The sequence below is a fragment of the Enhydra lutris genome, unplaced genomic scaffold, assembly GCF_002288905.1.
Source record: "Enhydra lutris kenyoni isolate GAN:26980312 unplaced genomic scaffold, ASM228890v2 scaffoldscaffold39, whole genome shotgun sequence".
Classification (NCBI taxonomy): Eukaryota; Metazoa; Chordata; class Mammalia; order Carnivora; family Mustelidae; genus Enhydra; species Enhydra lutris.
Genome location: NW_019154123.1, coordinates 26,564,248 through 26,706,179, shown reverse-complemented (window position 1 = coordinate 26,706,179; position 141,932 = coordinate 26,564,248). Strand labels below are relative to the sequence as shown.

Here is a 141,932-nt window from a genome sequence, read left to right as displayed (position 1 = left end):
TATTACGGTTGTGAACCAGAGAACGAGAAAGACAACTGTAACAATAGTGTGCTGTGTAAATGCAAGCCGGGGATGGAAAGACCTAATGCCCAGGTCCCTGTGTGTGTGGGTGAGTGTTCCACTTGCTTGTAAGTGTTCTTCGCAACCCATGTGTTCTCTCCTTTTGCATTTGCAAAATACGAGCTTTACTGCTCACGTTTCCATGTGCATTCCAGAGTCTGAGGGGTGTGGAGATGGGCTTTAGACCCACGGACCTGGTGAGGCAGCTCATATGCCTCTTACAAGGACCGTTTGGGTACGCAGCCAGGGAGCACCTCACTTTACCCAGGAAAAACAGTATTAAAAAATCATGTTCTGTGGCATAGCACTTTGGGGGTCAAAGGGGTTGTTTCTGAAAATAACTCAGAAATTTTCTTTTGAAGCTTCTGCTGTCAGGTGTCCCGACACTTGCAATGCAAACCACAGTAAGCAATGCTTAGTGAACGAGAACACTGGGAAGGCTGAATGCGTGTGCCTGCCAGGCTACAAGGAGAGTGATGGCGGGATCTGTCAAGAGTAAGAGAAGTCACTCCTTTCTCATCTTCCCACAACAAGAGCTAGCCACAAGGGATGGAATGTATAGCATATGCATGGGTTGGAGTGCTGCCATACGTTGGTAGGTGTAAGAGCACCATCCTATAATCGTTATCGGCATCGACAGTTCTAGAACATTCTCTGGGTGCTGGAACCGTGCTAGGTAATACGCGTCACACAGCAACACTGTCAGGAAAAAATTCGTTTCCCATTTGCCAGAGAGCAAAGTGAAGCTCAGAGAATGTCAGTAACAAGCCCCAGCTTCCAGGGTAGCAGCTGAGTGGCAGAGCCATGTGGCCTTGCCCCCGAGGGGACCCACGATGCTCTGTGCCTCTGGGCTTCAGCTTAGTTTGAATTGCTGGATCTCCCTGAAGCTCAGAGGATGGAGGGTTCTGTCAGTAGGAAATAGGACCACTTGGAACTGTGTCCCCTTTTCTGCCTTCCAGAGCTCCATGGAAGGTGCTCACCTGGAGGAGTGGGAGGACAAGGAAAGGAAGCGGAAGAGGAGAAGGAGAAGGGGGAGCAGGTAGAATGAAAGACAGATGGAAAGGAAGGCATGGCAGTTGGGTGGGAACTCTGATGTGTTCCCCACAGAGACTCTATACCGTGGTTTCCATTCTTGTATCTTAGGTGTGCGTTTGGTTACAGTGGAGTTCGCTGTGAAGACCGTGAGTATAAAAGTTTTGCTTTGTTATTAAGCTTCTGAGAAATAGGGAACACATTCAGAATTCTGCCCAGGATTCAAAGTCTCTGGTTCCCTTCAAAAAGAGCTAGAAAATCTGCCTGCAGTCTCTGTTCTGCGTCATGCCAGCCCATGCCTGCCTTGCGGTCATGGGCAGCAGCCCCCCTGTTAAAGCAGATAGCAGAACCCAGCCCAAGAGGTGGGCTCTGGACTTGGCCAGACCAGAGGAGGGCGTCCTGTCATTCTATTCATTTTCTCTTACTAGCAAGGATAAAAGACAAGTATATTCCAAAAATGTTTGTGGTCGTAGAAGAGCAGGACTAAAAACCCTTTAAATACTCAAGTCTTTTTGTCCCCAAGATGTTTACTAGCTTGTGATATGTTGTTGCCAGTTCAGTTGCTTCATTCTGTCCCACACTCCACCCCCACAGGATTGGGATAATACTAACTTTATATTTTTGATTATATTATATTTTAAATTTTATATAATGAACTAAAGATAGATGATCCAAGATGGAGGAAACATTACTGTTGGCCTCTCAGCCAGCCACAGAGTTGGTGGTGAAAGTGCTCTCAATTTCTACTGTATTTTGTTGTAAGGCTGGGTTTGCTAAGACTTCTCTTCCTTTTGGGCTTCCGGTGTGCATACCTACAAGATGAGAGGTTGGACCATATGACCTTTGAGGTCTTTTCCAGACTTGGACTGCACCCCCAGGAATCCAGGTTGGAGGTGGCATATATGGCAGTCACGAAGCAGAAAGAGACAGAGTGTTCTAGAACAGCTCTGTCCAACAGAAATGTAATGGAGCCTCATATTTAATTTCAAGTTGTAAAAACTCTAGGTACATTTCTTAAAAAGAAATAAGTGAACCTGATTTTAATAACATTTCACTTCATGTATCAAAAATATTTTTCAACATGTCATCATTGTAAGAGTTACATGACAAATTTTTTTTTTCTCTTATACCGTGTGTTTGAAATCTGCCATGTGCTCAGGCCACCTCATAGCCACATTTGCCGTGTTCGATAGTGTGAGAGGATACAGGTAGCCATGAGCCCTCCCCCCACTGATTCTAGCCAGCCTCTGTTAGTGACAAAATGTAACTCTAGCCTCATTACCCCTGCTTATCAGCAAGATGAGACTCGAGACTCGGGTGGGCAGCCAGAGGCAGTAGAGCTTAGGAAGGGATGCATCCCTCTGTTGAGATCTCATCTCCACAGAGCCCAGGAAGGCCCCGCCCCCAGACCGTGGCTGCCTCTGTGTCTATGGTCTTCTTTTATGTGACAAGGAAGCCTCTTTGATTGGGTTCTAAGGACACAGTTGTGGGGGTGGCGCTAAAGGAGATGAGCCACCCCTCCCCCAGCCTGCCACCCAAGCTGGCCCTGGTGGGGGTGGGAACTGCTTGGGAGCACAGGGATCTGTGCAGTACCCAGTGGGGGTTGCTTGTGGGAGGCTGTGCCTACTCTTTGCTTTTCCTTTTCAGAATTTCAGCTGATCCTCACTGTCGTGGGCAGCATTGGCGGTGCCCTCATTCTCTGCCTGGTGATCGCACTGATTGTCTTAGCAAGGTACGGAGGGAACGCGTCCCTTTCCCTAGGGCACATCACCACCAGCATCATGCTCAGGGTTCTTTTGCTGGGGCAAAAGAAGGAGATAAAGCGAAACCTCTCTAATACTGTTGGCTCTCTCTCTTACCTTCATTTGCTTTGGCTTATGGAAGCCATACGTGATTACTGAAGAGAACAGAAAAATGTGTAAAGGAGCACAATTAAAACATCACTCAGAACCTAACGACCCTGAGACAACTAATATTTTGGCATATCTTCCCAGATTTTTTCTTTCCAAATGATTTTTTTCCTTTTATTTTTTTAAGATTTTATTTATTTGACAGAGGGAGACACAGTGAGAGAGGGGACACAAGCAGGGAGAATGGGAGAGGGAAAAGCAGGCTCCCCGCTGAGCAGGGAGCCCAATGCGGGGCTCGATCCCAGGACCCTGGGATCATGACCTGAGCTGAAGGCAGATACTTAATGACCGAGCCACCCAGGCTCCCCTCAAATGGTATTATAGACATAATTTTGTGTCCTTTGTGTGGGTTTTGTTTGTTTTTAGAGAGAGACAAGCATGTGCCAGGGGTGGGAGGGAAGACAGAAGGAAGAATACCAAGAGCGTGGAACTCAACTCAGGGCTCAGTCTCACAACCCTGAGATCATTACCTGAGCTGAAACCAAGAGTCAGACATTTAACCAACTAAGCCACTCAGGTGCCCCATCCTTTGTGTTAAAAAAAATGCATTGTTGAACAGCTTAACAATGTCTATTTTTACTTAATTTTATAATGTGACCTAACAACCATTTTCTGATGGCCCTGAAACTCTCCATTAGTAGTTTTCAGCCACACTCATGTTGTTAAGGATCATTCCTCAAGGCCCTGGGCCCAGTACCCTGTGGCAGGGGGCCCGATCTGGGCTTCAGGTGAGCCCCGTGCCTTGTTCTCTCTGCAAAGCCATTTTGCAGGTGCCTTAAGTGCTCTTCGGAAGAACTTGAGTAGAGTCCTTTCATTTATTCAACAAATATTTAGATAAATTTTCCTGCATTAACTGGGAGAGAGAACACTGTTATCTCTATTCCATTCGAAATGTGCCAAGTGAGGATGCACTTTGGTAAAAACAAGCTGCTTGTGGGTGACACTTCGCTCATACCTTATATTTTGGCAAAAGAGGTATTTTTGCGCGATAATGTGAGAGAATAAATAGATATTGTTTCTTTTTTATTAGTCCAGTTTGATATTAACTCTTCCCCAAAGCCTTTATTACAAGGACGCAAAGCTGTGAACCAGAAGTGTGACTTTCCCTTTTCTAGGAAGATGGCCAGAACATTCTCTTCTGGAGCAAGGCTGCCTCCTCCTTTCATAGGAGGATTGCCTAACTGTCTTGGGTCTCCAGCATCCTCAGGGGCTCTGTGTGGAACCTTGTGACCCCATGACGGCTATGTTTCTCAGCTCCTGCTTCCTGCTGCAGAGCGAGGCTGGCTCCTAGTTCAGCCTCAGGTTCATGGTTCCTGGGAACACATCAAGAATTATTAATTGCTTGCCCATTCCAGGGGGAATGAAGCTTCTCTCCTCCTCTCCTTTCCTTGGTTAGACAGGAGTGTTCCCAAAGGGCGGGAATTCTTCCATAAGCTGGGCTGGCTCCCGGGTTCACAGGGTGAGTGGGTCTTCCCTTACGACATTTCCGGTAAGAGACAGTCATCCTGGGAGTGCCCTGTGGTCATCATTATTATAACAAAATTTGCATGAGACCAACCGAACTGGATGGCAGTGTTGGATCAGTGTTACCATTCTGGTGTTAATGGTTACAGAGAGCTTTTGAGGAGACTGTCCTAAAACTTAGGGAATGTACAGTGAACAAAGTAGTGAGGCATTATGGGTAGTGGGGTGTCAGGTATAAGCACTTACTCTTTTTTTTTTTTTATAAAAGATTTTATTTATTTATTTGACAGACAGAGATCACAAGTAGGCAGAGAGGCAGGCAGAGAGAGAAAGGAGGAAGCAGGCTCCCCGCTGAGCAGAGAGCCCGATGCGGGGCTCGATCCCAGGACCCTGGGATCATGACCCGAGCTGAAGGCAGAGGCTTTAACCCACTGAGCCACCCAGGCGCCCCATAAGCACTTATTCTTAATGCTGCAGAAATGATAACAGTTGGGGAATCTGGGTGGGGGCCCATGGAAGCTCTGTATAATTTTTGGTGTGTACCTTATATGTAAATTTGAGATTATTTCAAAATTTGAAAAAAAAATTTTTTAAAAGAACACTAACATTTGCTTTAAGGAACTTTCTGCCATTGTCAAATCCTAATTCTTGTCACCCTTTATAGCTCAAAGAACAAAAACAAGAATATTGAAGAAGAGAATTTGATTGAGAACGACTTTCAAAATCTGAGACTGCAGCAGACGACGACAGGCTTCAGCAATCCTGGAGCAAATGGGAGCATCTTCCCTAAAGTCAGGGCAAATGTCCCTGGTCAGCCACAGAATCCCTATGTGCACCAGAGGAGCTTGCCTCGCCCTGACTACTAGGTGAGTCAGTGGGCTGGAGAGGGAGTGGAATGCCAGGACAGAGCAGGGACAGGGACCAGGCCATTGTATCTTCATGTCCTGGCTGCAGGGTTTTTTTTTGTTTGTTTTTGCTTTCTGATCAAAAGGGAAAGATCAGAGAATGCCCCCTCCTCTTGTTTTTGTGTTTTTGTTTTGTTTTTGTTTTTTTTACTCCCTCTTATCGTTAAGGGGCCACCACTCGGTCCCTAACACTGACCATCTACGCGACTTGTAGACACATCACTTAATTTTCCTGGCCTTCTATGTCCTCAGCTATAAAAAAGAAAAACAATTTAGATGCCCTTAAGATCCCTTTACTTTATAAACTTTTCAGGATAGGACTCCAGTCATTGTGATGACAATTTCCAAGCTGTTTGAGGATCTAGGACCCAAGTCAGGGAAGAACTGTTGGATGTAAACAGGGTTCTGTCCCATCCTTCTAGCCTGCCCATGTCAAGGCAGATCTCTCCTTTCTCCCCACCACCCGCCCCCCGCCCCGCCAGACCTCAAGGCATAACCCAGTCAGTTTCTACAGAAATAAGGCAAGTGGGGCTGGTGCTGTTTTATTTCCCTTGGGAGGACTTTCAAGGAGCATAGCTTGTGTTCATTAGATTTGTATTGGATAGTTGTCCTGGCCTTGCTTACTGTGGTCTGAATGAATCTTTAAGAAGCAAATTTGATGGGGAAGGGAGCCAAGGGAACTGAGCTAGAAGGAGGGAAGTTGTGGGAGGAGAGAAAAAGGGACCAGAGAAGAGAGAGGCTAAAAGAAGAGCAGCAAGGGGAGAAATTACTTCCTAAAGAAGCAAGAACAGGGGAGGAGGGGAGAGAGGGAGGGGTGGGGGAAAGCCTAACTTCCAGAAGAGTTGAAAAATAAAGACGGTGGAGGAGGTGAAGGCAGCTGGAGGGCGGCAGAGGGGGCTGAGGAAGGGGCAGGGGCTCTGCATTCTCTGTGCACATTTCTCTTCTGCAGACTTCCCTGGGCGAGCACACCGCCCGCTGAGGCTCTCAAGTCGCTATGACCGTTCTTGGAAAACCTGCCTTGTTTCTGTTTTGAAAATCCATGATTTATTTTTTAAAGATTTTATTTATTTATTTGACAGAGATCACAAGCAGGCAGAGAGGCAGGCAGAGAGAGAGGAAGGGAAGCAGGCTCCCCACTGAGCAGAGAGCCCGATGTGGGGCTCCATCCCAGGACCCTGAGATCATGACCTGAGCCGAAGGCAGAGGCTTTAACCCACTGAGCCACTCAGGCGCCCCCCCATGATTTATTTTGCACGTGAAGTTTTCTTTAGTCGTAGAAGTCATTAGTTTCATGTGGGTACAAGGGGTTGACTCACACGAGGCGTGCCATGTTGGGCCAGACACGTGGTCTAGTCCTCAACAGCCAAGAGCCCAAGTTCTGTGGGAGTGCCTGCTGGCCCCACCCAAGGAGAACCTTAACCGCCAGACTCCTTACAAACCTCCCTTCCTCCTTATGGGGGAGCCTTCACATCAAGCATGCTCTCTAAAGAGAATGCCGTAGAGGCGAAAATAAGCATGGGATTTAGAGCATGGGTTTGACGCCTTGCCCCTTCTGTTAACTTGCATCAGCTGTGTGATCTTGGATAAGTTATTTACTTCTCTGGGTTTGTTTTCTCATCTGTGACATGGACATAAGGATTTTTATCTCCTAGGATAAAAATCAGATAAGCTACTGTGGACAGAGAACCTAGAACAGTGACTGTTCTAATTTAAAAAATAGTATTCAAACAGTGTTACTCGAAGTAATGGTACGAGTGGTTAATCTGCTCTTTCTCAGATAGATCTGTTGTAGTACTTCTTTTCTAAGAGTTTTGTTTTGTTTCTTTCCCCATGTCTCTCTTTCTCTCTTTTTGTCTAGAATGGTAACAACTGGGGACCCTCCATGGCCCTCTACCCAGTGTCTGAGCTTTTGTTTTGAGTGTTTAAAAGACTAATGGAGAAGTGAGCAGCCATGAAGATCCAGCCTTCGGAATTCCTCTGCCACCCAGCACCCAGCCTCTCTGGATGGAAGTTGTGACTGTTTTCAACGGATGCAGCTTGTTCGCTATGTACCTATCAAACTAAATGCATATAGATGCTATTAGCACTTGTAAGACGGATGATTTTGTCCCATCAGTACCATGGTTAGTTTGTTTTTTTTTTCCTGCTGGGGCAACAATAACCATTTCCAATCTAGAGGAAAGCCCCCAGGATTGTTGACTCCCGGGAGAATGTGGCTTTGAGTTGATCACCTGCAGATCTGTGACCTAATTCTGAGCGACTCTTAGGCGTCAGCTATGGATGTCCCAGGGTGTGGGAAGAAATACCATCTTTTAAGGTTCTCGGGCTCATTCTCTACTAAGTTAGATAGGATGCTACTTCTGTAAGTTAGATAGGATGCTACTTCTGTCCCTCCAGTGTAGGCATTTCATCACCCTTGCCCTGCCAGGAACTTGTGACCTGGCCTCACACCAAGGACACAGAAAAAAAGACATGTCTCTCAGCCTGCCCAGGAGGGCAGGATCTTTTTGATGTTAATCAGAAGGCCCGGATTAGAACTGCCCAACATGGAGTACATTCTAGAGTTTCTGAAATGCCAGGAACTGGTAGAGGCAGAGGAGGAAAAAACAAAAATAAAAACCATAGCCAGGAGTAGGAGGAGCAGAGGCAGAAAGAAGCTGGGCTGGGAGGATGAGTACAGGACAGTGCACGTGGGGTCCACCTTGGTCCTCAGATCCCCCTCCTTGATGAGCGAACGGACATTTCCTCCGATTCACGTCCTGCCCACAACTTGGAGCCTAAGCAAGTGTGAAGAGAACACGCCAGGAGTGAGAGCTGGAAGACACTTTGAAATTGCAGATTCTGTTTAGCTGATGGGGAAAGAGGGGGCTTCTGCTCAGGCTCCGGATGTCCGGCCTCGGGACGTAGACTCCAGAGCTCCTTTGTGGAAGCTTCGGCCTCCTCTGTGGCCACCAGCGTGCACACAGCCACAGCCAGCGCACGCTTTCTTTAATGTTAATAGTGTCCTTGTTTGTATCTAATGTCTGGTCCTCTTACAAATTATTTTTATTTGTTATTATTTGTTCTTACTATTAACTATAAGAGGTAATGAATAAAGTGTCTTTGGTAGATGGTGTCCTTCCTTGCGTTTGTGCCCACAGAGCAGTGAGTTCGTCCTTCCTTCCTTCCTTCCTCCCTCCCTCCCTCCCTCCCTCCCTCTCTTCTTTCCTTTCTTCCTTCCTTTCTTTCTTTCCTTTAACTTAAAAAAAAAAAAAAAAAAAGATTCACATTTATCTTTAGAGAGGTTAGGAGGTGCCGAGGGAGAGGGAGAGAGAATCTCAGTCATCCTCCCCGCTTGGCATGGGGCTTGATCGCACTAACCCTGAGGTCCTAACCTGAGCTGAAATCAAGAGCCTAATGCTCAACCAAATGAGCCACCTGGGTGCCTCTAGGCTCACTTCCAATAACAGACATGACACGTCGCAAACCAGACTGACTGATATCTGCAGTCCTTGTTAGACGACCCAGGGTAATTTTTTAATCGTGTAGTAGATGTTTCTGGCTGCTGTCCCATGAACATCCTACTTCTCTCCCATTATAAGCTGCCAAGCATTTTGGGTGGGACCATTCTGACCCCCAGTTCCAAGGGCCCAAGCCAATCAGTGGAACCCCATTTCCCCTGTCGTTGATGGGTTTAGTGAGCACATGGCATAAGTGGATGCAGTTAGAATAAAGCCTAGGACACCTGGGTGACTCGGTCCGTTGGGCATCTGCTTTCAGCTCCGGTTGTGGTCCCGGGTTCCTGGGATTGAGTCCTGCATCAGGCTTCCTGCTTGGTGGGGAGCCTGCTTCTCCATTTCCCTCTACCTGCTGCTCTGCCTACTTGTGATCTCTCTCTCTCTGTCAAATAAAGAAAATCTTAAAAGAATAAAGCTTAAATTTTACTAGGAGGCTTGGAGAAAGAGAAACTCTTTTTCTCTTGACAAAGTGGGCTTAAGGATATGAGGCCTTGGACTGCTTCAGTTTCGCTGAGCTGACGTTCTCTCTCTCTCTGTGTCAAATAAATAAAATCTTAAAAAAAAAAGATTTTATTTATTTATTTGACAGAAGGAGATCACAGAGAAGCAGGCGCCCCAAAATGGTTGACCTTTTTTAAAAAAAATATTTTATTTATTTATTTGAGAAAGACAGTGAGAGAAAGCATGAACTGGGAGGAGAGGGAGAAACAGGCTCCCCACTGAGCAGGGAGCCTGACAGGGCTAAATCCCAGGACATGACCTGAGCCAGAGGCAGACTTAACTGACCGAGTCACCCAGGAGTCCCAGATTGGCTGACCTTGTAACATGCCATCACAGACTTTATTCCTGACCTGCATGTTACCTCTACATTTAAGGATGATTTTTCCCCCAAGATTTTATCTGACAGACAGAGATCACAAGTAGGCAGAGAGGCAGGCAGAGAGAGAAGAAGGGAAGCAGGCTCCCCACCGAGCAGAGAGCCTGACGCAGGGCCCGATCCCAGGACTCTGAGATCATGACCCGAGCCGAAGGCAGAGACTTTAACCCACACAAACCTTGAGAGAGAGTGTGTGAACATGGAAGGAAGGGAATGGAAAAAGTAGACTTGGGGATCATGACCTGAGCTGAAGGCGGACACTTAACCGGCTAAACCACCCAGGTGCCCCTACATTTTTGAAGATCATTCTGGATTCATTGTTAGAAGTAGGCTGTTTGAACCTCTCTTCTAAAGAGTCCCCCCTTCCTTGTGGCATACTGGACCTCAGCGTGCCAGTTTCCATCACTTTGCAAATGTCCTGGGCCATACGAACTCTGACTTCATGACCAGAGTATCCCCCATTTTTCACAGACTCTCGTTGCTATTGCTTAAATAGAAGGAATTCTCTAAATATATGTGTAATGTTCATGAAATGACGTTCACATTCAAAGTTGCTTTTGAGTCTTACATAATATGACCTACAATTCATTTGTTTCTGCTCATTGGGAACTTCGTGAAGTTTTCCACACTTACTGTCTGCCAGCCTTGGAGGGCTATCAGAGCAAACTTTCTAAGATGAGAATTTGGTCACGATGCTCCCTTGCTTGAGGCTTTCAGGGCTTCTCCACCGAGAGAACAAAGCTCACAGAACTGAGGCAGACTCTTGTGGCTCATGTCTCCTGGTGACCGGGCTGCCGCCACCAACTGCTCCAGCTTTGCTGAATCTCCCCACCCCACCAGAACCTGCTGTCCTGCAAACACACCTCCTCTTCATAACTCCATTTCTCCATTCATGCTGTTCCCTGCACTGGGAAAGCCCTTTCCTTAAAATCTTACTTTTTTTTTAAGATTTTATTTATTTGTCAGAGAGAGAGAGTGCGCGCACAAGCAGGCAGAGGCAGAGAGAGAAGCAGACTCCCTGCTAAGCAAGGAGCCCAATGTGGGACTTGATCCCAGGACCCTGGGATCATGACCTGAGCCAAAGGTAGCAGCTTAACCAACTGAGCCACCCAGGTGTCCCTAAAATCTTATTTTTTTTTTCAAAGATTTATTTATTTATTTATTTGACCTAAAATCTTATTTTAAAAAACTCGGTTGAGGGACGCCTGGGTGGCTCAGTTGGTTGAGCAGCTGCCTTCGGCTCAGGTCATGATCCTGGCATCTTGGGATCGAGTCCCACATCGGGCTCCTTACTCGGTGGGGAGCCTGCTTCTCCCTCTGCCTCTGCCTGACATTCTGTCTGCCTGTGCTCGCTCTCTCTCCCTCTCTCTCTGACAAATAAATAAAATCTTAAAAAAAAAAAACAAAAAAAAAACTTGGTTGAGGGGGAGGTGCACCTGGGTGGCTCAGTCAGTTTCGCGTCTCAGCAGGGAGTCTGCTTCTCCCTCTGCCTGCCACTCCCCCTGCTTGTGCTCACTCTCTCTCCCTCTCTCTTAAATAAATAAATAAAAACTTTAAAAAAAAAAGCCCTTTCTTTCAACTGTCTCATAATCACCCAGCTGTCTTGGTCAGCTAAACCATCATCTCCTGTGACCAGCTTTCCCCAATCTTCTCCCACAGCCCTCTGCAGGAGAGGTATGCCTCCTTTCCATCCCGGCAGCACCCTGAATCTACTTCCCCCAGGAAGGAGGTGGCACACGGTGAGTCTGGGTTTCCTTTTCCCCAGGACAATGCCTGGCATGGAATATTAAGTAATTGTGAAACAGCAATGTAAAGCCGGCTCTCCCTGCTCGGTCTCGAAGAGTATGTTCATTACATGGTGATGGTTCATTGTGGTGATGGTTTCACAGGTGCATCAAAACTTGTCCAATGGTACACTTAGTATATGTACAGCTTATTGTATGTCCATTATATCTCCACAAAGCTATTTTTGTAAGTGGGGAGTGGACTCTCACACAGGGGTCTCTCTGACCTTGATGGAGGCATCCTCTGATCACGGCTCTAAGACGGGACAGGAATGTGCACATGTTATTCTGCTGGTCTCTACACTGGAATGAAGGTTCTCTGAGGTCAGTACTGGGGGAAATGAGCTGGAGATGGGATGCTGCCCAGCCAACGGCAGGTCTCAGCTCCACATTGGTGTTACCCGAGGTTTAAAGCTCACTGATGCCTGGGCCCCAGAGCATTCCATTGGTCTAGGGAAACCTGAGCATAGGGATTGCTTAAGCCCCCCAGGGTGACTGGAATGTGCAGCAGATTATGAGAATCACTGTTTTAGATCAGTGATTTGGCTCCTCACAGCTAAGGCCCAGATCACATCATTTCCCATTCCTTCCCCTGAGAGTCCAGAAACCAGAAGTCCGTTGTGCACAAGAAGCTTCAGTGCGCTCTGAGCATCCTCTGGAGAAGGAGGACAGGCCTCCAGTTGCCATTAACACCAAAACAGTTTGAGACATAAATCTCTGGGGCAGTTTTGCCCCTGAACCAAACGACCCCCAACCCTTCCCAGCAACTGGGCAAATTTCACGGCCAGTAGGTGGCGCTATATCCTTTGACTTTCAGAAAACCCAACCTCGGACCAGGCAGCTCTTTCAAAGGCTCCTTTGACATCCTTAATTTTGATTGCACTAATAATTTCCCCTCGACTTTTCCCTGGTCTCTTCAAATGCTCGCTCTTGTGCCAGAGAAACATGAATGTTTTCACTTTCATAATATTTGTGCCATTTTTACTGGGTCCTTAGGGAACCTTAGACATGGTTCCCTTTATTGGCTCTAAAATACCTGAGTATTGAAGTAGTATTAATATCATATTATGGTACATAAAATTTGATACAACTATTCAGATAACCAAGGTTTTCTTTCTTTCTTTCTTTCTTTCTTTCTTTCTTTCTTTCTTTCTTTCTTTCTTTTTTTTTTTCTTTTTTTTTTTCTTTTTTTTTTTTTTTTTTTTTGAGTGGGGAGGGGCAGAGGAAGAGGGAGAGGTTGAATCTTAAGCAGGCCCCATGCCCTTCTCTGAGCCTGATCTGGGTACTACCTCAACCTTGAGAGCATGACCTGAACCGAAATCAAAGAGTTGAACACCTAACTGAGCCACCCAGGTGCCCCCATCACTGTTTTATTTCATGGTGATTTTCCAAAGTAAAAAAAGGAATCCATTTTCACAGAAAAATTCTTCAGTTAAGAAAACAAAATGTCACCAGTGGGAGGTCTCTTTCATCCACTTTCATGAGGTGAGCAGGTCTGGATGGGTTTTTTATTTTTTATTTTCATTTTTTCCATTTCCAAATTTAAATTCAATTAACATATAATGTGTTATTAGTTTCAGAGATAGAGGTCAGTGATTCATCAGTCTTATATAACACCCAGTGCTCATAACATCACATGCCCTCCTTAATTTAATGTCCATCACCCAGTGACCCCCATCCTCCCACCTACCTCTCCTCCAGCAACCCTCAGTTTGTTTCCTATGATTAAGAGTCTCTTATGGTTCGTCTCCATCTCTGGTTTTGTCTTGTTTTCGTCTCTTCCCCTATGATCTTCTGATTTGTTTCTTAAATTCCATGTATCAATGAGATCATATGATAACTGTCTTTCTCTGATTAACTTATTTTGCTTAGCATAATACCCTCTAGTTCCATCCACATTGTTGCAAATGGCAAGATTTCATTTTTTTGATGACTGAGTAATATTCCTCTGTGTGTGTGTGTGTGTGTGTGTGTGTGTGTGTGTGTGTGTGTGTACCACATCTTATTAACCTATTTGTCTGTCAGTGGGCATCTGAGCTCTTTCCATAGTTTGGCTATTGTGAGCAATGTTGCTATAAACATTGGGGTGCACGTGCCCCTTCAGATCACTACATTTGTATCTTTGGGGAAATACCCAGTAGTGCCATTACTGGGTCATAGGTAGCTCTATTTTTAAGTTGTCAAGGAAACTCCATACTGTTTTCCAGAGTGGCTGCACCAGCTTGCATTCCCACCAACAGTGCACAAGGGTTTCCCTTTCTCTGCATCCTCACCAGCATCTGTTGTTTCCTGACTTAACTAATTTTCTGGCTGGGTTTTTTAGAGAATAAGGTTGGGGAGAGGCCTGGGGTACAGTATGGGGGTCTTCCCCTCAACCTCCATGCTATGAAATATGGCTTCTTTTATTCAAAGAAACTTGGGACAAAATCATCAAGGACTCAGTAATTCCTGCTAAGCCTGATTTTCTGAGTCCACAGTGATGACATATGGTCCACTGGAAGAATTTTCTTCCGCCTCCAGGTGAGACAAGGAAAACATTCTGCAAAAGTCTATTCTGGAAGGTTTGCATTAGATATCGAAGGATGAGTCAGAGTTTACATGTTGGGAAAGATCAGGGATAAAGACTTCTGTGAAGAGGAAACACCAACATGCAAAGGTGAGAGTGTTTTTGAGGCTGAAATGCCGGGTCTGGAGCAAAGGGCCTTGTGTGTTATATCCCCATTGGATTCCTGGACTTTTGGTTACACCAAGTATGTACACTGCCTTCTTTTTCTAAAGAGCAGGATAAACAGCTACAATTGGTAAGGCATTTACTCAAGTCCTGTCTTCTGTAACAGTTATTTTTAATTTTTTAAAAAGATTTTAATATATTAGAAAGAGCAAGAGATCACAAGCAGCAGGGAGGAGTAGAGGGAGAAGCAGGTTCCCTGCTGAACAGGGGGCCCAAGGCGGGCCTCGATCCCAGGACCCCAGGATCATGACCTGAGCTAAAAGCAGATGCTTAACCGACTGAGCCACCCAGGCATCCCTCAAATCCCATCTTCTGAGGTAGAGTAACTTGCAAGCCCTCAGTGGTCTCTCTGGAAGGAGGGAGCCCAGCTTCCTCAAGTTATGGCTCACGAGCACTCCGCCTCGGGTCTAGCTTGGCTCTGTCCTGCACGCCACTTGGAAAGCAGTGACTTGGGTGACTTCGACTAAGAGCCACAAACCCCCACAGCTAATTACAATTTGGCCTATTGATCTGAGGGTAAAAGGCCCTGTGTTTGCTGTCAGTGAAGATTTAATTGTGACTGGGGACGGATGCTGGAAGGGCATGCGTGGCACTCTCTGTAACAGAAGGCCCGCTGTAACCCTGGAGGGCCACCTTTTAGACACGACTTAGACGACTAGGAGGTCAGAGCTATTGCCCTTAAAAGTCATTTAGGTCCACCTCCCAAATTTAGGAAGTAACAGGCAGATTCAATCAATAATTATTGAATGCCTACTATGTACCAGGAATTTTTAGATGTGTTTACTAATTTAACCTGCACACAGATATTTTCTAATCACAAGACCACCTATTAGATGACATTGCACTTTAGAAAATATTAATGTATTACTGTAAATTTCTTTAAAATGAACTCAAATTATATTAAGACCATGTCGTAGTCACACTGACAATCAGAAATTCCAAATGAGGTAGGTGTCATATCATAGAAAGGAGAGGGGTCCCTGGAGTCAGAGGTCTCAGCTCTGTCACTTATTAACACTTCTCCAAGCCCCAGTGTCCAAATGGGGGAGAATAAGGCGTGTTTTATGGTGGTTATTTGTATGAACAATATGTACTCGGCTGGGCACCATCTTCTGGGCCTTTCTGAATGTGCAGACACTTAGAACTGCATTTGTCTTCGTGAGGAAGCTGGAAACCCATGGAACTATTTGGAAATAGAATGGCTTGTAAGCCAGGGAGTCTCCTACACCTGTGCAACCAGGCTCCTACCTCCTTGCACCCGAGCTGACTGCTCTATTGGGCTGACCCTGGAGCTCTGTGTCTTGGAGGCTGCCATGCTGGTCTGCTGTGATTCTTAGCCACATTTTTAAAAAAGATTTATTATATATACACACATATATATATATATATATATATATAGAGAGAGAGAGAGAGAGAGAGAGAGAATACATGCATGCTCACATGTGTGGCAGGAGGGGCAGAGGGGGATGGAGAGGGAGAGTAGAGCCCAAAGTAGGGCTCAATCCCATGACCCTTTTAGCCAAGCTAAAATCAAGAGTCAGATGCATGGGGCACCTGGATGGCTCCGTGGGTTAAAGCCTCTGCCTTCAGCTCAGGTCATGAACCCAGGGTCCTAGAATTGAGTCCCGCATCGGGCTCTCCACTCAGCGGGGAGCCTGCTTCCTCCTCTCTCTCTATGCCTGCCTCTCTGCCTACTTGTGATATCTGTCTGTCAAATCAATAAGTAGAGTCTTTAAAAAAAAAAAAAAGAGTCAGACTTGGAAGGGACTGAGCCACCCAGCCGCGTTATTTATTTATTGAGGGGGGTAGGGGTAGAGGGAGAGAATCTTAGGCAGACTCCCTACTGAGCTCAGAGCCTGCTTGGAGCTTGATCTCATGACCCTGGTATTATGACCTGAGCTGAAACCAAGAGTTGGATGCCTAACCAACTGAGCCACCGAGGCTCACACCACACCAGCCACATTTTTTGAGTAAAGTGAAGCATGCCTTCTGGAAGCCTTGTGGTTGGAATGTCTAATTGAACCTAGGAGGAACCTCTGGAGGGCACTGCAGACATCATGTGTTATGATCTCTGAAATGTTAGAGCGGACGGTTACCTATCTCTACCGAAGCTAGGGAAGAGGAAATTATCGAAGAAGGAGCTTACAGTCAGAGTAACTTAGCTAGGGAGCTGATGGAGGCTTCTGGGACATTATTTAAAGAGCCAGGGCAACTATTTGCAGAGGCTCCTCTCAAAACAAGTCCTCACAGTCTTCCCACTTTTCCACTGTTAAAGGGCAAAGGCTTTTTGAAGGACACTGTTGGTACAACAGGTTATATAAACCAGAGCCTGCTGCCGGGTGCCAAACACATCTGACTTCACAAGTAGTAATTACAAAGCCAAGTCTGTCATGGGCTAGAGTCTTCTCTTTCCACACAAGCAAACTGAGGTCCAAGGAGGGGCAGGAAGTTACATGAAGTTACATGGCTGTTCAACTAGGTTATGAGACTGTGGAGATCACTCCTTCCGATTCAGAGCCCAGATCTCTACTTTTTCTCTACTAGCCATTAAATATGAAGACTATATTCTTTTTTTTTTTTTTTTAAGATTTTATTTATTTATTTGACAGAGAGAGATCACAAGTAGGCAGAGAGGCAGGCAGAGAGAGAGGGGGAAGCAGCCTCCCCACTGAGCAGAGAGCCCAATGTGGGGCTCAATCCCAGGACCCTGAGATCATGACCTGAGCTAAAGGTGGAGGCTTTAACCCAATGAGCCACCTAGGCACCCCTGAAGACTATATTCTTTTTATTTTTTTAAATTTCTTTTCAGTGTAACAGAATTCATTGTTTATGCACCACACCCAGTGCTCCATGCAATACGTGCACTCCATAACACCCACCGCCTAGCTCCCCCGACCTCCCACCCCATGCCCCTTCAAAACCCTCAGATTGTTTTTCATAGTCCATAGTCTCTCATGGTTCATCTCCCCTTCCAATTTCCCTCAACTCCTTTCTACTCTCCATCTCCCATGTCCTCCATGTTATTTGTTATGCTCCACAAATAAGTGAAACATATGATAACTGACTCTCTCTGCTTGACTTATTTCACTCAGCATAATCTCTTCCGGTCCCGTCCATGTTGCTACAGAAGTTGGGTATTCATCCTTTCTGATGGAGGCATAATACTCCATAGTGTATATGGACCACATCTTCCTTATCCATTCATCCGTTGAAGGGCATCTTGGTTCTTTCCACAGTTTGGTGACCGTGGCCATTGCTGCTGTAAACATTGGGGTACAGATGGCCCTTCTTTTCACTACATCTGTATCTTTGGGGTAAATACCCAGTAGGGCAATTGCAGGGTCATAGGGAAGCTCTATTTTTAATTTCTTAAGGAATCTCCACACTGTTCTCCAAAGTGGCTGCACCAACTTGCATTCCCACCAACAGTGTAAGAGGGTTCCCCTTTCTCCATATCCTCTCCAACACACTTTGTTTCCTGTCTTGCTAATTTTGGCCATTCTAACTGGTGTAAGGTGGCATCTCAATGTGGTTTTCATTTGAATCTCCCTGATGGCTAGTGATGATGAACATTTTTTCATGTGTCTGATAGCCATTTGTGTGTCTTCATTGGAGAAGTGTCTTTTCATGTCTTCTGCCCATTTTTTGACATGACTATCTGTTTTGTGTGTGTTGAGTTTAAGAAGTTCTTTGTAGGTACTGGATATCAACCTTTTGTCTGTACTGTCATTTGTGAATATCTTCTCCCATTCTGTAGGTTGCCTCTTTGTTTTGTTGACTGTTTCCTTTGCTGTGCAGAAGCTTTTGATCTTGATGAAGTCCCAAAAGTTCATTTTCGCTTTTGTTTCCTTTGCCTTTGGAGACATATCTTGAAAGAAGTTGCTGTGGTTGATATCGAAGAGGTTACTGCCTATGTTCTCCTCTAGGATTCTGATGGATTCCTGTCTCACGTTGAGGTCCTTTATCCATTTCGAGTTTATCTTTGTGTACGGTGTAAGAGAATGGTAGAGTTTCATTCTTCTACATATAGCTGTCCAATTTTCCCAGCACCATTTATTGAAGAGACTTGAAGACTATATTCTATAAAAGGACAGCATCCCCTGCACAGTGGCTAAATTTGGGGACCAGGCAGGTGCTTGATGCCTCCTGCAGGGCTTTGGCCCATGGCTTCTTGCAGACCCAGCAGTTACTTCATCTCCACCCCCAAATCTGGCCCCCCAGAAAGAGGTAGGGGGTCAGGAGCTTGTCTTACCTTTGGAAGAGCTGTAGAACTCCTAGCTAAGCATTCTCTTAAGGACCATTGATGGAGCTAAGACAAGGCAGAAGAGAGAGGCAGGAAGGAAGTGGGAGGTAGCAGGTAAGGGAATGGAGTGTAGGTGAAAAGGAGGACAAAATGAAAATGGTACTCAAGTGGCCAGGGCAGAATGCTGGCTCAGCTTCCAGCAGCATGCCCAAGTTACTGGCTTCCTCCTTCTGGTCTGTAGATGTCTCCGTCTCTGCCTATGTCTCTGGTGTTCACTGCTTTCTGTCCCATCCTCCTACTCCGTGGCTTTTACCCATGCCACATCTCTATGGACCACACCTGCTCCCTGTGTGGGACACCTGTGTCTTTTCCCCATCCCCTACTCACTCCTTTTTTCCTGCCATTTAACTCTCAAAGTCTCTAGACATAATTAATTTAAAAGGGGTATGTGTGTGTTTGTATGCTTATATTCATTCATTATACTTTTTATTGAAATAATTGGAAAAGAGGGGTGCCTGGGCAGCTCAGTGGGTTAAAGTCTCTGCCTTTGGCTCAGGTCATGATCCTAGGGTCCTGGGATCAAGCCCCACATCAGGCTCTCTGCTCAGCAGGGAGCCTGTTTCTCCCCCTCTCTCTGCCTACCTCTCTGCCTACTTGTGATCTCTGTCTGTCAAATAAAAAATAAAATCTTTTTTTTTTTTTTAAGATTTTATTTAGTTATTTGTCAGAGAGAGTGAGCACAGGCAGACAGAGTGGCAGGCAGAGGCAGAGGGAGAAGCAGGCTCCCCGCTGAGCAAGGAGCCCGATGTGGGACTTGATCCCAGGATGCCGGGATCACGACCTGAGCCGAAGGCAGCCGCCTAACCAACTGAGCCACCCAGGCGTCCCTAAAAAATAAAATCTTAAAAAAAAAAAGAAATAACTGGAAAGGAATCTATGCCTTTAGGTGGTATGAGGTAGCTTCTAGAAAGACAGAAACAAACTGTGATGGCTTTGCTAGAGTGGAAAAGGGGCATTTAGGGAAGCACGCCAATGGTTTCCTCTGGGTAAAATTGCCCTACGGACAATTTTAAAGAAAAGTTTTCTAAAAAGAAAGCACTCATGCCAAAATTAGTTGAAAAACATAACAACTTTTACTGTAATTTATTTATGGATATTATTTTTAAATGTTTTAGTTCATGAAAACCAGAAAACATATATTCCTTCTGGAAAATACTATCTTAAAAGTACTTTCAAAACTAGCTTTTGAAAAATTGCTCTCAGAAAGATATAATAATGAATGTTTTCAGAATTGATAATTATATAAACAGAGAGGGTGGAAATACACAACTTAGGGTGTGCTGGCTACTTCATAAAATAAGTTCCACGATCACATGTGTTACTTAGCTTCAGAGAAACACATTGTACATTAAAATCAACAACCACAAGCAGAAACCCCTTTTCTTATTGTTGAAAATCTCTGTCAAGACCTGTTTTGTATTCCATTTCTCAGTGTGCAATTCTACCCACCTCAGGCTTGGCATAACCCCAGTGTGCATCCTGAAATCCAAAACAAACAAAAATCACTAAGGGACCTGCTAAAGGCCAGTTAACATTGTAGGCTATTTTCACCAAAATGGGACCTGGTATCCTCACCATGACTCACTATTTGCTCATCTCCTGTGTTTATCCATTACCTGGAGGTTTCCTTTAGGTCTGTTTTGGTGGTCCTTTAGGGGCTGTAAACTCTGAGAGTCAGTATAGGGATTATTTTTTCCTCCGTTGTGTACAGGAGGAGAAAAACCTATTAGGAACAGGTCATGATCCCAGGGTCCTGGAATCGAGTCCCACATCAAGCTCCTTGCTCAGCAGGGATCCTGCTTCTCCCTCTGCCTGTTGCTTCCCCTACTTGTGCTCTCTGTGTCAAATAAACAAATAAAATCTTAAAAAAAGGAACATTTTCCTACAAAAAGAAAGAATTTGGTATTTTTAAAGTAAAAAGTTAATATTAACATTAAAGAAAATTTTATATATGTTTCATAGCCCTACTAATTGCTGCACAAGAATTTTGTAGTATTCTGCCACCAGGGTCCTTCATTTCTTGCACTGTTACAAAACCTAGGTATGACTGTTAAAAGAAGAGTGAATTAAGCATATTACCTAAACTAAGGTGAATACGGTAGGGTTGTCTTCCGCTCCTACCTTGAACTTTTCCTCCTGCATATTAGATTATGACTACGTATTGGTAGAAGATTTTTGATCTGGATTATAAATTGAATTTCAGAATATGACAACTCACTCTGGAAGTGAGTTAGCGTGTAAACCTGAACTGTGAAATAGAGGAAGTTTTAACTAATAGATTTTTAAGTATTTTTTTTAAATTATAGCAAAATGAATAGTACATAACATTTACCATCTTAGCCATTTTAAAGTGTAGAGTTCAGTGGCGTTAAGTGAACTCACAGTGTTGGCCACAATCCATTCATTTCCAGAACTTTTCCATTACCCCAAACTGGAAATTCTGTACCCATTAATTAATGACTCCGTATTTGCCCCTCTCTTCAGGGCCTGGTAACCTCTATTACACTTTCTGACTCTATGAAACGGTCTATTCTAGAGACCTTAAATAACTAGAATTGTACAATATTTGTCCTTTGTGTCTTATTTATTTCACTCAGCACGTTTTCAAGGTTCATTTGCTTTGTGTCTTGTTTATTTCACTCAGCACGCTTTCAGGGTTCATTTGCGTTGTACCATGTGTCAGAGTTTCATTCCTTTCAAGGCTAAATAATGGTCCATTGTATGTAGATTCTACATTTTGCTTATCCATTCATCGGTTGATGGTCATCTGAGTTGTTTCCACCTTTTGGGTATTGTAAATAATGCTGCTTTGAACATGGGAGCACAGTTAGCTCTTTGAATTGTCTTTTTTTTTCTTTTAAAAATTATTTTGGGTATATCCCCAGAACAGAAGTTGCTGGATCATGAGGTAATTCCATGTTTAACTTTCTGAGGACCAAACCCTGTTTCGCTTTAATTTTTTTTAAAGATTGTTATTTATTTGAGAGAGGGAGAGTGTGCTCGTGCACACGTGAATGGGGGAGGGGCAGAGGGAGAGAGAGAGAGAATTCTCTAGCTGACTCCCTGCCCCCCAATGTGGTGCCCGTCCCCCAAGCCATGATATCATGACTGGATTGGACTAGTCGGGGAGGCTTTGCCTACTGAGCCACCCAGGCACCCCCTGTTTTAAAACTAATAGGAATCAGGGGTGCCTGGGTGGCTCAGTCTGTTCGGCAGCTGACTCTTTCTTGATTTTGGCTCAGGTCATGATCTCAGGATCCTGGGATCACACCCCTCCTCGGGCTCTGGGCTCTGGGCTCCTGACTTAGTGGGGGGTCTGCTTGAGGATTTTCTCTCTTCTCTCCCTCTGCCCCTCGCTCCCCACACCCCCTCACGCTTGTGCATGTGCACACACCCTCTCTCCCAACTAAACAAATAAATCTTTAATGTAATAAATAAAGCTAATAAGAAACATAAAATTTCTCTGGGTTATCCTTGCTCAAACTTTGAGAGTCGAACCCAGTCCAACCAGCAGTCTCCTGCAAGCCCAGAAGCTCAGCGACAATCAGCAGTGGGTTGTGCCCAGGGCAGCTACAAGGGAAGCTGTTCCAGGAATTGTGAAAAATGCTGCCTGTCTCCCCTTCCTGAGGGGGTGCATCAGTGTACCCTGACTTTGCCTATTAGAGGAAGTCAAAGCATTTGAAGGGAATGTCTACCCTCCAGCTTAATAAAAAGAATGGAGAGTTCTAGAACAGGATAAAAGCCACAAGCCAGAAACCAAAAGCTTCAGAGGGATTAGAAGAGGCATTTTCAAAATAGTTCTAAGATAATGGAGATGGGAGAATGCTTAAGGCAGGTCTGGGCAGGCTGGGAAACACCAGGTGGGACAGGACCGGGGCAGATTTGACCGCAGCACTTTCCAGGACTCTGCAGATTTGAGACTGCAGTCTAGGTAAACTGGGGTCTGTAACTCCCCGTTCCCCTGTTATTATACTTTCTATTATAATTTTTATTCTACTTTCTGATTCCATGAATTTGCCTATTTTAGGTATGCCATATGAGTAAAATCATACAATATTTGTCCTTTTGTGTCTCATTTATTGCACTTAAACAAATAAGGGTCTGAGCTGTGAAACACCCTGTTAGGGGTGGGGAAGGTGATGCACAGATCGGACATCAAAAGGCTTAAAGGCTGCTAGATAAATGCAAATTAGTATTCTTATTGATGCAACATTTACTTGGTTTTTGAGACTTTCCTTCCATCTCTGCCGGACAGATCTTCTAAAATCACCACTTGGTACATGACAGCTCCTCGTTCAAACTCTCTCTCCAGCTTCCCATTGCTTATGATCTGTGCCTCCCAAGGCTGGATAAGAGTTGCTCCCAAGGCCTCAGATAGACCCAGGGAAGCCTCTGCAGCACCACTTCTACTGAAAAGTATTTGGGAATGAGTGTGACTGTTACATCAGAGCAAACATGGGGATGTTATGGAGTGCAATACTGGCATGCAGTTTAAGGACGAAATGCTGGCTCTCAGATTTGGAGCTCTGCCCCCCTAGGCACAGCATATTACAGGAATAAGTTTACTTCCTTGGGCATCAGGGCCCCACCTTGGTAGAGCCTGGGATCAGAAGGGGGCACAAATGAAGATTAAATTCTAACCTCCTTCATCTGGGCTATTAGAACTATCTCCTGCCCCTGGGAGCTATCACTTTGCTCTTTACTCCTTAACAGCTTCTGTTTTTAGTAAAGGCATTCTGAACCTTTCCGAAGGTATCCCAGCTCAGTCATTTCCTCCCGCAAATTAACACCTCTGTGCCTCACTTTTCTCATCTGGGTAACAGTAGGGTTGTGGGGAGGATTATGTGAGTTAAGGTGGTAATTTAGAACAGTGCCTGGCTAGCAGAGCGTTCTCGGTCCGTGCCAGGCAACCTGTTACTATTGCTTTCCAGACGAAGGCCACCTCTTCCCTTCCTGCCTATGAACCACTCGTGTTCATCCGTTCATAGAGGTCCAGCCCAAGCCCACCTGTCCCTTCGCGCGCGCTGTCAGGGGAAGCTCCTCACTCTCAGCTCTCGGTGGCCATTTCAGAACTTGCTCAGATGTAAGGGATAAGCTAGCCCGAGCATCTGTTTATCAGTTTAGCTCCACGAAAACCGCCAGCGTATCGAGATAAGGAAAGGGAAGGATAGCGGCAAGTCGTCCAGTCTCGAATCCTCGGAAAGGGCAAAGCGCAGGGAAAAGCGGACGTTGCCTGGGCCTCCACGCCCCACGTGTCCTCCACTTCCCGATCAAGCGCATCTCTTCGTATTACACCAGCGGGCGCCTCGGTCGCTCCTCCCGCGAGCGCGCGGCCGGCAGTGCGACTCTGGGAGAAATCAGACGGCCACGGCGGGGGTCTCACCGTCCTGCTCTCCCTCCCGAAGTTTAGCAACCCAGAGTAATGGGGGCCGTTCTCCGCCCCCTCCCCGTGGCGCCTGGCTGCTAAGAAAGCACAGCGAGACCCTCCCTAGTGCCTTTGCCCCCCCGCCAGCACTCGGGATGGGACTTCCACCTGGGAGCCCGAGGCTCCACGTCCCGGGCGGGTCCCAGCGAGGGGCGGAGCTGGCCCAGCCCGGAGCTCGCCCCGCCCCGCCACGCCCCGCCCGGCTGTAAACTGACCGTGTGGCAGCCAGGCGGGGGCTTGGAAGGAGGGAGAAGGGGAGGAGAGAAGAGGGTGGAAAGTGGATCCTGGCGGGCGGGAGGGAGGAAGGGAAGGGGCGGAGGCGGAGGGCAGAGTGTGGCTGAGCGTCCCGGAGCCCAAGTCGCGGTCCCTTCGCGGAGCCCGCCCCTCCCGGGCCCAGAGCTGCCCGCCGGGCAGTCCCGAGCCACGACCTCCCCGCCCCCCACCCCGATCCCGGACAGCCCCGGGACTCGGCTGCGAGCGCTGCGGGAGGGATGGTGGCGGCGGCGCGCAGGCCAGCGCAGCCGCCAGCTTCTCCCGCCCGGCCGCGGGCGCTGTGAGCCGGGCATGCGGCTGCGGCCCCCGGCCCTCGGCCCCAGCGCTCCGGCCCCGGCCCTGGGCCCCCGCGGAGCCCGCCGTCCGCGCCGCCGCTGAGGCGGGGCGCCCCCACCATGCCGCGGGCCCCCGCGCCCCTGTACGCCTGCCTGCTCGGGCTCTGCGCGCTCGTACCCAGCCTCCCAGGTAAGCCGGGCCCCCGCGGCGCAGAGAAACTTTGTCCGGCGTGCAGCCGCCCGCAGGCAGCGTGGAGGGCCGGGCGGGGTGTTCTGTCGGAAGGGGAGAGGGTCTTCTGGGCCCCCCTGGTGGGCGAGTCGCGGGGTACGGCCCGGCGGGGGGCTTGCGAGGTGCGTGCGCCACCCAGCGCGCAGCCTGCAGCCGCCCCGGCGCGCTGTTGTCCGCCGCGGGTCAGTCCCGGGCCGAGGAGGAGCCTTCCCTTCCTGTGTAAACAGCCTTGCCCGGCTGCTGACCCGCCCGCGTGCGCCCGCGTCCAGTGTCCGGGGCCGGAGCGCCGCAGTCCCAGGCACAAAGCGGCCCTTGTGGCCGGCCGGGGGCGGGCGGGCTGCGGGGAGGCGCCAACGGATGCCGCGGGTGCCCCGGTGCTCAGAGAGGCGAAGGGCAGCAGGGCGGGGCGAGAGACCTGGAGTCCTGGCTCGAGCCGCGGCTACTCGGGACAGGGTCGTCTCTTGGAACTGCGGGTGCTCAGGGTGCCTTAGCATGTCCTAGGGTTTCACTGCACCCAGGCCGACCGCCTGCCTTTAAAGTTGTAATCCCCTCGCTTCCTCCCCCAAACCACCGCAAATCCCGGGGAAGACCGGCGCCCCAAGTCACAGCTCCACCTGGACTTCCCGATCTGATTGCTTCTGCCTGGCTTTATCCGGGGATTTACACGCACTCGTCCCCGGCTCCCCCAACATTCCCCTCACTCTGGGGCGTTCTGGGCGGGAGGGTTAGGAGGTGTGCGATTGCTTTGGCGCGACTCTGCCAAGGGTTGGCAGCTGCGTGAGGAACCCCCAGTTACCTGCTGTTAAGTTTTCCGAGTTGGGAGGCCCCAGAGGGAGGATGCTCTGTTTTGCGCCTGGCTGCCAGGCAGATAAGCTACCCCTAAGCCCTCCAAAAAAAGCAGGAAGTTCCGATCTTTCCCCTTTCCCGGAGGAAATAATTGTGTGCTGGGGTGCTTCGTTCCTCCGTTTCCTTGCACACCCAAGATACTTGATTGCTCTTGTGCCTGGCTGCCAAGCGAGAGGGGACTCTTCCCCCGTGGCACCTCATTTAGGAAGGCAGTTGAAGGTTTACCCCTGAGAGGAGGACGGTTCTGGGCACACAAAAACTTCCTTTACGCTCGAATTCAGACTTAATACTCTAGCAAGATTTCTTTAATGGGAAAATAATCACTCTGGAGCTTGGAGCAGATCAGTGGTTTCCAAACACCCATCTGGCAGCCAGAGCCCATCGATGCTTTCCTGCGTCCTCAGGGAAATGCAAAGAGAAAGATGAAGCTGGTGTCAAACCCAGGAGTTTATCTTTGGCAGTGGTTCCCTGCCTCGCAAGGATTGTCCTTCAATTTGAAATTATGTCTTTTTTATTTTTGGTGGGAAAACTTCTTTTAATGATTTATAGTGATGATAGAGGTAGTTTTTCTTTTTGGCAAAATAAAAAAATCTGGCCATCCTGTATAAAGAGGCCATCCCTGCCTCTGTTTCTGTTTGTTTTCTTCTGTTCTGTTCTTCATGTTCCGTGAAGTCCCAGAGTTTGGGAATTGCTAAAGGAGAGGATTTCTGAGTTTCCCTACAGCTTGACATTCTCTGGTTCTAATAGAAACTCAAATGCTTCCAGTTGTGAAGAATTCTTTTCATGTATTGCTTTGCATTTGCGTTGTGGTTTCTGTTTTTCACAGTTCACGTGCATCTTCACGACCATCTCCATTCTTTCCGTCGGGCCCCAAAGGATGAAGTGACTTGCCCACTCTCCTTGTCCGTGATCTCAAAGCTTTGTCCCACAGGACGCAGCTTAGGCCAGCTTAGGCCGGGAGAAAAGTGTGGAGCCATCGTGGTTTCTCTCCAACTCTTTCAGAGCCCGCTTTTCTTCTGCTTTTGCCCTGTGAGAGCTCAGCCAGCCGGCTGCGGGCCAGCAGAGCCAAGGTACAGCAATCCCATCGCTGGCTTCCAGACCTGTCCTCTCCCTCTTAGCCCTGGAGCTTCTCAAGGTTAGATGAGGCTGACTCACATCTGTGTGATTTCTCCTAGTGCCCCAGTGTTGCTTCCAACAGAGTTCGAAACAGTTTTCCTTTCCTCTTCCTTCCCTTCACTTCTCTCCCTCTTGAAGCACCTCAGGTACTTTTTTCCCCAGAGCGTGTTTCCTGTCTTGCTACTAGGAACATGATTGGAAAGAAAAACCTTCGTTGTCCAGTGAAAGAAGGAGGAGAACTAGGGGTGCCTGGGTGGCTCAGTGGGTTAAAGCCTCTGCCTTCGGCTCGGGTCATGATCCCGGGGTCCTGGGATCGAGCCCCACATTGGGCTCTCTGCTCCGTGGGGAGCCTGCTTCCCCCCTCTCTCTCTGCCTACTTGTGATCTCTGTCTGTCAAATAAATAAATAAAATCTTAAAAAAAAAAGAAGGAGGAGGAGACCTGCAGGGCCATGCCTACCCAGGTGTCCTGAGACCAGGGGCCATGCTGTCCATCTGTTGCTTTCACCACACTTCCATCCCTGTGCCTAATCCAGCAGAAAACAGACTTTTAATTTAAGAGGGCTCATTTCAAACAGGTCCCTGGCAGGTTGACAACCACCCCCCTACCCTTGTCCCAGCGTTATCTCCTGCTCTTCTCCTCCCGTGGCCCAGAACCTCCAGACAGGACCTTTGGACACAAAAACCTTCCCACAGAACCAGGGAAGAGTTTCTCTGGGCCTTTGCCCTTCCAGAAGGAAGGGGGGGCAGCATTGATCTTGCTGCTGGAACTGGAGTCATGTTTGCTGTCATCGTTCATGAAAAAAAAAAAAAAATCAAATGTTCTTTCAGGAAATGCCCTGGTAATTAGAATGCTCTGAATCTTAAGAGAGAGCCCTTTATTCTGTTCTGTGGGCTCCTGTTGGCGCACTCTCCCCTGCACCACAGGTTCCAGGGCCTGTGAGGGGGCCGCTGGAATTGGGCCTTGGCTTTGCGCCTCTCTCCTGGTGACCGGGCCTGGCTTTAGAAATAACAGGGCAGCAGGGTCCAAACAGTGGCCTTGGTTTGGGGACTGCTCTTTCCCTCAGGTATTTGCGTTTTAGCCCCCACCATCCTTGAATGAGGGGGGTGGTTTATAAAGGGGATTGAGGCAGAAGAGGGCAGGGTCTAATTAGGTCTAATTAGTATTCTCCTTCTTGTTCTCCGTGCTTATTGCGCTACTGAGGCAACGGAGAATTACAATATCTAAGTAGTTGGCAGAAGGCTTTCTGTGCCCGCCTGCCCTGGTTACTGGTTTCACTTCTTCAGCTGGCTCCTGGAACTGTTCTGAAAAGTTTGAATGATATCAGTAACCCAGCACAGTTACGCATCGCTTCAGTAATGGCGTCGTTTTCATGCGGCAGCGTGCAGCTGGGTTCATGGGGCGGTGGGTCTCTTTTTTCTCTTTTCACAGGTGTTTTCTGTTGCCTGGGGCAGGGGGAAGGCTTCAGAAAGCCCACTGCTATAGTTTGTTTGCTTTCTTTCCCGTGGCAATGGGATTAGTGGGCTTTATAGATATAAAGGAATACTTTATTTATAGGCACCCACTGTTTGTGAGGCTGCTTCTTGCTTCTGTTGAATGCAGGGTTTGATTCCTGGGCCACCTGGTGAAGAGTCTGCTCCAAGGCAGGCCTTGACACATTCCCTATGTGGTGGCGGGGGAGGGGAGGTGTGTGGCACGCAGTCCTTACTGGATTCCCTCCACAGCCCTCCTCCCCTTCCACCACCAAGTTTTCCCCCTCCTCCCCAGATGGGGCCTGCTTCTGCACTTGTCCCCTTTTCCTGTTTGAGGCTCTCACTCAGAGTGTTTCTGTTAAAACTCAAGTCAGATCCTGTTGCTCTGCTTAAAACCCTCCAGTGGCTTCCAGGAGTCCTGACAGTGTCCGGCCATGCCTCTGCATGTACTCTGACTTCCCTGACTTTATGTTTCTGGCCATTTCTGTTGGTGCCCTTAGCTCTCTCTGTTCCTTGCAGCACAGCAGGCCCCTCCTGGGGCCTGGGATACCCCCCTCCCTCCCCGTAGCTGCCTCCATCCTGCAGCCCTTTCTTGGTGGTCTCCTGCTCACCTGGAGAGGTGTCCCTGGCCACTCCCAACTCAACCTCCTGCCCCACATTCCTCCAGCCTCTTTTCTTTAGGGATTTTTCTTTGCAGCCCTCATCCTCTCTGGTGCTCTCCGATCTTGTGTACTGTCCTCTTGTGTACTGTCCGTCGCCTCCCGCGCCCACAAGAAGGATCCTCCTCAGACCAGAACCTAAGCACCGTGAGAGCCAGGAGCTGTTGACTTTCTTTATCATTGTGTCCTCCCTGCTTAGGATGGTGCCTGAGGCACACGGTTCAATGCTTGGATGAACTTGAGTCTTGGGGAGGGCAGGTGGGGCTTGTTCTGTCCTCTGCTCTTTGCTGCCTTCTGTAACCAGTCTGGAGGTCAGGGACTACGCGTGCAGTGTACTAGTAGGAGACATTCTGGGAGAGAAAGAACACGTTTGAATGTGTCAAGGTGTCTGGAGCTGGAGGAGGTGATAGAGGCCATGGACCACACCGCCTGAATTGCTTGCATGAGGCTACTGAGGCCTGGAAAGGATAAGTGATATGCCAGAGGTCATGGAGGCAGGAAGTGGCTGAACCAGTGCTTGGATCTTTCCTGCCCAGGGTAGCCTCTCCTCGCCCCCTAATTGCAGCTCAAATGTCCCCTCCTCTGTGAAGCCTTCTCTGCATTCTTTAGGTAGGTGGAATTGGCTTCTCCTTCCCTTGCTCCCATAGCACATTCTGTGAGACTAGAGGCTGGCGGGGGGTGGGAAAGGAGAGGGGAGGGGTCCCCCTCACCTGCTAGGTGGCAAATTGCCCAGGTCTCATTTACCTTTAGGTTCCTGGTACAACTGCAATGGACCCCCTGCCCCTACCTTATGGTTTCAGTATATTTAGAAAACCCCTCAACTTTCTAAAAATGTAAAGCAGTTTTAGATTTATAGAAAAATGAAGAGGGTAGTACAGAGAGTTCCTATATACCCCACACCCAGTTTAGCCTATTTATTAACGTCTTCTCTTAGTATGGTACATTTTTTTTCAATTAATGAATCACCCTTATACATTATTATAAACTAAAGTTCATACTTTATTTATTTTTATTTATTTATTTTTTTTGGAAGTAGGTTCTATGCCCATCATGGTACTTGAACTCGTGACCCTGAGATCAAGAGTCCCGTACTCTACTGACTGAGCCAGCCAGGCGCCCCTAGAGGTCATACTTTACACAGAATTCTTTCTTTGACCCAGTGTTTCTCCTGTTCTAGGATCCATTCTGGATGCCACCAAAACTGAGTTGCCATGTCTCCTTAGGCTCCTCTTGGCTTCGACAGTTTCTCTGTCTGTACCCGTTTTAGATGACCTTGACAATTTTGAGGATACATTTTGTAAATTGTCCCTCTGTTGGGATTTATCTGATGTTTTTCCTCATAATTAGACTGGAATTAAGGGTTTTTGGAGGAGGCCATAGAGGTAATCAGTTGCCTTTTTAAAAATTATTTTTGAACAGATAATATAGTCACATGATATTTTTATGGTGTAACAGCTATACAGTGAGAAATCTGTTTTCCGTTCTTATTGCCCATCAGTCCAGCATGTTGTCCTGACTCCTTCCTGGCACAGACTGTCCCTGTTAGGTTTCTTAATGTATCCAAAGTGTTTTCTGTGTGTGTGTTACAAGTGTCTCTCCCCTTCTGTTTATTGAAAGATAGCATTGTCCAACTGTTGTATGTCTTGCCTTTTATTTTTAACTTAGTGATATATCAAGGTAAGCTTCCTGTCAGTATCTAGGGAGCACACACATTCTTTTTTTTTTTTTTTCACACATTCTTTTTTAAAGCTGCATCTTATATGCAATCATATGAATTGGGTTTTTTTGTTTGTTTTTGTTTTTTGACTTGGAATTTTATCATTTATTATAAGGGGGCGGGAGAAGAAACCTTTTTTTTCCCTTTCAAACACATCCATGCAGATGGCAGATCTTTAAACCATACCGAGTTAACGGTGCAGATTATGTACCTCGGGCCCCAGTCCTGGAGGAGGTACAAGGTCGTGTGGGAGGGCCGCTGGCCCTTCACAATGCTCCGGCTGTCAGACCTGAGACAAGTCCCTTAACCAATGAATTGGGGTTTTAAAAATACAAGTCCTGTCTATCAAGCTGGATGTTCTGCAGCTGTGTGATGTTCAGAAAGGCAGTCTAAGATGGGAACTGAGATCAGGCCTTCCCAGGGCATATTTATAGTTTGTGGTAACATCTTTGGGTCAATGACTGTTCAGTTGCTAGGTTCTGAACCAGAAACATTTTGTCTACCGTGTGAGAACGTGTGTGGAGGGTGGTTCAGGGTATGAGGAGAGGCACTCCAGTGGCTTGTCACTTTTTAAAAATCAAAACCAAACAATAATGAAATGTTTTTATTTTCTGTTGTCTTGACAACAATGACTAAATTGTAATTTAGGACCACGGGAAGCCCACTTCCCACTTGAATCATGATGGTGACACATACACAAACTGTTCTGAATATCATGATCTGTTATTGTTCGTGTGTTTTGTGGGGGTAGTATACACCCTATATCCTCATGATGCTTTTCCCACTGTCCCAGCTGAGTAGCATCCTGTCCCTTCTCCCCCTGCCAGTACCGGGTCCTTCCAGCTCAGTACTAGTTTCTGTTCTCCCTCTGAATGTCTTGGATCAGGAAGTTCCACCTGCTGGATGTGTGCTTTAGTAAGTGTTGTCTGACCTTGGACATGTAGGGTGGACGGAAATGGGGAGAAGCTGCCCGGAGGGATGCCGGCAGGAGGCCCCTGCAGGACTCTAGACCAGGTGCAGAGGGCCGGCTTGGGCACTGTAGGACAGGAGGGGGCAGGCAGGAAGGGCTGGATTAGGAGAAACATTTCATACATCTTGAAGGAATGATCCACCGGACATGCTAGCTGCCTGGATATGACTGATGACAGAGAGCAGTGAGTCAATGAGTTTCGGAAGGAAAACATATTTTTAGATTATGGTTTGCAGTAAACCCTGGCTTCAGAGATATTAAGGGCTGCAGGCCGTTGCAGTGGGGCTGGAAGTAGTCACAGTGCAAACCAAGAAAAGATGTGGCCACCGTCTGGGCCACCAGTGCCTATTTCCATGACCTAGACACGACACTTTGACATTTGTGAACTCTAGCTGTTTGGCTTTTTATTCATTGCTTCCACCCTTTCAAAATGCTGTCGGTGCCCAGTGACTCATCCGGCAGAATCCAAACTCTGCAATATTATTAGGTGGAGAGAGGAGTAATGCCAAAGGGAGGAAGTCTGGCACTGTGGCGTCCGTCAGCACCCGACCTAGGCTCTGGGCTCTGGGAGTGCCTGTCCGCTACCTGCTGCCTGGCACCCTGAGCTCCCCGGGAGCAAGGCTTGGCCCAGCCGTCTCCGTCTCCTTATTTTGCTAGTGTCCCCTAGTCCAGAGCTTAGCATTTAGTACACGCTTAGTGCAGGCTTTCTTGAATTTGGATGTGTCCCAGTAGCAACCTCATTCTAGAGGAATCATTTTGGGTGCAGTAAAACGACTTTACTGTTGCCTGTGAATATGCGATGGTAATAGAAGCAGTTAGTAAAGCAGGACAGTAAATATTTTACAGTCGTTCAGTATGTTTTCATAGCAGATGTCTGTCATATCCTTTGAGCCACATCAGTATTACATCCGAGATCTTTTAGGCTGGCAGAGGAGAAGACCAGAGCCCCTTTTGTCTGGGTCAGAACGGAGGAGCCCTTATTGCCCTGAGCTCAAGACCCATGATCCAAATTCCTAAATCTCACTGATGAGGCCCTGGTTATTAGAAAGTGGTCTTTGTGAATTTCTAGGGGTTGAAGCAGAGACATAAATAAGACACCTGACTTCAAATTCCTCCCCGATTGAGGGCCTGTTATAGCCTCTTGCCAGAACCCTGGAATTCACTGGTTATGTGTCCCCGAGTCTGGGATGGTTTCTGGATTGCCAGGCCTCCCCCATATGGGCACTTGCTAGGCGGCATCCCTTCTGACTTCTTTTCTCTGAGACTGAGCTTCTTTGTTTCAAGTCACTTACTCTCATTTTCATCTCTAAGGTGAGCTGACTTGACTACATCATTTTAAGACATTTCTAGTTCTGAGGGTCTACAGTTCTATGATTTTATGGAAATGACTTTATGCACCAAAGGAAATGATTGCCACAAGGGCCCGAGTTTGTACTTGGTAAGGAGAGCAGGGGAAAGTCACTTTCATCCCCAGTTTGACCCCCCTCACCCTACATTTGGGTTTCTGACAGGTGAGGAGATTTGACCCCAAAGTAGAACTGGCCTTTTCAAACTCTTTCTGCACACACTTTTTTTTTTTTTTTTTTTTTTTTTCTCCTTAAAAGCTTAAGTGCCTATTTAAAAGTCATCAAGTGAGTGGATTCACATTAAAATGAGAAAGGAATTTGTCAGGGCAAGCAGGAGGCAGGCAGGCCCAAATTCCCAGTGGGGGTTGGATTCAGAGACCTTCTTAGTTAGTGTTTAGACCCCAGAAGGGCTCTTCTTGCTGAAATGAGGTTATGCATGGTGGTTGGTCCCAGCATGTTTCTCCTGAGAAATGTGTTCCAAGGCCAGGTCTAGCACCCAGGAGGTCCTGGTGCAGGCCTGGCGGTGAGATTGGGGTCCCCCAGCTCTGGGGGTGTGGTGGCTGATTGGGACCAGGGGCTCAGAGTTCAGGATTGAGGTCTCTGCCTAGGGGAAAGCATCTGATTTACCTGCTCTGGGCCTCCTGAGCCACCCCTCCTTTATTCCCAGCATCTCTGGTCCTGCCAGTTTCTCCTCCCTTCTATCCTGGTGGCCATTCTTATCCCAAATGGTATTTGTTCCCTCTAGTGTTCCTCGGGATGACACAGTACAGCTTCCTATCACTTAATTTCTGTTTTTACTGCTAGTGACAGGGAAGAAGCAGAGAGTTAAAATTAGCAAATTGGGGAAATGCTACCTCTTCAAGATGTCTTAAAATAACTGTTCTCCCCCTTCCCCGCAGATCTTTAAAACATTTTTTAATGCCTATATTTTTAAAATTTTGTTTTTTAATTTAAATTCAGTTAGCCAACATACAGTACATCATTAGTTTCTGATGTAGTGTTCAGTGATTCATTAGTTGCATGCAACACCCGGTGCTCCTCCTATCATGTGCCCTCCTTAATGCCCGTCACCCAGGTACCCCATCCCCTCACCCCCCTCCCCTTCCGCAGCCCTCAGTTTGTTTCCCAGAATCACGAGTCTGTCATGGTTTGTCTCCATCTCATTTCTTCCCATTCAGTTTTCCCTCCCTTCCCCTGTGATCCTCTGCGCTCTTCCTTATGTTCCATATATGAGTGAAACCATATGATAATTGTCTTTCTCTGATTGACTTATTTCACTTAGCATAATCCTCTCCAGTTCTATCCATGTTGAGGCAAAAGTTGGGTATCCGACCTTTCTGATGGCTGAGTAATATTCCATTGTATAATGAACCACATCTTTATCCATTCACCTGTCAGTGAACATCTCGGCTTCTTCCACAGTTTGGCTATTGTGGCCATTGCTGCTGTGAACATTGGGGTGCATTTGCCCCTTCTTTTCACTACATCTGTGCTTTTGTGGTAAATACCCAGTAGTGCAGTTGCTGGGTTGTAGGGTAGCTCTATTTTTAACTTGTCGAGGAAACTCCATACTGTTTTCTGGAGTGGCTGCAACAGCTTGCATTTCTACCAATAGTGTCAGAGGGTTCCCCCTTCTCCCCATCTTCGCCAAAATTTGTTATTCCCTGTCTTGTTAATTTTAGCCATTCTAACTGGTGTAAGGTGGTATCTCATTGTGGTTTTGATTTATACTTCCATGATGACAAGTGATATGGAGCATTTTTTCACATTTCTGGTGGCCATTTGTATATCTTCTTTGGGGAAATGCCTGTTCATGTCTTCTGCCCATTTCTTGACTGGCTTATTTGTCTTTTGGGCACAATAATTGTTTCTTTGGTACAATAATTGTTTTATGAACTTAGTGGAGTTCACTATATTTTCTCTTCCATTCTCCCTTTAATCTTTTTGGCTCTGCTTTCCCGTTATACATTGGGCCCTTTGTATGGCTGGTGGCTCTCCATTTCTTTTTTCCATTGATTCAGTGGGCCTCTCTCCTTCTGACATGACTAGGAGAAACAAGTGGGTCCCGTAGGGCTATGAGGGCTGAATAGAGTCATTTTCATTCAGAGAAAAACCAACATGTTCTGCTCATGATCAAAAGAAATGTATGGTTGACCTTTCTGAGGAAGGAAAGAGAAGGGATTATATGTTTCATCAAGGATACCTGTGCCGCTGGCAAGGTTGAGGAAGGATGGGACTGGCTGTGGGTTGGGGAGTGGTGGGGGGGCAGTGGGTTTAACTTCACCACCACAATTCAGCCTGCCTCTGGGTGCCCAGATTAATGGAAGAGAGGGTGTAGGCCTTGGTTCGAAATAAGTAACTTCTACAATGATAGAGAAGTTTCCTTCTGATCTTGGTTTCTAGATTTGATCAGGGATGGGTTTTAGATTTGATCAAGTGCCTTTTCATTACGCAGTGAGGTGATGATAGGATTTTCCCATTTGACATACTAGTAGGTATATAGAATTAAGGCATTTTCTTTATCTTAACCCAACATTGTAGTCCTTGGGTACTTTCTTCTTTAAGGGTTCTGCTGGCTTCTTTTGGTGCACTTGGATTTGATGTGATAGTATCTGACTTAGGATTTTCTTATCTTATGCCTGAAGGTGATCAGTCTGTTCTTCCTTTTTCTTCCTATCTTTTTTTTTTTTTTTAATTTTATTTGTTTATTTGAGAGAGAGAGGGCACAAAGGAACAGTGAGAGGGAAAAGCAGACTGCTTGCTGAGCAGAGAGTGTCATGAGGGACTTGATCCCAAAGATCATGACCTGAGCCTAAGGCAGACGCTTAACTGACTGAGGCCACCCAGGCGCCCTTTCTTTCTTTCTCTTTCTTTCTTTCTTTCTTTCTTTCTTTCTTTCTTTCTTTCTTTCTTTCTTCTTTTTTTTGGTACCATTTCTTTTTGTCAATTTGGGTGGACTAAGTGTGATGAGGCCTTCACTGAGGGAGGACCTACTGTTTTATGGGGGTGGAAATCCAAATGGGTCCAGGAGAAGAAATGGGAGTTGCTAACACAGTGTGCATGCTTCAAAAACCACCCGTGCTTTACCTCAGCCGCTGTCCCTTAACCTGCCCTTGGCCCAGAGGCCTGTACCCTTCAGCCTTGCCCAGACTCCCTGCTGAAAACAGACATGACTCCTCCTCCCACCCCATTCAAAGACCTCATCAGTAAGCTTTATGGCCAGGAACCCATTGGTGCCTCTCTATCTTTCTTTGAAGGTCTCAACATATGCACTAGTGGAAGTGCCACCTCATGTGAAGAATGTCTGTTAATCCATCCAAAATGTGCCTGGTGCTTCAAAGAGGTACGTGGTGGTGTGTGGTGGGGGTGGGGGTGGGGGGAGGCGGCGGTGAGGGAGGGGTGGGAGAGGGGGGAGAGAGTAGGGGGCACGCTACACCCAGCACCCCAGTTGACTGTGCAGAGATGGGGTCAGCAGATTCTGCAGGCTGCCTCTTCTCTTTCCCAGGGCGATGATAAAGCTGCATTTTTATAACAGAAATTCAGTCGGGTCTTCAGATGGTATTGAGTGTTTTAATCCTATTTTAGGAAAACAAGACCTTTCTTCCCTTTTGTGGGGGAGCCAGTTATGACTCTTGTCTAGTTTCCTGTGATTTGGAAAAAGATCTGAGCATGTGAAGGGAGTTTGTTGTATAATAGTTGAAAACGTGGGCGGGTGGGTAGCGTGTGGATGGAGGCCAGTCGTCTTCACATGGCTTACATGGGGATAAGAGTATTGTGACTCGGCCTTTGTGGTATGATTAAAAGTCATGGTTGCTGTTTCTTTAGTCCCTGTAAGAAGGGTTACAAGTTCGGGGAGATGTTAGACATATTGCTGTGTAAAGCAGTACAAACCTTGGAGCGTGGTGAGCTCATCAGCAAGTGATCAATTTCTAAAACTCCTGTCTTGAAGGAAATTTCCGGCTCACTTTTTGAAATTGTTGTTAGAACCATCAGGCACAAACTCTCCTTGTACGAATGTACTGTTAAGGTGTTTTTTTTTTTTTTTTTTTTAAAGTTTTATTTATTTATTTTAGAGAGAGAGTGCTCAAGGCGGGGGTGAGGGGTCGAGGAGCAGAAGGAGAAGGACAGACAGACTCTGTGCTGAGGGCAAAGCCCGACATGGGGCTCGATCCCATGACCCTGAGATCATGACCTGAGCTGAAACCAAGAAGCAGACACTTAACTGACTGAGCCACCCAGGCACCCCTGTTAGGGTTATTTTTTAAAGAAGCTGAGACCTGCCATCTTGGATTGGCTCAGTCTTTGCTGTTCGGTGTGCGATGCCCAACAGGACAAGAGATGGCTTGGGAGGCTGAGCGTCTTTGCCTCAATGCAGCCTCAGAGGTCTGGGGATGGGTTCAGCCTTCGATGGCTACAGATGGTCATGTGGGGAGCCCCATGAGTACCCCACACCTTGTATATAGTATTGATGAAAATCGAAGGCTCAGAGAGGTGATGTGATTTTTTTTTTTCAAGGTCACACACTGTGCCAAAGCTGGGTTTTAGAGCCCAGGCTCTTACCCTTTGGCTACCCAGCCTCTTACATGTGACCTCTATAGAATTTTTTCTAGTGAAGAGTAGGATTAAACGAAATAAATGTTCCCAACCACAATAAGTTTATTCCAATAAATCTTCCCAATATATGAAAACTTCATTGTATTTGTGCTTAATTGTTTGTTGTGAACTTTCTTTAAAACCTTTCACTGGCATCGTATGTCCCAAGTTCCATGGCCCGTTTCTGCCTCCCCACCATTGCCCCTTGCCTGCCCCCAGCACTTTAGTCAGAGGGAACTATCCGAAGATCGCCAGAGAGTCCCACCCAGTGGATGCCCTCATGGTTTTCCCTGTGTTGCTCCTTTGCCTGGAAGGCCTTCCTGGCTTCCACTCCTTTCCCTGACCAATGTTTTGTCAGCCAGTTTTCAAGAACCAGCTCAGAACTCATCTGCTCTATGAAGACTTTCATAGTTTTTCCTAGACATGGCCATCTACCTCTTCATCCATGAGTCTGCCCAGGCCCTTTGGTATGAGACTGTCTCTGTCTTCCAGAATGTTAGGGCATGGCTTTTATCTATTTTCTTCATTGCTGCATCCCCAGTACCTAGAGTGTTGTCTGGCACACAGTAGTTGCTCAATAAGTATTGACTGAAGGATTTCACTGGATTGGTATTTATTGCGTGTCTGCATGTGCAGGCCATGACCCCCTCTTCGTCTCCCCATAGTCCCTACTTCCTTGATAGCACTGATAAGCTTTTATTGTATTAATTTGTTTTTATGCCCATGACTGACTAAATTGTCGTCTTCTTGGAAACCTAAACTATGTCTTATTGATCTTGACTCCTCAGATCCAGCCCAGAATCTGGCAGAAATTCATAGTTGATAAAAGAGATGGGCTTGGGCGCCTGGGTGGCTCAGTGGTTAAAGCCTCTGCCTTTGACTCAGGTCATGATGTCAGGGTCCTGGGATCAAGTCCCGCACCAGGCTCTCTTCTCAGCAGGGAGTCTGCTTCCCTCTCTCTCTCTCTGCCTGCCTCTCTGCCTACTTGTGATCTCTGTCAAAAAAAAGATGGGCTTAAACAACATGTAGTTAGAAAACCAAAGTTTATTTTTTATTTTTTTAAGATTTTATTTATTTGAGGGACACCTGGGTGGCTCAGTTGGTTGGACGACTGCCTTCGGCTCAGGTCATGATCCCGGAGTCCTGGGATCGAGTCCCGCATCGGGCTCCCAGCTCCATGGGGAGTCTGCTTCTCCCTCTGACCTTCTCCTCGCTCATGCTCTCTCTCACTGTCTCTCTCTCTCAAATAAATAAATAAAATCTTTAAAAAAAAAGATTTTATTTATTTGAGAGAAAGAGAGCATGAATGGGAAGGAGGGGCAGAGGGAGAGGGAGAAGCAGGCTCTCTGCTGAATAGGGAGCCCAATGTGGGGCTCCAACCCAGGACCCTGAGATCACAACTTGAGCTGAAGTCAGATGCTTTACCGACTGAGCCACCCAGGCGCCACTAGAAAACCAAAGTTTGAATCTCAGTTTTCCCATGCTTTGTTCCCAGTTGCGTGATGTGTCAGATGCTGGTGACAACTGCACCCTCCCGCATCCTTGGGAGTATAAAATGAGATGAGTGCATGAGAGGACTCTTGGATGGGACTGCTGAGGAACGGAATGGGTGTTACCTAGCACACTGCCACTCTCATCCACGGTATCCTCTAGTAAATGGAAGCAGTGGGACCTGGAAGCCAGGGTCAGCTGTCTACGTTCGGTTTCTTCCTTTCTTGTGCTAGTACTTCCAGGACTCTGATATGCTAATATTGACAACGAATGACGGTATCTCCAGGAGCCTTGCATTCCCCGGGCCCACACCTGGGTTCCCTCTCTAGCCCAGTGGGTTCCCTGGGCTTACACGGAGCCTCGGTCTTGTCTGCAGAGCTCCCTGTGATGCCTGCGCAGGAATGCCACTTCCCATTTTCTTTGGGGGGTGAACTGCCCCCAGGATGTGAGTGTGCTTCAGGGAACTGGGTTTGGACAGTTCGGGAATGCTTTCTGGTCGACCTCTGCACTTTAGCAAGACAGAGTAAGTGTGGTCGAGTGCCTTCCTAACCGTACATGCCAGGATGGCATCAGAGAGGTCAGGTATCTGCCACGAGCATATGACGAGTGTGCACGGAGGGCTGGTCCCTCGGGGATGGTGAGGGAGGACCAGGTTGCTCACCGGCGGGTTTGTGTGGATTCTGCCCCACCTACCTGTTGTGGCCCACACCAGTGCGGAGTCATTGGGAAACATCCTCCATTGGGACTCCCCAGCTCTTGATCTCGTAGTGCTTTCATTTTACTTGAGGTGGGGCGGGCATCCTCACTCTGCGTTTAACATTCCTTGTCAACTAATTCCACCTCCTCTCCCTCGTCTGCCCTGCCGTTCCTGTGTTCCCTGCAGGTATTGAATTGGAGTCTGCTGGAGTCGGGCTTCCGCTCAGCACTTCTTGCTGGTTTTCTATTCCATTCTGCTGCATGACCCTTTTTTGTTTTAAGATTTTATTTTTGGGGTACCTGGGTGGTGCAGTCTGTTGAGCCTCTGACTCTTTTTCTTTCTTTTTTTTTAATCTGAGCGAGAGAGCATGAGTGAGAGCAGAAGCAGGAGGAGCCCCAGAGGAAGAGGGAGGAGGAGATGCCCCGCTAAGCAGGGAGCCAGCTGTGGAGCTGGACCCTAGGACCCTGGGATCATGACTTGAGCTGAAGGCAGCTGCTTAACTAACTGAGCCACCCAGGCGCCCTGAGCATCTGATTCTTGATTTCATTTTTGGTCATGATCTTAGCATCGGGGGATCGAGCCCTGCATTGGGCTGCGTGCTCAGCACAGAGCCTGCTTGCGTTTCTTTTCCCCTCTCCCTCCCCTCTCACCCTGTGCTTTTCTCTCTCTCTCTCTCTAATAAATAAATAAATCTTTTTTTAAAAATTTGAAAATTAAAAAAAAGATTTTTTTTTTAAAGATTTCTATTTATTTATTTATTTGACAGAGATCACAAGCAGGCAGAGACGCAGGCAGAGTGGGAGAGGAGAAAGCAGGCTCTCCGTGGAGCAGAGAGCCCGATGTGGGGCTTGATCCCAGGACCCTGGGACCATGACCTGAGCCGAAGGCAGAGGCTTAACCCACTGAGCCACCCAGGCACCCCAAAAAAAGATATTAGAGTTGCCAGACTTTCTGGTACTCTGAGACCAGGAGTGCGGGAGGCCGCCTCTCCTTGCCTGTCCTTACCTGTTCCCATGGCACCCCTCACCCCTGTCCTTAATTCACTCTTCATGACACCTCCTTGGCCCTTGCTTCTCAGCCAGTGTGAGCACTTAGGGTGCTGTTGTCTTGCACAGGATAAAACACACAACAAATTCCAGCAGTGTATCAGCCATTTTGTCTGCCTTTTTTTTTTTTTTTTCAAGTGGAAATCTGCCCCTGATCTCAGCCTGTGAGCCTCTCAACCCAGCTGGCTGTGAGAGGAATTTGTAGGGCAGAGTGTGTGTATGCTTTTCCCACAAGGCCCAGCGCAGCCCGCCTTCTCTCCACTCACACTTCCTGGCCGACCATCCAGTCATGTAGCTCTTCCTACATGCAGGGAGAGCCAGGAGACTGGACCCAGCTGTGTGCCCAGGGAGATAGGGAGCACAGGGTTCATGCTGGGAGCAGGGGGGCCACTGTGGCTTGTAGGAGGACGGTAGTTTGGGGGAAGTGGGCAGGCCTGAAGGACCCAGACTCCCCGTGAGGGTAGAAAGCAGAGTCTGTGGGAGCAGAAGAGGAGAAGAAAACAGACTATAAGATTGCATGCAGGGCTGGGGAACTGGGGAGCCCATCGGGCATGATGGTGAGATAGCTTGAGGTGATGTGGCCTTGGCCAGCACAGGCTGCTGAAAAGCCAGAGGGAGAAGGACCAGGGAAGCACGGCCACTGGCTTGTGGTGTGTAGATGGAAATGGGATTTGAATGGAAGAAGACTGGGAAAGTGTGGGCTGGGGTGAAGGGTGTTTGCCTTGGAGATAGACATGGAGAAGCAGAAATGAAGAGGTCAGTAGGGCTGGATGCAGGAGGAAGGAGACCTTTTAGAGGCAGGAAAGCAAGACAGTGTTAGAGGTTAATTGGATGCTTAGTGTCCAATTACAAGAAAGCAAGAAAGCCGGGGCAGCTAAGCCAAAACCACACCAGCATCCTGTTGTACAGCTTAGACAAGACCACCGTAGCATCCCGTAATGGGCCGAGTGGACTTTCGGGGGAAATTATGGTGGCCCGAAGGGCTATCAAGGGGACATTGCCTGTATTCTCATTTGAGCTGGGAGGAAATGAAAAAGAAATGAGCATTTGCTTTAGCTCACATTAAATTACAGATTCTTTGAGAGAAAAGCTCTTTGTGGTCATGAAAGGAGTAATCGTGGCCTGTTGTAGATGCTTCATAAATATTTGCTCAGTGAATTAAATGAGCTGCCTGAAAGCTGACACAGGGATTTCTCCATCCCCAGGCAGAGGGTAGTGTGCTGAATGGACCCGATCGCCCTGGCCAGGGTGTGAGCACTGGCTTGCCCCGCAGGGAGAGAGATCTTGGTGAACAAAATGTCCCGGGAGTTAGGTGTTGCAGTGTGACAACCAGCAGTGGAGCTCGTCCTGTCCTCCACATCATAGGTGGTGGAGGGAGGAAAGGGAACCAAGTTCCAACAACGTGCAAAGGCCAGTTTTGTAGCAAATTAAAAGGGATCTACATTTGGAACACTTCCCTTGTCTTTTTATATTACCACAGGGTGACTAAAAGCCATAAAAGATGTTTCAAGTTCCTGTTCCCATTTTGATGCTTCTCTTGGAAGTTTGCCTATAATGCCGTTTCCTTTTATGAGCCCTCCGAGGGTTCCTGGAGGCATTTCTGGAGACCGTGGATAGGCGGATGCTTCCGCCGTGAGCTGAAACTCCTTCCAGCTCAGAGATCAGGAGCACCTGCTCGCAGTTGTGCTGTGCCCCACCAGGAGCCCTTCCTGATACTAGTTTCCATGTTGAGATGAAGTCTCCCCACCTCTATCTGTAGCTGTTTTTCTGCATAAGAAGAATATTTATCCTCTTGGTTTGAGAGGTGGCAGGCAGATCTCTGCCTTGGGGGCAGCAAGGAAACACTAAATTCAGAGGGATGGGGTCTGGGGACCCAGCATTAGTTTCCGGCTGCAGCATTTAGCTGTGGCCTTGTTGAGATGGAAGGGAGGCGATGCGAAGAGCACTGGGGTCCAGGCAGCTGAAGCCAGGTGAACTGGGTTTCTTTTTTTTTTTCCTTTTTTTTTTTTTTTAGAATTTATTTGTTTGACAGAGAGAGATCACAAGTAGGCAGAGAGGTAGGCAGAGAGAGAGAGAGGGAAGCAGGCTCCCTGCTGAGCAGAGAGCCCGATGCGGGGCTCCATCCCAGGACCCTGAGATCATGACCTGAGCCGAAGGCAGAGGCTTAAACCACTGAGCCACCCGGGTGCCCCGAACTTGGGTTTCTTGGATGAACTTAGGCATGTGGGCCTCTGATTCCTCACCCACAGAGACTAGGGGCTGGCACCCGAGGATGTCTTCGAGTCCCTTCCCCTTGGAACTTGCTGTCTTCTGGCACCTGGACAAGGGCCCGGGTGTCAGGTCCCTGGCATCTGAACGACGACCTAGGGAAGAGCTCAGGCGTGGAGGGGAAGGAGAAGCCCTTGGGCATGCGGGGTTGGCACTCCCAGCTGGGCCTGTAGTATTCTCTGTCCTTTCCTTGGGCAGCAAGAGATGAGTCGTGGCTCTTTTCAGACTCTGTGCCAGATGGACCTTCAGCTCTGTGGGAATCTCCCACCAATCTCTCACTCTCCCAGGGTAGCTGCCTTCCTCTCAGAAGGTGATTCACTCCTGCCAAGGCCAGAGGTGCCTCAGGGTATCTTCGAGGCCTCAGACCCCTGGGACAGTGACGAGATTCAACATATAGGTAAAGATGTCCCAAAGGCCGTGGAACAGTATCAGTGAAACCACTGGGCCCACCCCAAGTAACAGGACACTGAGCTTTGTGAACTAGGACAGGGTTGACAAACCGGCGATAGAGATCGATGGCACTGAGACGAAATCTAAATTTGGCACAGGTGGCACAGTAGGGTGTCCCTTGGCTGTGTGTGCAGCTGGAGCTGCTGAGAAGGGGGCTCCCTGTGTTGTCCCGTTGTTGACGCGATGGGCACTTCTGAAGTCACCGTATGAGTTGCAGTTTGTTTGTTTTATAGTGGTCTCTGTGCCCAACGTGGGGCTTGAACGCACCACCCCTGGATCAAGAGTCTCCTACTCTACCGACTCAGTCAGCCAGGTGCCCCTCGAGTTACAGTTTTAATGTGGTCACTGGTAGTTCTCCTGCTGGCGGTCAGGTGACAGTACAGAGGTTGATGGGCCTCCCTCGCCCGTGCAGTGAACTTCCGGCAACCATGAGCACTGGAGTGGAAGTTTATCACAACCTTGAGGAATATTATTAATGAGAAATATGCTGGTACCAGTGAGGGGAATGAGGAGAGCCTTGCTTCTAATACCCTAGAGATTAAAGAAGCCGCAGAGTCTCTAGAGTACGGCTGGGACAGCCAGACCTGCAGACCCGGTTGTGATTCGCATGGGTGTGGCTGTCTGATTTCTTCAGATCTGGGAAGGGTGACCTGGGCTTTAAGTCTCCTGGTGATCTCAGCTGTGCGTCTTCCCCAGCCAGCAGGTGGCCCCGTACAAGTTCTCCATCAAGGACTGCTCGTGCCTGTCAAAGACCCCTTTGAGCGGGATGACTGGGAAGCTTGGGTGAAGTTCACTGCTAGTGCAGGTGTCGGGGTGGTATGGTGTGATCTCAGTGAATGAATTGCCAAGGCTGTGGACTAAGAATCATGCCACTACCTGCTGCATAGAGGGAAGCAGGTTGGCTCTGTGACCTGGTCTGTTCCAGAATGCAAGCTGCTCCAGACCAGTGGGAGGGGTGTTGGGCTCCCATCACTTCAGGGACAACACAGATGCTTTCATGGCCAACCTGGAGGCAGAGTTTTGCACTGGAGTGCTCAAGACACTTTGACTACCAGAACTGGGCCAAGCCCAACCAGCTCATCAGAATTGGGGGAGCTGGCAGCAAGGGCCAGGATGCCAGAGACCAGCAAGAAGTTCATGAGCAGGCGAGCCCCTTCCAGCTCTGGACAGCCAGGTGGACCTCCGCTGCAGGTGGCTCAAGACAGTAGACCACTACTGTGGGGCCATCAGAAGTTACTCCTTCCCCCATCCCTTGGCTTTCTCACCACTTTATTAGAATTTCTACATCAGAGTCATGCTTGTCCATTTGGAACCCAGCTTGGAAAGCCTAGCTTTGAAATCTTGTATCATTTCAAGGATAATCATTTTAAGCTGGAATAATTATTTTCTCACCTGATCCACAAGTGTCTGGAGACTTAGACTTATGGCACCGTCCCTGAGGTTGACAGGCAAGATCTCCAGGGGCTCAATATATCAAAACAAACAAACAAATAAATAAATAAATAAAATTTGATTATAAAATAACAACAACAAACATCACAGAGGCCCAGAACAACACATCTGGTTTCATTTATATAAAAACACTGCAAATTCTTCTTGACTTCTTAGTGTTGAATCTTGCAAAGGCTCGAATAGGTGTTGGCTAGCCCTGGAGCCTCGACCATGGTGAAGGGCCAGTCCCCTTTGTCTCTGCTTCTGCCAGCAGTCTGACTCCTAACACAGTGGGAAGGACACTTGATTCAGCTGAGGCTTTCTGGCAAAATGTTACAGAGGCAAGAGGAAGAGATTCAAGAGGGTGATCAGGGCCACCAGCACTGGCCTCCAACCAGCTGGTGGAGGTGATCTGCTTTTCTACATCCATCAGCGAGAGGGTGTTCGGAGAGCATCCAGGATTTGGTTTGCTGTTAAAAATTCCCTTACTGGAGGGGTACCTGGGTGGCTCAGTGGGTTAAAGCCTCTGCTTTCGGCTTGGGTCATGGTCTCAGGGTCCTGGGATCAAGCCCCGAATCGGGCTCTCTGCTCGGCGAGGAGCCTGCTTCCTCTCTCTCTCTCTCTGCCTGCCTCTCTGCCTACTTGTGATCTCTGTCTATCAAATAAATAAATAAAATCTTAAAAAAAAAATTCCCTTACTGGAAAACAGCCAATACTTACAAAGTACCATATTTTATAATAGAGTATATTATTTCGTTTTAAAGTGGATGGCCTAAAGTCCTGGTGCCCAAGATAAGGTTGGGTCATCCTGATATCTAGCCTTCTAAATCCAGCTTAAGAAAAGGAAGTTTTTTCTTATCAATGTGGCTTTATTGCTCAAACTACAGTAAAGATAATAAAAGAAAAAATATAATTTTAGTCCCTCTACACTAATGCCTCAACTGTCTTTATTTTTAAAAATTTTTGTTTTGAATCCTAATGCCGATACAATTTTATTTTCTGATCTTCTTTCTTAGCACGTTTTGGACTTTCTTTTCAGTCTTCATAATTTTGAATGATCATGTCATCTACGGAGGTGATATACCATGTTTTTCTTACAGTTGAGGGATTTATGTTTACAAGTTTATACTCAGTATGTATATTATAGAGGTCCCCCCCCCCTTCTTTTGGAAAGATTTTATTTATTTATTTATTTGACAGAGGTGGAGACAGAGAGCATAAGCAGGCAGAGTAGCAAAGAGAGGGAGGAGCAGGCTCCCCACTGAGCAGGGAGCCTGATGTGGGACTCCATCCCAGGATTCCTGGGACTCGACCAGTGGGTCAAAGGATACAGTGTTTATTGCCACGTTGTCTTGCAGAATGGGTGTGTAATGGGTGTGTAATGCCCCGTGCCTGCACAGCAGATGAGTGGATGCCTCATAAGTTAACTCTTGATTGCCTGAATGATGACTCCTTGTCTACTTACATAGTATCTTTAAAACATTTTTAGTTGTGCAACGGGCCATGTCAGTTACTTTCCTCCTGCTAATTGTCCAGACAGGCCCAATTTTTTTAGGAGAATTTTGATCATTAAAGTAACAGTGAAACCAAACCTTTTTATTATGCATTTACAGTTTACAAAGGGCTTTCATATCCAGTACCTTCATTAACCCTCATAATCCTAGTGAGCATTTTGGGGTATGTGTGATTGGTTTCACCACTTTCTGACAATGAAAATGGAGTGTGGAGTGTTTCGGGTACAGGCACTAGGTGCTGTTGGGTCCACTCCCTGAGGTGCTCTGGAAAGATAGCCTGACCATTCTCTGCCCTCTTCCTTTGTTGCTGCATCTAGGACTTCGGCAGCCTGCGCTCTGTCATCTCCCGCTGTGACTTGAAGGCAAACCTGGCCAGAAACGGCTGCGGGGGTGAGTTTGAGAGCCCCGCCAGCAGCACCCAGGTCTTGCGGAGCCTGCCTCTCAGCAGCAAGGGCTCCAGTCCCGCCAGCTCAGATGTCATTCAGATGACGCCACAGAAGATTGCCCTGAACCTGCGGCCTGGTGAGCGCCATGAGGAGGGGGTGGGTTAATGATGGGCAGGTGAGCCGGGGCAGGCTCAGAGCTGAGCCCGCAGAGGGAAAGGGCAAGGCCTCACCCAGGCCCCAGGAGGCAGAGTAAGTACAAGGCCCCTGTGGACAGAGCAGGATCTTTGCCATCTGTTTGATTGAGGTAAAATATATATAACATAAAATTGAGCATTTTAACCGTTTTAAGGTATATAATTCAATGGCATTAAATACATTCACCATGTCTATCAATACCAAAACTTTTTCATTATCCCAGCCTGAAACTCTGTGCCCATTAACACTCATTCTTTTTTTTTTTCTTCATTCACTTGAGAGAGAGAGAGAGAGAGAGAGAGAAGCTCATGTTGGGGGGTGGGTAGGACAGAGGGAGCAGGGGGAAGGGCAGGGGGAGAGGGAGAGAAGCAGACTCCCTGCTGAGCAGGAGCCCCCCCATGATCCTGAGATCATGATCTGGGCCAAATGGGCCAAAATCAAGGAAATCAAGAGGCGTAGGCTTAACGGCCTGAGCCAGCCAGGTGTCCCTGAACACCACTTCTAGCTTCTACCCCCATTCTCCCTCCCGCAGCCACCATTCTACTTTCTGCCGTAATGAGTTTGACTACTCGGGGAGCCCATATAAGTGATAGTAATTGGACTCATACAATACTTTTACTTTTGTGTCAGCCTTTTTTACTCAGAAATGTCTTCAAGGTTCATCCATGTTGTCGCGTGTGTCAGATCTGCTTCCTTTTTAAGGCTGAATGAAACTCCCTTGTGTGTGTTTACTGTATTTTGTTGGTCTGTTCATCCATCAGTGGACACTTGAGTTGTTGCTACTTTTTGGCTATTATAAATGACGTTATGGCCTTTCGTGGGAGGACACTGCTAGGTTTACTCCCTAGTTAATGCACGTTTCTCAGGAAGGTGCTGCTTCCAGGAAAATGTATTTTTCCTTGTCAGCAAATTCCACTGGAGTCCATGGCATTCTGAAGGGACAGACTTTTAGAGCAGAGTTATTTTGTTTTATGACCCTAGAGCCCATGCAAGCCCTAGCATTGGTGTGATATGAGGAAACTAACAGATTTTGTATACCTACTATGTGCTGAATGCCTGGCTTACTCCTAGGTAGCTAAGACCATTTTACATGACAAGCAACCTGCTCAAGGTCTGCCAGTTAGAAATGGTGACTCTGGGGGCACCTGGGTGGCTCAGTCAGTTGAGCGACTGCCTTCAGCTCAGGTCATGATCCTGGAGTCCTGGGATCAAGTCCTGCATTGGGCTCCCTGCTCGAGGAGAGTCTGCTTCTCCCTCTGACCTCTCCCCTCTCAGGCTCTCTCTCATTCTATCGCTCTCAAATAAATAAATAAATAAATCTTTAAAAAAAAAAAAAGAAAAAGAAATGGTGACTCTGATTCCACCCCAGCTTGTTGCAACAACCAAACTCATGACTTTTTCTAATTCACCATGTTTTAAATATAATACTCTACATATTGGAATTGTGGTGAGGTCAAAAAGTGGATATGCATGTGCTTAAATTAGAAAGTATCACATTTTGAGGGAAGGTAGCCTATTTCCAAATTCCTTTGATTTTCCTCCTTTTCTTTTATCTCATTGCCTAAGAAACCATTGGCAAAAACTACTCCCAGATGCTTTATTTCGACTCCAAGGCCGCTTGGAGCCGGTGGCAAGGTCACGGATGTGGTTGGCCGTCCTGGGTTCTAGCACTGGTCCTGTCCCTCGCTGGGAGGACCTGGGCAGTTTACCCTACCCCTTCGCATGTCAAGGTCTTTGCCACCTACATTCCCTTTTTTTTTTTTTTTTTTTTTTTTTAATTTGACAGAGAGAGTGAGAGAGCACAAGCAGGGGAAGCAGCAGGCAGAGGCAGAGAGAGAGGGAGAAGCAGGCTCCTCCTGAGCAGGGAGCCTGATGCGGGGCTCGATCCCAGGACCCTGGAATCATGACCTGAGCCGAAGGCAGAGGCTTAACCCACCGAGCCACCCAGGTGCCCCCTGCCACCTACATTCCTTACAGCCACGTTCAAAAGCTTAAATGAGACTTCTTGTATACATACACTTTAAGAAGTCAAAATTATCATTATTTTCAGAGACTAGTGGCCAAAGATGCAGATCCTGGAGTCAGTGAGGTCTAGGTTTGAATAGCCATTCTCAGTGTCTCAGAGATGGATTTCGCCCAACGCTGCCATCATAAGCGCTTAGTGATGCTTGTTGTTGGTGTCTTCGTATATTTTAAACATGTTTTATTCTGGGGGCACCTGGATGGCTCAGTCATTAAGCATCTGCCTTCAGCTCAGGTCATGATCCCAGGGTCGCTGGATCGAGCCCCACATTGGGCTCCCTGCTTGGCGGGAGCCTGCTTCTCCCTCTCCCACTTCCCTGTTGGTGTTTCCTCTTTTGCGCGCTCTCTCTCTCTCTGTCAAATAAATAAATAAAAATCTTTTTTTTTTTTTTTTTTTAAAGATTTTATTTATTTACCTGACAGAGATCACAAGTAGGCAGAGAGGCAGGCAGAGAGAGAGGAGGAAGCAGGCTCCCCGCTGAGCAGAGAGCCCGATGTGGGGCTCGATCCCAGGACTCTGAGATCATGACCTGAGCCGAAGGCAGAGGCTTTAACCCACTGAGCCACCCAGGCGCCCCAATAAATAAAAATCTTTTAAAAAATGTTTTATTCTGTTTATTGAATTGTCTTGGAAATAAGAAACAAGGGGGCACCTGGGTGGCTCAGTGGGTTCAGCCTCTGCCTTCGGCTCAGGTCATGATCTCAGGGTCCTGGGATGGAGCCCCGCATCGGGCTCTCTGCTCAGCGGGGAGCCTGCCCCCCGCCGCCTTCTCTCTGCCTGCCTCTCTGCCTACTTGTGATCTCTCTCTCTGTCAAATAAATAAATAACCTATTAAAAAATTTTTTTTTAAATAATAAAAAAATTAAAAAAAAAAGAAATAAGAAACAAAAGGAGGTGTACGTGGCCGTGCTGTACAGAGAGGCACAAGCTACTGGATGCCCAGGGATTAGCAAAGGGATTAGTTGAGGCTGCTATTTTTATAAATGGTCCACTGTAATGACACTTAGCCTTGTTGTTTGGTGAGCTCCCACGCTGAGAGAGGGCAGAGCCCCTGCAAAGCTGTGTGACTGGGTAGAGAAGAGTCAGCTGAGCCTCTCTGTGGGCAGCTGCTTGCTGATGTCCTCTAGGTTAAGATAACTCCTCTTCATCCATGAAGACTGGCCCGGGGTCAGAGGCTGTGACCTAGAGGGGGATGTGGGAGTTGTGGCAGACGATTAAGGTTTGGAGCATTGTGTGGGATGAGAGTAGCTATCAATTAAAGTGAATGATGTTTCTTCTTTTGTATTTAATTACAGTGTAACAATAACTTAAAGTCTTGAGAGATCATCAACTTTCATGCAATGTTGCTTTTCATTTTACTAGACCTGTCTCTATTCACATATTCATTCACATATTCATTCGTTCACATTGTATGTGTAATCATACACTGTTCTCACTTAATCATTAACAAAGACCAAAATTCACACCGCCAACCAAGTTTATAGTTTCAGTCATCGTCAGTAGAGGTTTTTAACTTAACATTTTTTAAACTCCTCATTTAGAATTGCTCTCAGCGCCTCTGATTTTCTGAGAAATACATTCCTTCAGGGTGGCAAATCCTTATCCTTTCGGGTGGATTTAGTTTAGGAAGGAGCTGGAGGTGACACCAAGTCAGATAGGCCACAGTTTGAATTCTACTTAGAATCAGAATGAAGGTCACAGTCACACGTGAGGCGGAGAGACTGTTGTTTGATTTGATTTACCAGGGGACTCTTTTTTTTTTTTTTTTTTTTTTTTAAAGATTTTATTTATTTATTTGACAGACAGAGATCACAAGTAGGCAGAGAGGCAGGCAGAGAGAGAGGAAGGGAAGCAGGCTCCCTGCTGAGCAGAGAGCCCGATGCGGGACTCGATCCCAGGACCCTGAGATCATGACCTGAGCCGAAGGCAGCGGCTTAACCCACTGAGCCACCCAGGCGCCCCTGATTTACCAGGGGACTCTTTAAACAGCCTCCAACAAGGAGCTAAGGAAGTGAAGGCAGCCTCCTTGGGCCAAGTTCTTCCAGCATTAGACGTATGCACAATATTGATTTATGCCTAAAGTTTAATGCATGTTCACTTATGGAAGAAGGAAATCAGCCTTATTTTGATATGCCTGTGGTGGTTGTTGGAAAGAGCTCTGAGTCATCATATATATAAGAAAGGTTTCCTTTTGCCTATTGAATAGTCTTGGAAATAAACAAAAAAACGGGTGTAAGTGGCTTTGCTGGACAGAGAGGCACAAACTACCGGATTGCCAGGGATGATTATGGGATTAGTTCAAGTTGCTAATTTTATAAGTCATAGTATAGTCATATTTCCTGCTAAACATTGTGATATAGTTTCTGGTATTGGAAATAAAATGGAGGGGCGCCTGGGTGGCTCAGTGGGTTAAGCCGCTGCCTTCGGCTCAGGTCATGATCCCAGGTCCTGGGTTCAAGCCCCACATCGGGCTTTCTGCTCAGCAGGGAGCCTGCTTCCTTCTCTCTCTCTGCCTGCCTCTCTGCCTACTTGTGATTTCTCTCTGTCAAATAAATAAATAAAATCTTTAAAAAAAAAAAAAAGAAATAAAATGGAAAGCATGGTCCTATTTTTTTTTTTAATGGTATATATTTTAAGGATTTTATCTATTTTTGCAAGAGAGAGAGACAACTTGAGAGCACAGACGGGGTTGGGGGGAGGGGCAGAGGGAGAAGCAGGCTCCCTGCTGAGCAAGGAGCCCGAGGCGGGACCTGGTGACCAGGACCCTGGGATCATGACCTGAGCTGAAGGCAGAAGCTTAACTGACTGAGTCCAGTCGTTTAAGCCCAATATGATCCTATTTTTATATAAAATCATGATATGGGTGCTGTGTGTGAATTCTCTGTTTGTGTGGAAGGTGTGATAAGAGAGCCAGTTTCTGGAAGGTCAGGGTGATGGAGATGTTGGCTGCCCAGTTAAAATATACCCAAACTGTGAGGATGTTTGTAGAGCTGAAGACTTGGAGGAGATCTGATGAAAATAGGAATTCCTAAAGATCTAGAGTCTTGTGAATCTCTTTGTCAAATGAATCTGTTTGTCACCTGAAGCCAGTGAAACCTCTTAAAATCTTGAAAATTTTAATATTTTTAAGAGACCCCAGATATTTATTTGGGGAAGAGAATGTTATGTTGCAGTTAACAGCGTTGGTTTACCAAGTACATAGTCAACCTCAAGGTAGTTACCCCTGACTCTGCAGAAGGCTTCAGATCTAGGGGTTGGTTTTTCCATTATTGATTTCTAGAAATCCTTTTTTGTCTCTTCCCTGACCCTGCTCCCCTATACCTCATAATAGATACTTGTTGAGCGAAATGTAACACTTTGCCAGCCTTATACTAATGACTAATCAATGATAAGCCTCAACATAATATGAGTGATACTTAAAGAAAGCGAAGTTATTATTCCAGGATAAGCCTGGGGAAAAGAGATTGATTTTCCTCTATGTGGAACTTTTGTTTTGATTCTTTCTTTCTTTCTTTCTTTCTTTCTTTCTTTCTTTCTTTCTTTAGATGTGACTCACATCCCATAGAAGTCATCATTTTATTTTTATTTATTATTTTTATTTTTAAAAAACAATTTTATTTTTTAAGGTTTATTTATTTTTCTAGTGATCTCTGTACCCAGTGTGGGGCTCAAACTCATGATCCTGAAATCAAGAGTTATGTGGTCTTCCTACTAAGTCAGCTAGGAGCCCCAAGTCACCATTTTTAAGTAAATAATTCTGTGGTTTGTAATATATTTGCAACATTGTGCAGTCATCACCATTGTCTCATTCCAGAACATTTTCCTCACCTCAGAAAGAAACCTTGTATGCATTAACAGTCACTCCTTATCTTTTCCCTCCTGGCCACTTTCAGTCATAGGCAACCACTAATCTACTTTCTATTTCCATAGTTATGTCTGGCTTCTTTCACTCTGCAGAATGTCTTCAGGATTCATTGATGTTGTAACACTTACCAAGACTTCCTTTTTATGGCCAAATAATATTCCTTTGTGTATGTATAGATATGCCGCATTTTTGCTGATGACTATTGGGGCTGTTTTCACTTTGGGGCAATCATGACTAATGCTACTGTGAACATTCATGCCCAAGTTTTTGTGTGGACATGTGTTTCCAATAATCTTGAGTATATAACTAGGAGTAGAATTGCTAGGTCATATGGTAATTCTATGTTTAACTTTTTGAGGAACTGCCAAACTTTAAGCAGGATTTTGTATAAACACAGGATCATGTTTTCCATTTTGTTTCCAATCCTGGAAACTGTATGTCAGGAAAACAATCTTAAAAAAATTCTTAACAAAGGATACAAACTTTGGAATAAAGCTTATTGAAATGGTGAATAAAAGGCTAGTGGTGGTTTTGAAGCATTGGGACAGTTAGAAAGAGTTTACTTACGTCATTAATTTTCCTTGATCCTTTAGTTCATTGACTAGTAGCTTTATATTTTCATATTAAGTGTTTTCATCTGAAATAATTGTGGGCTCACAAGAAGTTGCAAAAGTAATCGTGTTCTTGTATACCCCTCCTGACTTTCCCTGGTAATGGTAATGTTACCTGGTAATGTTACATAAGCAAAGTGCATTACTCAAACCGGGAAATTGACACTGGTACAGCCCTGTTAACTAACCTAGGGGACGGGTTGCTTTTGAGCCCTTTTCCCAGCCCTTATATGTGCTGCTTTTTATCCCGCTCCTCCCTGGCCCTACTTTGAGGTGCTGGTTACCTCACTTAGGTGTTGCTTCTGCCACCCAGACTCGACAGAATATATTCTTTATTATAAAATCTAAGAAAGACCTGATGGAGGCAGGATAAGAGAGGTTGGCTAACATACCGTGTTTGTGCCTTCCCCAGAACATTTATAAATTGCAATCCTGACCCCCAGTGTGATGGTATCAGGAGGCCCAGGGTCTTTGGGAGGTGATTAGGTCATGAGGGTAGAGCTCTCATGAATGGGATTAGTGCCGTGAATTATAAACAGACCCCAGAGAGCTCCCTCCTCCCTTCAGCCATGTGAGGACACAGCAGGACGCCTGCAGTCTACAACCCAGACCTGGCATTCCTAGTTTCCTACTTTCCTTGGAAAACCAAACCAAACCAAACCAAACAAAACAAAACCCAGTCTTAGTCCATTTGGGCTACTCTAATAAGTACCCATAGACTGAGGGCTTATAAGCAACAGAAATTTCTCTCTCAGGGTCCTGAAGGCTCCAAGTCCAAGATCAGGGTCAAGCCTGTTTGAGTCCTGGTGAGAACCCTCTTTGGGGCAGACACTGGTAGAGGCCAGTTGTGTCTTCACCTGGTTCCTTCCTTTGTTCCATCCGTCCAGAGTCAGAATTCTGCAGTGAAGAGTGGGATACAGTAGGGTACACCAGCCTTGTCCTAGACCAGGGAGGCAATTCTTTTGTTCTAGGTCTGGATTTAATTCTGGGATACTAATTACCTTCCACTACAGTAAACAGAAGAGCTAGATGATGGTCCTAAGGTGTACACCTGGGCCCTAATTCCCTGTTGAGCTGTGGTCCTGTTGTAGTATAGTGGATTTTAATGTGCTGCTGCTTCTTTCAGTTTTTGGCTCAGAAAGGTAATTCTGAGGAATCAAAAACTACTTAAATTTATTTGGGCACGGCAAGCATCTTTATCGGTTGGAATACTACTTTGTCTGAACGTTTGGACAAAAATCAGTCTTAAAAATACCAGAAGTGCTTGGTGGAATTCCCTCCTTCACTCTCTCCTCACTTTTTTTTTTAAAGATTTGTTTATTTGTTTATTTGCGGGGAGGAGCAGAGGGAGAAGGAGGGAATCCTCAAGCAGACTCTTCTGCTGAGCGGGGAGCTCCATGTGGGGCTTGATTTTACCACCCCGAGATCATGACCCCTGCCTAAATCAAGGCTTGGCCAACCGACTAAGGCATCCAGGTGCCCTGACTCTCTCTCCACTTTTTTTTTTAGGTTTTTTTTTTTTTTAAGATTTTATTTATTTATTTGACATAGAGAGAACACAAGTAGGCAGAGAGGCAGGCAGAGAGAGAGGGGGAAGCCAGGCTCCCCACTGGGCAGAGAGCCCCATGCGGGGCTCGATCCCAGGACCCTGAGACCATGACCTGAGCCGAAGGCAGAGGCTTAACTCACTGAGCCACCCAGGCGCCCCTCGCTCTTCACTTTTGATTGAAGGGAGGGCATAGAGAGAGAACAAACTTTAAAAGTACATTTCAGGTGGTTGGCTGGTACATGCCTGCAGTAGGAGAACCGGAAGCGGGCGCTGGCCCGCTGCTGCCAGTGAAGGTGACAAGGGCTCTGCTCTTTGATGGACACGTGGACATGACATGTATTGAGTGGTGCAGAACCGTGTAGCTGGCTGGACTGCTGGAGAGTGGCTGAGCGTGCCTGGTTCTGGAAGTGTGTCCAGAGATGGAAAGTGGGTTGCAGACTTTCTCTCCGTACGTGGCGGCGGCCTCTCCTTCAGTCTGCTGACCTTGCTCGTAGCGGGGCTGGGGCACTGCTGCTTAACTCCCACACTTAACACTCACACTGAGACTTGGTCCAAGAATGTCGGCCCCTCCGAAATCTGCTGACAGAACATCCCGTTCTTGCCATGGCCCCCTGAGAAGTTTGTAGCATCTAAAATCAGGGATAGCTGAGGTAGCAGTAAACCCTCATTCCCAACGCTAATGATAACACCCTCCTTCTTACACCCTCCCCTTTCTGGAAAACTGGGAGAAATACTTTTTGTTTAACATTGGCAGCCCCTGAATGGGGAGGGGTGTGTGTGTTTTTCAGTTTCTCTGAGTTTGATTCTGAGAATCAAACTGATTCTCTGAATCAGTTTCTCTTAGAATTTGATGCCAAGAGCTTTCTCACTTCAGAGTAGATGCCTGCTGAGCACACACAGACGCGTGGTCCCACCTTGTTTCACTTTCTGGAAAATGTGGAGTTAAATGTAATGCCCAAAGCTATAGCCGTTCACACTCAAGTTTCTGGCAGAATTTTCCGTCTTGCTTTTTATCCCTACAGGAAGTTGCTTTAATAACTGACTTCTGGGGAGAACCCAGGTGGAAGTCTTCCTGGAGTAGAGGCATTTGTATGATGTTAGGATACGTTGTCTTGTTTGATCCCCACAGTAATTAACATCCTCCCATTTTACCCATCTAGAAACTGAGACGCAAATTTAGAGGAGCCTGAAGTCTCCCAAAATCTCGGTGACAAGGTCTGAATTCCAGCTCAGCTCTCGTTCTCCAAGCCTAGTACCTTCTGCCCTCCCATAGGCGCCTCCCCAAGTCCAAGCCCGTTTCAGACTTCCTGGTCCTAAAGGGCTCGTTAGTGCTGTACTCACAGTCCACAAAAGTGGATTCTGGATAAAAGAAGATGTAGTTGGGAACTTTGGGAGAAGGGCATAGATGACAGAAAATGCAGAAGCCTCTCTGAAGAGGTCATGGGATTGGACAGAACAGACATGCATCACAGGCTCTGCCCACTGGGGGGGGTCTGTGGTCTGCCTAAGCCAAGGCCAAGGAGGCACTCCCCTTCCCCAAGTTCTCCTCCCTCCTGCCCCTTCCCCACTGTGTTGTGTCATCCAGGGCTGGGGGGTGCTCAGTGCTGGGACCTGTTCAGTCTTTCTGATGGGAACCGGAGGCAGACATTGCAGCCGTCCAGAATTCATTTTGGAAGAAATCTCCAGCATTCTTCTGCTTGAGTCAGATTCTGATGGTTTTTAAAAATAGGCTTCTATCAACAGGCAACCCAAATTACGTCAGTCTTGAGGAAGCTAGAGTAGTACACGCAAAGACAGGTCCAGGGAAGCAGGCTCGGTGCTGTCACTCAGGCAACAAATAGTAATTATAATAATTATACTTCATTTATGCAGGCCTCTGCTGCTTACAAAACATGTTCTCCACATGAGCGCTTCATACCCTTAATCAGGATTGCACTGTTATTTCCATTGTATCCCCAAGGGCACTGAGGCTCAGGTTGCACCTGTGGTCAAGGGACGGAGCTGGAACTTGGTCCTTTGAATCTCTTTGGTCTAGTTAGTGCCACATGCTTGTCTGGGGTGGGAGGAGGAGAGGGAGCACATGGGGTTGGGGTCCCTGTCCTGCAAGTTTAAGAGGACTTCTGCTTGCTGCTGGTCCGCTTGAGGTGAGAGACGAGCTTCCCTGGGTGATAACTGCCCACAGACCGGGCGTGGACCCTCTGGGTAGGAAAGGCCAACTTCACTGTTGCACCTCTGAACACAGCATGTCTGTCCAGATTTCAAACGTGTGTACAGCTTTCCTGCCCAGAGAGTTGAAGGACATCTTGGTGCCTTGAAAATGAGTTAGCTTGAAGGCAGATAGAACTATCTGGTATGATTGCTTCTGGAAGTTGGCTCTAAATGATGTGTTTTGAGAGCCTATGAAATGATTTAGCATCGTTATCCTGGCGTGAATCCCTTAGTTGTGGTGCTGACTTGGGCCTTGCTCTAAGCCCTGGGAGGGCTGTCATGGGCTTTTCTCTTCGTTTCTTTCCCTCTGAATTATTTCCTCCTTCTCTTTTGTCTCTGACTTTTATTGTGGAACCAAAAATTATATTCTCTTTCTTGTAGCTGATAGGCAAATATAGTAGAGTTTCTGTTTTTTTTTCTTTTTCTCTCTTTTCTCCCTTCATTCTGATGGTGCTAAAATGTGGAATCTGTCTTCCTGTATTTATACATATAATTTCTGATGATGATAACTTATGTCTGTGATATCCCAAAGTGTCATATATGCCCAAGAACTAAATACTATTGTTTATAAGTGGCTAGGGAAATAGAAAAAGTAACAGAAGCATAAATATTTTTGCTCTTTGGGGTATGTTAAGGAATCGTGTGTCCCCACTCCCCCTTGCCTTGTACCTCTCTCTTCCCATCTTATTTCTTAGTCACTCATGCCTGTACCTCTTTTTGTTTATTCCCTCTTTTCTGTTTCATTCACACCTTTACAATCTCCTCCCTGCCATGTTCGCAACTTGGCCGCTCCTTTCTCTGAAGTTGGTGTGTGGTTGGTGGGCGACTGTCACCTAATATGTGTCCATGGAATTGGCTGGTTCCTTGTCCACCAACTGCCCTTTTTTGCTGACAAAACAGAACAGCACTGAGGAGACTAGTTGTTAAAGAGTTTTCTTAAAAATTCTGAGCCAAGGGGCTCCTGGGTGGCTCAGTGGGTTAAAGTCTCTGCCTTAGGCTCAGGTCATGATTGCAGGAACCTGGGATCCAGCCCTGCACTGGGCTCTTTGCTCATCAGGGAGCCTGCTTCCCTTCCTCTCTCTGCCTTCCTCTCTGCCTACTTATGATCACTCTCTGTCAAATAAATAAATAAATGAATAATCTTTTTTGAAAAGATTATTGAGCCAAATATTTGGAAAGAGAGCCTAGAACCTAGCACTTCCCCTTCAGCACCATAACTCCACTACCAAGAACAGTATTTCTTCTGAGAGGCATGCAGTCGTGAAAGAAAAATAAGGGGGACCGGCTTTAGAAGCAAAATCCATCCCTTCAGCCCCCAGCAAGTTGGCTGACCTCTAACGAGCATGGCCTGTCTGTTGGCACAGGTGACAAGACGACTTTCCAGCTGCAGGTTCGACAGGTGGAGGATTATCCTGTGGACCTGTACTACCTGATGGACCTCTCCCTGTCCATGAAGGACGACTTGGACAACATCCGGAACCTGGGCACCAAGCTCGCTGAGGAGATGAGGAAGCTCACCAGCAACTTCCGGTTGGGGTTCGGGTCTTTTGTAGACAAGAACATCTCCCCTTTCTCCTACACAGCGCCGAGGTACCAGACCAATCCATGCATCGGGTGAGTGACAGTTGTCCTTCTGTTGGGTATTTAAGGGTGGGAGAACAGAGTCACAGGAAAACTTATCCCAAAGAAAGGACTAAGGAGGACTTACGGGGGCAGTGGGGGAGCAGACTTCAGTGTTTAAACTGATCAATGATGACCCAGTTCTGTGCTCCCACTATGTGTGGAGACTTGAACGGTTGCAAGGCTGTAGGGAGGTATGATGATCGTAGCTCATTCGTTTTCCTGCCTGTCTGACAACAGCGCCGTTTTCCAGATGAAGATAGTGCTCTCAGGAGGTGAACACCCAGACGTTCAGGGAAAGAGCAGGCAGGACAGTGGAAACTTTTCTCTTGCTTGGGGTGCCTGAGGTGCTTGGGGAGAAGTGAATTATTTATTGTTTCTGTAAATAGAACTCACATTGACAAAATGAAATGGAATTGCTGTGATTTAAAGGTATGACTTTTTTCCCAATGTAAGTCAAGTACTCCAACTAGAAAATATTTGACAGGTTATCTGAGAGCAGGAATTTCTAACTGCCACAACAAACAAATCCAAAAGTATGTCACGGTAGAAGTTTATCTCCTGGGGCGCCTGGGTGGCTCAGTTGGTTAAGCGTCTGCCTTCGGATCAGGTCATGATCTCAGGTTGAGCCTCACATCAGGCTCCCTGCTCAGTGGGGAGTCCTCTTCTCCTTCTCCCTGTGTAGCTCCCCCTCTTGTGCACACTTGTGCTCTCTCTGTCAAATAAATAAAATGGTAAAAAAAAAAAAAAAAAAAAGACGTTTATTTCCTGCCCACCTAAAAATGGGTCTCCTGATCAGTGGACACCTCTCTTCCAAGCAGGGTCTCAGGGACCCAGGCTCCATGTGCCCCGTACTTCTTCATCTTCCACATGTGATTTTGAAGGTCTCTGTGTCTGGACGATTGCTCAGAGGTGGAGCTTATGGGCCAGGGCTGAGTGGCTTTCACTGCTTCTGCGCCTGTGTCTTATCAGGTAGAAGGGAGTTCTAACAAGGAGGCTGGAAGCTAGGTTGGTTGTGCCCAGGAAGAAGAGGAAGCAGGACTGGTGACTAGGATTCCTCCGTCGTGTACTTGTGACGGGGGGATGGGGGGGTCACAGCCGCCAGCTCCCCTAAGGCAACCTCTAGGTTGGTTTGTTTCTAGTTTTGTAATGGTTCCCTTGAAATGTCAGGATTATGTGATCTGTGACAACGAGTGGTAACTTCCAGCTCTTTCTTTCTCATCCCCACATTCAACATGAGTCAGGCTTTGGGCTGTGAGGCCCCAGAGTCGTTACTAGACAAGAAACGGTGAAGACTTAGGTTCTTACCAAGTGTCAGGCACCGCACGAAGTGCTTTGCACTGTATGGATCATCTCATTTAAATCTCGTGACAGTCTTTTGAGGTCCCTCTGGTAGATGTGAGCCGTGCTTCACAGATGAGGACACGGACACTTTGGAATAAACAGCTGACCCGAGATGACACCACTAGTAAGGGGGGACTTGGAGCGTGAGTGAAGTCAGACTGTTTCAGAGTCTGCAGTCCCGGTGACGCCGTGCTTGCTTTTGCCCATCCAAGTCACACGACAGCACAGAAACTCCTCCTGAGTCCAGTCCAAATGCCAATACCCATTCCCAGACCACCTGACCCTCAAGGAACTTGCCCGAGGGCAGTGTTGGGCGATGCTACTGTGACACACAACCCCCGCATCCCCATGGCTCAGCACCATCTGGGTTTATTTCTTGCTTGTATCAAGTCTGGTGAGGGTTGAGCTGCTTTCCCTGATGGCTCTCCTTCATGCAGGGACTTGGATCCAGGCCTTTCTGCCTTACGGTGGCATTTTCCATCCTTGGGTTACTTGGCTGCCCCAGGGAGGAAGGGAGCTGTCCCTGGAACCTGCCAACTCCCCGGCTTATCTTCAGCAGCCTCAGCAGCTCCCAGCCCTGCCCTGGGCTGGGTGGTCGGCACGCGGTGGTATTCGTGCTGGTAACGGATGTTCTCCTTCATCTTTCTGGACCATCCGTGCACTCTCCTTGAAGCTCCCTTCGACCTTTCCTTAGGGCTTGGGAACTGACACAGGGGTGGGAAAATCAATGAATAAGAAAAAGGTTTAAATACAAAAGTGAATCTAAGTTCCTTAACTGCGAAGAGGCCTACGTGTCATCATTTGCTGGGTTTAGCTTCCTCCTGGCCACGGGTGACTGCTGGCGTTGTTAGTCTGGTCCTGACTCCAAGGCCCCTTCAGCCGAGTCTCAGTTCCAGATGTCCTCTGGTTGAGTTTTGCTGCTGACCAGGTGCAACATCATCTTAACCAAAACTCTTTTCAGGGCACCTGGGGGGCTCAGTCCTTTAAGCATCTGCCTTCAGCTCAGGTCATGATCCAAGGGTCCTGAGAGAGAGCCCCATATTGGGCTCCCTACTCACCAAGGAGTCTGCATCTCCCTTTACCTACTGCTCCCCTGCTTGCGCTCTCTCTCTCTCTGCCAAATAAATAAAATCTTAAAAAAAAAAAAAAATCTTTTTCCAATTCATCAAGAATAGTGATGCTGTCTACTTCTTTTTCACCTTTGCCCTCTGAGTGGGCCCTGTCTGCAGACAGACCGGGGTGTCTCCACAGTCATTTTCCCAGGACCCTCCGTTCACTGTGAGATATGCTACATTGGAAGCCTGGAGAGGATGAAGGACTGGCTCTGGGAACTCAGCATTCGAATATTCTAGGTTGTTACATGCTGCTTTTCCAGAGTCCACCTCTGGGCCTAGAAGGCAGAACCAGCTGTGGACAGTGAAGGTCTTCACAGTGAGCACAGGCACGCTGAAAGACTGCAAGACAGGAAATCTAGTGAAGAACGGGAGTTTTGAAGGAAACATCAGGGCCCAGTTGGGCAAATCTCTCTTCTCCAAGCTGCGCACTGCATCAGGGAGTCACTCTGTGGCTCAGTGAGACAGGCCGAGATTGATCTCCTCACGGCCAAGGAGTGGACCGCGGTGGGGTCCCAGGTCTCGGAGATTCCTGCTGCTTGCGGGAGAACAGCGCAAGGTGGCTGTTCTGGCCCGTGTGTGCTTTGTTTGCCTTTCTGAGTTTCAATGGCACTGTGAGTTAGTTACCAACATTTAAAGAAATAGAAGGGCTAACCAAGAATAACCAGGATTGGGGCACCTGGGTGGCTCATTCGGTTGAACGTCTGACTCTTGATTTCAGCTCAGGTCATGATCTTGTGGTAGTGGGATCCAGCCCCACGTTGAGTCCCGCGTCGGGCTCCGGGTGCGGCTCAGAGTCTGCTTACCTCTCCTTCTGCTCCTCCTCCTCGCTCACACTCTCCCAGATAAATAAAATCGTAAAAACAAAAACAAAAGAAGAAGAAGAACCAGGATTTGCAGGTTTTCTAGAGCAATGGGGAGGTCTGGTCGTGCTGGGCTTGAACCCCATGCTTGGCCACTGCTGTCCTAACACTATCTCCTGTCCCACCTGGCCCACCTCGCTGGTTTGCTTTCATCCCTGGCTCGGGGCACACTGTCTGTGATCCTTGCCTGTGCTTTTCCTTCAGCTTGTGTGTGGGGGAAGGTCACGGGGTTCTTCTTGGGCTCCAGTGGCACCTTTAGTTGGGTTTCTTTCCTCTGTGGGAGTGAGAATGGCAGCAGCCCCCAGGAAGTTTTGGGAGGATAGAGTCAGGAGAGAGGGACTTACCGCCTATGTGGGACACCTCAACAACAAGAGAGCCAGATTTTCATGTGGCTTTCCTGAGGTTTGTCCTTCCTCCTGCTCCAGACATTTCTGCCAAAAGATCAAAGTCCTGGACGCATCCTTTCCCATCTTAGAATGTGCTAGAAATGCTAGAACTGAAGTAAGTAGTACCAGGGCTGCCATAATAAGAAAAAAAGACATAGTATAATGTAATCATCAGATTAAAGAACTGTTTAATTGCTCTTCTGAGTAACCAGGAAGAGTGTCACTGGGAAAAATCATGTCATGTTCACTGATGCAGGATTTGAAGATGAATGTAGTGTGTCATCTCTGGTCCCCAACATATTTTCTTTTGCCAGGGGTATCAGGCTGTTGTTGAAATATGTGTCATGTCTCAGGGCTCCTGGAGGTGCAGTGGGTTGAACATCTGACTCTTGGTTTCGGCTCAGGTTGTGATTTTGGGGTTGTGGGACCGAGTCCTGCGTTGGGTTTTGTGGGGAGTCTGCTTAAGACTTTTGCTTCCTTTTCCCTTCCCCACTCCAAACTTGTTTGCATGCTCGCTTGCTCTCTCTCTCTCTAAAAATAAATCTTTAAAAAAAGAAAAGAAGTACACGTCATGTCACATTTATATGTGGGATCCAGAAAAGCCAAATTCATAGAAACAGTAGACTGGTGGTTGCTGGGGTCTGGGAGGTGGGGGAAACAGGGAGACTTTGGTCAAAAGATACAGACTTCCAGTTAAAAGATGAATTTGTTCTGGGGATGAAATGCAGAGCACAGTTAACGATCATTGACGATACTAGACTTGGAACACATACTTGTATACTTGGAAGTTAAGAGAGTAGATCTTAAATGTTCTCACCACACACACACAGAAATATACATGTGAAAATCTGCACAATTGAGATAACACATTTCAACCTTCATCATTTATGTTTTTTCTTACCTTTCCCGTATTTCTTCCAAGGGCTCAGAGTCTTCCTTCCCCACCTCGATGGGATGATTTCGTTGTCTTCTGGAGTATCTTGTGGCCGATGAGAAGTCTGCTGTCCGTCTGATGGTTTGCCTTCTCTCTGGTGGCTTTTAATATTTTCCTGTGTTTTTCCTATTCTGTAATGATACACATTTCAGTGTGTCTAGATTGAACTGACTTTTCTTTACATTGCTCAGAATCTAGTCTGCATGTTTAGCCTGAGAATACACGTTTTTATTCTTGACTATTCGTAGACATTTCCTCTTGGACCCCCGCTCCTCTTCATTTTGTAACACTAATTTCCAGAATAGGACATTTCTTCTAGTTTACCATTTTGTTCTTCAGTTGCTTCATCCGTACACTGATGATTCGTTTTTTATTTCACTGACTATATTTTTTAGTTGGTTCTGTTTCCAAACTTCTGTTTTTGACACTGGGTCCCCCCCCCCCCCAGAGCCTTCTGACTCTTTTTCCTTCTTATACCCTGTTTTAGCTTTTGGTATCTATTCTCTCCTCTCCTTTGCTGTCTGAAGTACCTTGTCTTACCGTGCTTCAGATCATTCTGTTGCCTCCATTTCTAGAACAGCAGCTCTTCCTGTTTGTTGCGTTTGTGGACCTTCCTTCCCGGTGGCTTGTTTCTTGAGGGGTCTGGACCTTCGCCATCAGCTTCCTCGCCCGCGCTGGTTTTCCACGCGAGCATCTCGGCCCGAGGCGTGCCGGCTGGCGCATCTGCATCCTTGCGGGTCGGGTGTCTGCCTGCTGCCGCCGGGATCCTCTGGGTCTCCATGGGACAAGTTTTCCTGTTCGTCTCAGTTGGACATTCCTTCACCATAAAAACAGTGACTTCTGACTTGCTCGGGTCTGGAGTGAACAATTTTTATGGGTGATTCGTCTCGCTCTGGGCCTGGAGTGGCTCTTCCTTGCTTCTTTCCCAGGCCAGTGGCTGGAATTTTTGTCTTTGATTTTGGTGACAGAGCAGCTCTTTGTGGCGCTCAGCGTTCTGTGGAGAGCCCGGTTCCCGGGCTTCATCTGTCCCTGTTCGACTCCCACCCCCGGCCCTTAGGACCTCCACCCACGCGGTCCTGACACATCCCGGATCTCCTCGGCCTGAGCTCTCGCCCCAGGCCCACCTATCTCCTAAGCGTGCTCATTTGTTGAATGATTTTTTCCCCTTCATTTCTGGTACCTGAGATTTCCCTGCTAAGCTTCCATATTAACGTTTACGTGTTGACAGTTTGACAAATTTTATGTTATCCAGCAGTTCTAAATATTTACAGTAAGAGGGGCGCTCTTTCCACGTCAGCTTATCCCGTAATGTTGTCCTGAAGCTTTGGATTATTTTCTGGATTTGCCTGGATCTAGTGTCTTTAAATTGCAATCTGTTTTCATATGTACGTGCTCCCCTCAGGCAACTTAAGCCTATGTACTTTATTTACCTAGTTGCTTCATGATTCTTAATTTAGTAACTCCCTATACATGGCCCTAAACAGGGCTCTCTGGGCAGACGCAAGGTGCGGGTTGGAATGTTTCTCAGCATTAGGCCCCCAAACACCTAGACCTTCAGTTCACTCAGGCCTTCCAGGGGTTAAATTAAATAACTAGTCACAGAGGACATTGTGTTTTAGTGACTGTGAGACATTCAGTGGGACAAAGCTGTTTTCCTCTCACAAAGAGGTGACTGATTTGATTATAGTAATTTCTCTGCCATGAAGACTTCTCTCTGGCAAACACATTGTCTAGTTCCCAATTATTTAATAGTAATTCTCCAGGTAAAGATAGATCTACTTAATGTTGCTCGCGGGAACGAAAGGGAAAGGGTAAAAAATGCCAGGCTCGCTTTGGTGAGCTTTCCACAGCTTCTCCGGCTTTCTCACTGAACGACAGTTACTGTCCTGCTTCTCTCCTCCCTTTCCTCAACCTACTTGATGAACCGAGCCAACACACACACACACACACACACACACACACACACACACACACACACGACGCGCGCCTGAACTCCCAGTTGTGCACCAGAACCACACAGAGAGGTGTAGTGGTTTGGAGGAAGGGAGTTGGTGTATATGTACTTCCCCCTGCATCTGTCCAGTTGTAATAACTGCTGTTGAGACCTCCACTCCTTTCCTTTTTCCATCCGGGAATATCATTTCCATGACCTTTCGTTCATGGCAGAATGAAATGGGGATAAAACGTTTGAGTGGCCTGGGTTCTAGAAAGCGCAAGTCTTAGGTGAACTGAGGGAGAGGGAGGGAGTGAAACAAAGGGGAGGCAGATGTAGGGAAGCGGGCAACTCCCACCCTCCATCCAGAGAGAGCCAAGGCCATTTTGGCAGTGGGGTCAACTCTGTCCAGGGCCGATTTGTTGTGGCCTGGTGGACAGAGCAGGCACTGCAGGTCCCACGGGAGAATGGAATGGCCTCTTAGAAAGCTACAGGTTGCCTCTCACTTGGAGAAAGGGAGCCTGTCCAGACCTGCCCTGGCTGCTGCTGCTTGAAGGCAGTCAGGCAGGATCCCCTAATAGTTGCTAAGCCTGTTTCCCTTCCCATGCACACAGCTTAAATTGGATCATAAAGCCTTCCTACCATGCCTCTCCATTAGTAGTTTTTTTTTTCGTCTTTTATTCTGAGAGAGGCCACACACCTGCGTGGTCTCTTTCATTCTGCCTTCCCAGCCTCCCCTTGGCCTAGCCTCACCCTCTTTTCCTGCCCTGCACTTTCCCGGCCTCCCTGTGCTTGGGCTCCCCATGTTTTCTCCTGCCACAGGGCTCTGGCATGTGTGCTGCTCTGTGCCCAGGACCCTCTCCCCTCCCGCCTCTCCCCTAGAGAATCCATTTGTGAAACAACGTAAGGCCTCTCTTCTTATGTCAGGGAGATACGGAATCTAACTTCTCCAGGTATGGGGCCACTTGGTGCTACAGGATTTTCTGTCCCCTTAGTGCCCACAGTTCTTGGTCACGCCAATTCGCAGAATGACGTGGCAGACCAAAGAGTGGTGGGCAGCCAAGCCAAGTTTACTGAGCAAAAGTACAAAGCTCCCAGAGAGGGAGGGGGACCCTCGGAGTTCCTGAGTTTGAGGGTTTTTAGGAGGTCTTTTGCAGAACTTTCTTAAGCATTCAGGGTGTGCTGAGTCATGCCAATCAGGGCTTCGGGCACATTTCTGTCTACCTGTTAATGTCTACATGCTGATGGTCCTTTTTATGCTGACATCTGGGGGCTTATGTCTTAACTGCCCCTTGCCCGTGATATTGACGCATGCTGTTGTGGTTAGCTATCTTATTTTAGAACGGTTTGCAGAAGTCATTTCTGCAAAGGCTGCAGAATAGAATGTCCATGCAGTCCTGTCTAAGCTGCCAAACAGGACATCAGTGCTGTTTCAGTGTCGCTGTCCTGACCCCCTCTTTGCTTGGGGACCCCGGCCCTGACCCCCTCACTGTCCAGCTAACTCCTAACATGGGGATCACTACTGTAGACTGCAGATGAGACTGTCCAGTCTTGTGGGAGAAAGAGGCAGTGCCCACCTGCCACCGAGATGCCGTGCTTGCCTCTTCCCCAGCTGCCAGAGCTAACCTTCCATTTGCAGATGGTTAGTTTCTGAAGGATTTCTGCTGCATTTAGGAGAGCTGATCGTTTATCACTGCACTGTTTACCAACACGCGAAGTAGCGGAAAGAATGCATTCACTCCTGTTCCATTGACATGTGCTCGTGCCCTGGGATGTCGTGGTGTCTCTGCGTGGGTCGGCACAAAGGGGTTCTGCGATGTTTTGGCACATGGCGGCTGCAGAGGGGATGTGGGAATCTGGCTTCAAAGCAGACCCCCATTCAGGCTGCTCTCACTTGGCTTTGCCCACCATCCCTAGCCCAGAAGAGCCTTCCTTGCTGTGCTGCCTGGGCCGTGGTGCCTGTGCCATGGGTCCCCTGCATCTTTCAAGGCCCGCGGCAGGGCTCCCCCATGTGGAGTAACCGTGATTATTGCTACGTTTTTTCAAACCGTTTTTCCATTCCGTTCCCTGAGCAACCTGGATATGCCGACTTGCCTGTAGCTTAGGCCTTGATGTTTGTAGAGTAAGAACCGTGTTGTTTCTCTTTGTCCACTCCATGCTGCCTGTCCCGGGGGCACACCGTAGGAGCGGAGAATACTGACTAGGGCTGCTCGAGGTGCTCCGTGAACACACTGAGTGCTTGGTCGTTCAGGATTTACTTACAGTGCTAGAAAGTGACTCTCCTTTTCTTTCTCTCCAGTTACAAGTTATTCCCAAACTGTGTCCCATCCTTTGGGTTCCGCCATCTGCTGCCTCTTACAGACAGAGTGGACAGCTTCAACGAGGAGGTCCGCAAACAGCGGGTGTCCCGGAACCGCGACGCGCCAGAGGGGGGCTTTGACGCCGTTCTCCAGGCGGCTGTCTGCAAGGTAACCTTTCTTGCTGGTGCCATCCCTACGTGTGGGCGGGGGTTGGCACTGCCAGCAGGAGGTGGCAGATTTTGAGCCACTCCAGCCTGCGGTTCCTGTCCATTCTTCCATCAGAGGGTGAGCTCAGGGGCCCGTGGGGAGATACGGAACAGTTCTGTCGGCTGGGGCTCAGGGACGGGGCAGGGTTGGTGCATGTCTCGGTGTCAGGGTGTGGCTCTGCGCAATGGGGTGCTGTCTTTGCCAGAAGACAGCTGCTCTGTGTTTATATTTTAGCTCTTCTGCTTCTTTTTAGGGGAAAAAGGTAAAGTTCAAGCCCTGTACATAGAAGCTTGTTGAGCTTTCTGGCCCAGTTTTGGTAAATCTTAAAGATCGCTGTATGAGGGAATCAGCTGAAGAGGAGAATTGCATGTTGTCTTAGGTTACCTTTCTGTTTGTTTTTCCCCACCAGCTTTTTCTGTGATATATGAATCCAGAGGGAGGACATGGACTTAGGTCAGAAATGAACTCATGCTTTGAGAGGTTCCAATCTCAGTGAAATATATAAATGGAATGTTGGTAATAACTTCTTTTTTTTTTTTTTTTAAGTTGGAGTAGAGTTGGCACATGGTGTTACATTAGTTTCAGGTGTATAACATAGTGGCTCGGTAAGTGTGTGTATTGTGGTGTTGTGCTCATCACAGGACGGCTACCGTCCTCCACCATATAACACTGTAATAGCACCACTGACGTCATTCCCTACGCCAGAACTTTTATCCCCGGAAGTTATTCTTTCCAGAACTGGAAGCTTGTATCTCCCTCTCCTCTGCACCTTTTTTGCCCATCCCCCGCCCCCACACTGCCCTCTCCTCTGGCAATCATTAATTTGTTCTCTGTATTTATGGGTCTATTTTCTGCTTTTTGTTTGTGTGTTCATTTGTTTTGTTTTTTTAGATTCTATATAAGTAAAAGCATATGGTAATCTGTCTTTCTCTGACATATTTTACTTGGTGTAATACCCTCTAGGTCCATCCGTGTTGTCACAAATGACAAGATCTCATTCTTTTTTTTATAGCTGAGTAACACTCCAGTATGTGTGTGTGTGTGTGTGTATCTAACTATTTGTCTGCTGATGGACACTTCAGTTTTTCTCATGTCTTGGCTATTGTAAATAATGCTGGAGTAAACATGGGGGTACATAGATATTTTCATCTGTTTTCATTTTCTTTGTGTAAATACCCAGTAGTGGAATTACTGGATCATATGGTATTAATGTTTTTAATTTTTTGAGGAACCTCCCTCTGATTTTCCAGTGACTACACCAATTTCTATTCTCCCCAACAATGCATGAGTTCCTTTTTCTCCATATCCTCCCCAAGTCTTGTTAGGTAATAACCTTTTCTTAAGCTAATTTTTCTACAGTCAAAACAATTCCGTAACAACAACAAAAGATTAAAAAAAAAAATCACTTGTGAATTTGCTATCCCTGCACATACTTTTATAATTTTTCCATAGTAGTCATCATAGAGCACGTGTAAATGTTGATGCTCTTGAGAATTTTGGTGGCTCAGCAGCCTTAGGGCAATCCTTGGGACCCCTGTGTTTGGGGAGGGCTGGGAAAGAGGACTGGAACTCAGTTTGGAGAGGCTGCTATTCGTATGCTAAGTGATAAGCACTTAGTTGCCCACTTACCTAGTTTCTGACCTCAGAGAGTGTGTTCGGAGTGTGACAGCCTGACTTTTTCTCTACTCCATCCTTGATGGAGTGCTAAGAGAACCACGGTTGTCCTTTCTGAAATAAAAAACGGAAATGGTTGACAGGGAGGGGTAAAGGGAAGGAAACTGGAAGAAACCCCGGTCTCCTGCAGTCCTCTTCGTGGTCCCACTGCAGCTCTGTTGTCATTCACTGCGTCCTTGGGCCGCCTCTAGAGAAGTTCTCACTGTGGCTCCCTGTCCAGGACGGCTGCAGCGTGACCCTTCCCGGCTGCTGGCCAGAGCCACACAGTCTGATTCAGAGGCTCCCGGTGCTTCGCGGGAGTCCAGGAAGGCCAGACGGAACATAGCTAGAACGTGTTCAGCTCTCAGTCGTTACCATGTGTCACAAAATGGGCCATTTACGGATTTGCTTCAGAAAGAAAAATCACATCTTTGACTGGCACTCAGACTGATGGTATGAGGTATTGTCTTCCCAGATATTCTGCCAAATCGACTTCTTGGCAGGGACAAACAGTGCAGGGAAACAAGATCCCTTTCATCTCCCCATCCTGAGAATTTTGTGGATTTTCTTTTTTTGGAGGGAAGAAATCATCTTTAAGGCTCTGGGGAAAGAACGCAGTGATAGGACTAAGCGATGTCAGTTCTGTTAGTTCTGTTAGCGTCATTGGCATGGCATGATTGAGTGTTGGAGGCACGGGGGTCTCCGAGAATCCGCTGGATCCTTTCCTTTGCCTACAGAGCCTTCCTGTACCACCCCAGGCCCCTGCAAATCTCCTTGCCTTTGGAAACTTAGTATCTCAAGACTTGAGCATTTCAGAGATGCTGGCAGATGTCTTGAACTCCTTGCGTGGATATGGTTTGTGAATTGTTGCCTGAGAGGCACTTCATGACCATGTTTCGATTTTATGTCTGTTGCTATTTCCTCCCACCATGGCCTTGGCAACAGCAGGTACCTGGAAAGTTAGTAAGTGCTCACAGTGATCTAGTCTGGGAGCCAGTGGCTTCTTCCTTAGTATTCCTTTGCCTGTATGCTGTCGGATTATGTTTGGGGACATATCCAGAAATTTCTTTCTTTTTTTTTTTTTTAAGATTTTATTTATTTATTTGACAGACAGAGATCACAAGTAGGAGAGAAGCAGGCAGAGAGAGGAGGAGGTAGCAGCTCCCCGCTGAGCAGAGAGCCCGATGCAGGACTTGATCCCAGGACCCTGGAACCACGACCCGAGCCAAAGGCAGAGGCCCCAACCCACTGAGCCACCCAGGTGCCCCCAGAAATTAATTTCTTAACTTGGAATTACCTATATTAGAAATGTCATCCTTCCTGGTTCACCACACCCTTACTTACAAAAGTCAAATACTGGAAATAGATTTTGGCTTACCTTTTAATCAAAGACTATGACAATCATACTCTTAAAGGACAGTTACAGACTTGAATAATTCTCAAGATAAAGTAAGAGAGGAATGGAGAGCAAGTCACAAAACAGTATAGGCAGACGACATTATTTTGGAAACGAAAGAAGAATGTGGAAAAGATTGGAAGCAAATAGAAGCATTGACAGTAATTCTCTCTGGTTATAGGACTGTGTGTGGTTTTTGTTTTCTTCACTGGTTTTTAATTTTTATATTTACCTACATTTTCACATTGATTTTGTATGATTTTTTTTTTACTTAGAATGAAACATCTCAAACATACGGAAGTAGAGAGAACAGTGAAATTAAACCCATGCTTGTGTCTGTCTTTGACAGTGACCAATTGCTAGCCAATCTTGTTTCATTTATGTTCCTCACCGTTGTTCTTCTTCCGTTATTTGAAGCGAATCTCAGCTATCAGTTGTTTCAATGATACTTAGATTTTGAAAGATAATTAGATTTTGAGAGGTTTTTTGTTTTTGTTTTTTTTCTTTAAGAGCTAAGCATTTCGGACTTTGTTTACCAAGTTTTCTTCTACCTGCTGATTGGCGCAGGTTCAGATTAAAGGCCCTTCCACTCAGTCCTGCAGACTGAGCATGACGGAAGCTGTGCCTAGAGAGCAGGGTCATGAGGGCCAGAGCTGGCTGGACAGCCATCTGTGCCCCCACCCCACCCCCCAGCAGAGCGTGACCCTGAGCCCTTGGAGATGAGCTGATAGCAGGCTTAAGCAGCTCACAGGGGCCTCTTTGTTCTGGTTTCATTCTCGCCCAGGTTTTTCTGGGATAGAATGTTATCAGCTTGTGGGGTTTAGGGCTATTGAATGTTCACATGCCTGACCTTAAATCCCACCTCTGTGGCTTGCTTTATATTTCTTGGAAAGCTGTTCTTTCAGCAAAAAGAAGGGAACTATTTCTAGTTAGGATTCCATTTAGCATAAGGACCCTGATTCTACCCGTACAAGTCTTTGCCCCGCAGCGGGTCACATTGCTGTGATAGGCCATTTAAAAAGCGTCCACAGCTAAGGAGGCTTCTGTCCTCAATGCAGGCATTTTTCCAGTCTTCTATCTGGCTAGGTTGGATAAAGGAATACTACTGCTCTTAATTTCTTGTGTTTACCTAGAAACTGTGCTCGAACCTTTCTTGGTCAGAATAATAATTTCCCCATTACCACTTTTATTGCTCTCCCAGGACTTTCTAGAAGTTAACTCTAGGTTGTTTATTCCGAAATTGTGTAGACAGAAGTGTGATGAGTGGTTCAGACTGGAACTAGGGTTGCTTTCCTGTTCTCCCTGAGCTGGGCCTGCCCTTCGCCTGGGGGTATGTGGGAGGGGTGGCTCAGGAGCTCTGTGTTCCAAGTTGTCCCTCACCCCTTTGTGGTTGTTCTTGGTTAAAGAGGTGACCTGTAAATTTGAGCTTGGCCGGGTGCATCCTGGCTACATGGGGTCCTAGGGGCTGCTTTCTCCAGTTAGACAGGAAGTAAGATGCGTGCGACCCAGCACATTCATTCCCCTTTTGTCTTCAGCTTCTAGGCCCCAACCTTTATCCTGAACAGCCTTTGGCAGACTTTGTTTGAATATTGATTCTCTGACCTTGCACGGTCTGTTAAATTTTTAAAGCATTATATGTCCTCCCAGAAATAGGTGGATGAATCAATCTCAAAGTAAACAAAGTAAGTTATATGCTGAGTAAAAAGTCTATGGCCTGGGTTGGGTCACTTTATGACTTTGCTGGTGAGAACATTCTAATCTAGAATGGAGACACAGCCCCGGAATTGCTGGGCACTCTGGCAAGACTTTCTGCAGGAATCCAAATTCTGTGGACCCCTAGAAACAGAATCATTGCTACCCTTGTTCTGCCCTCATCTACACTCCAGGTGTTCTGCATATGTTCTCTCTGAGGCTTAAGCAGTCCGTCAGGGTATTGGTGGTGCTGGTGGCCGTCCCCAGCTGACCGGGAAGGAAACTGAGTAGCACAAGAATTCGTGAAACTTACTGTTAGTAAGAGGTAGAGCCAGACTTTGAACCCGATCTGGTTGATTCTAAGGCCCATGCCCTGACTGGTAGCTGGTGCCTGGTGCTTTGGGAAATAGTGACAGTGCCGTGCAGAGCAGGGAGGACCCAACTTTGAGTAACGTCATGGGATCAAGCTCAGCCTCTTGTGCTGCTTACTGGTTCCATGAAGGCCAGCTGACTGCTCTGGGCATCAGAGCGCTCATCGGGAAAGTGCGGGGAGGTGGGATTGGAGGCAGGATCTCTAGGATATCCTCAGTTGTGCTGGTCGGGGCTACTTTCCCTGAAGGACTCGCTGTGGTCCCTCCCGCTTTGCTCAGAGCCCTTGGTTTTGCTGTTCACTCTTGAGCCTCTTGCCAGGGCCAGGCTGCAACTGATACCTGTAGAGGGTAGGAAATTCCCCGTGCCTGGAGTCAGACACAGCTCTGAGAGGTTTCCACTCTGCTCTCTCCTCTGTCCCAGCCTCCCACAGAGTGGATTTGGGTTTTGGAGGTTCTGTTTTTGGTTTTTCCCCCCCTCATTTGCCTGATTTCTTTTAAACCTTAGATTTGTGTGGTTTTTCCAAGCATGGTTTGAGAAACGTATGTACTTCTTGGAGAAGGCAGCCATCCCCGACAGTGTCACCTGAAGGTGTCCTGTTCCTTGTCCTCACAGCCTGGGTTCTCCATTAGCACATGTGCGCTGCTTCTGCTGGCAGACTGTACCCCAGTTTGGGGGGGCTTATTCTCTCCCCAGCATGTGTGTTCTTCCTCCGGCTCAGTGTCTCGGTGAAACACCAGGAAGTCTGGCGCCTCACTGTGGCCCAGGGAAGCCTCAGGGACCATGCGTGCAGGTGTGTAGGTGATCTGCCTGAGCCCAGGTGGCTTTTTTGCCAGAGGTGGTGAAGATTCTCCTTGGCTTTCTAATTTGCAGGTCCTTGCGGTCTCCTGTGCATTTTTGAATTATGTCACTGTTTTGATCCCTGAGGTGCTGTTTCCTGGTTCTGCCTGGTGCCTGTGAACTGTACTTTGGGTGTCAGCCACCCTGCCAACAGCTGCTTGTTGACACAGGGTGTGGGAACACACTGTTATAACTCCGCCCAGGTGGGGATGGAAGCTTTTGTCTCTTTGGGTCCTCCAGCAGAAGCCTGTAGTACCTGTTTTGAGGGTGTTCACATCCCTGGACTCACTTGGCTAATGACAGCAGGGGAGAATCATCCTGGGGGGAGGATAGGAGGCCCACTCCATGACTGAGGTTAGGATGTCACTTTTTCATTTCAAGTTACGGGCTCCTCACTGCTTTAAATGTTTGTTGGGAAAGAGGAAAAGAGACAAGGACTGATTCTTGGGTTCTTCTGGCCCTGTTCTCTCCCTAAGCCTCCACCCCTGCCGGCTGCATTCCAGCCACAATGACCTTGACAGTGACCTTGACGCTTGTACTCTGATTCAGGTAGGGCCCGTTGCACGTGTTGTTTTCTCTGTTTGCAGTACTCTTCCCCTGTATTCCTGCTTTTCTTTCTTTCTTTAACTTTTTCATTAATAAGCTTTATTTTATGTAAGAGCAGATTTAGGTTCACAGCAAAATAGGGCAGAAAATGCAGTTTCCATATGCCTCCTATCTGTACTCCCACTCTAGCCCCACGGCCCCTCCCCCACCACCAACATCTCCACCAGAGAGGTATATTTGTTCCAGTCCTTGAACCAGCGTTGACACATTGGTATCTGCTGAAGTCCAGAGTTTACTTTTGGGTTCACTCTTAGTATTGCACGTCCCATGGGTTTGGACCAATGTACAATGACATGTAACCTCCATGATTGTATCACATAGAACCCCTCACTACCCTGAAAGTCTTTGCTTCACTTCTTCATCCCTCTCTTCTTACCCACAAACCTGCTTTTCTTTGAATGTCTAATATCTGCCTACTGATGTTTCAGACCTCCACTTACGTGTTTGCGTGTCAGAGAAGCCCGATGGAGCTTCCTGATGTGGTCAGAGCACCAGGCCCTTGGTCACGTTTACTTTAGTTACCGTTTTCTTTGTATTTGGGCCACTCCTTGAGTAATGTCTGCCTCCCCTTCGAGACAGTAAGCCCCCTGAAGGCAGGGACCCCATCTCTTTTCTCACTACTGCATTTCCCTAGCACCTAGCACATTGCTTGGCACATAACCAGCCCTCGTTAAACATTTGGGGAGCAGGGTGCCTGGGTGGCTCAGTGGGTTAAGCCTCTGCCTTTGGCTCAGGTCATGATCTCAGGGTCCTGGGATTGAGTCCCACATTGGGCTCTCTACTCAGCGGGGAGCCTGCTTCCTCCTCTCTCTCTACCTGCCTCTCTGCCTACTTGTGATCTCTCTCTGTCAAATAAATAAATAAAATCTTTAAAAAGAAACACACTTGAGGAGCAAACAGAGGCTTTGTTCTCACAGATTCCTTTATGCTTCTAAGTTCAGGCACCTGCAGGTCCCCCTGGCTCCAAACCCCTCCACCCTCCTGTGGCACCGGGCTGCCTCCACGTCATTCACAGTGTTTCATACGTATCCGTTCAAGAGAACCGGAAGTAGTACTTTCCCACTCAGCAAGTGTCTCTTGAGCACCTAGTGAGCGTTCTGTGGCAGGGGCGGTGGGAAGAACGAAAGAAAGATGGGGGAAAAGTCCCTGTCCTCGGGGGTTTGATTTGAGCTCGTAGACCCAGCAGAAGGTAATAACATCCTCTTTGTAAACATTAGCAGGAACCATATGAAGTTACTGATATTTGACGATCAGTGGTATTTGATACTTGACTACTAATAGTTTCTGCTAAAAAAAGAGCAACTTCGTGTGGTTTAGCTTCATACATTCCAAACGTTTCTCTTCTAATATTTGGATTGGACTCTCCCGGAAAGTCCACATCAGACAAGATCTGTTGCATGTTGTTGGGCTTGGGCTCGAAGGGAATGTCTCAGTCCTGACTCACAGGCCAAGATTTCTTTTCCCCAAGGAAAGAAATACTACACTTTTGCCCTCCTTAGGTTTAGCCACAGAACAGATTTTAAAAAGAAAAATATTCATTGCAAAGTATGGATGGAAGCAGGAAAAACAACTAATGGGAACATGATTATTGTCATAAAGTGACAGAAATAGACTTGAATGTCGGCATGATTGGGGAAGCCAGTCACAGAACTAACCTCCGTTTTCCTGATGTGTCGTGATTGAATTCAGACTCGGTGGTCTCCAAACTCAGATTCACCGTGTGGTCAGCCTGCTGGCTGGTCAGGTCGGCCCCCTTTCCATCCTCATTTCCTCCCTCAAACATGTTTTCTCTCCCAGTGCTTGCCCGAAAAGGCAGTGTGCAGTGTTTTATTATTACTTCTGAAGATTTGCGAAGTACTTACTGTGTGCAGGACACTGTGCTCGGTGCTGTGAGGCTGCCCAGATGACTGAGCCCCAGCTCCTGTCCCTATGAGCAGGACTCCGGCTGGAAGTCAGGTGCTCACCCTATGACCTGTGGGACCAGCGGAACACAGAGCCGGCCCCTGAGGACCTACTGATCGAATCACAGCATCCTTCTGCTTCGGGATGTCTCCTTGTTCTCTCTGCCTCTTGGTCTCCCCTGCTGATGATGTTATTGATAACCATTGGTTCCGTGCTCTGTGAGAGCCAGGCTTCGTGTCAAGTACCTCAAAGGGCTTATTTTACTACGTCCTTTGAATGTAGTTTTACTATCCCCTTCTGATAAAGAAACAAGCCTAGGAAGGTTGAGCATTTCTCAAGGTTTTTCCAGCTAGAAATGACAGAGCTGGAGCTGGGACTGGACCCACTCCCCCGGCTCCACGGCGGGAGTTCTTCACCTTGGCATGAGAGTGCCTGCTGATGCTGTGTCCCACAGGAGCACGGGGGTGGGAGGTGTGTGCTTCCAAGGACAGCAAGTCCTCATCTAAGGAACCATTGCAGTTTCCCACGTGAGGAGGCCTGACATGGTCCCGGGGGAACACAGTTGCACGTGCTGCTATTTCTCTGGCACTGAGAGTTTCTTGTTTATCAGGGAACATTAACCACGTGGCTCTGTCTGCCCTCAGGACTTCCCAGGGAGACCTCTAGTGCCGTCCCACGGTTGGAACGCTGGTGGAACCCAGCCCTTTGAGCGAGCATGCTAGTCTTTGCCCGTGGCTTCCCTCTCTGTAAAATGGGAACTCTGCTCCTCCTCACTCATAATTCAGTGGTTCTGTCCACAGCGCTATGGTGAGACACTTTTTCAGATGGTGAGTCTTTTCCAGCAACGAGGCAGTGCGTGGCTGGAGACAGAGGCCCATGGGCTGTATCAATACCTTCATGTTGGGTGAGCATTCACTTTAATTAGATTGACCTTGAGCTCCCCAAACCCAGTCATTTAAAGCCAGTGTTTGCATCCTCACTGGAAATGCCCCTGGGATGGCACATCGATTCCAGGCCGCCCTTGTGTGTGAGCACCGTGTACTGGAGAGAGCTGTGTGTCGCCTCTGAACAAGCAGGCCAGCCCACATTCAGGCGGCTTCCATCCCTGTTCCTTAAGGCAGCCGAATGGGACATCAGCTTTTCTCCGGTTCCTGGGAACCAGCATTTCAGGCCCTCCCCGGCTCTGTCCTGTTGGGGCAGTCTTTTTTTTATTTTTTTAAGATTTAATTTATTTATTTGAGAGAGAGAGAGACAGACAGAGATAGCAAGTGAGAGAGAGAGCATGAGCGGGGTAGAGGGAGAAGCAGGCTCCCCACCAAGCAGGGAGGCTGACACAGGACTCAATCCCGGACCCTGGGATTATGACCCAACTGGAAAGCAGACACTTAACCAACTGAGCCACTGAGGCACCCCCCGTTGGGGCATTCTTGAGGCTACACTTCTTGCTGGTCATGCCAGGCTGTGGTCGCTGTGTGTAAGCAAGCCACTATGGAATGGATCTGGGGACTGACAGGCTTCATGTGAGCCCATCAGAGGATTCAGCGCCACATGCAAGAGCCCAGTCCCAGCCCTGCTTTCCTCTGTGAGGTCAAACCCTGACCCGGGAGCTGCCTGGGTTGGGGGCAGGGGCTGTGTCTAAGATGCATGTTGACAGTGAGAGAACAGAGGATGGTGAGTGAGTGGATGGTGCTGGGCTTGGAAACCACATCTTAGGAGGAGCCAGTTAAACGTCGACCAGGAGGAGAGACACCAAGGAAAAAGCACACCTGACCTCAGTCACCATCACAAAGGAGGGACTAGACTTCTCTGGATGTTCTGGGGCATGGGGGGTGTGCGAGGATAGCTGGAGGGAAGCAGGTTCGAGTTCGAGGTAAGGAAGAATTTTCTAACAGAGATCTCTGCTCTGCCTTGGAGTGGACTGCTGGATGGGGCGGTGAATATGTGTGGGGGGCCCCCTGCACATGTGGTGGGGATGCCAGAGGAAAGCTCCCTGCACTCGGTGGGAGCGAGGACAAGACCCGCTCTGGGACTCCTTCCAAACTTCAGGTGCTACATCTTTCCTCTGAGTCACTTTCTGGGTCCAGTAACCACTAGTGCTTTTGTTCTTGGACTTGCCCGTTCTAGCCTGTCTTCTGTCACTCCCAGCAGGACACCATCTCTGCTGCCTTTCTGTTTGGCTTCGTGACCATGAACTCTACCGTTGTCTAAGATGCATTCATTCGTGTGCCAAACACCGCTTCTTTTGAGCTGGTGCCTAGAAAAGCTTTCCCTGCTCCCAATGGCTTTTCCATGGAGCCACCTTACCATGGGGTAGAAGAAGTAGGAAGGGGGACCCAGGGACAGACTGGAGGTTGGCAGGGGAGATGGAAGCCTATTCTTTTTCTAAAGATTTATTTATTTATTTGGTAGAGAGTGAGAGAGGTGGGAGGGGCGGGGAGAGGGAAAGAGAATCTGAAGTGGATTCCTCGAGGAGCAGAACGTGGAGCCCAACTCGGGACTCGAGATCACAACCCTGAGATCCCGACCTGAGCTGAAACCAAGAGCTGGAGGCCTCCCTGTGCCACCCAGGTGCCCCTGGAAGCCTATACTTGATCTCTTGAGTGACGCTCCTCCTCTGCCACACTTTGCAGTCCCTGATGATGACAGAGAAACCACGTCCTCTGCTGCCCGGTCCCCATGCTGTCTTGGGCCAGATGTTAGACGTAAACAAAGCGGAAAGTTTGTCTTCACTCAAGGAACCAGTTTGTTCATTTTCTCAAAGTCAGGAAGGCCTGGTCTGCTGTCTCTGTTCCCACTTCCCCGTTTTGTGGACTCCTGCCTCCTCTTCACCGTCTCACAGAGCCCCAGGTCCACCAGACTGGCTCTCGGGCCTGGCCGCACAGGTCCTCCCGGTAGCCATCCCCGTGGCCTGCCCAACCTCTCTCTGCTCCTGCTCCCGCTCCCACAGCTCGACGCGGACAATGAACCAGTCCTGTAGCCCTTCATGCTTCCCGTATTTAGGTGTTTGCGCTGAGATGTTAGTGAGATTGGAAGGCATAATAGAGAGCTGTGGGGATTGTGAGTGATGTGATGGAAGATGTCTGGCCCTGCCAGAGCGGGCTGCGGTGCCTAGCTCTGACTCTGCATGAGTGCTCACCCGCCCATCCTTCCCCGCGTGCCGAGCACGTGCTCCCTCCGGTGCTTTTGCTCTTCTGGGGGAGGGCCCTGCACCCCTTTCTCTCTTCCCATACCTCCAGATCTTCTCTGCTGAGGACATATTCCCTGCTGAGTTCTCCACCCTGGGAAGGTCCTCTCTGGCCCCAGTTTGACAGCTTGGTCGCCGCAGAATAGGTAGACAGTTTGCCTCAGGGACCTGGATGGAATTGGAGATTCGTGGCTTGGGGACCGTTCCCCTAGCCACTCATTACTCCTGCCACACACCTGTAGTCCGCAGATGGCTGCTTTCCACATAGTGTGGCCTCCTGCCTGTGTGGGTTGCCTCCCTGGAACAGCTGGAGTACATTGGGTCACGGTCACACCTCCCGGGGAAGTGCAGGCAGGTGGCCGGGAGGAAGGTGGGAAATCGTGTGTAGCATTGCCCAGGGGCTCTGGCTCAACACAGGAATGAGAGAGTTGAGAGTTTGGGACTGGCCAGTGCTGTTGGGGAACCAGAGAAGATGAAAAAGGTATTTCCAAGGTTTCTGAAGATGGCATGTGAGAGACCCGTTGTCAAAATGAGAAGCTTGGGGGGTGGTTGATCTGGGGATAAAGATGGTGCTGCACCTTCAGATGAGCTGAATTCTGGGTGATGGCAGACACTTTTGGGTTTTGGCGCAGACCTGGGAGGAAAGCTCCAGAGAGAGGTCAAGTGCAGGGTATGTTTGCCAGTCATCCAAGTAAAGCTCCACAGAGTGGGGCAGGGGGTGGAGAGTGTTGTCTTTGACCTCATCCACCTGCTGGGAGAGCAGCCAGAGGGACAGGGGCAGGATGGGGCTGTGCCAGACAGGGCAGGGGAGCTCGAAAGAGTTCCGGATTGTCCCAGAGGCCCCAAGAGCAAGGCCTGCAGTGGCCATGGGATTGGTTCTTAACCTTGGTGGCACATGATGCTCATCTGGGGACCTTTAAAAACCCTGACAGCTGGGCCGCAGATCAGCCCAGTTTGATCAGCAGCCCCGGGCATTAGTGTTGGTGAAGCTCTCTAGAAGAACCTACAGTGCAGCCAGGACTGAGAACACGTGCACATGAGGGAGGGAGACAGGGTCCGAAAATTACTCTCTAGGGGTCACATGGAGACGTCTGATAATAAGGAACTGAGGAGAGGAAATCAAGGACATAAGTCTGCCGTCTTAGGAAAGAGACAGAAACAAGTGAGATTGGCAGCATAGCTGGGTCATAGGAAGAGTTCTGCAAAGTGGGTCATGAGCATGCTTTTAGGTACACGGAAAGGAACCAGAAGAGAGAGTGACTGGTTGAACAAATTCTCCAGAGAGAGCGGGATGCAGGGGCTGCGTTTCCTGGGGGCAGGGGGACCCTTCTTCTTTGGGGACAGAGAGATCAGAGAGGCCAGGAGGATGCCCCTGGGAATAGACGGGGCGGCAAGTCCCGTTGGTGACGAAAAAGGTGAGGTCACCTGAGCAAGTGCAGGAATGAGGATTTGAAGGTGGAAACAGACCTTGTGGTGAATTTGATGCAGGTCTAAGCAAAGAACCAGGAGACGTTAAGTGAATCGCGACCTTGGCCGGATGCCGGATTTCTTGCTGCTGAGTCCGTACGCTTCCGTCCTGCCCAGCCCCTGACATTTTCATCTTGTGGCTGACCTCTATGGCATTTAATGGAAACTGGCTTTTAAATATATTGTTTTTACTCTGAGACATGGAGAAAAATGTAGCTACATTAATAGGTCTAGGTACCCCCCCCCTTAATTTTTTTTTCTAAAAAGAGAATATGTTCAATCTAAAAGTATAGAAAATGCGGGTGAGCAGAAAGTAGAGTAAACATTGCCCGTGATCCTACAGGGCACAGATAAGATTGTGTGCTTCTGAATTACAGACAGGTCAGGGATTTGCAACTCCATGGGAATACTGATTGACGGTCATTGTCACTTTTAACTGTTCACTAGGTACAGGTGGGGAGCTGAGTGCCACTCCTGTGTGTCATCTTCTCAACAGCCCCATTTTGTCAGTATTCTGTCAGTATTCTGTTATCTCCTTTTTATGAAGGAGAAGCTGCCCGGGAAGGATTGAGTAACTTGCCCCAGGTCAGAAAGGTTGAGGCAGGTGTGGTGCTTACTTGGGAGCGGAAGGATGGGGCCCCTGGCTGCTGTGCGAGGCTGCCCCTGACAAGAGAACATGTCCAAGCCGTGTTTCCTCCCACATTATGGACACGGGGTCTGTTCGTGTCATTTCTTGTAATTGAGACTTTGTGAGCAAACCAAGTCTTCCTTAAATGCAACAGCTTTTTTGAGGAGATATATATATATATATATATACACACATACACACATACATGTATATATATATACATGTATATATATACACACACACATATATATATACATACACACACATACACATATGTGTGTGTGTGTATATATATATATCCGTTTTATATATATATATATATAAATGGATGTATAACAAACTAGACATATTGAAAGTGTACAATTTAAGAAATTTGACACGTTTCCACACCACCTGTGAGATACACACACACAGCCCATGATCAAGATAACGAACATATCCTTCTCTCCCCAGGGAGCATTGTTTCTCCTTTGTCATTTCTCCCTCCTCCTCCTCCTCCTCCTCTTCCTCCTTCTCTTCCTCCTCACCCCAGGCAGCCCCTAATTAGCTTGCTGTCTCGGTACCTAAGTTTGCATTCGCTAAGATTGTCTATATTCAGCATACATACTTTTTTTTTTTTTTTAAAGATTTTATTTATTTATTTGACAGACAGAGATCACAAGTAGGCAGAGAGGCAGGCAGAGAGAGAGGAGGAAGCAGGCTCCCCACCGAGTAGAGAGCCCGATGCGGGGCTCGATCCCGGGACCCTGGGATCATGACCTGAGCCGAAGGCAGAGGCTTTAACCCACTGAGCCACTCAGGCGCCCCGGGCATACATACTTTTTTGGCCTGGTTTCTTTCACTGAGTGCAGTGATTTTGAGACTTACCTGTGCTGTCAAGTGTCTCCATCCTTCCTTTGTTAATAGAATTCCATTGCATGGACGGACTGCGACTTGTTTATCTGTCCGTGTGTGGCTGGGTGTTTGGGTGGTTTGCGGTATCTGGTCGTTCTGGCCTATTGCAAACAGAGCTGCTCTGAATGTGTGCATTCAAGTCTTTGCGTGATGTTCGCCTTTGTTTCTTTTGTTTCTGTAGCTGGGAGTGGACTTGTTGGGTCATCTGGTGGGTGTTGAACCTTTTAAGAAACTGCCAGACTGTTTTCCAAAGCACACGTATCATCTTATGTAGCTTGTGGCAGCGTGTGACTCCACATCCCCCTCAGTATTTGATGTGGTCGGTCTTTTTTGGTTCAGCGATTCTTTTAGGTGTGCGGTAGAATCTCATTGAGGTTTGAGGTTTTAACTCAAGGCCTTTTTCAGCTTCTCTGTGTGCCATCCTTCGTCGCCCCTGTGACCATGGCGGAGCCTCCCACGTCCAGCAGTGTAAGGCCAAGGGAGAAAATGCAGAAATTAGTACCAGTCTTCGAGTAATAACCTCAGGCTCTTTGTGTAGCCCCTCTTTTATGTGCTAAGGGCTTTGTAATACATTATGTCTACACCCAGCTTCAGCCCTGCAAAATAGGATTCCCTCCATTTTTGTTGCGGATGAAGAAACCAAGGTCGAGAGAGGCATCTCAGAGCAAAGCAGGTTTGATCTCAGCCTCATCTGCTCAAAAGCTCGCATACTCTCTCTCCCACGCCACACTCCATCCTGCAGATGTCCTTTCTTGAAAAAAAGCAATCTGCTGTCCCACGGTTGCTTTCTGCCCCAGACATGGCAGACAGAACTTAAGCCTTCCAAATAGTCTAGGCGGACTGTAGGAAAATTATTTCTAATGTGAATTCTCTGTGGAGTCCCTGCTTACAAAATCGGAGCCCAAAAGCCTGGGCAAATGAATAAGCACGGCCGGACTCATTCTCTGCAGCCCAGCCTCTGGGCCAAGTTTGTTAACGTCACTTACGTAATAAGAGTCCAGTTCAGGGAAAACAGAATTATTATTATTAGGCCGCGCCATTCTTTGTTTATAGAGCTATTTCTGTTTCAGATGCAACCTTTCAATTTAACAAACATTTATCTTGGACTTGGCAGCCAGTAGTTGAGAGACTTACTAAGTATTTTAATATTTTATTTATTTTGACAGGCAGAGATCACAAGTAGGCAGAGAGGCAGGCAGATAGAGAGGGGGATGCAGGCTTCCTGCTGAGCAGAGAGCCCAATGCAGGGCTCAATCCCAGGACCCATAGGTCATGACCTGAGCCAAAAGCAGAGGCTTTAACCCACTGAGCCACCCAGGTGCCCAGAGACTACTAAGTATTTTAATGAATTCTTTCATTTCTCTCTCTCTCTCTCTCTCTCACACACACACACACACACACACACACCCTATCCCATCCTCTCTCTCTATGTGATTGGCCAGTCCAGCTTTGTGAGTAAGTAAGAGATCCCCTGAATAGGGCTTCTCTGGTTCCTAATCGTTCAGTGACCTTGGGCTAGTGACTTAATGTCTCTGGACACCGCTTTCCCTGTCTTCACGACAGTGGTGTATTCCCTGCATTATAAGGGCTGCGGTGAAGATTAAGTGGAAGAGTGGAGGTGATCAATAAATGTTTAGTATTATTCCTGTTTTTACTAGCAAGAAGAAAAGCTCTTGAGGCATTAAGTAATCTGGTCAAAGCTGCACAGGTAATTAGGGGTGACAACAAAATGGAAATGCCTATCTCGGGGCACCCAGGTTCCACACTGTTCTGTGCTCTTGCTGCCAGCCTCCTTACCCCCTGGGAAAGCTGGTGCCGAAGAGAAGGCAGAAGTGGCTGAACAACAGACCAGTGTTCACAGCCCAGTCTTGGGAAAGTGGTACTTGCTTCTGAAAGACAGTTGGGCGCACAATGGAAAAAAGTAAAAGATACTGCCTGTCATCCGACCCCCAACCACACTATGGTGTATGTCATTTCAACTGCTCTGACTCTCTTTTTTCGAGAAAGTCCGTCTCGTTTCTCATGGTTTGCGGTCATGCCGTCATAATAGTATGCTATATGTTGTTTTCCACTTAATATCACACACGTTTACCCAAAATTTCATACTTTTTATGGACATAATTTCTAACGGCCAGAGAAGAGATCTCTTCGTTTACTTAACCATTACTGAATAAGAGTATTCACGGCTTCCCCTGTGTGTCACTACTGGTGAAAACACTGCTGTGCGTACTTCGGGAAACTTCTTGCAGACCGAGTCCCTTGGAGTAGACTTATCGAGTCAAAAGATGTATACTTCTTGAAGGGTGTTTGTTTTAAGTCACATTAATGGGGGGATAATTTACATAGAGTAAAATTCACCCTTTTGGGCTCAAGTCTTCCAGCCGCCCACAGTGAAGATAGGGGTTATTTTCCTCCCCCAGAAAGTTCCCTAGCATCCCTTTGTTGCTGGCCCCTCCCTTTACCCTCAGCCTTTGGCAACTACCAGTTTGTTTCTGTCCCTATGTTTTTGTCGTTTCTCTAGTGTCATATGAATGGAGTTAACATGTGGCCTTTGGATTCTGGTGTTTTTCACTTAACATAATGCTTCGGAGATTTGTCCAGGTCGTGTGTGTGTGCGTGTGTGTGTGTGTGTGTGTGTGTGTGTGTTAGGAGTTTGTTCCTTTTGGTGCAGAACAATATCCCATTGTACAGATGTACAACATTGTGTCTCTCTGTTCACCACTTGGTGTCTCGACTTTTTGATGATTTTGAATAGCTCCTATAAATATTTGCACAGAGGGGTGCCTGACTGGCTCTTTCCGACTCTTGATCTTGGGGTTGTGAGTTCAAGCCGCACGTTGGGTGTAGAGATTCCTTAAAAACAAAATCTTAGAAAAATACATTTACATAGAAATCTTCATGTGAGCATAATTTTTCATTTCCTTTGGGCAAATACCAAAGAGGGGGATTGCTGGGTTGATGGTAAGTGTATGTGTAACTTTGTAAGAATCTGCCAAGCTGTTTCCAAAGTTGCTGGAATGTTTGTATTCTCACTAATGATTTCGAGAGTTCTAGTTATACCATATCCCTTCCAGCACTTGGTATTATCAGGGTTGGTGTGGTACTATTGGAGTAGCTATCTAGTGCATTCTTATTGTGGTTTTAATGTGCAGTTCCTTCATGCCTAATGATGTTGAGGACCCTTTCGTGTGCTTATTTCCATCCATCTCCCTTCTTTGGTGAAATGTCTGTTCAAGTCTCTGTCTTTTCAAATTCAGTTGTCTGTTTTCATACTGATCTACGAGAGTTCTTCAGGTGTTCTGCAAACAGGTTCTTTATCAGATTTTTATTTCTTTGCAAATGTTTTCTCCCAGTCCACACCTTCTCACTTTATTTTCTTAATGGTGTCTTTCAAAGAGCAGATGTTTTTAATTTTGATGAAGTCCAGTTCGTCAATTTTTATCCTGTGAATCATCTTATCTAAGAAATCTCTTCCTATAGGAAGGTCACAAAGGTTTTTTCCTTTTCCTTCAGAATCTTAAGTCTAGTTAGTTTTTTAATCTCTTTAGTAAGAGGTATGGGTTGAGCTTCATTTTTGTCCATATGGATGTCTAATTGTTCCAGTACCTTCTGTTGAATTGACCATCTCTGTGTGAGTCTGTTTATCTCTGTCATGCTCCACCATCGATGTTTATTGGCTGTCTTAATTACTGATGCTTTGTAATAAGCCTTGACCTTAGATAATGAGTCCCTCAACTTTGTTGTTTTTAGAAAATTATGTGGCTAGTATCCGTGATTTGCCTTACCATATGAATTTTAGATTAAACTTAATTTAAATTAAATTAAAAACTTTAAACTTTGTGGCTTTTGATTGGGATTGTGCCAAGTTTATAGGTCAATCTGGGAAGAGATGACATCTCAGTAACATACTTCTGATCCATGGAAACTAACTCTGTACATTTTTTTAGGTCTCTGATATTTTTCTAAGGTTCTTAATACACTATGTCAGATTAGAGGTTGTTCTACTTTCTTGTCAGGGTGGTTAGCACATTGTTGTATCCTCGTGGATAGCAGATCCACATTTTTCCTGCAAAAAGTGCTGTTGGTTTACATTCCGCCCCCCACCCCGTCCTTTTTTGGAGGGGAGATCAGAGGGAGAGCGAGAATCTTTTTTTATTTTTTTTTAAATTTTATTATTTTTTTAAGATTTTGTTTATTTATTTGACAGAGATCACAAGCACACAGAGAGAGAGAGGAGGGGAAGCAGGCTCCCTGCTAAGCAGAGAGCCCGATGCAGGGCTCGATCCCAGAACTCTGGGATCAGGACCCAAGCCAAAGGCAGAGGCTTTAACCCACTGAGCCACCCAGGCGCCCCGAGGGCAAGGATCCTAAGCAGGCTCCACGCCCTGCACAGAGCCCAGCACCAGGCTCCATCTCACAAGCCCGAGATCGTGACCTGAGCTCAAACCAAGAGTCAGATGTTTAACTGAGCCATCTAGGTGCCCCTACGCTCTCTTGATTATGCTTTGTCTCCTAAGCATCCTGCCCTCCCACACTCCATGGCTTATAATGTGCTGCTTTATGTATTTTACAGTTTTAAATTTTTTTTCAAGGATTTTATTTATTTATTTTAAAGAGAGAGAGAGAGCACGAGTAGTAGGGAAGGACGGAGGAGGAGGGAGAAACAAACTCCCCACTGAGTAGGAAGCCTGTCATGGGACTTGATCCCAGGACCCTGGGATCGTGACCTGAGCTGAACACAAATGCTTAACCGACTGAGCCACCCATATGCCCCTCACGGTTTTAAACTCTTTATCAAAGTCTAATATTATGTGAAGAAAACAACATAAGAGTGCATCACTGTAAATTTTCACAAGGTGGAAATACCAGGTACCAGGTCAGTAAACAGAATATCACCAGCAACCCAGAAGCCTCCTTGTGACTTTTGTCAGTTATTAATGCCCCCTGGTTGTGCCTCCAAGGGGAACCACTGTCTTGACTTCTAACACCACAGATTAGTTTTGTCATGGCTTAGATTTCATTGCTGTCAGAGACCTAGGTTTCTTGTTCAAGGTCCCCAAAATGTGGTTGCCCTCCCTTTGTGTCTTTGCTAGTGCCTAGAACACAAACCCCCCTCTTCTGCCTCCTCCTTCATTTCTTCTTCCAGCTTCCTTGAAGAGCCCTCCGTATCCTTCCAGCTCAGCTTATGTTTCACGTATCCTGGGGAGGCTTCCGTCTTCCCCCTCTCCCATTTCCATTGACATTGTATGTACCTTCATTAGCATCCTCGTCGTGATGTGTTGGAGTTGTGTTTCCATTTGCCTGTAAGCTCTTTGGGATCTGGAATAAGCTGTTTTGTGGACCCCGTTCCATAGGGCCTGACACATAGTAGGAGATCAGCAGTTATATGTTGGATGAATGTGGAGAGTCGAGGAGACTGACTCCCCAAAAGATAAGTTCCTTCTCATAGGAGGCATCCTGCTCTCAGTCCTCATTGGCTTCTCTTCAACCTCTTTTTCTCTCTCTCATTAGTCTGATATTTTGTGATTTTTTTTTTCCATGCTGCTTTTGGAGCAAGTGAGAAAATGTTACAGCTCTTTAAGGCTGTTAAATTCATCAGTATGGTAATAAGAAAGACAGTGATGCCCTCAACTCCCCATCTCTCTGAAGGACAACAGCCCTTGACTCATGAAGTCTGTGAACCCAGGCTTTGGCTTTCCTGTCAAGTGTGCATGTGTAGATGACGCTCAGAATGTTTAATACTTAATGTGTTATAGAGTGGTATTCGGGATGCCCTTTCACTATTTTGTGTCACATCGGAGCCACAGTGTCTCAGTCTGAGAAATAGTCTTTCCCTTATAGGTAGGTGTTCAACCGTGCTTCTGACAGGAGTGGATGCGGGAAGCAGAGAAGGGAGGACAGAGCTAATCTGATTGACCTTAAACACTAAAGTAGCTCAGTTAGAGTGGTTTACACCTACCAGACTAGATAGCAGATTTTACCAAATCCTCCAAAGACAGATCCATTAATCACTGGAACACTCCATTCTGAGCAGTTTGTGTCTCAGTTGGGGGACCGAAGTGTTCCTTATCAGTCTTCTTAAGATAAGGCCAGCCAGCCTGAGTGCTTTGTGGGGGTTGTGTTGAGGTGGACTAAAGGCTTTTCTGGGGAAGGAGGCTAAAAGGGGAAGCATCAAGAAGGGTAGCCCTCAGGTGTAACTGAAAGGAGCAGGGAAGATAGAATGGTCGGGAGGGAGGTTCCAGGCACATGGGCCAGTATGGGCCCAGCTGTGGAGATTTGTCTCTGTGCACTTAGGCTTCCTCAGTCCCAGCTGTGTCTCTTCTCAGCTCTGTGGAATCCTTCCTCTGGTTTCTATGAGTGTTCCCCCAGCTGTGCATATAGGGAAATGCCTCTGATTCAGTCCATGACCCTGGGCGATGGGCCTGTGCCCTGTCCAGTGTCCTGGGGCAGGCTTGGGCAGCAGTCAGAAATGCTTGGCACTCATCAAAGTTCTGTCTTCAGGAGAAGATTGGCTGGCGAAAGGATGCTCTACATTTGCTGGTGTTCACTACGGACGACGTGCCCCACATTGCGCTGGACGGAAAACTGGGGGGCCTGGTGCAGCCGCATGATGGCCAGTGCCACCTGAACGATGCCAACGAGTACACTGTGTCCAATCAGATGGTGAGGGCCAGCAACCCCAGCCCCGCTCCCATGCTCCTATCCATGGGCCAAGCGCTCACCTGGCCCTCTACTCACGGGCTTTCCAATCTGTTCTGGAAGTTGGGTTTCTGTGTCATCTCCCCCAGCTGGGCTTCCAGAACTCCTCATTAACTTAGAACGTTCACAGATTTCTGTAGCTGCTTCATCTTCCCGCCAGTGTGCACTTAAATGCAAGCTAGTTAAGGAAGAGGTGACCGGGGCAGACAGGATAGATCCCAGAGGATGGAGGTGACCTTACAGGAGGGCAGGGACTGTGCTCCTGTAGATATCAAAACTGGGACAGAAGCTATAGGGCAAAACAAGTGAAGGTAAAACTTTGTGACTTCTAGAAATGAGCGTCCTGAGGCACAGAGTTCTGTCGGGTCAGGAGTATGGCTGCAGAGGTGTGCACAGAATAAGAGGCCTCAAGGACCTCCCACTGTCCATAGTCTGTGACTATGACCATGTCATCTAAAACAGTTTATGCAAAATTTCAAACATATATAATAGTAGGTAGACCAGTGAAATGAATTCCTATATACCTGTTTCCCAGATACAACAATTAGCAAGATTTTGTCATACTTACTGTGCAGTAAAACAAAAAAACAAAACAAAAAAACCAAAAAAAAAAAAAAAAAAAAAACTACCCTTTCCTTGCCAAATCCATTCTGGTGTCTGGCTAGAGAGAAATATTTTATAACTTTTTTTGCTGGGCAAACCCATTTTCTCCAGTTTCAAGCCTCACATATTATCCAAGAATAATGAAGTCTGGAAAAAGGACTCATAATTATAAAACTTGGTAACTGTAGAGCTGGTGAGGACCTCTGTACCCATCGTTAGCCCTTAAAATCCTTCAGGACATTAAAATCCTTTGGAACTGCCTCTCAGCCCCCACCCTCCCCTCCTCCCTGGCTCCCCTTCCCCACCACAGGCCAACTTTTGGTCCAGAGGTCAGCAGCCTCTTCTGCCTATTCTGAGTTGTGAGCAGGACCTGTAACAGACATCAGCAGGCCCAGCTGCTGGGCTTAAGAGAAGGAAAACAGGGCAGGGAGATAGGGAGGAGGGGTCTTCAAGAAGAGAGGGAAGATAACAGGAGCTGATGGTAGATGGTAGGGTGTGGTGGCTGGACTCTGGGGGGGAGGGGGGGCTGTCCTCTCTGTCCCATCCCTGCTGGAAGGATAGAGGGAGACACACATCAGGTGTGGGACTCTCCCCCTCGTCATGTCTCCATTCTGGCTTAGGAGGGATGGGGCAATGCATCTAGTCTGGGGGGTGCCGTAGGGTCCTTTCCTGAGATCTTGGCATATTTCCCCAGTCTGAAGCTTGCAACTGGGGCTTCGTTATTAAGGGTGGCCAGGGTAAGCTGCTTTTCCCAGCAAGTGATGAATTCCCGAGTACATGCTGGAGCTGGGGGCCACTGTCTCATCCTGTTGGAAACGTTACAGCCTTGACCTTTTTTTGCCTTGGCTCTAGGACTATCCATCCCTTGCCTTGCTTGGAGAGAAGTTGGCAGAGAACAATATCAACCTCATCTTTGCGGTGACAAAAAGCCATTATATGCTCTACAAGGTATACCTGGAGGGAGTGAGGGAGGCTCATGGCCTGATTCCGGGGCCCATGATGATCCCAAGGTGAACGGGCGATTAGAATGTGGGGCGGTGGGGTGAGGAGTGTTAACAGCCTTGCTCTGTGTTGGAGGAGATCCACAGGAGGGCTGGAATATAGCCCTAGTGGAAAATAACAGTATTGAAGAATCTATTAGCATTCGCCTAGATGTGCATGCCTTTACAAGCAATGTAAACACAGTATCTAGTTTGATCCTGAGAAAAACTTTAGAAATAGTATGAGCTCCCATTTTTCAGGTGATGAAATGGATATTCAGTGTAATAGGAAAGGACAATATAAAATAAAAATGTACAGAAAGAAAACCCAGGCAATGGAGCAGGCTACATTACTAACTCCAGTATTCGGGGTTTTATGCCTTCTTCGCAGAGTAGGGCAGACCAGGGGCTTAGTCTGAGACAGGAATTCCCAAAGAAAGCAACAGATGTCTTGAATGAATAGAGGAGTCTGTGTATGAATTGACTCTATGAGACTTTTCCCGGGTCACCCTCTAGACCGTCGTTGTAAGCTCCCCTTGTGAATGCGTTCTTTCTCACAATCTAGGCAAGTCACATTTTGAACTAGAAGTCTCCCAGTTGCTCAGGGAGAGTGTGTGTAAGCGAGATGTAAAGCCCAGCTCCCCTCTGACTTCTTTGGCTTGAAAAGTTACGAGAACTGAATCAGTAATCCTTCCCCAGCCCTGCCCACCCCTCGGACCAGCGAGCCCCCATCCCCTCTCCAGATTGTTGTTAACTATCCACAGAAGAACTTCTGTCTGTGGTCTTCTCTTGCTTCTGCCTGAGATTATCACTGATCAAATGCCACTTGCTTCTGCTTGAGTTCTTTCTCTTCTTGTAGTCTGAATTAGTTTCAGAAGATGAAAACAAGGAATGAGGATTGTTTTCCTTATCTTGTGCAGAGGAAGATAGCAGGACAAAACCTGTCTGTTTACAAGGAACATCTCTAGAGGGATCAGTTGCACAGACTAGACTGGGTATGTTTCCAGATACCTCAAGACAGAAGCAGTCCACCGTGGCCTAAGCCGTTCTTGCTTGGAACCAAGGACATCTTGAGTTCTTTTTTTTTTTTTTTTTTTTTTTTTTTTAAGATTTTATTTATTTATTTGACAGAGAGAGATCACAAGTAGACAGAGAGGCAGGCAGAGAGAGAGAGAGAGAGGGAAGCAGGCTCCCCGCCGAGCAGAGAGCCCGACGCGGGACTCGATCCCAGGACCCTGAGATCATGACCCGAGCCGAAGGCAGCGGCTTAACCCACTGAGCCACCCAGGCGCCCCGGAACCAAGGACATCTTACTCAGGGAGTCGGCCCATGCGGCCCAAGGCAGGCTGGGGACAGTGGGAGTTCCTGGAGCTCTCTGGCAGTCTAACATGTGATGTACTCAGGTGTTAGGACAAATGAAAGAGGAGAGGCAGCCACTTCAAGGCTGCCTGCTGTGCCCAGGATTTCACCCAGAGATACCCAGGGAAGCCACCACTCACGTCTCAGTTCCCCATTCAGGGAAGAGGCCATAGACTCTTGGAAGAGCTTCCCCCTTTGCTCCTGCTGAACACATCCAGGGCGTCCTTGAGCTGAACCTGGGAATACAGATCTATGTAGACTTGAGGAAAGACGGCAAGGATATCAAGACTAAGTTGCCCATAGAGGAGGATGGAATTTCAGAGAGTTGTCTGTTGCGGGTGGGAGGGGAGAGGTCTCCCGGGAGGAGCAGGACATTCTGCTTCTGGAACAGATCTTACCAGGCCCTTTGATGCAGACCTTCAGAGGTTGGTTTTCCACATATGTGCACCCCAGAGCCAGGTCCTCTCACCTTGCTTGTGATGTCTTCTCCAGTTTATGATGTGAGAGAGTATGGTGCTGGGGGCTCCTTACTGGTCTAGCTCAGGAGAGCAGTTGGTATAGAAGGGCAAAATTGGCTTATATTTCTTCTTTCTTTTTCTTTTTCTTTTTTTTTTTCCAAGAATTTCACAGCCCTGATACCTGGAACGACAGTGGAGATTTTACACGGAGACTCCAAAAATATCATTCAACTGATTATCAATGCATACAATGTAAGTCATCAGTTTTTCCCCACGGCCACCCCACCCCACCCCACCGTGTCCCGCTGAGGCTCCAGGAGCTGACATGCACGTAGGTGGGCTGTGAATTAGGCTGGCGTGTGTGGCTCTGCTTCCTGCTACCTGTCTCTCTCTCACTCTCTTTTTTTTTTTTTTTTAAGATTTTATTTATTTATTTGACAGACAGAAATCACAAGTAGGCAGAGAGGCAGGCAGAGAGAGAGAGAAGAGGAAGCAGGCTCCCCGCTGAGCAGAGAGCCCGATGCGGGGCTCGATCCCAGGACCCTGGGATCATAACCTGAGCTGAAGGCAGGCTTTAACCCACTGAGCCACCCAGGCGCCCCCTTTTTTTTTTTTTTTAAGATTTTATTTGTTTGACACAGAAAGAGAGAGAGAAAGAGAGCAAAGCAGGCGAGTGGCAGGTAGAGGAAGAACAGGCTGCCCGCTGAATAGGGAATCCAAGCGGGGCTTGATCCCAGGACCCTGGGACCATGACCCAAGCCAAGGCAGACGCTTAACTGACTGAGCCCCCAAGCATCCCTTTGTGGCCAGTCTCTTGAGTGTGACGCCTTCCTCCTTGACTCAGGTTTGGGCTGGAGAAGACCATCCTATTTGCTGCGTCCTCTCCCCTCACCTCTGCCCTCTTGATTCTCAACAAACATTGAACCCAGTAATCAGTAAATGGCGTAGTCAGACTCAGGCCAATGGCCCCCGGGCACGCCTGGGTTCTGACTTCATGAAAACGTGGGCCCACGGGAGCGCTATGCTTGAGGGGGGCACAGGTTCTCTGCACCCACCCAGTTGCCCAGGTGATCCTGCCTGCATGTTGGCAGGAAGAGAGAAGCACGCCCGCTGACCTCACCTCCCAGTGGGCAGGGCAGTCAGCATTCCCCAAGCTCTTGGAGCTCCGCAGAGAGCTGCAGACTGCCATGGACTGTAAGAATCAGAGGCCCTTTGCCTGCCCACTTAGGTCTGGTTGTAATCAGGGCCTTTCAGAGGGAGGCTGAGAGGGCCTGGTGAGTTCTGTGCTCTGTAACTCGTCACCCGGACTTGGCTGCCTGTGAATGGAAGTGGAGCACTGCCAGATGCGCTCCAGTTGTCCCTTCCCCATGCCAAGCCTGTCTCCGGGATTCCCAGACCTTTCTCCTTCCTATCCTCCTTTCCCTCAGTTCTGTGGACCCAGGAAGCACTTGACTCGGACCTACTTTTCTCAGGAAGATGGCAGGCCCAGTTTCTTGTGCAGGCAAGTCTGGACGCTCAGCTGTTCCCTCCCTGCGAAGACCCACGAGGGTTATAGTTTCCAGGGTCCACCCAGCCCCTCATGGGGCCAACTAATTCCCAAACTGGAATTGAGTGCCTCTTCCTGTTAAAACAAAGTTATGCATAAAGTAAATACAGTTGAAGTAGCACTATTAGTCCTAACCTTATGTAAAATAGACATTTATGGGCTAACCCGGGATCCACTATGGCATCACACGTGTGGTAGAAAAACCATCTTCCCAGCCGTGACTGATGTACAAGTGAGTATTTGGAGCTCTGCCTCTCCAGTGTTGACTTTGTCAGACTACTGATGCAGTCCTGTTCTGACTTACAAAATATTGCTCAGCTGGACCAGGAGCGAGAGGTTGTGTGCTTGCCACTGGGGGACTCCAGGGCTGTCACTTGGTCTCCTGGAGCTTCAGCATCCGAAAGCCGGTGAGCTGGAAGGCAGTGAGGATTTGTGGATGGTTTTCTGTCCTTTACCCACCTCCACCTTCTAGTGATTTTCTGTCCTCTACCCACCCCACCTTCTAGTGCAGTTAAAGGTCCTTTTCTTACAAATGCCCCAATCCCCCCTCACTCCTGGAACTTCCTCTTGAGAGAAACCAAAGACTTCCTTCCCCATCTTCTACCCCATTCCTCACATACAACATCCTCTTTTCTGTTCTCTGATTTTTAAGTCTTCACCAGACCCAGCAGGCCAGGGTTTCCAGGTTCACCTTATCTTCAGTGGTTTTCACATTTCCATGGTGAAGGGAAACATGACCTACCAAGAGCGTGTCTGAGAAAAGATCGTGTGTGGGGGAGGGGGCCCAGCCCTGCTAAATGTCGCCTCCTTTCTGAGGGCCATTCCTTGCTGGGAGCCTTTTGGCCTCAGCCTCTGGACACTTAACTAAAGGAGTCAGAGTGAGAGCCAGAACTCCCACCTAATGCTGCTGGACCTATTGTCACTGTGTGTGTGTGTGTGTGTGTGTATGCACTTAGTGTACCTAGCTCTGGCTTTCCTTCCACCTCCTTCTCTCCCTGGCCTGGGTCTGAGCCCAGCCGTGACTGGACTGTTTGCTTCTGTTTGTGTTACCTTGCCGTCTCGGCAGTTTGTGGTGGATTCCATTGGATTCCATGTGAGTCATGCAGCAGATGACTAAGTTTGGGTGTTGACTCTGACCCCACCCCCACCCCCCCACCCCCACCCCCGCCGAGAGCTGGCCAGCCATCTGTGGGGACATTCTGAAGAGATTTGGGGTGAAGCACATGTAACAGACGAAACAGCTGTGGGATTTAGCGAGGCTGAGGCAGGAGCAAGATGGGAAGGGTGTGTGTAAGTCCACGTCCTGCAGACTCAAGTCTGTTGTAGACAGCTCTCATAGTGGGAAGTCTTCAACTCTGGGCTTTGATTTCTGTATTTTCATTTGCTGTGCCAAATTCTTCATTGTGAGAGATCACCAAGTCTCCTCCCAAGGGGGTTTGGCAGCGTGGAGCTTGGCTGTGCTGTTGGTGCTGGGAGAGGTTCTCTTCCAGAGCCCGGAGGGCGGCTCCGGGTGCTCACACACAACATACCAGCGTTGTGTCACATTGAGAAAGAGGACGAGGACTCAGAATCATGGTGGCAGGGTGGGGGGTGGGGGGGGTTCTTTTCAGAGTGGGGGAGAACAGAAGGAGCTGGAAACTGCTAGCCTGGCATGTGGAGGGTAGTAGGAGAGGCTGTGGAAGATGTGTCTCTGAGAGGAGCACGTGTTTCTCTTTTTGTCGTTGCCATCAACTCTGTGCCCACCTGTTCCACAGCTGGCCTGACTTAAAAGCAACTGCAGCTGTGACCTAGCCTGCCTGAGTATTTTAATAGCCTTTAAACTTCTGGCATCCTTGACATTGTCTCCTTGTCTTAGGATGAGGAGTAAGGAAACATCTTCAGGAGTAGATGTGGTGGGAGTTAATTGAATTTCAGGCATCCTGCAGAGGTCTTCATGTGCAAGAACTGCACTGCCTGAAGCTTGGATCCTCTATTTTGTGCTCCATTCCATGTGGTCATTTATTCGGTCAACAGATATATGCCAGTGGCCTAATGTGTGGCAGACGTCATGCGTATCTTGGGGGGAAAAAGTAAACAAAACACAGTCCTGTCCTTTGGGAGCCCATAGTCTTTTGCAGGAGATAGACGCATAGGACCAGAATGCAACCTGACTGTTAGTACTTTCCAAGGTCGGAATACTGCAGGGAGAAGACCTGGTTCTGTCCTGCTTGCCAGCAGCTGAATGACCCTGGGCGATGCCTTTTCTTTGGCCTCCGTTCCCACTTCCATAAACTGACAGGTTGAACTGAATAATCTCCACTATTCCTGTCCCCTGCCCCCAACATCTTAAGAGTTTCTGATTCCTGTAGGGAGCAGGAATATACAAACTTTAGATCACAACGCAAGGCTTTGGGGTCTTATGGCCAGAATGGAGCATAGATAATGATTTCCATCCATCATAGTTACAAGTTCATTCAGTAGGAATCCCAGTCTCCAGTGTTCTCTCTCCCCCATTAACATGTCCAGGAGGCAGCTCGAGCATATCTTGGGGAGGGAGCACTAGTGTTTCCTCCCAATGTCTTGTTGGCAAGACACAGGAGCTTCGTGTTTTATGTGACTGACCCTAAGTCATTTTTTACATAGCTCCAATCTACCTAGCCCTTTTTTGATACACTGATTTGCCTCATTTTCATAGTTATTCACAATTAGAAAATATATATTTTTTCATTATTATTTTTTATTATGTTATGTTAGTCACCATACAGTACGTTATTAGTTTTTGATGTAGTGTTCCAAGATTCATTGTTTACATATAACACCCAGTGCTCCATGCAGTACATGCCCTCCTTAATACCCACCACCAGGCCAACTCATCCCTGTACCCCCTTCCCCTCTAAAACCCTTGGTTTGTTCTCAGAGTCCACTGTCTCACATGGTTCGTCTACCCCTCTGATTCCCCCCCCTCATTTTTCCCTTCCTTCTCCTAATGTCCTCCATGCTATGCCTTATGCTCCACTAGTAATTGAAACCATATGATAATTGATTCTCTCTGCTTGACTTATTTCACTCAGCATAATCTCCTCCAGTCCCATCCATGTTGATGCAAAAGTTGGGTATTCATCATTTCCGATGGCTGAGTAATATTCAGCTATGTACAGAAGAATGAAACTCTACCATTCTCTTACACCTTACACAAAGATAAACTCAAAATGGATGAAAAACCTCAATGTGAGACAGGAATCCATCAAAATCCTAGAGAACATAGGCAGGAACCTCTTCGACATCGGCCACAGCAACTTCTTTCAAGACACATCTCCAGAAACAAAGGAAACAAAAGTGAAAATGAACTTTTGGGACTTAAACCTTCTGCACAGCAAAGGAAACAGTCAGCAAAACAAAGAGGCAACCCACGGAATGGGAGAAGATATTTGCAAATGACAGTACTGACAAAGGGCTGATATCCAAGATCTATACAGAATTCCTCAAATTCAACACCCAAAAAAACAGATAATCACGTCAAAAAATGGGCAGAAGACATGAACAGACACTTCTCCCAAAGAAGTCCTACAAATGGCCAACAGACACATGAAAAAATGTTCATCATCATTAGCCATCAGGGAGATTAAAATCAAAACCGCACTGAGATACCACACACTAGTTAGAATGGCCAAAATTAACAAAGAACAGATGTTGGCAAGGATGTGGAGAAAGGGGAACCCTCTTACACTGTTGGTGGGAATGCAGGTTGGTGCAGCCACTTTGGAAAACAGTGTGGAGGGTCCTCAAAAAATTACAATAGAATTACCTTATGATCCAGTAACTCCATTACTGGGTATTTACCCAAAGAAAATGAAAACACAAATTCAAAAAGATACACGTACCCCTATGTTTATTGCAGTGTTATTTACAAAAGCCAAGATATGGAAACAACCTAAGTATACAGTGGATAAGATAGATGTAATGTGTATACACAATGGAATATTACACAGCCATAGAAAAATGGTAATTGTGCCATTTGTGACAACATGGATAGACCTAGAGGGTATTGTGCTAAGTGAAATAAGTTAGATTGAAAAAGACAAATACTGGGTGCCTGGGTGGCTCAGTGGGTTGGGCCGCTGCCTTCGGCTCGGGTCGTGATCTCGGGGTCCTGGGATCGAGTTCCGCGTCGGGCTCTCTGCTTGGCGGGGAGCCTGCTTCCCTCCCTCTCTCTGCCTGCCTCTCTGTCTACTTGTGATCTCTCTCTGTCAAATAAATAAATAAAATCTTTAAAAAAAAAAAAAAAGAAAAAGACAAATACTATATGATTCTACTCATAACTAGAATCCTTAAAAAAAAAAAAAAAGCAGAATCAGATCTATAAATAGAACAAACTGATGGTTGCCAGAGGGGAGGGGAGGTGGGGGTTTGGGCAAAAAGGGTGAAGGGGAGAGAGAGGAAGAGATACAGCTTCTAGTTATGGAATGAGTAAGTCACAGGGAAAAAAAGGGCACAGTATAAGCAATAAAAAATTTTTTGACCTGCCTCAAAAATAATTTTAAGTTTTTTCCACTAGGTCTGAACCCCTTAGTATAGCTGCTATTAAAACACCCATCCATGGGGCGCCTGGGTGGCTCAGTGGGTTAAGCCTCTGCCTTCGGCTCAGGTCATGATCTCAGGGTCCTGGGATCGAGTCCCGCATCGGGCTCTCTGCTCAGCAGGGAGCCTGCTTCCCTCTCTCTCTTTCTCTTTCTCTCTCTCTCTCTGCCTGCCTCTCTGTCTACTTGTGATCTCTCTCTGTCAAATAAATAAATAAAATCTTTAAAAAAAATAAATAAAAAAAAAATAAAACACCCATCCATTCACTCAACAGAAGCTTGTGTTCAGTACTAGGGAGAAATAGGATATGGCTCTGGGAGCTCCCTGCTCAGTGAGTTCAGGAGCTTTGTAAAGAACTGTGTTCAGCAGGAGAGCACTGTGTATGTTGAGAGATACTCATGCAACTCTCGGCCGGTTGAGGCTGGCACAAGAGGAAGTGGATTTAAGAGAGAGTATTTTTAGAGTTGTAGAAGCACTTGGACAATTTGTTGCAAAGGGGGAGACTATTTTTTGCAGAGAGTATTTTCAACAGGCCATTAATTTGTTGGAAAAACTGCATATTTAACTTATTCAAGTTTAGCACTACAGGCTCAGCAAAAAAAGAAAAAAAAAAAACCCACAAAGAAAAGAACCCAAAAGAGCAAGAGGCAGTTCTGCCAGCCATCTGTTCAATGCCATGTTCCCTTAAGTGTACCTGAGAGGAGGGTGCGGGCCTCGTGGTCATCGTTGAACTTGGGGTCCGTGTACCTGTGTATAAACAAATTTATTTTTTGTAAGACCCAAGCCAGTTCCTTTGCCCTGAGTCACCAAAGTGTGCCCTCTTTAGAGATTTTCAATGGCAAGTTTTTCAACCTACAGGCATGCAGAAATTTGCACTAACTCTTCACAAGCTAAATAGCTCTGAGAATCCAGCACCCAGATCAAAAAACGATCTTACTAATACCCAGAACCACCTCTTGTGCCCTCTTCTACTGTTTATCGCTCCAAGGGTAACCATTAATTTTGCCTCTTTTTAAATGTCATATAAATAGAATCATACAATATATATCCTCTTTGGGTCTGACTTTTTCAGGCAGGGTTACAAGATTCATCTATGTCATGGGATGTAGTGATACTACATTAATTGTTACTATATGGTGTTCTGTGTGAACACACCATAATTGTTTTGTTAAAGGTCTCTTCTACCATTGACAGGCATTTGGGTGGTTCTGGTTTCTAGCTGCCGTGGACAGTGTTGCTATGAACATTCTCATGCGTGTCTCTGGTCAGTACATGTCTCTGTTGGGTATAAGCCTACAGTGAATTACTAAGTCCAAGGTTGGTCCAGGCTTTGGTAGACAGTGCCTCATGGTTTTTTCGAAGCTTGTACCAGTCAGACTCAAACCAGCAGAGTGGGAGCCCAGGGGCTCTACACATCTTTCCAACACTTGATATTTTTCGTCTTTTATTTTTTCTGTTCTGATGGGTAACTTTGGCTTGACTTTTATTTCATTTACCATCTTGAGAACATTATCCCCATGTAAGATACTGTTTTTTCAGAATATGGTTCAAAACTCAGTGAACGTGGCCCTCATCTGATGGAGGGTGGGTGTGATTGCAAGGATCAGCCAGGTGGATTCTAGGAGAAAGTGCCTGCTGAACTGGTTTGGAAGGTTGACAAGATGCTAGCCAGGGGAAGAGAAGAGCCATTGACCGAGGGAACGCTATCCCAGGCCCATTAAACCACCAAAGTCTAGGGAGCACATGGCAAGATTTGAGGAGCTGAGTGTCCAAAGCTGAGTGGGACGAGAGGTGACTCTGGAGTGGTGAGTGGGGACAGAACATCACCCCCTGGAAGCAGATAAAGTTACCATATGGCAGGTGGACCACTGTCAACCTCTCTGAGCTCACGGAGGGAGAGCTCGGGCCAGGTCTGGCAAGGTGGTGTGTGGTGTGCAGAGAAGGGAAAGGATGAGGGATGGGCAGTGAACCAAGCCCAGTGGCTCTTCCCTTGGCCTGAGGCTCCTGAGTTAGGGACAGTCCTGTGGGCCTCCGAGTACCAGTGTGGAGAGCATCTCTGCTGCGGCCTGCACTAAATGGTTCTGGCTCCGTCTTCTCTCTCTTTCAGAGCATCCGGTCAAAAGTGGAGGTGTCTGTCTGGGATCAGCCTGAGGACCTTAATCTCTTCTTCACTGCTACCTGCCAGGACGGTGTGTCCTACCCCGGCCAGAGGAAGTGTGAAGGCCTGAAGATTGGGGACACAGTAAGTTCTCACCCCCAACTAAACCTGCTAGCGTTGGTCATCATTCTTTGGCTTCTGGTAACTTTTATGACTTATCAGAGCCTTTCGGGGCTTATATTCTGTCTTCCAACTCTGCGTCGTGGGGGGGGTGCCTGTTCTGTGCTGTGTTTCCGGGGTGCAAGGTGGACTTGTTAGAGGGCTTCAGTCAGGAGGCAGCACCCAGTGCACTGCCGCACGAGACTTCCTCAAGCTGACGTTGTGCCCTTGGCGTTTGAAAACACGACCTTCATTGGGCAGGAGTGAAATTAGGTGGGAGAGTATGGTGGGAATCAGAGAACTGGCCTTCATTCCTAGTCTTCGACAACTTGCTCTGTGCCTTGGATAATCTGACCCTCGCTTTTTCCTTCTGCAAATTAGGAAGAAAGCCATCCATCTCTTCTGATTTGATCCGATGGGGTGGATAACCACAGCCGTGGAGGGCATAGAAGCTTTGTGTGGATTAAGGGGCTGATGGGGAAGAAAGACAATGAGTTTGCTCTGTGTTCCTCACCACTCCCCTGCAGGGAAGGTAGTGTTACTCAGGTTGGCAGGTGAGAAAAGCGGAGCCAGGGCTTTCTGGCTGTGATACTGGTACCCTCGACCACCATTTCCTGGCCTCTTGCTGCCTGTGATTCTGTTCTCTCCTGTATGTTCCAGAGGGTTCATTTTGGATCAAAGTATGATAGCAAAGAAGTGGGGGGGGGGGGGCTCCGCACGGGGAGCGTGGCTTATTGAGTGCCTTTCTGTGCCTTACCTCATTCAGTGTGCGCACATACCCGCCCTCCGGCTCGGGGGGAGCAGGGGCTGTGCTCACTGCTGCTGGGCATCCTGAGGTTGGGGATGTCACAGCCTGCCCGAGATCCCCCAGCTAACAAGCAGTGGGCGTGTAACAGACTGTGGTCACTGACTAGTCGTTCTTACCGTGGAGGGAATAACCCATGTACCGTTGTGTGGGGGTTGATGATGGGCCCTGTGCTACATCTAGTAGGGACTTCATCTGCTTCCTGCAGCACCTGTAAGATAGACGTTACTTCCCCCACTTGATGTGAGGGAGACTGGGGCTCCCAGGGGGACCTGAGAAACTTGCCGAAAGTCCTGCTGCTGTTGAGCTGCAAGTACCCAGTCAAATCTGAAACTCCTGATGCCAGAGTCTGCGTTCTGCCTTGTGTGCTTCGGAAGGACAGCTTTCTAGGAAGCCCGGGGTGGCTTCCTTACCACCTCTGTATAGACACCCCTGTGTACAGATTTGGGGTTTCGCTAGGATAGCTCAGGAAAGTAGGGACACTGTCTAGAAGACAAAAAAAGATTATTTTATTATTAAAAAAATTTTTTTAAAGATTTTATTTATTTATCTGAGAGGGAGTGAGAGAGATCACAGAGGGGAAGGAGAAGCAGGCTTCCTGCTAAGCAAGGAGCCGTACGTGGGGCTCGATCCCAGGAGATCCTGAGATCATGACCTGAGCTGAAGGCAGATGCTTAACCAACTGAGCCACCTAGGTGTCCCCCCAAAAAGGTTCTAAATGGCATTTTTTTCCACAAAACATAAAAGCTCAGATGTATTGGGATGATTTATAGAGAAGCTGAAATAGAGATGGAAGGAAGGTGCTTCATCCACCCTGATCGCCCTGGACAACTTTTCCGCACGGGTGGGCCAGCAGTCTCCCTTCAGCTCAGAGAGAAGACTTCTGCTGTTGTCTTGCTGTCCAGGAGGCCACGGTCACACGGCCTCTGGCTCTGCTGCAAGGAGGGGTGGAGTTCTTATTTCCTGTGGGTGGAAATAGCCTGGCACAGAGCAGCGGCGACTCCCCTGTCACAACAGATAAGATGCTGCCGCCAGGGCCATGCCAGCCCAGGAGAGGCAAGCTCGTGCAGGGCCCTGCGAGTGCAGGGGCAGAACCAGCCACACAATTTGCGAGGCCCAGTGCCAAATCAGAATATGGGGTCCTTGTTCAAAAATACAGAATTTGAGGGACGCCTGGGTGGCTCAGTCATTAAGCCACTGTCTTCCGCTTGGGTCATGATCCCAGGGTTCTGGGATCGAGTCCCACATCAGGCTCCTTGCTTGGCAGGGAGCCTGCTTCTCTCTCTGCCTGTGCCTGCTTGTGCGTGCACTCTCTCTCTCTCTCTCTATCTGACAAATAAATAAATAAATAAAATCTTAACAAAACAAAACAACAGAATTTGAAGATGACAACAGCAAAGGATTAGCCTGAGCATGGGGCCCTTCTGGGTGGGGGGCCCTGGGAATGCATAGGCTCAGCACCATGGAGCCAGCTCCAGCAAAGGAATGAGGGGGGGCTCTCCCTCGGCCCCCCTTCTGCTGAAGGAGAGATGCCTTTATGCACTTCTGGCTGGGACCAGTCTGATTCCCTTAACCCTGGACCATCTCTCAACCTCTGTCCCTCCTCCCAGACTGAGCTTTCTTTAGAGGGCTCACACCTGGGCTCCAGCAGCCAGGTCTGCTCCTGAGCACGCGGGCTCTTCCGCTAACGGCAGTGTCCAGGGCCAGTCCGCAGAGGAGAACACGTGCGATGAGTCGGCCCCACAGAGGGTGAGGCGTGCAGCTCTGCAGGCTGGCCATGGTGTCCCAGTGGCCCCAGGGACGAAGGATCTGCATCACAGAGGGGTTATCTTTGAGCTAAGGAGCATGAGTAGGGGTTTTCCAGGTGTGGGAGGGAGGATGGGGAGGTCCCATCCATGGGCCTACCATGTGCAGAGCAGTAGGTGAGTCTGAGGGTGTGAACATGCTTTGCTCTTTTGCAAGTGGGAAGCAGTTGAGGGGAGTGGGGTGGGGCCTGGGGCAGGCTTGGGCGGTATGGGCAGGACGTAGGGGCCAAGCTAAGGTATCTGACTGTTACTTGGGAAGTGGGTGTTATCCTTCAGTGCCAAGATTTGGGAGGTCCGTGGATATGTTGGGGAATGGCAGGAGATAGGCAGAAGGGCTCGGGACTTACATGGAGAAGAGGGATTAGGAAAAGCAGTCAGGGTATAACTGTCATTGGGTATCTCCAGGTCTGGCCTATAGATGAGGACATGGGCCATGGTGGGGGTTGGGGGGCGGTGGGTGCAGCCTTGGGACAGCTGGGTTTAAGTGTCAGCCAGGTGAGCCTCACCCCTCATAACTAAAGCTTCTTGAAGAACGGGGCATGGTGGGGGCAGGGGTCGGGCAGGCAGAGGCTTTATGGGCACTTCCAGCCAGAGGCCATGGTTTTATGACTCTTCTGTGTTCTCTGGGTTAAGAGATCTCTCCAGGCAGGAAGCAGGAGAGGTGGCAGGGGATGAGGGACAAAAGAAATACTCTTTAAATAAAACCTTCAAAGTGTCAAATCCAATGAGGTTCTCTTCTCCAGTGATTTTAATTTTTTCCCTAATTTTCTGCCTCTGGGCCCAACACCAGCTAGGGCTGACCCAGTGGGCCCAGCCACTAGGAGTTGGTTTTCTCATGAACTGACTTCGACAAATCAGTATGCAAGTGACCAGCCGTACAGCAAACACTAACGCCCAGTACAAAGGACCTAGTGAGCCCCATCATGGGCTTCCCACAGTGTCCCCCTCTCCTGTCCCCTCCTTTGGGGCTCTGTAGTCCGTGCCCATGCCCAGCGCTTTGTTTCAATGAGCTCCTGGTGGACTTGGCATCTGTACAGCCCCGGGTTTGGTGGTTTGGGGTGGGGGCTGGGCAGCCCTTTTGAAAGCGTGGATCAGGCCAACAGTCCTGCAAGGAAACCACGAGCATCCCAATGAGGCTTAAATAACAAGACTGGATGGGAGGGAGGGCTGCTATGTCCATGACTTTCCTCTGGAATCTCAGAGTGCGAGATGGAAGGTCTCTGGGAACTGGGGAGCCTTGAGTATCAGTTGAAGTCCACAGTAATCAGGGAAAAAAGTCTCCTTCCAGCTGCTTGACAGCGGCTGGATTCTTTCCTGACCCCTCGGGGAAATGGACTCTGAAAGGAAGGTAGCAGAACAGATTTACTTGTTGTTCCTGAAGTGCTTTTTATAGCTTTCCTGTGCCCAGCAGGACCTGCGAGACCAGTGGCTGAGTTCGACGGAGCCACTCTCTGTTTATCAGGTGGCTGGCCACATGCCAGGGTACATGGGCCTGACAGCTAGGGCCTGGGTTGGACCAAAGCTTTGGCTGAGGAAAGCCACCAGGACTGCCTAAAGGCCATTCTTCCTCATTCCACCAGCCAGGCAGATAGTCTATGAGCCTTTCTAAATCCTGGGTCACCGGCTGGCTGCACTGATCCCGGGGCTCCCCTGGCTTCTCCGCTTACTCCCTGGCAAACGCAGGCACACTGGGAAGTCTGGGGAGATTGAATTCTCTTGTTACTTTGTCCCCTGATGCAGGCAAGTTTCCTGGGGGCAGGTCCTGCTCCCGCATGGACACTTCTCACAGTCTCTCGGTGACTAAATCCCTTTGGCTCTTGGTCTAGCTTCTTTCTTTGCCACTTACTCCATTTCTGAGCCCCAGACACCTTTGGGAGGCAGGGACTTTTCCTTTAACAAGCCCTCTACAACCGTAGCCCTGGGAAGTGGTCGCGTTGAGCAAGTCATGGCTTCTTTCTCAAAGCAGGGAAGTTCATCTCTGCGTTCTTGACGGCCCTGTGGGGGGCTTCGGTCAGGCACCCCACCCCCTTCCTGTCTGGAGGTTGGGTCCCCTCTAGCCCAAAGCAGGTAGATTTGAGATGCCTCTGGTCCCCCCTTGTGGATCACCATCTTGCAGTCCCTGCAGTTCGCGGGGCTGCCTTGCCCCCCGTACCCAGACATGAACACTGAACACCTGCCATGTTCCCACTTCCAGGAGAGGATGTGCCGAGAAGAGCCGGGTCCCACCCCCACCAGCTCTGTGACCGGCACTAAGCTCCCTTACCCACCAGCCCTGTATTCTCTCCAGTAAATGAGAATACCTCTTCTTAGGGCATGTACATGAGACACTCATGGAAATGCCCAGCACAGTGCCTGGCACATGTAGGCATCTGTCCCCTGGTAACTAGTCATGTTTGTTGTCATGAGGCAGGGTTCAGTTCCCAGGTGGGTCCTCATCTCGTTTCCTTACCTCAAGAGCCCACTTATACCTTGGGTCCTTGAAACATAGCCTGTCTCTCCCTTTGCCTCCTTCCACCGTCTGTGTAGACCTGGAGAGTGCGGGTGGGCTAGTCTCAGCTGTCTGCAGCTGGTTTGGCTCTCCCAGCGTCCTCTGACCCTGGCTGTTGGTCATCATCCTCAGCTCACCTGTCTAGCAGCAGCTTCTGTGACACCCCTTGGCTGACGCTGATTCCTGGATGTCCGTCGTTGGGTCACCTGGAGCCGGGCCTACTGCCAAGTGGGGAATTTCTCTCCAGGGCCTAGAGCGCTGGATCTGTCCTCCCGCTCAGTCTCATCTGCCCCTCCACCCCCCTGGTGTCCCTAGATGTCACAGAATTTGAGGGGAGACCTTTTAGAATTGATAAAGACCCCAAAGTGATAGGGATCTATAGAACATTTAGAAAAGAACATGTTTTCACTGTTCTCCAAAAATACACCTCTTTGTTACCTGAGAGGCCGGTAAAGCCAGTTATAGATGACTTTCTAAAAAATCAGCTTTAATCCAACCCAAGTGATTAATGCAATTAAGAACAGCAGTAGCTAAAAGTGGTTTCTAACCCCTTCTGAACCTCAGAACGACCCAAGGGGTCTTTTGAAAAACAGAGCCATCCCGCCAGACGCAGGGGGTCAGTCAATGGACACCCCGGTCTGTTTCAGGAGCACCGCTGTTCGGGGAGAAGTGTTTCAGGGTGGCATTGGGTCAGGGCGTGCCAGCTGCCTGTCTGCGGACCTCCACAGCCCTGGGCCCTGAGGGCAGCCTGGCTGACTAGCCACACCCACTCCTGTCCCAGGGGAGCCCAGGGAGGAGCTGCGCTCTGCCTCTGGGAGTACCCCACAGAGCCCGCCCGTGCTCTCCTCCCCTCACAGCCGTGTGGGCAGGTGATGGGGTCTTTCCCGTGAGGCCATCCCCAGCCGCCCACCTGGCTGCCTGTTTCTGGGGCAACCCGTGAGCAGCTCAGGGGTCAGTGACACTTCTCCACAGGCTGTGCTTAGAAAGAAAAAGTCTGTCCCTGTGTGTGGCATACTCATCAGTGATGACTCTGGGCTGTGATTGGGGCTGAGGGGTGCAGCTGGGAGGACCAGTGTGAGCAGGAACCCGGGGGTAGAGGGAGCCTTCAGGTGTGTGTTGTGGTGAGGCAGGCACCCTGGCAGGGACCCAGGGCCCCTCATCCTTTCTCCAGCAGGAGAGGAACCCTTTTTGCAGAGGGGCAGGCAGGTGCCAGGGTGCATGGGCCCCCGTGCCCCGAGAGGTCAAGGGTGCAGCTACCTCAGTGCCTGGCACAGAGGGGATGCCAGGGAAGTATTCGTGGGAGGAGCGACTTCCTAAACGGAGAGGGGAGCGGGTAGGGTAACACAGAAATGCGGGGGAGCTAGAACCACATGCCCTGGGCGCACCTGAGTGCTGTCGTCCTGGGTACTGTGAGGGCGCTCGTGGATCTGGGGGGGCCTCGTCTGCCTCTGGCCTGCAGCCACAGCTCTCCATCGAGGACCTCAGGGGTGCTTCCCCCCACTGGGCCTCTGGGTGGTGGGGAGGCCCTGACCAGCCATGCCGCAACATCCCCTCTCTCCTTCCCACCCAGGCGTCCTTCGAGGTGTCGGCGGAGGCCCGCAGCTGCCCCGGCAGGCCCACGGAGCACACGTTCACCCTGCGGCCCGTAGGGTTCCGGGACAGCCTGGAGGTGGGGGTCACCTACAGCTGCCAGTGCGGCTGCAGTGCGCGGCTGGAGTCCGACAGCACCCGGTGCAGTGGGAACGGGACCTACGTGTGCGGCCTGTGCGAGTGCAACCCCGGCCACCTGGGCACCCGCTGTGAGTGCCAGGAAGGGGAGAGCCAGACCGGGTACCAGAACCTGTGCCGGGAAGCCGAGGGCAAGCCCCTGTGCAGTGGGCGTGGGGAGTGCAGCTGCAACCAGTGTTCCTGCTTCGAGAGCGAGTTTGGGAAGATCTACGGTTCTTTCTGCCAATGTGACAACTTCTCCTGTGCCAGGAACAGAGGGGTCCTCTGCTCAGGTAGGCACCCTGTGAGCACGTTAAAACTCTGGGCCGGGCTCTTGCACCACTAGGCATCCTCCGCCCAAAGGGTGCCTTGTACTAACTAACCACGGTCCTCCTGGTGAGAAGGCGAGGGCGAGCCTTGCCCGCCACTGGGCCCGGGAGTGGGAACCTGTGTGTAGAATACAACAGTAGGAGGACCTGCCGTGTGCCTGAGAACTCCCAGAGTCACAGGGGTATGTGGGGGTCATCCGGGACTACCTTGCATAGCATTTCCGACAGGTAGGTGTTTAGTCTCTCCTTGATTGCCTCCTGGGACGGGGAGCTCCCTGGGGCCATTAGTGGGTATTCTCTTGTTCGACATTGCATTCGTCTCCTGTTGCTGGTCTGACGAGTTGCTGTAGACTTAGTGGCTTCAAACACCACCAGTGTGTTCTGTTACTGTTCTGAAAGTCAGAAGTCCACTGTGGATGTTACTCGGCAAAAATCCAGGTGGCAGCAGGGCTGCATTCCTTTTAGAAGCTCTAGGGGAGAATCCGCTCCCTTGCCTGTTTCAGCTTCTGGAAGCCTTCTGCATCCCTTAGCTCATAGCTGTTCCTCTGTTTTCAAAGCCAGCACTGTGACATCCTCAGATCTTTCTCTGAGTCTGACCTCTGGTTTGTTGTCGCATGTCTTTCTCTGACATTCTGCCTCCCTCTTACAAGAAGCCTTGTGATTATGTTGGACCTGCAAGGGTAATCCCAGAGTCTTCCCATCTTGAGAGCTTTGACTTAACCACATCTGTGAAGTCCCTTTACCGTGCAGAGTAACACAGACATGGGTTCTGGGCATTGGGCTGCGGTCATCTTGGGGGGCCATCATCTGCCTCCCACAGACATGGTTTGGAAGCGTCTTTTGATTGAACGGAAAATTGTTGTCTCAGTCATTTCCACCCACTGATTCCCATTCTAGACCCTGTCTTCCATATGACAGCCTGTCAAACATCTGAAAATTTCTTTATGTTTCTCTGTTCTCTTTTCTTTCTGCATTAGACACCAGGTCTCCACCTCTAAGGACTCCATCAGTTTGTTAAATGTGCTCTCAGCCCTGAGTATGTTATTTGTCATTCTGGAGAGTTCCGCTGAACAGTTCTGTGATCTGGACGTTCCTCTTCCATTAACACATCCTAACAGGATGCCCACTTTCCTTTTTCTCTCCTATTAAACAATCACATGATACTGTTGAGGCGATCTTTAACTTCACTACCAAAAGCTTTAATTTTCCAAGTGAACCATAGTCAAGCCCAATTTTTGTTGTGTCCTGTTTGAGCACTTAAGCTTTTTAATCTACGTGTAAGACTTTCCATGGATTCCAGTTAAATTACAGTTTGGCAGTTCCCATTCTGAGCGTTGCATTCCGATGAGATACTGTAAAATCACGTCTCAGCGGCGGAGGGGAGGTGGGGGGCATTCCTTCCAGCACCATGCTGCCTGCAAACCCAGCAAGTGGAACAATTATAGGCAGGAGTGTGGTTCCTTCTGTGGGGTGTTCTCCTTTGCTGGGATTCCTCCCTTGAGCGTGGTCATCCAGTTGGGAAGTATTTATAATATTTGTAATTTGTAATATTTGAGTATTAATTTGTAAAAATAAAGCAGAAACATGGGAGGCAAATCAGAGCATTTAAATGACCTGTCCCTATGGCAGGAATGACCGTCCCTCTTCAGAAGGAGCAAGTGCCGAGGGTGGCCCCCGATGTGCATCAGTAAGTGAGAGGCTTCCTGGGGCAGACCACACAGTGAGGCAAGTAGGGGTGCACCCACGGAAGCGGTGGGACCAGCATGTTCACAACTGGCACTGCTTCAGAAAGTACAGGGCATGTGAATGTCATGGAGGAATGTCACGGGTGGAAGAATGGGGATTTGATATGCTGACCGTGGAACAGGAATCCTCGCGCTCAGACAATAGACTGGGATTTGGTAGATGTTTTTTTTTTTGTTTTTTTTTTTCTTAATTTATTTGACAGAGATGAGAAGCAGGCAGAGAGAGAGAAAGGGAAGCAGGCTCCCCGCTGAGCAGAGAGCCCGATGCGGGGCTCGATCTCAGGACCCTGGGATCATGACATGAGCTGAAGGCAGAGGCTTTAACTTACTTACCCACCCAGGCACCCCTGCTAGATGGTTCTAACTGAGTTATCAGAAAAAGTCCTTAGGATCAGGTAGGCCTGGGTTTAAACCTAGTAACACCACCTGCTGCTTGTGTCACTCTGGGCTCAGAGCTCTTGTGAAGCATAGAGTGTGTGTAGACAGCACCTGGAGCCCCACCTGGCACAGAAGCCTGGCTCGCCGAGCACTGGGTCCCTCTTAGTCCATCCACCACTTCTGGGCAGGGCTCGAGGGGCTGCTGCCATGAGCCTCCAAGCTGTGCCTCAGGAGTTCCAGCATGGTGGGTGGACTTCCAGTCCCTTCACCAGCACCATAAAAGCTCCAAGGAGCCTGCCAGTGTCTGTTGATGGCTTTTATCAGTGTTTTTTTCTTGTTCCAAATGTATTAGTAAATAGTGTCATAAAACTGTCCCTCCCTTCCCCTCAGGAGCCAGAAACAATCCTCTGATCCGTCTTCCTCCAGAAGGCTGCTTGTGCTGTACTGTGTCCCTATGGCCTGGGAGTGCGGGCTTCTCAGTCCACTGACGCGGGCAGATTCCGCCCCTGTAATTCATCAGCTTACTGTCCCGGTTCTCTCCCTCTCGTACGTTTGGTTTTCCTGTCTTAGAGTGGTTCACTGCCCTTTGTTTCTGCATTCTTTTGAAAATGGAAGAAGATGTAGAAGAAGGACACGGGGTGCTACATGGTAGAGGCCTCCTCTACGTCCCTCAGATGTTAGGTTTCTCTGTGTACAGCACAGAGCCTGGAGGTGCAGGGCCCGTGGTGGAGGCGTGAGTGGCCTCAGCAGGGAAAGCTTGTCATTTTGGAGGAAAGGATATTCTATAATTGAGAGAATACCCAGCTTTTTTGTTCAGCCACCCGAACTCACCGTTCTGAGTTATCTTGCGTTTCAGAATTCTGCCCGGTGCTGTTTCTCTCCCTTCACTGCACACAGTCCTGCGGTGTTGGGAGACTCTCACACGTCCCTGCATAGAGAGAAGGGAGATTCTCGAAGCCCTTAAGGCTCCCACATACACAGTGCTTCAAGTCACTAACATCTCAGGGAGGCTGGGGTGGGATGTCTTTCCCCCTCAACTGAAAAGCCATACACACTCGTTAAAGAAAATTTGGAAAACGATTCCATTGATAGATGTGTGGTCTGTCCTTTTTGTCTGCCTCCTTCTTGGTGACCAGGATTAATTTGGACCATCTGGTCCACCTGGAGGAGCTCATTCCTCCCACACTGGTTCACATGCCTCCCTTCCAAAACTGTGCTCGCTCACATGGCTGCAGAATTATTCTTAGGTTTAGAAGAGTAGAAAGAAGTGAAATAAATTGTTTATAATTCCGTCAGTCATACTTTAAGAGGTTAGTATCTTTCCTTCCGAACTTTTTTTTCCCCTGAGTTAGTGTGTCTGTGTCTGCGTACCATTTTGTGTCTTGCCTTGTTCAGGTAATGTAATCTCCTAGGCAGCCCTTAAGGTTGAATGACTTTGATACCTCATTGACTGGAACATTTCGACTCTCTTTCCACTGCAACCCCAATTACCCTCTCCACCCCTTCCCTTGAAGAGCAGCAGCTAGTTGAAGCATGAAGCTATCCAAGTCTTCGTGGGGAGAACAGTTTCTGGTATGAGGTCATTGTTGTGTTTGCTTATTTAGTAAGGACTTTAAACTGAGCCTGGCTGCAGGTAGGACTAGTTCCTGCACATGGATGGAGCACCCCGCTCCTCCTTTCTTGTCTCTCATGGGGCAGCGGTAGCCGGGTGGGTGCTGGGTTCCAGCCCCCAGTTCCTTGGCACACATGGTCAGCTCGGGGCTCCCGCTCCGCAGCGTGCCCGTGGGTTTTGAGCTCTTGGGCTGCTGCTGCATTTGGGGTTTTGTGGGAGAGAAGTCTGTTTCCCAACAGCCACCCTGGTCTGGAAGGTGCTGACTCAGAGCCTCGGGAGCAGCTGACTTCAGCACTCTCTCACAGTCCTTCCCGCCCCTCTCCCTGCAGCCTGGGCCACAAGGGGCCGTGTGCCTGTGGTCTGTCTTCAGGCGGGGGCTCTGGCAGAGCCAGGGCCAGGCTTGGCAGTGGGGACATCCTGGAGGAGCTCCTTCCGCTTCTCTCTTGGTCTCTTTGTCTATCGGAGGCTCACAGTCCCTTGTCCCATTGCCCTCACCCTCCCCCCAGAGGAGACCAAGGGGGAATGTGAGAGAGTCCAGGTTTTAACATGTGTGGCATAAAAGTTAGTAGTGGAGCAATCGGACTAAGGTCCGGAAGCAGTTGAGCAGCTTTTGTTACGAGTTTTGGCATATATCACGCCAGTGTGTGTGCACTCAGGGCTGTTGTGTTTCCCTCTGGTTTCTAGAGGCAACGGAACCTAGTCTGTCCACAGACTGTCCCTGTGTGTGCAAAAGGGAGCTTTTGGGAGCCACTGTGAGGTTTCTGTTCTTCTGAGTCTCATGAAATGTTGACCCTTCAGAATCCCTCTGTTCCTGGAACAGAAGTAGGACGTGGTCTGTCTAGTTGTTCTTAATGGAATAAAAGCTGACTGCGCCAACCTTGTTCTTTGCTGGTTACCATACCCAAACAGTGCATTTCCTGGGATTTGAGTTACTCCGTTGTGGTAAACTGTTGAAATCAGTCTCAGCCCTGAAGTTTTCAGTACCCTCCGTACTTTGAATGAGTGCACTGGGGTACACTGAGTAACTCGCTAACGATCAGCCTACTTCTTGGGTTTCATATATTGGGAAAACTTAAATAGGATATGGAATTTTGAATAGAGCCCTTTTGGTCTTGTGACTGCAAAACCCCAAAAGTACATCTAAGTAAGGTCTCAAATATTTTACTTCCTGTAATAGGCCATTCGGCCAGTTTTTATTTTATATATATTTTTTCTTTTTAATCTAGATTTTTGTAAAGATACATAAATCTTTTAATACGTGGCAGGCAGTCAGAGGCTAAGGGGCATCTGGAGTTCTCTTCTAAACATAAAACAATGGGAGCCACGGTCGTGGCATCATTGCCAGTGGCTAGAGCCAGGCTCCGGGTCTGGGCAGATGGTTTCCAGAACGCTTCATGAGGCTCTGTGGCTCCTCTCCAGTTACAGGCTCCTCTGACATTAAGGCCTGGTTTTAGACTTCTCGATTCTCATCCAATAGAAACACCTCCTTTGGCAGTAGTTATCCAGCTATGTTTATAAAAGTCCTTCTCACCATATTTATTCTGTTTTTCTTCAGAAGTGTACTTTCCACACTCAGCGTAAGTATCGCGGTGGCCGTTCCCGGGCCTGTGGTCACAGTTGTACCTTCTGCCACTGCATCGAAATTTGCATATTTCATAAATGGCTCGTTAGAGGACCATTTTGAACACACCTCCACAACCAAGGCCTCGAAAAGTACCTTTTGAATTAAATGACACATTTAATGTTCTAAGAAAGGGGCCTCTTGCCGGAATTGCTACCACTGTGCGCCTCAGGTGGGAGAGCCTAGAAAATTCTTCAGGTTTTCGCAATATATATCAATCTCTGCTCGGTTTATTGATGGTTACCCAGGTGCTGACGGCAAATATAAGAATGCAAAATATATGTATTTTCTAGAGATAGGGCTTCTTTTCCCCAAGGGAATATCCACATCACAGTTTCCCTTACCTGCTATTACATAAATCCGAATTATGCACATGACAGCAAAAGTCAAGAGACTCATGTTCCATCGTATGGAGGCTCTAAGAACAGAATTCGTTACAGGATTCTTTATTATGATTGTAAGGAATGCTATACCCCTCATTAGTAAAGACACTTCCATGGAGACCATTTCCCAGTGCATGTTCAAGTCTGGATTCTAAACCTGGCACTGCCCCTTTCTACCTCTGTCACCTTGGACTCTTGACTTACCCCCTCCCTGACAGATACATTCTTTTAAGTTTTTATTTAAATTCCAGTTAGTTAACACAAAGTATAAAATTAGTTGCAGGTGTACAGTGTAGTAGTTCCAACAGTTCCATACAACACCCAGTGCTCATTGTGACAAGGGCCCTCCTTGTTACCCATCACGTGTTTCACCTATCCCCCACCCACGTCCCTCCCGGTAACCCTCAATTTCTGGCAGATTTTCTTATCTGTCAAATAACCCCAGAGAGTTGTGAGCATCAAATAGAACAATGTCCAGGGGCACCTGGGGGGCTCAGTCAGTTGGGTGTCTGACTCTTGGTTTTGGCTCGGGTCGGGGTCTCAGGGATGTGGGATCAAGCCCCGTGTTGGGCTCTGCACTCAGCGCGGTCTACTTGAGATTTTCTCTCTCTCCCTCTGCCCTTCCCCTTCACACGCACACTCTCTCTCAAATAAATAAAATCTTTGAAAAAGAAAGAAAGAAGGCACCTGGGTGGCTCTGTGGTTAAGCCTCTGCCTTTGGCTCAGGTCATGATCCCAGGGTGCTGGGATTGAGCCCTGCATGGGGCTCTCTGCTCAGCGGGGAGCCTGCTTCCTCCTCTCTGTCTGCCTCTCTGCCTACTTGTGATCTCTCTCTCTGTCCAATAAATAAATAACATCTTTAAAAAAAAAAAAAAAGAAAGAAAAAGAACAATGTCTATAAAGCTCCTTGGATGGTGTGAGTAAACATCACAGTCTGGTCTCCCCACTCCACCCCTTCCTGGAAAAACATTTTCTTCCACAGAGATAAATTTCAGAGACATTCGTGGCATAAAACAGGCTCGTTTCAGAAATTCTCAACAGGCACCCCATGATCAAGAATTCTCCAAGAATTCCATCTGTATCCAGACATGGCTCAAGTTCACTTGAAAGACAGAAAGGTACCAACCTTTAGGGCCTAGCTCTACAAGGAAACAGCACATCTTTCAGACTAGCCACTTGTACCAGCTGCGCTGGACTGCTTGCCTCGGGTCAGCTAGCTTCTTGCAGCTTGTGATTGGAGAGAGTTCTTTGGGAAAACCAGAGCATAGCAAGTACCCAATGTTGGTGCGGCTACAGATACGGAAACTGTGATCTCCATTGACACAAATGACGATGGCAGGTCATTTTGTTTTAGGAAGGTTGCTGATTTCATCTCATTCAGTAACAGCTCACTGAGCACCGTTCACATGCCAAGTGTAGTGCTGGGTTCCAGGGTTCCAGAGCTGGGGTTGCTTGAATTAATTTGCCATTGTTTGTTGCCCGTAGAATTTTCCACTTCTCAGAAACTTGCTGGGATTGAGGAATGAGGATATGAATTGTTCATGCTTCTGCCTTTACCATGCCGACTTGTACGAGATCTTGAGAGACAAGGGAGAGAATATTGGGAAGCTGTGTTGAGAACCTGCCTTGTTCCATGCTCTGAGCTTAGCTCTGGGAATGGAGTTTTCTTACTGCCCTTGCTCACTGCCCAGATTTTGTTTCTGCAAAGATCGTAAGCAACAATTCACCAGTGATTCTGAAAAATGGACTATTCTAAGCATTGGATCACACCTCACTGCCCTTCTCTCTCTATTTAAAAAGGATAATGTACAAGCGCAGCCCCTGTGGTGAGGACCCTGTGCATGCCTTTGAACTTCAGGACTGATCCTTAAGGGCATGACACTTGGCTTGTGAAAGAAATAATGAATAATGAAACTTAAAAAGCAAAGGAAAATCCTAGGAAGACCATGAGAATGCAAAAAATAAGATCTTAGTCATGGGTGGTATTAGTTTTTGGATGTTATAGGATAACACATTAGACAATTTCCCATTCTTAGTTAAACTGAGCACTTAAAGGGTTGGTTTCATTTCTTGGTTGTTGAGCCATAACTTAGAGTTTGCTCTTGATTTGGAAACTGACATAATCGATTATAGGCCTCTGCTGCTCAGTGCCTCTGGTGGGCTGGGATGGAATTGGATGGAGGAACCCTGTTCTCGCTTGGGGTGAGTGTCCGTGGCTCTAAGAACACTGACCTAAGAACACCACCCAGATGCAAATGCTCCCTGGTGTCTGGAAGTTGCTCTGACTGAGTCTGACCTGCTGCAGCTTTGGCTTCCTCTGTCTGGGACATCTTCCTAAACCCTGCCTGTTGCCCTCTAACCCAGAGAATTAAGGTCACTCCAATTACTCCAGCTCACAACCACTTCCCCGAAAAGTTTTGATCAGGTGACCCCACCGTCCCTAAGCTAAAGGAATATACTTCCCAAGTTAGTATGTTATTTTAGCATTTTGCTCTCATCATGTTCCCACAAAGTAGTGGGATTATTTGTGTCTTCTGCCTTTCCTAATAACATCAGTCACACACAGTGGATCAACATTGTATTACCTGTTTAACGGTTTACACTTGGGGAAACTGAGACCCAGAACTGGGACTACAAGTCACTGTGATTCTTCTAAGTAGGCTCCATGCCCAGTATGGAGGCCAATGTGGGGCTGGAACTCATGACCCTGAGATCAAGACCTGAGCTGAGATCAAGAGTTGGACACTTGTCCAGATGAGCCACCCAGGTGACCCATATGATTTTTTTTTTTAAAGATTTTATTTATTTATTTGACAGACAGAGATCACAAGCAGGCAGAGAGGCAGGCAGAGAGAGAGGAGGAAGCAGGCTCCTTGCTGAGCAGAGAGCCCGATGCGGGGCTCGATCCCAGGACCCTGAGATCATGACCTGAGCTGAAGGCAGCGGCTTAACCCACTGAGCCACCCAGGCGCCCCGACCCATATGATTCTTAATTAGAGATTCAGACCAGGAGAACCTTGCAAATAAATAGTTACCTCATTTCTACCTAATTTTACTTATGTTGATTAGCGTGGGGCCCTTCCCAAACCTCTGAATTACCAATCCAGCCTTCACTGCCGCCACCACCCAAGCACTGAGCCCACATTTTCCAAGTCTTACCTCATCAGTGCTGTTTATTTCAGTCAAAATTTTAGGAAACATTTAGTGTCTGTTTTCCTAAGTGAGTGTTTGGGTTGCATAAGGATGTATCAGGCACAGCAGGTGAGGCTGAAGGACACACGTGAACCAAGGGACTGGCTGAGGTACCCATCCTTTTATGATGACTATTTGATGGAAGACAGAGTGTTCCTCTTCGTATTCAGTGCGTGTCTGTCTGTTGTTATTGATTATGCTGAACCCACTTTCCTGACAGGAACCTCTGTTTGCCTGTTCTGATTTATAAACCACTTTTGACATGAATGATGTCACTTAGTTGTTGTTACTCTACCAGGCTATTGATGTGGCTGTTACTGATCCGACCCAAGTGAAAGAGACTGTGGCTGAGAAGATTGGCCCTGTTGGCCACACTTTCCACCAGCGATTGACCCAACGCCTTGACCCAATAAAAGCCCACCTCCCCTAACCCTCAGGGGTATTCTTGGGCAGCTGCTTCCTGCCATCTTGTGGCTTGGCTGGGCTCCTGGCAGCCAAGCTTCAGCGTGGCCCACTCATGTGACATTCCAGACCAGCTCTGTCCATTAAGAATGCTGCACCCGACTCTGAACAGTGGCCAAATGAGGGTGGAACATGGCAACTGTTAGCCAACCACAACACGACAGATCTCCAGGTTGAAAATAGTAATCCTCTCATCCTGTTGCAGTGATCAAGAGGGTAGCAAATTCATGTTTCTCCAGATGTGGTTGGCATTCCCCCAGAAGTGCCTGCCAGGTGGATTGGGCAAGTTAAGCCAGATTCAAGATGTTGATCTGAGAAACCTCTGTTTCTTTTGGCCACAGGCCCTCTGTTTTTCTTTCTGAGTCAGCATTCCTTAGGGTCCTGTGAGGACTATGGTTCATCTCACTCAGCTGTTTACAGACTTCTCTGAAACTGGAAAGATGAGTTCATTAAAGAATACAGATTTTTCCACTTCCATCCATTGCTTTAATCTCCTGTGATTGGTAATTGGGCCAGAGACCAAGTCCTTTCCTTGCCGTCCTCATGTGAAATGCTATAGTAATTCAAGGGACTTGGCAGCCAGGTGTCAGCATTGAGAAATCGGGTGCTAAGACAAGAAGGGAAGAGGCATCCTTTGAGAGGGCTGTTGCCTTTGACACTGGAGTCTTAGCTTTCTGGCCATTGCTGTCATCTCAGAACGTAATGCTGAGGTTTGGAGAAGCTTAGCTTAAAAGCAACATCACCTCACTTGTTTTGCGGCAGTCCTATTTTGCTGCTCAAATACAACATGAATGCAACCTATGGTCCAGCAGATGAAGACAGAGGGTGAAGGGCTTGTCAGGACGTTGCCCCTTGGGAAGCACCATCAGTTGACCTTGTTAGGGCTGGTTCATTGACACGAAGCCAAGGACAGAGGAGCAGCTAGCCCTGAGACTGAGGATGCATCATTGTTCACGTGTCTGAAGAGCCTTTGGCTGGAGAAACCTGAACAGTATGCCAGAGCAAGAGTATGGTGCAAAGCTTGTGACGTCTGCTTAACTGTGATCATGACCTGTCAAAGGAAAAAGAACTCTTAACCATTTTTTCCTCATGGTATTCTAAATCTCTGGATTTCTTGGACATGTGTTAAGAATTTGAAATACCTCAAGAATCACATTTAAGTTCGTAAACCTCAACAGTACTTCTCTATTCCCTTTCTAATTTACAGCTTTGGATGTCTTCCCTCAGGGCTTCAGGCTTGTCCTGATGATGTTCCCAGCCTCTAGTGACATGTTCTGAGCATCTCCTGTGTGCCTTACAATTCTAGGCATTGGGCAAACAAAAAGAAAACACCCATCTTTGATTTGTACGGGTTTGCAGGCTAATGGGTTGAGGCAAATGAGTAAATAAACAAATATGTCCATGTGATAAGTGATTTTATAGCTACACTTTCCTCTTAATGAAGTCTTCCATCAGCTCTTGAACATGCTCAGATCTCTTCATTCTAAAAAAATAAATAAATAGATAGAGAAAGAGAAACCCTTAACCTCCCACTTCTTACTTCCCTTTCTTTCCTCCATATTCGCAGCTGTATTTCTGAAAACATTTGTCCCCGTCCAGTCCGCCCTCACCTCAGTCCAGTTTGGATTCAAAGTCTTCCCAGATCCCTAACGGCCTTGTGCTACTACAGCTCATAGACTTTTTCAGCCTTCGTCTTGACTTTCCTGCAGCGGTGGACACTGCGGGCCACGCCCACCTTGAAATGCTCTCTCACGTAGTTCTGGCCACCACTTGGAGTCCCCTTTGTAGGGTCCTTCACCTCTAGCGACCCATTCAGTGCTGGTGTGGCCGTCCTCTCCCTCATCACGCCCATACTGTCCCGTCGTCCAAATCTGCTGCTGAGCTCCTTTCAGCCACTTGACTTCTTGACATCTCCACTGGGTGTCTTAAATGCGTCTCAGTCTCATGACGGTTCAAACCAGTCTCCAGCTCTTCCTCCCAGCCATGGTTCTCATTCTCCTCATCTCCCCTTTACACAACCAGAAACCCAGGAATCGTCTTTCTCCCTACCTTCTCCTCACTGCCCACATTCCGTCTGCCACCAGGTTGTCCCCTGACCGCTTATATTTCTTCCAAATTCATCTTTTTTCCATCTCCTTGACTACCCTCCTGGTCTGCCTGCAAGGTGATTGCTGCAAACCAAAACACGCCGGTGTTCAGCACCTCGTACATGTTTTGCAACGGCCAGAAGCTGGGGTGACTCAAGGGGGGGCCTGGATGCTGGTCCCCAAAATAGAAATGCAAAAGCTGGGCTACAGGTGATGAGGAGCCAGGAAAGGGCTCTATGCCAGAGTATCATCACGGTTTACATTTTAGAAAAGCCCTGTGGCGGAACCTGACTTCGGGGAGGGGCAGATGCACCATGGGAAGGCAGCCTGGTGGACGCTGCCTCCAGGTGAGGCTCTCTGCTGACCTCAAGCCACAGGAGTTTGTTGTCAGACCATCTGCGAGCTAAAGGATAAACTTAAACTCCTTAGTCTAATAGTCAGGCCTCCTTCCTCCATCCTCCTCCTTTCTCCATCCTCAGACATCCTCCCCTCCCTCCTGTCTGTCCATCCATCTGTACATATATACATACACTAGGCCTGTATCTGTGTACCCACCCTTGCTTCCCACTCTGGTACATCTCTCCTCCTCAGATACTTCCTTTCCTGGCTGCGCAGTGTTTTCTTCTTCATGAATGATCTCAGGCAGCTTTGTTTTTTTGCACCCCAAATACCTTCTCTCTTCTGCTATTCCAGAACTGAATCTGGAGCCCATATAAGCATTCCAGATTTCTCCCTGCTCTGGCCTTGAGCAGTATTATGACAGTGGGGGAGGAACTGTCGAGCCCTCCCAGTCTGCTGCCTTTACTTTACGGAAGAGGCCAAGGGGCTTAATGATCAGAGATTAAAAGAGCCATTCTTGGGGCGCCTGGGTGGCTCAGTCTGTTGAATGTCCGACTCTTGGTTTCAGCTCAGGTCATGATCTCGGGGATTGGGCTACATGACAGCTCCGTGCTCAGCACGGTCTGCTCCCGCTCTGCACCTCCTGCATGCTCTTTCTCCCTCTCTCTCTAAAATAAATAAATAAATCTTCAAAAAATTTTTTTAAAAAATGAGAAGAGCCAGGCCTGGGGGTGGGCCTGTTGCACGTTTTCAACTGTACTACCCTGGGCTGCTTGAGCATTTATCCTAGGTACTATTATAACTTGTGTCGCTTACTCACGACTGGGTTGTGCTACAGAAGCTGTACAGGTAGTGGTTAGGAATGTGGGCTCCAGAGTTAAACACATGTGGTTTAGATCCGTGCCCTGGCACCTACTTGCCCTGCAGCTCTGGGGAAGTTACTTGGCCTCATGTGGCCTCTGTGTGCCTCATTTTCCGTCCCTGAAAGTCAGGGGTGGCACAGGGCTGTTGGGAGGACTGATGGGATCATCCACGTGACGTGCTTTAGACAGCGCCTGCCCCCTGTGAGTAGTCATGAGGTCTCTCTAGGTTAGGAGACTTTAAGCATGGCTTGGTGTCTCAATGCAGTGAAAAATCGCTTGAAGGCAGTGAGCTGTCCCCTCTCTGTGGCACATTGCACAGAAACTCCCTGATCCTGTTCAGTAGACAAGGTGTGATCCCCCTTTCCCTGATGAGGGAACTGGACCGAGGCCTAGAGACAGCAAGTAGGTAGCCGAGACGGCCCCGCAGTATCACTGAGAAAAGACGTCCCCAAAGTGAGCCATTCCAAGGCATCTCAAGTAGAGTGACAAGGATAGGACGGAGCCGGTCAGAGAGCTGAGCTCGGGGCTTGGTGTGGAACGAGGCCAAGCCGTGCTCTCATTGGGGAGCAGCCTTCCCAGGGCACGTTCTCCTGTCGGTGACCGCCCTTGGCAGGAGAGCACCGCGTTCACGGACTCAGAAAGCCCGTGACGCCAAGGGTACACCTGTTGAGAGCAACCTGTCCAGAGGGTTATTCGGTAACCACTGAAGGTGAGGTGAGGCGCCTGCTGAGGTGCCTGCAGCCAGGCCAAGATCATTTGCATTTCAAAACTCTCCATTCTTTACTTTTTCTGGAACCGTAGTCAGTGTACAGAAGGGAAAGTTGAAGTAGTGGGAGGGGATTCCCACGGGACCAGACTCAGAGACACCCCGACACCAGTGGGCGGCACGGGCCTGCGCAGGGACGCGCTGAGGACGTGAGAGGGCCTGTTATGTAACACAGACCTGCTTGTCGGCACGGAGAGTACTTCCTAGGAGGGATTTCCCCTTCCTGCTCGAAAAGCCCCAGCCAGGGAGGCCGTGCCCTCTGGAAGCCTGGATATGTGTTTGGCCCCAGAGAAGTCAGCCCTCGCCTGGCGTTGGTCCTGCATGACTCGTGTTTGTGCCAGGACGTCTGTGACGACAAGGGTGCTGTCTGCGGTGTGTCCACAGGCTCAGAGCCGGGACTCCGGACAACCCGCCCCCCCAGACCCCCGCGCCACCCCTGACCCCCCGCCGGGTTACAGGAGGCGGGACTGTGGGCTGTGCTCCTGGTTGCCGCGGTGCCCGGCTCGGCAGCGGTCAGGACCCTGCGTCTCACAGACACGGGTGACTGGAAGCACATAAAGCTGGCAGTTGGTTTCCTGCTCTTTTTAAGCCGATTGTTGGGAGAATTCAAGACCCGACTTTGGGGACACAAACCACCCAAATGAGCAGAAAATTTTCAGAACACACCCCTTTTTCTTTCCTCTCACCACTTCCTGTTTACAGGCTGCCTCTTCTGAGAGGAGGGGAGACTGGGGGGCAGACAGAGCTCTGAGAGAGGGGCGTGCTGGGTCTGTGAGGAGATGAAGCAAGGAAAGAGAGGAAGTGAGCAAGCAGTCTGCCTGTGTGTGGAGGCGTGGGGGGCACTGACTGGAGAGAGGGAGGGAGGGAGGCAGGACCAGGAGAAAGAGAAGGGGAAACGGGCTTAGTCTTTCCTCCGCTCCCTAGCCTTCGGAGAGCCAGAGTGGACTCCCGGCAGGGACTGGAGCTGCTGCCGTGGGAAGCCACAATGTGTTCCAGAGCTGGATGGAAACTATTTCGGGACCAGCTGTGGAGAGACAGTTTGTGCCCTGAGGGTCTGGTGTCTGCCTGGTTGTGGCCCCTTGCTCCTGCGCCAGATGAGAATGGGGAGAAGAGAATCACTTCTTGGTTCTGCCCATCTCAGGCTGACTTCTTCCTCCCTCAAGCCCCCCGGCACTCAGGCATCTCCTCTGAGGTCACTCCATGGCCGCCTGGGTCCTTTGCAGGCCCAGAGTCCAAGTCCAGCTTGGGGTTGAGGGGGAGTGGCAGCTTCCCTCCTGGGCCACCCTGTGCTGCCTCAGATGTACCTCAGAGAGCAACCCCAGCAGGGCCATGGGCACTCTTATGGTGTCAGGCTCCCCACCAAGGCTCTGGAGGCTGCTGAGCACCTGTACCAGGTCCTGGGTGTTCTCGCCTTGGGTTGGACATGGATACCTGGCAGTTTTGGACCCAGCCTCCCAGAAAGTACTTCCCCCGCTCTCCTCTGAGATCTGCTCCGAGCTCCCTTCCTCCTGTCCTCCCACTATAGCACCAATGATGCAGAAGCTAGCTGGCATTTATTGAGCGCTTACTATATGCTAAACGCTGACTGAGTGCTTCACGTAGGTTAGGCGATTTAACGCATACGACAACCCAATGAGGGAGGCATTTTTAATCAGCCCCACTTTACAGTGAGGAAACCAAGATACAGAGGGGTTAAACATCAGTAACTGCTGGTAAGTGGCAGGTTCTGGAGGCCAGCTCAGGCGTTCTGATTCTGGAAGCCACATGTTCACCACACTGCACGGCCCTGTTTTCCCAGCGTTTCCCTGTATCCCCATTCCCCACCTCCTATGTTCCGTGGTAAACAGGCTCCTCTTCATTCTGAGCCCCTGCATAAGTCCCCACTCCCCGCTCTTTCCTGAGACAGGTGGGCCTTGAGAACAGTTGGTGAGGACTGAGGGGCTGGCCTCTTCTGGTCAGCAGTCTTCCAGCTCCTCAGAGCCTCCTTTAGATCCTTGCTTTCCACCTCCAACCCCCTCCCCTCCTTCGAGGGTGTACCATCCAGTTGCACCAGCCCTGACTTTCCCCTTCACTTACTGACATCCTGGCCATTCCTTCATTCCCCAAAGACTCTGGTGGCTGCCTCACACTCGCCCCTCCCCCCAAACCCCACTGTCCCTGCCTCTCCCCATGACGCTGTCCACTGCGTTGGTGTCCACGTGCCCGGCTTGCTCGGCTCCGGTAGCAGCTCACAGCAGTTCTGGCCCATTTCCTGGGTACCCCCCATGCCCCAGATACCGAGTTAGAGCTTTACCTACAACAGCACTGTATTTCTTGGAACCATTTCCATGAGGAAGACATTATCCTCGTTGACACATGAGGAAACAGATCTTCAGATGGGTTTGGGGACTTGCCTGAGGTGACATAGTAAATGGTGAAGGACAGACTTGAACTTGGCTCCGTGAAGCCCCTCAGCCTCTCTCAACTCAGCTGGAAGCTTGAGCATCCCACTCCGGCCACAGCCCTCCCCGCTCAGCTTCCCTCCCTTTCTCCCTCATCTCTCTCTACTGTGATCTCTCCTCTCTAGAGCTTGCCATTCCCTCGATCCCTCTGTTTCCTTCCAAGTCTTCTCTCTTCTGAATCTTTGTCTTCAGTCAGAAGAGTACGCAGACAGATCCCATCTTCAGAATATCCTGTCTGCCTTCCTCCCCGTCTCCTCCTTACCTTGCACGACCAGATCACGTGTGGGAGCTGCCTGCTTGCGGCCGCCTCTCTACCGGCTGGACTCTGCCCTCCGCCCTCCGGACTATGCCCAGACCCGGCGGCCACTTGGGATTTGCCCTTCTTCATCTCTTGTTGCCCTTGCCAGGCCTTCCCCTTGTGTCCCTTTTGGCTTCCAGGCCCCTGGTGCCCCTCTCTCCTCTAGCAGCTCCTCCCCAGCCTGCCCTGAGGGCGCCCCTTCCTCTTAACCGTCGGCATTCTGTTTTATAAAGGGAGGGAAGGGGCCGTGTCTTGGCCCACAGCCCACACGAGCTCCGTTGTGCTGATGGAAAGCTGTTGAATTCTGTGGAGCTGAAATTCTGTATAAATAGACACATTTACAACTTCCTGTCCATTTAGCTATCAATCATTCTAACGAAGGTAGTACTACTAACTTGCACATGGAGCGAGCCCCAGCTTACAGAGTGCTTTCACATGCCCTTCAATATCCCTACCTTTGTGCAGTGAAAATATTTTTATGTCTGCACAGTATGAAACGGGCATCATTAAATTCAGCTCAGTCTGCCAAGGCGCTGGGGGCAGCATTATGAACGAGCTGTGTTCTGCTGAAGAGTCCTTGCGTAGGCCCTCTGGGTGTTGTTGGCCAGGATCAAGTCCCCAGTCCCCCATTTAGTTTTACTGGTGATTGGTAGGTTATTGATCCTTGGGACGAGGCCAAATGGCCCTTGTTACTTTACGAACGTGTTCCTTTCCTACTAGGGCATTAGGAGAGGCTAAGGGCCGACCGGAAGATGCGGGGGCTCTCCGTGCATGCAGCTTGGGGGAGAGGCGGGTTGAGGCCCAGCTGCAGGGTCTGAGACATTTGGGTCAGGTTGAAGTATAACCGGACCAGCCTAGTTTTGGAAGACCTGTATGGGTCACGCTTTTTAAAGGAGACTTGGAAGCTTTAAACCACGACTGCCCGTAGCTGTATCTCGTGGGCTGGCCCCACAGCTGGTAGAACCTGCTTGGAGTACTGTGCTGGGGGGAGGCCAAGCCAAGGTCGGCCATAGGCGGGAAGGAGGACGTGGCAGCACGCGCCACATCTGTGTCGTAGCTGCTTCAGGCTGTCTTCAAGAGTCAAAGAACTGCTTCACAGCCTGAATTGGGGTGAACAGGGGAGCCAACAGTCCACTGAAAAAAAGCCCTCGTGAGGCTTCAGCCATGACACCAGGCCAGGAGCCGCCGTTTCCCTGGTTTGGCTTGTTAGGACTTGACTTCAGAGTCGTCAAATATTTGAGGCCCAAAGCTGCATGGAGAAGGGTTTTCTGTTGTCCCACAGTCCCTCGGCAGCTCCCCAGTAGTTTGCTTACTGCACTGGAGGGGCCCGGGCCTGTTCGCGCTCTGTCCACTCTGCAGGGGGCTTGCACACTGTTTCTCGATGTTGGCTACTCAGGTGTTGTGGGAAGCTTCCTGTAGTGGCTCATGTCTCTGGTGGTGAGTCCTGTCCCTTTCCTGCCCTTGATCCCCGACTCTCTCTGCTTGAGCCTGGGTCTGGGGCACACGCCGCTTCACTGACCTCTGGCTGGGCTTAGGAGCTCTTACACCCGAAGGGTATCAGATGCACCCAGCGCGGCCAGGCTTATGGCTGATCTGGGGTCACGGGGGAGAGTTCAGAGCAGCGGGCACCCTTGCTGACCTTCTCAGCAAGCAGATGCCATCACTTCCATGCCCAGGCACCGTGAGGGACAAGTTCTGCCTTCCGCACACACACATACATCTCACCCGAAACCCAAGTCTTCAACAAAATAATACCCTACCTCTTCTCCAGAAGAGGCACTTCGGAATACAAGGTCAGGTTGTATTTGGCTAGTGTATTGCTGCCACACACACAGCGGGGAGGGAAACAGCCCTTACTTTCTGAAGCAAAGCAGGGTCTCCGGCCTGGGTACCATCTTGCTGCTTGTAAAGATAGCACTGACCGTGCCTTTTGCTCTTTGTGTGTTTGCTTTATGGGAAGGTGTGATGTACAAGCTGCTGGAGAGCACCAGAGCTGTATTAGAAACCTACCCCAGGGACGCCTGGGTGGCTCAGTTGGTTAAGCAGCTGCCTTCGGCTCAGGTCATGATCCCAGCGTCCTGGGATCGAGTCCCACATCAGGCTCCTTGCTCATCAGGGAGCCTGCTTCTCCCTCTGCCTCTGCCTGCCATTCTGTCTGCCTGTGCTTGCTCTCTCTCCCTCTCTCTTTCTGACAAATAAATAAAATCTTAAAAAAAAAAAAAAAACCTACCCCAGAAGCACTCACCTCTGCAGCTTGCTTTGAAATCCATTTTGGAAACTACTGATGGGGAGACAGAGGGGTGGGTGGGTATGTGATAACCTGCTAACAGTGGAATGTGGGTGGCAAGTACGCAGACGTTCACTGTACAATCCTCTCAACTTGGCTGCCAGGTTTGGAAATTTTCATAATAAAATTGTGTTTTGGGGGGATTACCCCAACAGTGACCCATTTTTAATTGAAAACAGGCCCTTGACCAGTGTGGCCCCTGAGGCTGGAGAGGGAAGGGTTGTGCAGATTGGATCCATTTCATTCGGGAAGACTTCCCCTGGGAGGTGGTTTCCTGCCTGCCCCGGCTCAGAACCCGTGCTGTTCACTGGCTGGGTGACAGGAGGCTGTGCGGCCCCCTCCCGCCGTGCATGAGCACCCTCCAGCCCCCTGCCCTTGCCTGAGGTAACCCTGGGGCAGGAGTGCTGTTCTCTCTTGGGCCTTATGTCCACACGCCAGCCTCCAGGCAGTTAAGGGGCGCTCCCAGCCTCCTGCTGACCAGGGCCTGGCTCTCCTCACCTCGCCCAGAGAGCTGCCATATGCCTTGGTGCTGGCTGGGAGATGGGAGGGTGCTCTGTTTCTGCTGCAGCTCTGAGCCCCATGCAGGCAGACAGGCTGTCTGGCCCGGGAGGGTTGGGAGGCTCGGTCTCACCAGATGGCCTCCCTCCTGCCTGCAGATTCTAGGCACTGAGGAGCAGACAGAGCAGAAGGGGGCAGGAAGTAAGTGGTCAGTGAGGAAGCTCTTTGGAATGAGGTCCTGACCTAAATTGGGTCACACTCATTGCTGGGTTCACAGAAGGTGCTGGGATCCAACTACCTGGGTAACTGGCTCTGGTGTGGGAATAAAATGCAAGGCCTGTACCTGTGCGATGCCCACAGCGCTAGTCTCCTGAGGCGGAAGTGGGTGCTCAGTCATGCCAATTCTTGCAAGACAGCATCCAGAAGGAAAACATGCAGTAATAGCATAAGGGAGAGTTCGTGAAGTCAGAGTTTGCAATGGAGAGTGCTGCTTTCTGCCTATGTGAGGCCAGAGGTTCAAGAGTCCACGGTCAGGCCCTTGGTCCCCTTGGACGTTGGCGTGCCCCATGCTTTTCACTGAGCAACACGTTCACTCACTCGCACTCACACACGCTTGTCCCCCGGGCTGAGGGAGCCTCTGCCCTTGGTGCCTGCAGAACTTCAGGGGAGGCCCGGCCCCTCCCGCCTTGCAGGCTGGGGCAAGGGTCTCTCCTGCAGAGGGGAGCAGGGTGCCCCTCAGCTGGCTGTCATCTCGGTATGGGCCTGCTCTGCCCCCTTTCCTCCCGAGAGGCGGTGGGCGCTGGAGGTCACACCTGGTACCACCCTGGCTCCCGGCCGCCGGCTCATGACCTCCAGCAGGCCTTCATCTCTGTGTCTCGGCTACATCAGCTGTGGAGGGAGGACACCAACGGTCCCCACACAGCACAGCTGTCAGAACTGCTCGCGTTTGTGAAGGCTGATGGAGGTGGAGGGAGGGTTGTTCGGCTAGCCTCCGCGGCCCCCGCACGCGCTCCGGGTCTGGGGCCAGAGCGAGAATTTAGCCTCGCTGCCCATTGGGCCTGTAACAAATTACCACAGAGTGAGTTGCCTTTAACAACACAGGTTTATTCTCTTGAATTCTGGAGCTCCGAGTCTGCAATTGCTTCCACTGGGCTAGAATCGCGGTGCTGGCAGGGCCGGACTCCCTCCAGGACTCTGGGGAGGATCCATTTCCTCACCTTCTCCACCTTCTCGAGCTGCATTCCTCACAGTTCTTGGCTCTCTGGCCTCTTCCTCCATCTTCAAAGGCTGCAGCTAGCATCTGGCTTCTGTTGTCCCATTGCCACTGCCTTCTGTGATCAGATCCCCCTTTGTCTTCATCTCCTGTGGATCCTTGTGATGGCATCGGGGCCACCTCGAGAGTCCAGGAGACGCTGTCATCTTGGAATCCTACACGGAATCACATATGCGGTCTCTTTTGCTGTGGGAGGTGATGTTCACAGGTTCTTGGGGATTAGGACATGGACCTATTTGGTGGCTGTTCTTTACACGACAGTTGAGACACGAAGAAGCTCCCTGGGGTCCTGGTCCTGTGGCGTCCCTTGGCCAAATTCTGAACCAGCGGCCAGCACTGCCCCAGGCCTGGCTGGGCCGCACATGCTGCCTGGACCCCGGCTGCCGAAGCCTGTGGGCACTGGGCCCTGTGTGCCCCAACAGCGCTGCAGGATACCATCCGTGTCCCTGGCCCATGGCAGGCCCCAGGGGTTGGGTTTGGGGTTTGTGCAGGCAGGTGTTGACATGCTATGTGTGTCCCTTTAGGCCATGGCGAGTGTCACTGTGGAGAATGCAAGTGCTATGCAGGTTACATTGGGGACAACTGTAACTGCTCGACAGACATCAGCACATGCTTGGCCAAAGATGGCCAGATGTGCAGCGACCGTGGGCACTGTGTGTGTGGGCAGTGCCAGTGCACAGAGCCAGGAGCCTTTGGAGAGACATGTGAGAAGTGCCCGACCTGCCCAGACGCTTGCAGCACCAAGAGGTAACGGCACCCTCACTCCCGCTTCTCCCCCCCAGACGAGGCCTGTCTTCCAGCCCATTGGGCCCTGGGGCTGGCCAGCCTCTTCCTCCCATCCCCCACATCTTCCTCTGCCTAGTCGTGCTGGGGAGCGAGACTCTTACGAACAAGAACAGTAACTCGGTGTTAACTACACTATATAGTAAAATAGTGTTCTTGAAATGCTGGTTCCATGGGGATTTTGTAAGGTAATAAAAACAGGACGACAACAACAAAAAAGACTGCTATTCTATTCCCAAATTTAGAAGTTACCAGATCACTGAGTTGACTTAAACCGGTTTTGGTACCAAAATAGTGGCTTCTCAGAGCCATTCGAGTGTTACTGAGTTTTTCAGAAGGGCCTTTAGGACACGTCTGGTTTTCCAACGAGTTTGATCCCCTCCCTGACATTGACATTTCCCATATAATGTTTCACAGGATGCCTGTTTGGCAAATGCAGCTTTGAACAAAACATAATCAGAAGGTAGATTGGGTAGGAGGGCATGCGACCTAGAGAAGGCCTGCCAGCAACAAACGACAATGGCTTGTGAATTTTCTGCTCCATTTATAGAGATAATGGAACATGGGCCCTGTGCTGCTGCTGAATGCAGAGATTGTCTGGACAATGGGCACCCGGCCCCTGCTGCCTTGGCCACAGGGTCACGTTCCCCAGGCTGACCTCCTGGTGGCTGTGCCCTTCACCCTCTGCCAGAGTGTGAATGTGCGGGAATTAAAGGGATTGAGGAGCTGTGCCATCAGGAAAGCAAGAGTGACCGTTTCTCTTGAATTTTGCTAGAAAAAAACAGCTGTGTCAGCACCACCCATGCTAAGGGGCCTCAAGTGAGGGAAATGGGCACAGATAATCAGAAACAAATAATAATACAGACATCGTCTCTCTTTGGCTGGGGAACGCAACTGTGCAATTTTCTTTTGGCAGATTTCCCCTCCAAATGTCTGGCTTAGGCTGATAATGGAAGGAGTTCATGCTCTGTGAGCCTGCTGTGGCTGCTGGGCAGTCCTCGCTCCGTAATGTTCTGGGTGGCAGAACCCCTGCTTGGACATTTGCCTCAAATAATCCAGGCATGGGTAATTGAAAGCTGGCTGCAGATCGAGAGACAAGATAGACAGGGTCAGATTTATTTTGTGTAACTGGAGAAGAGCGGGGGAGAGTAAGGGAGAAGAAAAACAGATCTACTTTAGACCTGCTACGAGTGGAGAAATAACAGAAATCCCAACAGAAACCTCCCAGGGGACGAGGGTAGGATCCTGGATCTGGAGCCCGAATGGCTATGTCCCTCCGCGCCTGGAGCCACAGCCATGACCCGCATGGGATGGTGGGGGCAGGAGGGGCCCTCCCCCAGCTCCCTGCGGCAGAACTCTCTCAGGTGTGTGCTCCTTGTCCTTGGGGCACCCGAGAGGAAGGGGGCAGGGCAAACGAGGACAACACACATGGAATCAATAAAAGTAGATAAAGCCCATTTCTTTCCTCTGGAGCCACAAGGCAGTATAGGTTTGCCAGAAGTCAATTAAAAGGCCCAACAGCCTTCACTTTTGTCAAAATGGCACATCCCAAGCTGCAAATATTTAAGACCTAGAAAACATAGCACTTGATAATTTCTTCTCCATTAACTAATACCAGAGCAACAGGGAGAGCAGGGAAATGCTGTAAGGAAGCTACCGTTCCTTTATCTCTGGGCCGCACTGACCTTCTGTCTCTTTTCTCTGCCCAACTGCAACTGTTGTTTTAAACAAATTCCCTTTGATAGTGACTTGCAGCAGACTGTTTTTCTACTTGCTGTTTTGCCAGGAACCACCAGGTTTTGAATGCCTTCTGTCTTCCCCTCTCCCTGCCCCGGGATTTCAGAACAGCCAATCTCCACTTTCTAGCACTAACCAAACATACCCTTCACCTTGGGTGAGGTCACACTCAGCCTCAGCTGATTTCAATTAACAGGCTCTCGGAGTAAAGTCTCTCTCAGCAACTTGTTTGTTTAAAAGGCCAGACTTATTTTAACACGTGACTACAGTATATCACAAGTTTCAGCCCAGTGTGTGGAGCGTACAAGTTAGACCGATCTGTCCACATGGTAATTAGGGAATGTTTCTTGGAGGTGGCCCTGTGGTTTAACGACAACTGGCGTTGTAGCTGGAAGGCTTGGGGAACCCTCTCGGAGATGGAAGGTCAGCCTGGGGGCTTTGCAGTGTGTTCATTCAGGAGGCCGAGCTACACCAAGGCTTCCTGGCCCCCAGCCCAGCCTCAGTGGCCAGCCCTCTGGGACTCTGGCCTCAGGGGAAATGCAAACAGTACAACTTGTTTGTAACTCCGCAGGGTTTGCATGAGGTCGTTCCTGGGAAAGTGAGGACTTGGGAGGGGCTCACTGAGAAGCAGGGCCCCTGGGCGCTGGACCCGCTGCCTCCACTTCTCCCAGGTCCCCTCGCCTCCCCATACGAGAAGAGGGTCTTGGAGAGGTTCTCTCCGACTCCCTTCCCCTGCCGTGCTCCTGTTGCAGTTTCTCCCCTGGGAATGTAGTCACCTGCCTCAGTCTTAAGGAATTAAAAAAACAGATGATGATAACGAAGGCTGTGCACAATGGTTGTACATCCTTCTATGTTTTTGCCAGAGAGCTTTCCGGACACACAGCCTCGTTGGTCCCCACGGGCCTGTGGGGTGAGCAGGGCGGCACGTCCTCCAGGTCTCTGCAGGGTCCCTGCCTGCGCTCTGCACTCTAGGCTCTTGGTCCCTCACCCAGACTCCTGAGGAAGCCCGTTTCCGGGGCGCTCACCTTCCTCACAGGCTACCAGGAACCATGGGCTCCCCGCCAAGGCCCTGAGAATTCGCTGTCAGCTGGTTGTTTTTCCCCAGACCACCCCTCCCTGGGGATCCGTTTGTGCTCCCCCGTCCCACCACCCCCCACCCCACCACCGCAGACTTCACAGGCCCTTGGTCAAATCTTCGCTGCTCTGGCCCCGCCTCCTCAGGAGTCGTGTGCTCCCGCAGTAAACCACAGGTCGATGGGGAGTACCTGGAGTTGGGCTGGGCTCTAGGAAGGAGAACTGACCCTTACTTGAGCACCGTTGTTAAGCATTTTCACCCAAAGACAATACCTGATTTAAACTGTGCACCCAACACGGGAGGAGAGGGGCTCAAAGTATCTCTCTTTCGCTCCTAACCTGATTTCTCCAGAAGGACCCTCTTGAAATGTAGGTTTCCTGGGAGGAGGCTGTGACCCTGTAGCCTCTACCGGAGGCTAGTGTTGACCAACTCACAGGGTGTAGCCCAGCTCACAGGCAGGCTCCTCTGGCAGGGAGAGGGGGCTAGTGCCTGAGGGGCTCCTGGGCAGGGCTTCATCGCCCTCACTGTGAAGCCAGGCTGTGCCCCGGAGATGTGGATCTCACGGGTGTAGGCATGCTCTAGAAGCAGGATTTTCTAGAAATGCCCATGGAGAGTCTAATACAGAGGAGAGTTGAGGGCCCTGCGATCGTGGGAACTAGGGCAATGTGGGGCAGCAGGCACTGGCTGAGGGGTTGTGAGGACCCCTGTGCAAGGCCCAGAACACCATGTCTTACTCACTGTGATGTCTTCTGCTTGGGGCACACGCTTGCCAGCATCAGATGCAGCAGAGTGCAGTGGGTTGGGCTCCTGGTATCTGAACTTAAGAGATCTCCAACCTGCAACTCAACATGGAGGTCAGACATGCTTCTAAACTCACACGTGTTCCTCCAAGGACCCTCCGGCCACCCATGTGACAGCAGTCAGAGGCCAGCAGCAGCCCTTAGGTCAAAAATGTGAAGCTAGGGGACGCCTGGGTGGCTCAGTTGGTTAAGCGGCTGCCTTCGGCTCAGGTCATGATCCCAGAGTCCTTGGATCGAGTCCCACATCAGGCTCCTTGCTCGTCAGGGAGCCTGCTTCTCCCTCTGCCTCTGCCTGCCACTCTATCTGCCTGTGCTCACTCTCTCTCTCTCTCTCTCTCTCTCTCTGACAAATAAATAAAATCTTTAAAAAAAAAAAAAAATGTGAAGCTAGGACAAAGTTAGAGCCTCCAGGGCTGGCAGGAGGGCGGGCCACACACCCCTGGGAGCTCGGCTGCTGGTGGGGGGCTACTACACAGCCTCTAACACCTGCATTCATCCCCTCTTCTCCAAAGAGACTGCGTCGAGTGCTTGCTGCTTCACTCGGGGGTCCCAGCTGAGAACCAGACCTGCCACAACCTGTGCAAGGATGAGGTGGTCACGTGGGTGGACACCATTGGTGAGTGTGCCCCAGCGGCCCTGGGCTGCCATCCCCTTCTGTATCTTGGCAGACGCCTCAAGGCTTCCTCCCCCGGGGGTGATTCATTGGTGCCTGGTGGGGAGCAGGGCAGTTCTAGCCTTGGGTTAGGAACCACAGCGTCAGGGTCCTGGGCACTACTGGGGGCTCCCCAAGAGGACTTGGGCTGCCTGTGCTAGGGTGTAAGTTCCAGGCCCTCTGCAGGTATGACCTCCTTGTTCATCACTTTCTGTGCCATCCCTGGAGTCCAGCCCCTTCCTAGCCACATCTCTCAGGCTCTCTGAACGGCAGGTATGTCAGGACAAGCCTTGTTAGCTGCTGTAACAGACACACCCCAGGCCTCAGTGACTTAACAGAATGTAAGTCTTTCACTGCGAGTCCACGGAAGACATTCCTGGTTGGCAAGGCCTTCTGTGAGGTTGTTCTGGAATGTAGACCCTCTCTGTATGAAGGTTCCACTCTCCTCAGGGTCTTTGGGATCCTCTCCACTCATTAGCTTGTGGGGGAAGACAGAGTGAGGGATCCTGTGAGATGCTTCTGTGGGCTGGGCCTGGAAGTGATGCCTGGGGTTCCCACCTGCATGTCACTGGCCAGAACTCAGCCATCTGGCATCATTTAAGCAGCAAGGGTCTCTGGGAAATGTAGTCAAGTCGTGTGCCGAGGAGGCAGGGAAACCGTGTTTGATGAATGACTACCAGGTCTCTCTGCCACATTTGGTCTCAGCCTGGTCCAGCTCTCACAATGCTGCAAGGCCTCAGAAGGGGCTGAGTTCTTATGTGGCTGGATGGCACCTGGGCCCATGTGCTGCCCTGGCTCTTGTCCCTGTGGCAGACATCCGTTCCTGCAGCTCTCACTGCACCTTGCTCTGTTCTCTGGCACGGCAGCTCTTGTTTGAGGCTTCTTCTCATTTGAACCACTCCAGTTTGACTCTGTCCATCCATCCCTGTGCCTTTGCCTCTGGACAATGTCTACGAGTCCGTTTCTGAGTGGGAGCCCACAGGACGCTCAGATGGGGGTGCACAGACCTCTGCTTTCCACCATCTCTGGGCTGCCTCCGTCCCTTTTCCAGCACAGCCGTTGCTGTCCCGGCTAAGAGTCTCTAAGGGTAAGAGATGCAGATCACATCCGCTAGCCGTGAGTGCACGTGGCTGACTTGGAAGCTGGTCTGGAGCACTGTGATTACACAAACCAAAGCGGCCCTCTGTTGGAACCCTCATACGTTCTGGCCGCGATGTAAAATGGCGCACGACTTTGGAGAAGTCCGGCGGCTTCCCCCGGTTAAACAGTTACCACACAGCTCAGTGAACGCTCCTGGGTGTATGCACAGGAGAACAGACAACATGTTAACCAAAACTTGGGCATGAATGCTCATAGCAGCATTATTCATAGTAGTCAAAAGTTTGAAACAACCCAAGTGTCCGTGAGCCGATGGGAAGCTAATGTGGTACATTCATCCAGGGGAAGACGGTGTGGGGTTCTGATACGTGCTACAGAGACGAATCTTCCAGGTATTATGCTGTGTGTGAGAAGCCAGACAGAAAAGGACATATATCAGATGATTCCATTTATGTGAAATGTCCAAAATAGGCAAAAAGCACAGAGACGGAAAGTAGGTCGGTGGTTGCTAGAGGCTGGGGAGAGACAGGGATTGAGACTGACTGCTAACAGCAAGGGTTTCTCTTGGAGGTAATAGAAATGTTCTGGAATTAGATGGTGAGAGTAGTGATACATTGTCAGCATACTCAAATGACTGAATTGTACCTAAAACAGTGGGGCGAGGGGACAAGACTGTGTACCTCGACAGGGGTTCTGCCTCTGAGGCCCCCTTGCATGGCAGCCTCGCTTGACCTCAGCTGCTGTGGGCTCCTGGCTCCAGCCTCCCATCTTGGCCCCGATGCATGGCCTCCCTCGTTCCTGCCTCGTGGTTCCGACTGACCGCTGTGGCTATATCCTAGCTCCTGAGGACACGGAGTTGTGCACTTAGCTGGCCCTGGCTCGTTGAGCACTGCTGTATGCTGGGGCTTGTGCTAGACCAGCGGGGCCCATGCAGAGCTCAGGCTCACACTGTCTTCCTGCCGCTGCATTTTTCTGCTTGCTGTGAAGGCTTGGCTCCCAGCGCAGTCTGCCCGTGCACCTGGAGCAGCAGTGGCCCCCACCCAGACACACAGGCAGGAAGGACAAGGCCCCACCTTCCTGGGGCCCCTGCCTGACGCACCTGCTCTGGGGCAGTTGCGACTTCTCAGTAAAATCCTCCATGAGAAGGTGTCCACTCAGGTGGACTGTGTATCCTTCCCTCTCCTGGCTTTTCTCACACACGTGCACTCAGGCCAGGCTTACGGGTAGTGGGGCTGGGAGAATGGTCCAGGCCCTCACCTTTGACGACCACACTGACTGGTCTGGTTCCCGGTTAAAAACCGGTGAGAGCAGTAGGGTTGCGAAGGCAAGAGCCGAAAGGCATCTCACGCAGCTGCCTCAACCCACCGCAGTTGCTCAGGACCGACTGGCCATTGCTGCTGAATGTCCCCTTTCCCTTCCCTACTCCCTTTCCCTCCTAGAAATCAGTGTGACCCTTGCCCACAGAAGCCTTGGAGTGCAGGTGATGCCTGGACGGGGGGCTGGGACTCTGTCGTGTCAGGGGAACAGCTGTGTGGGGCCAGGCGGGGGCTGCTCCCAGTGGAGGAGCCCTGCAAGTGGTGTCCAGACCCCATCCTGGCCTCCGGCGCTGGCCCGCAGCACCCTTGTCCGAACGTCCTCATCACCCTCTGTGGTCGCTGTGGGTTTCCGTCCTAGAACAGAGCCATGGACGCTCGGCCACCGCAGCGGGCTCTCAGCCAGGTGCACTCGACTGAGCTCTTGCCTGGGCTCGCAGGGCATCGGGATGGCCCTTTCCTTTCTGTGTCCCTTTCACGTCCAGGGCAGTTCCACGTCCCAGCCTCAGCCCGGAGCAGCACACCAGTGCTCCCCCTGCTTCCTGTCCTGCCCGCATGGGGGAGGTTGGCAGAGCCTCTCTCCCACTCCCCAGAGACTGCTCGCGCCCTGGGGGATTCATGGCCCCGGAGCAACCCACACACCTCACTGGGGCTGCATCCTTGATGGGAGACACCCCAGCTCCTCGTAAAGGCCCAGCCTCCCCTTTGTGTCTCTCGGCACCCGCTTGCTTAACCTAGGTGCTCAGCTCCCTGCCCTCGGTCAGCACACTGGGTCGCTCAGAGCAGACACTTGTGCCCGGTTTTCTTCCAGTGAAAGATGACCAAGAGGCTGTGCTTTGTTTCTACAAAACCGCCAAGGACTGTGTCATGATGTTCACCTACGCGGAGCTCGCCAGCGGCAAGTCCAACCTGACCGTCCTCAGGGAGCCAGGTGGGTCTGACCAGCGGGGAGCTCGGCTTCTAACTCCTTTCCCTGCTCTGGGCTTGTCGCCCTCTGCCCTCCCTGCCTCTCCAAAGTGCCCAGAGAGGACGGTCACGATTTCTCATAAAGACCAGGGGCTAAGGCCGCCCCTATCCAGCTCCTAGAGTTTGGCAGAGAGGTGGGCCTGCGCCTGGGGACCCACTGTGGTTGGGGCTCAAGGTCACGGTCTGGAGGCACGGGAGCTAGAGTGTCTCATCTTGGAGGAGCCGGAGCTTTGGGAGGAAAAGAGGCCATGGCACACATTTCACCAGAGGTGGGGGGTGGGGCGGGTGTAGACGGTCAGGGCTGGGCGGGCCGCACTTGCCTCAGGGAGCTTCAGAGTCCACACCCTGCCGCCACACTTTTCCGTCCAAGACCCGCCATCAGAGCTCCGGGTTACATGGCCCTGCTCGGCTCCAGGGCCCCTAAGGAGGCCCAGACTTTGTTGAAACAATGATAATTCTGCCTCCTGCTTTGGACCCAGGGACCAAAGGCCTTTTGTTTTGGAGTAATCAGGGATTCTAGTATGACCCCTTTTATTCTTCTCTGGAAGGAGGGCAGGGGTGAGGAGAAAAAGAGCTGCTCCCTTCAATTTACAGCATGGCAAACTGTTTTTCCAAATTGAGCCACACCACATAATGTGGCTTCTCGGGGCCGGCGGCAGAGGAAATGCTGTGCCCAGGATGCAGGCCTGCAAGAATGAGGCTTTGTCTTCAAGCGCTGTCTTTGCGGTCCTTTGAAAATAAGCACATTCGCTGCGAAGAGCCACCCTAAGGGCTTACAACTGTTGGCTGGCCCGCCGCCCGGCCCTCATGGATGCGGCTTCGCGCAGTCTGCCGCCTGCCGGGTCTGCTCTGAAACCATTCACAGGAAGGCCGGGACCGGACCGGTCCAGTCTTGAGAGTGGAGACCGGGCCGGGCCAGGCCTGGGCACTCAGGCGGGGGGAGATGCTGCTGAGCACAGGAGGCACACGGCCTGTGGGAGTGAGGGGGCTAGGCCTGAGGTGGGGATGGGGGTGGGGTGGCATGGGTAGCCATGCTTTCCTGGTGGCTCGGCTCACCCCGCCTCCTGGTCCCTTCCAGAGTGTGGAACTGCCCCCGATGCCACAACCATCCTCCTGGCCGTGGTGGGCAGTATCCTCCTGATTGGGATTGCGCTCCTGGCCATCTGGAAGCTACTTGTCACCATCCATGACCGGAGAGAGTTTGCAAAGTTCCAGAGCGAGCGGTCCAGGGCCCGCTATGAGATGGTAAGCCAGCGGGATGCTAGTAGTAGAGAAAAAGTCGAGCTTCGAGGTCTGGTTGAGGTCACACAAGCTTTAAAGCCCCCTAACATCTTTGGCATTCAAATCAAAGAAACAACACCTGGGAGGCGGTGTGTGGCCAGGTCGGGATGGTGAGAACACAGGACCCCGGAGCGCGGGGGGCCCTGTGCAGAGCCCCACAGCAGACCCAGCTTAGGACCCTCATAGAGCAGAGGCAGAGGCGTGGCGCAGCCTCGGCAGGAAGAAGCTGGACAGTCCTCGAGAGACCACAGACTCAGTAAAGGACCTCACGTCCTTGGAGTCCACTGCGGCGTCTGTTGTGCAAGTCTCGTCTCCCCAGACGGACTGCGCTTTCCCATAGAACTGAGTGCAGTGAGCATCCCTGGACCCCTAGTTAGTCTCTGTTTAAATTGGAAGGGACTTCAGAGATCATCTGGTCCGGCCCCTCGTTTCAGAGATAAAGAGTAGAAGCTCTGAGACCTGGAGGGTCTTTCCCAGGGTGCGATAGTCAGTGGCCACACAGGGCTGTCACCGCCTGCACGCTCAGGCTGCCGCCTTCCAGGGTGATGGATTGAAGAAGGGTCTGGAACCCTGAAAATGTGTGTTCGAATGAATGGACACCCATGTCCTCTTGCCTTCTGTGTTCTCTAGGCTTCCAACCCTCTGTACAGAAAGCCCATCTCCACACACACTGTGGATTTCACCTTCAACAAGTTCAACAAATCCTACAATGGCACAGTGGACTGACAGCTCCTCAGAGGGCCAGAGGGGGCTGATGAAAAGTCAGACCGATTGGCCTTGGACAGCCGCTCAGCTGGATCATGGCCCCCCGGAGGGACAAGCACAGACAGCTTCCCGTGAACCTGGGCCGGGAGCCTACTCCCTGCGCCGGAAGGTGGCCAGTGTGCTGCCCGCTGCCAGGCCACGGCCACAACAGGCAGCCACCCCTCCAAGCCCAGGAAAAGGCCCGGGACCTTGGCGCTTTCAGCTTTCTGCACCACAGCGAGCTCACCGTCTCCGAGCACAGCCGGGGGCCTAGGCCACCGTGTCTCCCTTCCGGGAGGGCTGATCCTCCAGTCTGGCCAGAGGAGAAGGCTCTTGGGAGCATTGGAGTGTGCAAAACCAACACACGCTCTGGCTTTTCTCGTGTTGATCATTTTTATATGAAATAAAAAGATCGTGCATTTATGGTATAGTTCTCATTGCCGCAAACTGTCTGCCTGATCTATCCTTGCACAGGGGTGTTGGTGGTGGGATTATCGAGATGCCTCCTGAAGGCATAGAGTTGCAAATGTCAGTTTTCCAATTCTGTCCATGTTCGTTTAGTACTTTTGTAATGAAAGGGGGAAAGTTTGGAATTGAAAGTAAAGATTAAAACCGAAAGATTCTGTGTTTGCCTGACATTCTCTGTGATACCCCTATTCCTATCTGAAGTGGTCTTAAGTGGTATCCCGGTGGGGGTTGAAAAGTCTGTGTCCTTCCTCAGGGGACCCAACACAAGCCAGTCCACTGTTCTAGACCAGGACTCTTCAAACAGGGCTCAATGGAATGCTCAAGGAAGAGCTAAGTCTGTACCTTACGACCCTCCCAGTTCTGGTGTAAAGAAAGAGCTCCACACTAGAAACTGTGAAAACCACCCCACCAGCCTGCCTGCCCTGTTCCAAGGTCCTGAAGCTGGAAATGGATTGTGCGCATGAAGAAAGGTCAAGATGTGACTTCCACCCACTTTCCACATGGAGAGCAGTTCCCTTCCAGTGCCTTCCCCAATCAACTCCCATCTTCCAGCTAGGCCCAGAGCACAAAAACCATTTTAGTGTGTTTTCCTACAGTTCCCTTTAGTGCTCTTAGGTTCCCCTATCTGAGATGGAAGGGACCCGACAAATTCTCTGGTCCGGTCCTCCTGTCCCCATCCACCCACCCAAAGGTCAGGACATTAGCTAATGACAAGCCGGTCCTGAGGCCCAGGTTTCACCCCCACCTGAGGGCTGGGCGTCTAATATCTTCTGGCTCTGATAAAATCTCTGTCACTAATCCGGTTTTCTGTTTTTGGCACCACGTCTAGGCTGCTAGGCCTTCATTCCAAATGTATCTATTCCCGGCTTTGGACCGATGCCCCTTCCTTCCTTTGGGCAAATATGGAGACAAGTGCCTGTCAGTAAATAAGGCCTCTCACCTGGGGCAAATACGGACGGATTCTGATTTTCCTCTGTCCTGTGTAATTAGGATGAAACCGGGACCTCGTGACCTGGTGCAGCTGCCTTAAAACCTTCATTGTAATAAAGCCAAATGTAAGTAAATATATAAAACAGATAAAAAGGTGACTTTGAGACTCAATTAAGAAAAATACGGTTTTGAAAGAAACTGGATTTGTCTTCTGTTTGTGGGTTTCCTGGAGACAAATCATTACTTGTTCGTAGGCTTATTTTCTATCAGGCAGCTCTGTGAGGGCACGCAGTACCCGAGCCGCAGGCTCTGAAGGATTCTTGGCCCCTGCCGTCCACCCGACAGAAGCTCCGAGGAATTTATCTGTGACACGCACCGCGCCCCCAACCAGCTGCTCACAGTGCCCTGCTGCCCTCTGCTGGAGGCTCCGGGGACTAGCTGTTGGGAGACCTGCCTCCTGAGATTCTGACCCAACCTGTTCCTCTCTTCCCTTCCTTAGCCGTTTGTCCATGCTAGCACCCCCCCTCCCTCCCCCAACACACACCGGTCACCAACAGCACTCCTCCATGGACACCAGGAACAGAGCAGGAGCTGGAGGTGGACTGTGGGGGCTCTCACACCGTGGGTAGACTGGCACTGCCCTTCCTGCGAGTGCTTGGACGCACACAGGAGTTCTAAAGATGGCAAAGGGACTTGCAAAGAGCACCTGGCAGTCTCTGGAAAAGTCTTTCCTCCTATCTGGAAGCATGGTTAGGGATGCACTTGGAAAGAAGGAGGGGTGGGGGTTATTTGCATTGTAATTCATCTATAGTGATTAACTATACCGATTTCCAAATGGTACTTAACTTGTATTAACTGATTTTGAACTTTTCTAATTGCAAAAGTAATACAGAGCAAAGATGGAAAATAAACCATAAAGGGAGAATCTTTTATAATCATACCAAGGAGGGTAAGTACTCCAGCTTTTTGTGTATGACACACTTTTTTTCTATGCATATATATATATATATATAATTTTAACCAAATTAGGATTTGACTATTGCTCTTTTTTTAAAAAAAGATTTTTTATTTATTTATTTGACACAGAGAGAGAGATCACAAGTAGGCAGAGAGACAGAAGCAGGCTCCCTGCTGAGCGGAGAGCCCGATGCGGGACTTGATCCCAGGACTCCGAGATCATGACCTGAGCTGAAGGCAGAGACTTTAACCCACTGAGCTACCCAGGTGCCCAACTGTCACTCTCTTTAAAAGGGCCAGGGTCCCGGGGTGCCTGGGTGGCTCAGTGGGTTAAAGCCTCTGCCTTTGGCTCAGGTCATGATCCCAAGGTCCTGGGATCGAGCCCTGCATCGGGCTCTCTGCTCAGCGGGGAGCCTGCTTCCTCTCTCTCTGCCTGCCTCTCTGCCTACTTGTGATCTCTGTCAAATAGATAAATAAAATCTTTAAAAAAAAAAAAAAAGAAAGGGCCACGGTCCCTCATTCCACTTGGTTGACTAGTTCTTAGTCAAACTAAAGTAACAGCCACCTCTTCGTGGGGGAAGAGATGTGTTTTTTTAATTTGTTTAATTAGGATCATGGCTTGAGGTTGATGATCATGAAACCCAGGATGGATTTCAGGTAAAAGCAAACAGATGGGGAAATGGGAAGGGAGGAGGGGCCTTTCTCTCTATTCAAGGTTCACCTGTTAACTGGCTCGCTCCTCC

At 48.9% G+C, this 141,932-nt stretch overlaps 2 protein-coding genes across 2 annotated transcripts in view; both read left to right on the top strand.

Moving 5' to 3' along the window:
• Positions 1 to 5,332, top strand: part of LOC111155030 (mucin 13, cell surface associated) — a 20,532-nt gene extending 15,200 nt beyond the window's left edge. The window contains exons 7-11 of the mRNA XM_022515044.1: positions 1 to 109; positions 423 to 555; positions 1,204 to 1,241; positions 2,740 to 2,824; positions 5,131 to 5,332. The exon at positions 1 to 109 is cut by the window's left edge and continues 17 nt beyond it. Coding sequence (XP_022370752.1) covers positions 1 to 109; positions 423 to 555; positions 1,204 to 1,241; positions 2,740 to 2,824; positions 5,131 to 5,332 — 567 coding nt within the window. The remainder of the gene's footprint in view (positions 110 to 422; positions 556 to 1,203; positions 1,242 to 2,739; positions 2,825 to 5,130) is intronic.
• Positions 5,333 to 24,636: 19,304 nt separating this feature from the next.
• Positions 24,637 to 139,452, top strand: LOC111155029 (integrin subunit beta 5). The gene is made up of 15 exons (XM_022515043.1): positions 24,637 to 24,726; positions 36,148 to 36,233; positions 46,698 to 46,902; positions 58,582 to 58,831; positions 67,709 to 67,877; positions 89,049 to 89,210; positions 90,702 to 90,797; positions 92,809 to 92,898; positions 100,857 to 100,991; positions 107,675 to 108,104; positions 128,910 to 129,132; positions 133,293 to 133,396; positions 136,655 to 136,774; positions 137,888 to 138,054; positions 138,721 to 139,452. Exons 1-15 carry the CDS (start codon positions 24,657 to 24,659, stop codon positions 138,814 to 138,816), a joined length of 2,403 nt encoding a protein of 800 aa, XP_022370751.1. The 5' UTR covers positions 24,637 to 24,656; the 3' UTR covers positions 138,817 to 139,452.
• Positions 139,453 to 141,932: the final 2,480 nt, after the last annotated feature.

Coding starts and splice junctions, on each gene's coding strand:
- LOC111155029 (XM_022515043.1), top strand. CDS start 24,657: ATGCCGCGGGCCCCCGCGCCCCTGTACGCCTGCCTGCTCGGGCTCTGC. Junction 36,234..46,697: donor GTGCCTGGTGCTTCAAAGAG/GTACGTGGTGGT, acceptor TGCTGCATCTAG/GACTTCGGCAGCCTGCGCTC. Junction 133,397..136,654: donor CACGTGGGTGGACACCATTG/GTGAGTGTGCCC, acceptor GTTTTCTTCCAG/TGAAAGATGACCAAGAGGCT.